Source organism: Stenella coeruleoalba (genome assembly GCF_951394435.1).
Source record: "Stenella coeruleoalba genome assembly, chromosome: 11".
Classification (NCBI taxonomy): Eukaryota; Metazoa; Chordata; class Mammalia; order Artiodactyla; family Delphinidae; genus Stenella; species Stenella coeruleoalba.
This window is the reverse complement of record NC_137157.1, coordinates 90,312,479-90,434,374: the sequence shown is the minus strand read 5'-3', so window position 1 is coordinate 90,434,374 and position 121,896 is coordinate 90,312,479. Positions and strand designations below refer to the sequence as shown.

The following is a 121,896-nucleotide window of genomic DNA, read 5'->3' as shown; positions in this document are numbered from 1 at the left end:
ATCTGCTGTGTATTCCTCTGTCTTCTCATTTTGCTTAACTTACTGCATTTGTGGTCTCTTTTTCGCAGGCTGCACGTTCGTACTTCCTGTTGTTTTTGGTGTCTGCCCCCAGGGGGTAAGGTTGGTTCAGTGTGTTGTGTAGCCTTCCTGGTGGAGGAGACTGGTGCTTGTGTTCTGGTGGATGAGGCTGGATCTTGTCTTTCTGGTGGGCAGGACTGCATTTGGTGCTGTGTTTTGGGTGTCTGTGAACTATTATGATTTTAGGCAGCCTCTCTGCTGATGGCTGGGGTTGTGTTCCTGTCTTGCTAGTTGCTTGGCATGGGATGTCCAGCACTGGAACCTGCTGGTCATTGAGTGGAGCTGGGTCTTAGCATTGAGATGGAGATCTCTTGGAGAGCTTTTGCTGTTTTATATTACAAGGGGCTGGGAGGTCTCTGGTGGACCAGTGTCCTCAACTCGGCTCTCCCACCTACGAGGCTCAGGCCTGACACCCGGCCGGAGCACCAAGACCCTGTCAGCCACACAGCATGTTTTGTCAAACTGTATGTGATTTGCACTTCCTTCGGGCTCTCTCAGCCATGTATTCTTATGAAGAAGAGTTGAACTAACCCGATGGGTCCTTTTTTCTTTGGCTGCAATGGGTCTTCATTTCTGCACGCAGGCTTTCTTTAGTTGCGTTGAGGAGGGACTACTCTTCCTTGTGGTGCGTGGGCTTCTCATTGCGGTGTCTTCTCTTGTTGTGGAGCATGGGCTCTAGGCACATGGGCTTCAGTAGTTGTGGCATGCAGGGCCAGTAGTTGTGGCACGTGGGCTCTAGATCTCAGGCTCAGTAGCTGTTGCATGTGGGCTTAGTTGCTCTATGACATGTTGGATCTTCCGGACCAGGGCTCGTGGTCCCCTGTCCCCTGCATTGGCAGGTGTATTCCTAACCCCTGCATTAGCAGGGAATCTCTCGATGGGTCCTTTGTGTCAAAAAAGGCCAAGATCAACTAATCAGAGAGAAGAGAGAGAGAAAAAATGGTGGTAGATAAAAAGTGGAGGGAGAGAAATGGGAAGAGCTCTGTAGACTTGGTTTGTTGGATGGGGGAGTTTTAGGTAGAGATTTGAGCTGTGGACAGAAAAGCTTTCAGGCAGCTGTAGGATGTGAGACATTGAGAGTAAGACATGGGAAAAGACAAGTCAGAATGGCTTTAGTTATGGATTGTATTGTTTTAGATAGTAAAAGATTGTTTGAGAATAGCCAAAAAATTTTGAAATCGTTTTTGTATTTTTAAAATTTGTATATCTTGTAAAGACTAGATCACATGAAGCTTTAACTTACATTTGGATTTTAGGTAATTATGAGAAACATTTATATAGATATTTCCCCCTTACTACTCAAGAAAAGTATTCTTTTTAAAAAATTAATTAATTAATTAATTAATTAATTTGTGGCTGTGTTGGCTCTTCATTGTTGCGCGCAGGCTTTCTCTAGTTGTGACGAGAGGACGTTGCTCTTCATTGCGGTGCATGGGCTTCTCATTGGGTGGCTTCTCTTGTTGTGGAGCACAGGCTCTAGGCGCTCAGGCTTCAGCAGTTGTGGCACACGGGCTCAGTAGTTGTGGCTCATAGTCTTAGTTGCTCCGTGGCATGTGGGATCTGCCCAGATCAGGGCTCAAACCCATGTCCCCTTGCATTGGCAGGTGGATTCTTAACCACTGTGCCACCAGGGAAGTCCAAGAAAAGTATTCTTTCGTGAAGAGAATATTTGAAGACACTCCCAGAACTGACAACAAAGATATGAGAGAGACAGTGATATGATTACCAGGTTTTTTTTTAGCTTATACAGGAATTTCCTCATGTGAGATGGGCAGTATGGTATAACCCAGGCAACGGAAGCTATAGAGGAATACAAGATCTCCTATTCCACCTGTCTCAGGAGGAAAAGCAAATCATGGCCACACCTTTCAGAGCCAGAAGTAGCCTCATGTTTTTAGTCATCCATCATCCATCCATCCATGAATCCGTCTTACAAATTTATTGAGCATTTACTATGTGCCAACACAAAGCTGGAAATATAGTGGAGAAAAATGCAGATATAGATCCTACTCTCATGAATAAAGAGTGTTCTTAGATCACAAATTTAATCAGTGGCCCTTCCTCTATAGACATTTGTTTAGGCAACCAGCTGGCCCTAGAGAAGACCAAGTGATGTGTTTTCTCATTGGACTGACATTTTTTTTCTTCAGGTAAAAATCACATTTTCCTTTTAATTGACACCGTTTCCTCTCTTGGGTGCTACTTTGGTAATGATTAGGTCCCCACCTCTCAAGAACATTGCATCTGAACAGGCTGAGACAGAGCCAGTGTGAACACAGACCCCAAACCAGGGCTTTTGGAATAACAAGAACAGAAAAAAAAAAACAGCCTTTCTCTTCACTTACAAAGGAGTCACTCAGAGGGTCCAAAGCTCTGTTTTCCAAATGTAGAAAACCTGGAGCTCAATGCAAACTGGAAACCAAAATATATCAGAAATGAAGCATAGCGCTTCGTCAAATCCTCAAGGTCTGATCTGCCTGCCTCTTCTACAAGGAATGGCCCGACTCCAGTATTTTTAAAGGAAGATGTTTTGTTTCCATTTCACTTTCCAACTAGCGATCAAATCTACTAAAAGGGATACAATGAATCAGAATAAGTCCGCTCACTCACAAGACACTCCCAGATAATGATTATTGGTTGCTGAGTTTATTCAGCACATTATTTCAAAGCGGCAAAATTCAGGACAATCTGAGAAGAGAATTCAAAAGCGGCAGCTGCATTTGCTGATAGGTTCATGCGAGACGCACATTCTTACAACCCGTTTTTCAGTGTATATGTCAAGGGGCCAAGACCCCTGATCAGCACAATAAGTTATTTTGTCCATTACAGTGCACAGCACAACAGAGGCAGGGACACTTCCTTGGAGATGTTCACACGCTCTGAAGGAGGCCGGAGCCCAGCGCCCCGGGCCCTCATTAGCTGGACCCCTCCTCTTCTTTGGTTACGGTGGCCTCAGAGGCAGCTGTTTCCTCTAATCGATCCGCTGGCTTCTCCTCTTTCTCCTGGGGATAGAGGTCCGGGTACTTCTGCATGTGCTCCTGCGCGGAGTTGGTCTACACAGTCCGACCCCTTGACATCCTCTGCTGCAGTGGAAGCAGGAAAAGCCCACCTTGAACTGTTCCCCACGCGGGCCTCTGGCCATCCCCCCAAGGCACGGGCAGTTCCAGCTGATGTTGTCTCCGTGGGGCAGCATCCGTCTGTGCTCCTCGTACGGATCATTGGGGTCGTCGGCCGCCAGCTCCGCGTTCCTTGGAGTTTCATGGTCTTCTCTGGTTACAAATATGCTTCGATCCTTCCCTTCCTGCTGGCTGTAGGCCGTGGTGCAGCCCGGCGCCCCGACCTCGCGGCGATTGTGGACGTGGCCTCACGCCGTGACCTCTCCGCTACGGGGCGGGTGGCTTTGGAGCGACATTTTTATGGGCACTCAGCAGTACTTTTGTTTGCAGAACATTGCAAAAAACACTGATGAGAAGCTCAGACTTCAGGGAGAGAATGAAGGAGGAGGAAGGTTGACAGAGCTGCCAGGAATTACTGTGGGGAGAAGCTTCTCAGAATGGTATGTCCTGGAACATACACCAAAAGAGTTATCCCTTTTCTATAGTATTTCTGTGACTAAAATAATGGTATAGTAATAATGAAGCTAATATATATCCCCACCAATTCCACATCTTCTGCTCTCTGTCCTTTCTTATCCTTTCTCTAAGTCTTTTTCAGACTGCTACTAGGCATGTTGTCTTTTTGAGAAATTTTCTTGGCTCCTGTTAGATTTTTTTCTTTCAGTTCCATGAGATTCAGCTTTATTTACAAAATGTTGGTTTTATGAGTTCATATTATTCTTTTACTGGCAGCTCTAAAACCCTTTCTCTTGCCAGTAAAGGGAAAAAGGCAAAGAAGAGTTAGGAAGCAACATCTCTGAAGATAAAAAACAGAAATCACTTTCTAGGACATCAAAAGGCAATGAACTGAGAAACACCTAGCCAATTTCATGAGACAGTGCCGCCTTCTTAGCTCTGTTCTAAGGGAAGCCCCTTGCATGGATTCTACATCTCAGATTTATTAATCCACATAGCTTCCCATCCATCAAATCCCTGTCTTTTTCTTAATTTGTCTTAGCTGAACTAAATGAAAATCAATCTTTGTTGAACTCAAGTTTGGGAGAGCATCTAGGGAAGTCGGGGCACAAACTTCTGGGGAAAGGCGAAGTCTGGAGGTTAGCTGAGCTCTTGGTTCAGAACAGCTGTAATTTTTCTATTCTTCCTGTATAGATGATTTCCTCTACCCTTTTCTTTTCTATTAAAAGCTTCATTTTAAAAAATATGATAACAGATATCAAATAAAATTATACAACTATCCAAGTAATATTGATATATCATACATCGTCTTTGCTACATACTAAGTACTGTGATAATCACTTTTTATTCACTGTGTTCTTTACTTCTCATAATAATCCTACATACTGAGTATAATTATTCACATATTATATATGAGAAACTTAAGGCTCTAAGAGGTTACATATATATATATATATATATTTTTTTTTAATGAAAGCTTCTTTCTTTATTTTTGGCTGTGTTGGGTTTTCGTTTCTGTGCGAGGGTTTTCTCTAGTTGTGGCGAGCAGGGGCCACTCTTCATCGCGGTGCATGGGTCTCTTACTGTCACGGCCTCTCTTGTTGCGGAGCACAAGCTCCAGACGCACAGGCTCAGTAGTTGTGGCTCACAGGCCTAGTTGCTCCACGGCATGTGGGATCTTCCCAGACCAGGGCTCGAACCCGTGTCGCCTGCATTGGCAGGCAGATTCTCAACCACTGCGCCACCAGGGAAGCCTCAGAGGTTACATATTTAATCCAAGGTCACACAGCAATTAAATGGCAAAGATGGGATTCAAACACAGGGCTGTTTGATTTAGAAGAATATGATTTTAACCACTGATACAATCATACAGTATTCCCTAATGTTCTGATACTTACTTAAATAATTCTGTGATTGTGTCTACAGGGATCCTTGAGTTCCCAGTTTCAGAGCTAAAGATAAAATTAAACAAAGATATACATACTTAACATAATGATTTATTCAATGTCCTTTAAAATATGACAATAGAGGGCTTCCCTGGTGGCGCAGTGGTTGAGAGTCCGCCTGCCTATGCAGGGGACACGGGTTTGTGCCCCGGTCCGGGAAGATCCCACATGCCGCAGAGCGGCTGGGCCTGTGAGCCATGGCCGCTGAGCCTGCGCGTCCGGAGCCTGTGCTCCGCAACGGGAGAGGCCACAACAGTGAGATGCCCGCGTACTGCAAAAAAAAAAAAAAAAAGACAATAGAAATTAAGGATTTGCATATTGCCACTTAATCCCAGATAGTTAAATGACTTATAAAATCAGAGAAAGGGATGCATTAGGTATTGGAACCTAAGTCCCTCATTTCTTTATCCAGCACTCTGCACACTAAACTGTCTTGTCCAAACAAGCTCCAACTCAAATATGTTGCTTCCTAAAACCTTTCATCTCACTTCAGGAATCACCAAGTCTCACTTCAGGAATCACCAAGTCTCATCCCAGTCTATGAACACTCATGTTTGCTGACTGTCATCTGGTTTGGTATAAGAATACAGGCTCCATGGTGTCTACAAAGGCAACTTCTACAGTTAGTTAGACCCCAAGCAAAACTGGAAATCTGGGCTTAATTTACAAGATGCTCCTTCAACTCAAAGCAAAATAGAGAACAGGTTCTGCGTCTCCTATCTTTTCGGGCCTTATAAAACTTGACTCACAGGACTGTTGGATGGATTAAATAGGACAACACGTGTAGAGCACCTCCATTAATCACTGGCATGTAATGTCATGGAGTACACACACACACACACACACACACACACACACACACACACACAATGTTATTTCCAGAAAGATAGGTTTAACTCCATTGGTTTAGTGTTATTTTGGTTTTCCCCCAATAGTCAAGGAATAGATTGTTAAGAATGACCAAAGCAGAGGAGAGTAGACAGAAAGTGGGAGTGATTGAATCAGCAAGGTCTCGTCCAATGGGAACTAAATTGGAAGCTGAAAGAGCTCAATTTATTTCTGACGCTGCCATGCAATGCCTATGTGACTTTTGAAAAAATCGTTTACTTCTCTTTCTAAACATGTATTGAAATAGACTGCTATAATTGTGTGCTTCTAGATTATTTCATCCTTGGAATAGATAAACAAGATAGAGAAATAATTATATAATCCAGGGTTTGAAGGAACACTGTGTTCTTAATGCTATTTTGAAAGTGGTTCTTCCAGGGCTGACTGGTGTTTGGGTGTCCACCCTTGAGCTTGAAAACCACTAGCAAGATGCCTTGCAAAAATTTCACTCAAATCACCACCTCCCAGCTGGCCCTCTCTGCTGTCATTTCCCAGTGCTGTCAAATAACTTCATTCATTCAAGATGGACACTGATATGCTTTGAAATCCTTGGGACAAAAGAAAGCAATCTTTTTAGCCGGGGTTTGGTCGGTGGAGAAAAATCTCATGGCAGAGATCTGAAACTCTACAGTTCCTCTCCTTTGTTTCATCATCTAGTCACTGCAAACCCTGGAAATAGGATGAAATTCAGAAAAAGTTGGAAGAGGACAGAAAGGAAAAATTTCCAGGTTAGTAGTAGGGAGAGTATAGTGCAGAACACGTCTGCTGGTCAAGGTAAGAAGTGAACAGGCTGTGAAATAAGAGATTGTTTCCACATCTGACTCCTCCATGATAGAATTGTGATGGAAAATGCTGCAGTGAAATGTGGGTTGGGATGACCTGTGGAAATGTAATTTAGCCTGCCCACTGCTGTTCACTTAAACAGTCCTGTAACCAGTGCTTGTCTGAATCTTGGTGGCATCATCCCTGACTCTGATTTTTCCAATTTATCATTCTCCCTGTTTCCTGTCTTTCTTGTAATCTTACATTATTTTTTTCTGGCCACTATGAAATTTTAAAAGAGATTTTTATTTTGTTGAGGGGATGAAGGGATTTTTCACTGGAGTGCTTTCTCTGGCTTTTGGTAGGAGATAAATGGGTGCAAGTAAGAATGGGATCAAAAGGAAGGGAAGAGAAACTAAAGGGAACAAGATGTAATTTTTGGTTTTGTTTTGTTTTGAGAGAGCAACAGAAGGGCAGGAGAAATGGATATGGGGTGGGGACCGGGATGAGTAAGGAGGAGAGTCTGGCGTGAACACTTGCTCTCTCACCAGACTGTGAGGTTTTTGAGGTTACCCGCTGGATCTTTTTATTTTTTTTAATTTATTTTTTATACAGCAGGTTCTTATTAGTTATATACTTTATACATATTAGTGTATATATGTCAATCCCAATCTCCCAATTCATCCCCCCCACCACCAACTTTCCCTCCTTGGTGTCCATACATTTGTTCTCTACATCTGTGTCTCTATTTCTGCCTTGCAAACCAGTTCATCTATACCATTTTTCTAGATCTCACATATATGTGTTAATCTACGATATTTGTTTTTCTCTTTCTGACTGACTTCACTCTGTATGACAGTCTCTAGGTCCATCCACGTCTCTACAAATGATCCAATTTCATTCCTTTTCATGGCTGAGTAATATTCCATTGTATATATGTACCACATCTTCTTTATCCATTCATCTGTCGATGGGCATTTAGGTTGCTTCCATGACCTTAGCCACTGGATCTTTTTTTTTTTTTTTTTTTTTTTGTGGTACGCGGGCCTCTCACTGTTGTGGCCTCTCCCGTTGTGGAGCACGGGCTCCGGATGCTCAGGCTCAGCGACCATGGCTCACGGGCCCAGCCGCTCCGCGGCATGTGGGATCCTCCCGGACCGGGGCACGAACCCGTGACCCCTGCATCAGCAGGCAGACTCCCAACCACTGTGCCACCAGGGAAGCCCTAGCCACTGGATCTTATTCATCTTTCTAACATCAACAGCTGCCCAGTGCTTGAATTGAGTCAGTAGCCTATCCCTTTTATATCCCCAATTCTCTGGTGACATAGGAGATAGTGGAAAAGAGCATGCGCTTTGTAGTCAGCAGGACTGAATTTGAATTCTGCTCTGTCACTTAGTGATCTCTGCCATTTCTCTGATTCTCATTTTCTTTATCTGAAAAAAAATGGGGGTGCTGATGGAAAATAGTTTATAAAGTTGTAGTGAGGATTAAATAAGATAATGCATGTGAGCATCTAGCAGGCACAGTGTTGGCATATGGTAAATGTTCCATGAAAGTAGTTCTTATTATTCTTGCTAATTAGTGATGTGACCCTGGATAAGTCATTTCCTCACTGTAGCATGTGAAGGATGACAATTGTTACATAAAGTGTTGTAAAGATTTAATGAGATAATCCTTGTAAACTACCCAGTAAGTGTCTGTAATATAGTAGTTGCTCATTAAATGTTAGTTCCCTTCCTTATATTCCCAGCTGTCTGTCCCATTCTTTTCTTTCACTTTTCCTCTGAATGTAACCAGTTCTCTAGCCAAACTGAACAACTTGTTCTAAGATGTCCTTCAGTGTTTGTCATCACATCTTTGCTCATTTAATTGCACAATCTCTTTTTCTGCATTCCTGTCTCTGTCTATTGCAACCTTGGGCATCTTTTAAGGCTTATCTCAAATACCACCTGCTTCGCTATGTATTACATAAGTAAGCTTCCCAACTAGGTTATCTCTCCTTCCCTAAACACTCCCTTAGCATTCTGTTTTATTTCTTTAGTAGTGCACACCTTCTTCCTCTCTGAATTACAGGCATCTCTGTTCTCCGTATGTGCCACACACCCTTTCCTCAGCTATTGATGGTACAATCACAGGTCTCTTCCCCTTCTCACCCCAGGCACATTTATCCACCAGGGTCCAACTGACTATCTAGGAAACTGTCATCTCTGGAAAGACTGGATTCTTTCTTGCTGAAAGAAGGAAAAGATTCTCTTGTTGAATTCACATATTGAGTTAAATGCCTCTGATGTGTCCTCATAGTAACCCTAGGACACCCTTTCATAAATCACACCCGGTTTCACTGCAAAATACTGAAATTGTCTGTTTACATGACAATGAATTTTAAGCTCCTCAAAGGGAAGTCAGGGCTTGTATTCTATTCATCTTTGTAGCCCTAGTCCCATACACATTGTCTTACCTGCAAACCTTGTTCAGTGCTTGAAAACTGTAAGAGCTCAGTGAAGTTACCCTTAACAATCTGCTCCCGCAGTCTATCATAACACACACTAAATATATCTCTGCTGTTTAGTTGAAGGATAAATTTAATTCCTTGCAAAGATAGGAAATTGCTATAATCTGAAACACAAAATAATTATAAGTATGCTCAAAAAAGGGAAAAATACTATTTCACTCGTATTTTTTCTGCCTTTGGCTTATATGGTAATCCAACTATTAAATTAGCTGATTATCCACTTTGTGAAATAGCAATGTTCCTGAAAAATTTTCAGATGATAACATTGTAAAATCAAATTATAGTGTAAGTACAGGAAAAACTGTCCTTTCTCTTCAAAGAAAATCACTTGAGTAGCAAGAATTCCTCTGGAAGAGTAAAACAAGAAATGTTCCCTTACTGTGTGTGGGATGTAAATTTTCCCCTTGCGGGTTTTTCTTTCCGTGTAGGTTTTTACACATGGATCTGCTGGAGTGAACCTGTATATACAAGTTGAGGTCATAGAAAGAAACTGACTCCATGTACAGCACCAAACGTTTGCAGATTACAGATATAAGAATTTCAGTGGGGCTTCCCTGGTGGCTCAGTGGTTGACAATCCGCCTGCCAAAGCAGGGGACATGGGTTTGAGCCTGGTCTGGGAAGATGCCGCATGCTGCAGAGCAACTAAGCCTGTGCGCCACAACTACTGAGCCTGTGCCCTAGAACCCATGAACCACAACTAATGAGCCCGTGGGCCACAACTACTGAAGCTCACATGCTTTGAGCCTGTGCTCTGCAACAAGAGAAGCCACCGCAATGAGAAGCCCGCACACCACAACGAAGAGTAGCCCTCACTCGCAACTAGAGAAAGCCCATGTGCAGCAACGAAGACTCAACACAGCCAAAAAAAAAAAAAAAAAATCAATCAATCAATCAATTTATATATAAAAAAGAATTTCAATGGACAGAAAACAAGAATATAGGAAGATGGCCAAAAGGCCATCATTAATTAAATAATTAAATTAACTACTTTTTTCATTAAGTTAAAAAATGAATAATATTTATTAAACAGTTTCATTTCTTTCTTGTCTTTGTTTTTTTTCTGATTCAACAAAACAAGCCTCTCATCTATGCCAACTATCTTAAAACAAAGCACAACTTTTGTTAGAAAAGGAAAAATGTGAATGTCTTATCTAGAAGTAATATACAAAAAGTTCATTCACAAAAAAGAGAGACTAAGGCTATCTCCTCTCTCTCTACGTGCAATTTTTTTTACGCTCACTGAACATTTGCTGAAGAGCTGAAAGGAAGAAAATTTTGTGCCATTTTCGCCTTTCCCAGAAGTTGTGCTGTATTTCTTGGAATGAATTTCAGTACTTTCTTTCCGTCTTCAGATGACATATGAACTTTCTCACAAGGTCAGCAGCCAGAGGTGGAGGATTTGTGGGGATACACATTTTGAAGCCAAAGATTCTTGGGAACGAGAAATAACTCAAATACAGATATGGGCTGTTCTCTATACCGTGGAATCCTGAGAAGAGCAGGGCTTAAATACTTAATATGTTGGTGCCAGGGATAAATCAAATGGACAATGGTGCAAAAGTAAAAATGTTCCTGCAACAATTGGAGGTCAGTTGGCAACTTTAACTTGGACCTCTTGGCCTTACATTTGGTCTTCATATTGTGCTTTGTACCTAAACTCACCCCTTCGAGGGCCAGGCACAGTTCCTCTGGCTGAGATTTTTCCTGTGTGTGCTCAAGGAGAAGTAAAAAAACAGACTCGCTGCTCCTCGTGCCAGCGTGTCTTTCTGTTGCACAAAAAGAAAGCAACCACATGGACTGCCATGAAGAGATTTGGCAAACCTGGCTTGTAGGGTTGATTTCCATATGGTGTAAGATTAGAATTAATTATTCAAACGAGGGCAGTTAAAGAACCCTCAGGCATTTTGAATGTTCTGGGAAAAAAAAAAAAGCTCAAGAAAGGAAAAGATACTGGAACATTTCAGTGAATATCTAAATAAATTTATACAGGTCCTGGCATATAACTTATTATTTAAACTATCTAATCTAGGACTTAAATGATACTTTAAAGAAAAAATTCCCACTAGTGACATGCACAAAAATTGATTAAAAAAATAGAATATATGCATACAAAAGAAGCAATTCTTAGTACTCTTCAAAGAGGATTAGGATAAAAAGTATGCAAACAACTGAGCAAGTCTATAATAAAAATCCATAATAAATGCATGTAAATACAAAGTATAGTCTAAAATATTATCTTGATAAAGAGAATATAGTTTATCTTTACAAAGTTCTTATGGGGACGCTTGGAACTGTCAACTGACTTGTCCAAAAAGATGTCATGGCTTGAATGCCTTGGGTTTTACCTGACTTCAAACAGTTCTCTGTGTGCATGTTTATATGTGAGTGTAGATATAATTTGTATTGGATTATATATCATTTATATTAGACTATAAGTATCTAAAAAGTGAAGATTATGTATTTTAACATACATAATATCTGTATTCTAATATAACACATGATGCATTGCTTGGCAAGTAGTAAGCACTTAATAATTATTTGCTAGATAGAATTTATAAAAACAAGTCAACATATTACTGACAAGGCAGTTTCTAAGCACAATAATGATAATTCATTCACTTGCTAATTTTTCTACAAGACTTTTTTCTTTCACACACACACACTGTATTTTATTTTTACAAGAGATAAATAAACGGACACCAAGCATTGTAAATGGATGACCACAAGAAAAGCAACAATGATTGCAATCACCAAACATGAAACACACTCATACTACGTCATAATATTGACATTTAGTCCAGTAATCCTCCACTGTAACAGCTCCTTTACTTTGCAGTGAAAATTGATTTCTACAAGACTTTTAAACTACTACTTACTTTATTCCAGATACTGTTTTTTTTTTATTTTCTCTTGTTAACTTTTTTTAAAAAATTTTTATTGGAGTATAGTTGATTTACAATATTGTGTTAGTTTCAGGTGTACAGCAAAGTGAATCAGTTATATGTATATCCACTCTTTTTTTTGTTTGTTTAGATTCTTTTCCCATATAGGCCCTTACAGAGTATTGAGTAGAGTTTCCTGTGCTATACAGCAGGTTCTTATTAGTTACCTATTTTATACATGATAGTAGTGTGTATATGTCAGTCCCAATCTCCCAGTTTATCCCTCACCCACTTATCCCCTCATAACCATAAGCTTTTCTACATCCGTGACTCTGCTTCTGTTTTGTAAATAAGTTCGTTTGTACCCTTTGTTTAGATTCCACATATAAGCGATATCATATGATATTTGCCTTTCTGTGCAGATACTGTATTAATTGGAATTCATATCTGTCCTCAAGAAAATTATAGTCTATAGAGAGGATGATATATAAACAAATAATTATAAATACTGTGAGAAAGTCTTAGTTATGTAAAAAGCTTTGTGCTGTAGAAAATAGTCTTAATAAGGTGGTAATTCTAGTTAATGTAAATGGGCCAAACTAACCAATTAACATACAGACTATTAAAATAGATTTTTAAAAAGAAGTCTAATAATATGTGTTCTCTCAGAGAGAGACACATTTAAAATATATATATATATATATTATGAAGGAAAAGTACAGTGAGTTGAGAAAGTACATGACAGAGGATCCAGACTTAGTTTAGAGGGTTAGGAAAAAATTTCTTGAAGAAGAATATTTGATCTGCAATTTGAGGTATAAAAAGAGTTAAATATGTAAAGGGGGTAGTAAGAACAGGAAGAGAAAGAGTCTTACAGGCTCAAGGAACAATAGCTATATAAGTTGTAAGGTGGAATTAGGCTTTGTGGTTTTTTTATTTTTTATTTTTTGCGGTATGCGGGCCTCTCACTGGTGTGGCCTCTCCCGCTGCGGAGCACAGCCTCCGGATGCGCAGGCTCAGCGGCCATGGCTCACGGGCCTAGCCGCTCCACAGCGTGTGGGATCTTCCCGGACCGGGGCCCGAACCCGTGTCCTCTGAATCGGCAGGCGGACTCTCAACCACTGCGCCACCAGGGAAGCCCAGGCTTTGTGTTTTTAAAGGCACAAGATCTTAAGTGTTCTCATTACACACACACACACACACACACACACACACACGCACACCACACAAAAGGTAGCTATGTGAGGTGATAAGTGAGTTAATTAACTTGACTATCGTAATCACTTCACACATTATATACCTTAAAAAATCATATTGTATAACCTAAATATATACAATTTTTATTTGTCAATCGTACCTCAATAAAACTGAAAAAAAAAAAAAAAAAGACATAAGACCAGGTTAGGGAATTAGGCAGGACCATGTGAAAATGCCAAAGATCTAACTTCTTTGAACCTTAAAGGTAATTGAAAACCATTGAAAAAGTTTAAGAAGGAGAAGAGTGATATAATTATATTGTGTTTAAAAAAAATGAGTTTGGCTGCAGTGAAGAGAACAGATAGGAAAGAGGTAAGAGTTAACACAGGGAGATCAATTTGGGGGACCATTGTCGTAGTCCATGTGCTAGAGTGATGGGAGCTTAAACCAAGACGATGTTGAAAAGGAAGAAAGGAAGAGGGATATGAAAGTCGTTTCGAAGGTGATGTTGAAACAATGAATGCAGAGGTAAAGGTGTGGTGTCAGAGACGGTTCCTTTGCTTCTGCTTTGCACAACCGGTGCTAATTTACAGCAGTTCATAGTTTGTGGGAGAAATCAAAATGGATATGGTGAGTTGAGGTGCTTTCGTGATATCTAGGTAGAAATATAGAGAAAGTGGTTGGTGTTCAGTGTCTGATTTGAACTGGAAATACAAATCTGAGGGTCATCAGCCCATGCAAATAAAATGGTTACATTTATTTTTCAAAATAAATGAAAATACACCTTTTCCTAAACAGGTTCCCACCTGTCTTCCTCCACAGAAGGAACGGCTTGGTACTCAGGGATGGATGAAGGGGATGAGTCCTTAGGGGTAAGCGACTGTGATTTCCTTTTGCTTACTATTTTTCAACTCCTTTACCAGGAACAATAATAAGCCAAATAATGATAGTAATAATAATAAAACCAAACAATATATTGCACAATCTCAACAAAATTGAGTTATATATAGTGAATTTAAACCAAATAAGCTCACTGGGATGATTTGCTCAGAGTAGGCAATCAATATGCATTTGTTGTTTGACCAAGTCACACGGGAAATATTGCTAAATCACTTTTATAATGATGGCTTATAATTGAGTTTGTTGTAAGAACCATGACTATGACCATAACTACTTCTACACTCTCCTTTAAGAAGACAAGAGAAAGCCTTTCCCAATCTGGAGGGGATGACTTTGGCTACCATAGTTCAGTGACAACATAACCTCAGACCCAAAGTTTCAGTCTGTCACTTAGCCTTTGGTAGGCCATGGGACTTCACAGCTAATATAATTTGGCTAACACAAAGTGTTTTATAAGACAGGCAACGTGGAAAGAACTTGGTAATTTTGCCAAAGTTTTCAACCACTCACCTTCCCAAATACTGCCTCAGTCAAATTAATTTACAAAGATCTTGTCTTTTTCCATCCCCTCTCTAGGGACCAAGGACTTGGCAAGAACCTTAGCTCTAATAGCCCCATGGGATCAGGCTGAACAGTCATCTAGAAGGACCAGAAAAAGACACCAAGTTCAAATTATTATCAAGGAAAGGAAGTCAAGGGGTAAAACCAGAGGGACAATATATTATACCTTGGGTCCTAGGGTAGAGTTTAGGGATGTGTAGACAGGAAATGTGGCCAGAAATTAAGAGATCAGTAATAGGTCTCCTAACCTAGTGCAAGGAGACAAGAATATGGAAAAAGGTCCAGAATGTAGTTGTGAATAAGCAAGGGTGTAGGAGTTTCTTTTATTGGGGCTGGGAGGATGGGGGCATTTAAAAGCTCAGGATCATCTCAGACACCTGGGTCCTTTTGCATCACACCCCTCCTTTCTTTTGGATTGCTCGCCTCTCCCTTTGCCTACCTAAATCCTTTCTATTTTCCGTGGACCAGCTCAGGTCCTATATCTTGTGTAACCATTGATACAATATTTAATTGGCCTGAGAACTAGTGGGCAAAAATCTACTTGGGTAAAAATCTATTTCCTAATAAAAATGCCAAGTCATAGTAGTATGTTTGTTTTAGGAGGTAGATGTTGCCATCTTTTATGTGTCTTAAAGAATTTTGCCCACTTTTCCCCAGAACTTTCAGTGAGTTTTTCTCTTCTTTTGCTACTGAAAAATTGCTATTTTCAGGAAATAATTACTGAAGATGTTTTAGTTCATTAAATTTAATGCATCATATACTTATTGTGGGTTAGGTAGCATTTTTTTACTTACATCGCTTCATACACTTTTTAAGAAAAATAATATCTATTATTTATGAAGTCCAAAATATATTCCAGATATTTCACCTTTTTTATTTCTAATTTTCATAAAACCCTTCCAGATACGCATGTTAGCTCCATTTTGGGTTTAGAAAGGCTAATTTGCTCAGAGGTTGAACCAGTAAATGTTGAGGCTGAGATCAGAGCTCAGGTTTGAGTTCTCTCCTCTACTCCAGGCTGTCTTGGAATATTTGTCAACTTGATTAATCTGAATTCTTGATTACATAGTTTATGTCCCTCATCTCCTAGAACTTCTGTGGCCATCTCCAGAGCCAGCCTTCACAGGAGCCAGAGAGAGAGAGACCCACATTTTGTGCCTCCTCATTTCAAATGAGAAAAACTTCCGTTTCTTTCTTTTTTTTTTTTTTTGGTTTTCTTCTTTCTTTTATGCCTTCACTATTCTTTGTCCTTTTACTTGTTCATAAACACAAGTTTATGTTTTTATTTATTTTTAAAAATAAGTTTATTTATTTTAAAAATTTAAAAAATTTTTATTTTTAAAAATAAGTTTTCAATCCTACTTCCCACCTCCCTGATGTATTTTTCTACAAGTAAATGCCTGGTCTAATCTGAAAAATTTCCAAAGGCTCTTTAGGTAACTAGCTAAATTCCAAAAAGTTAATTTGTTCAGCTGGGGCTGCTAATTTGTGTGGCCTTCCTATGGGGGGTGGGGGAACATACATACAGTTTCTTAGAGTAGAAAACCAATAGACTCCAGCAAATTTATTCTTGGAAGAAACCAAGCTAATCTGTATGCCCCAGACAGCTCTGAGTCTTCTGATGGTCATGGTCATATGCTCGTACATTATCAGGTCATCAGAGACATGGTGGTGGAAAGAAACTATTGAAAACAGGTTTGGGGATGTATCCCAGGGATCAAAACTATGTATTGAGTTCTCAGTGTGTGCTACATGCTTTGTAAAGATGTATATATATAATATATCATAGATAAGAAATATATAAAAAATATTATATATATATAATATATAATAAATTATGGCAGTAGGATGTGATCAATGCTGTATTATTCAGGGCCTGTACCGTGTGCTAGGGGAGCCCAGAGAGACCCATTTGACTGGGGCCCTTGATGACTTGATGAGGGGCCACCAACAGGGAAGGTGCGGTGGGCATTTTAGGTAAAATGAACAGCTAGTGCATAGCACAAGCCAGGGAAAGAAAGGAAAAACAAAGAAAGTTTGTGAAGTGCGTGATGTCTGCTTACTCTGGAATATTTCTCAAGTATGATAATCAGTGCTTGCTCTGTGTCAAGTCCTTAACTTGTGCTATTTCATTTAATCTTCAGCTAGGAAGTTAGTTCTGTTATTATTCCCATTTTACATTGTAGAAACTGGGGCACAGAGAAATCAGTAACCTTGAGAAAGTTCATGCTTTCATTACACCGTTAATAAGTAGTAGAATCAGGCTGTCTGCCTCCAGAGGCTGTGCGCTTAACCCCATGTTATACTCCCTCCTACCAGGCCCTTCCAAGTGTTTGTTGAACTAGAATTAATATTAGTGTGGTTCCTGCTATGGGTGTGGTTCCTTCTATATTTTAATAGCACTTCACAAAATCTCCTGAGGAGAAACAAAAAGGAGCAGAGCCCAAAGGAAATGAAAACCCTTAAAGGTGGAAGAGAGAGAGCTGAAAACAGACTCAATCCTGGATTTAGTTATAGGTCTGAATACCGTGGTGGACAGGAAGTGGTAAAGGTTACATCCTTAGTTAACACTAGAAGGGCAGTGAATGCCAAAAACCATGGAAGGCAAGATTCAGACAAAACGTGTCTCCTTCACGGGGATTAATGTGCCAACTTTTATAAAAGGAAGATAAAGGATCCTACTAGGGTTCAGGTAATTTGTTTTTTTTCTGTCATGTGCAGCTTGTATGACTGTCAGCTGCCTTTAGGAACTTCATATATTCTTGGCTTTATTATTCACAGAGGCGACCTACATGGATCTGAGGCAATAAGCACACGTTGGAGCCTTGGATTCCAAGGGCTTTGAGCGAGCAGATTTGCGAGAAAAGAGTGAAAAGGAAACAAGGAGGAGGATGTTTATTTTTCATAAAGAAGCCCTGCCCTCACTTCCTGAACTCAGACCACTCTAGACTTTTTTCCATTTTGCGCAATGTTTGCAACACGGAATAAATTTATTAAAACCAAACAAACTAGGCATTGAATTTTGGCATTGAGACTCAGACAGAAATAGTATCAGCTGCTTTTGAGTCGAGTCTAATGATTGATTTACAAACCAGTGGTAGATTAAGGCTGTGCTGGAATGAACTGAACCAAAGTTATTTTCATTCTGAGGGGACGATAGGGAGGCAATATGTCTGTCCTGGCGCCCAGGACAGGAACTAGTTAGTCAGTCGGTTCTGCCCTCCTTTTCCTTCAATTTTCAAAACTGAAAATGTTAGTTCAAGGAACCCTTACAATCACTTTTCCCACCACCTTATTTTATTTTATTTTATTTTTTGCGGTGATGCGGGCCTCTCACTGTTGTGGCCTCTCCCGTTGTGGAGCACAGGCTCCGGACGCGCAGGCTCAGCGGCCATGGTTCACGGGCCCAGCCGCTCCGCGGCATGTGGGATCTTCCTGGACTGGGGCACGAACCCGTGTCCCCTGCATCGGCAGGCGGACACTCAACCACTGCGCCACCAGGGAAGCCCTCCCACCACCTTATTTTGCGTGGCGGAAACTGGGACTCAGAGAAGTAAGATGTCTTCCCCTTCTGAGCATGGGATCAAACAATACATCACACAGTTACCAGACAGTACCTACAAAGGGGGATTTTCCGTTTTGGCTCTTCTGGGTTGAAAACCCAAAGTGGGAACAATTCAGCTTGCACACAGGTGAGCACACATTCTGAGTCAACTCTTTATTAATTGATAGACTCTGCGTTTAAGGATTCTCCTGTTTTCTCCCCTCTACTTCTCAGCCATTCGAGGCTGCCTTTTATGGTGCCTCTGGACAAGGGTGTGTGCGTGTTTGCGCAGGACTAGTTCACTGGAGTTTCTTAGTCCGGGCCAAAGTCAATGTGTATTTTTATATCTCAGAATGCTTTCCATTCTTCATCTCATTTTATCCTGACTGTATACGTGTGAGGAGATAGAAAGTTACGATGAACTCCATTTTACATGCAGGGAAAAGGAGACCGAGAGATGTTCTCAAGATGACATGCTGAATTTAATGGGCAAGTCCAGATTCAGACCCAAATGTCTCTTCTCTCACCTCAGTTTTCCTAACAGCAGGCCTCTCTCCCACCATTCCCTCCCATTAATATGAATTAGAAAAGTGTCTGATAAAGGAAGACTGGAAGGTACGTATGCTCCTATGCTCATTTTCACAAAAGATGCTTCTGGTTAATTTGTCCAATATGTTAGGTTAATTTTAAAGAGTGTTTGGATTCCTAAGAGTCACTTCTATTTTGGACTTTGTTATCGTAAAATTTAACTTTCCATGTCTACACTAAAAGAGACAGATCCTTTCACATGCTTCTTTGTGGACAATCCATGCCCAACCCTTCTAGTGGAAAATCATTTTACTGTGACAGATGATAAAAGACTAGATGTCTTAAAAACAAAACCCATGACAGTCTTTTAAGAGCTGAGCAGAGGAGTAACTCTGATGGAAGGCACAGCTGCTTGGAGAGGTGACTTTTTCCTTAACGAGATTCCTATTCCCTTGGAGTTTCTTCCCTTTCATACAACTGTGACCACTTCGATCCGATCTTAAAGGCTCGATCTCTCCATAAGAAGAAAAAAAATGAAACCTTTTATCTTGTTGGATTTTTGAGTATGTTTATTTAAGGATAAACTGAAACATGGTCAAGAATTTGTGGAGGTGCATGAGAAATTAATATTGGCTTCACAAATGAAACAGCCTTTGCTGTGGTTTGGGTTCTATTCCATTTTTGGTGACTAAGAGCTGTAACTATTATATGGTCTGTTCTAAATGCATCCCTTTTAAGATCTTGCTTAATGATTATCACAGCTTTCCTCATTCATTCTTTACTTATCTAGCAACCAAATCCTTTTAAGTTTATTCTTAAAATTTTATCTCTTCTTGGAACTTGAGAAAGTTGTGTTTAAAATCGGATGTCTTGAAAACTATGTGAAAATCGTGTTTGTGACTTTTCGGAAATGGCTTTTGCTAAGATACTAAAATGTCACCAGAATCACACAATTAGAAAATGGCGACTTTCTCCCTGAGGAAACGCTGATGAACTTGAATATTTTGTAATTTAGCAAATTGGAAAATGAGACAGTGGAAGGAGAAATAGAGGGTCATAAGTTGATGACAATTCTAAAACTGTCACCCTTAGTAAGTTGCCATTTTAAGACCTGGTCTAGCTTCCATAATTATATCCAGGCTTAACCTCACTGACTGCCATCCTTTTCCAAATACTAGCTGGCCCCAACACAGCAATAGTTCTCTGACCCTTTAGCCCTTGCCTTACAAATCAACATCCCATCATTGGCGAATACCATTCTTGCATTTCACAATCATGTAAATACCTTACCACAAACCACCTGCCTGCCCACAAACACCTAACATTTCCACTTACTGACTGACTTAGCCTCTTCCCCTCTCCAGCCCTGGTATATTACTAGTGGTGTGAAGGGAAAAGAGCAGGTGCAGTGAGCAGAATGAGTCAATCCAAGTAATTATTTCCCATTTTCTTTCTGTGGCATGTTTGTTTGCCTAAGTGCAGTGGAGTGCCCTCTGGGACCAGTAAGATTCTCATGATCATGGTGATAAAAGTGGAGAGTGCAGGACCAGGCCAGAACTTTCAATATACTGTTCAGTATGTATCTGCTTCCTCCTGGATACTTCGTTCCCTGACTATGCCCCTTTGTGCTATCCCCTCCTACGAACTCAACCTGCCTCAACATCTCCCCCATGTCATCACCCAGAGCAACATCCTAGGAAGAGGTAAAGATAGAGGGAGAAGTAGAGACAGAGACCATGAATTGTAGGAAAGTCATAAAGGATGGACATCAGGGTTGGTAATTATTAACAAGAAAGTGAACATACCAGAGGGAATGAGGAGCAGGAAGTGGAGACAGGAAGGTAAGGCACCATTGACTCTGAACATAAGGGAAAAGATATTTAATAAGTGATATGATAGTGTTTATGAAATTGAGTTGGTATAAATAAGCATTATGGTCAGAATTGAGAATTAAATCTAATGTTAGTTTTTGCTCGCTCACAAATTACTATTCAAGTCTTCGCTTTCCCTTTGTTGAGTATACATCATCATCATCTTTAAAATATTTGAATACTTACTGAGTACATTAGAAATTCAGACCATGTTGGAAGGAGTCATTGAGAGGACATTGACCTGTGACCTGGACCTGGGCACCTGGAGGCTCCTCACCCACTCCCCTGTCCTTAGAAGGTAAGTTCTGCCCACTGTTCTCATAGCTGGAGCCATTTCAAGGACACGGCCTTGAGACAGTAACGTGTTGTTGAGGCCATCTGGACAGTATACATGACTGAACCCTGTTAAGAGCTCTGTATAAACTTTTAAGATTCTGGTGGGCAGGTGCAGAGATCTACTAATCTCTCGGCCACCCTAAACAAGCCTTGGATGAAGTCCCCTTGCTGATTAAAACTGCCACCTACTGACCTGGAGTGCTCTCTTTCTTCTGTCTCTCCTTGCTCTTAGTGTGCAGGGGCCAATTTTAGGTTTCACCTGGGGAGCTCTCAAGTTTGAGAACCAACAGACCAAATTCCCAGTTAACTTCATATTTGTCCTCTACTGGGAAACCAGATGGCTGGGGATGGGAAGGGGTGAAGTCAACATATGGGGTCTAGTCTGTTTCCTGAAACATCTTCACTGCATGGGAGACACAATAAATGCTTGATGAAAGGATGAATGGGTGAATGACTGTGAGAACAAGTCACTGGAAGCCTGCTCTAACCCTTCTTCTGAAGATAACATAAGCAAACATTCACCCCCAATCCCAATTCAGTGAAGTAGCTATATATTTTATTTGATAAAACAAATTTATTATTTCCTCATTCTTTTGCATAGCATTGGTACAATGATTATGGTAGCCTGAAAGAAGATACTGTGGTGAGCAGATCACCCCCAACTTCTTTAGATCAGAACCACTCTTCCCGTATGTCTGAGTCCATTCAGGCTGCAATAACAAAATACCACAGACTGAGTGGCTTATAAACAACAGAAATTTATATCTCATGGTTCTTGAGGCTGGAAGTCTGAGACCAGGGTGCCAATATGGTTGAGTGAGGGTCCTCTTCTGGGTGGCAAACTTCTAATTGTATCCTCACATAGTGGAAGGGGAAGGAAACTCTCTGGGATCTCTTATAAAGGCACTAATCCCATTCACAAGGGTTCCACTCTCCTGACCTAATCACCTCCCAAAGAGCCCATCTCCTAATACCTAATCACATTGGGTGTTGGAATTTAATATATGAATCCTGGGGTCACACAAACACTCAGACTATAGCAGCCCAGCTGCTGGGTGTGTTGACAGATGACAGTTCTCAGCAGAATTCCCACTCACTAACTTCAAACCCAGAGATTGTCCTCTGCTAAGGAGAGTCACCTTGCCCACAATCACACCCTTTCCTGTGTGTGGCTTGCATCAGATGATCAACATCAGGGTATAAAGGCCCCACCCCCATTCTCCAATTTGGGATAATTCTGCAAGGACATTTCAGCACCAAAGAGCCCCATGGGATGATCTGGATATTGTGTGACTATATCACAGCCCAGCTTTTCCTTCTGCCCAATCCTACTTTCTTCATTTCCTCACAGGTCCTAAGAACACCCCCCAATAAACTTTCTGCAAGGAAATTCAGTCTCAGAGTCTTCTTTCTGGGAAACATGACCTGTAACACTACACTTTAAATTAATTAATTGATTGATTTGTTTATTTTTGGCTGTGTTGGGTCTTCATTGCTGCGCGCGGGCTTTCTCTAATAGCGGAGAGCAGGGGCTACTCTTTGTTGTGGTGTGCGGGCTTCTCACTGAGGTGGCTTCTCTTGCTGTGGAGCACAGGCTTGATGTGCATGGGCTTCAGTAGTTGCGGCACGCGGGCTCCGTAGTTGTGGCTCACGGGATCTAGAGTGCAGGCTCATAGGTTGTGGTGCACAGGCTTAGTTGCTCCCCAGGATGTGGGATCTTCCTGGACCAGGGCTTGAACCATGTCCCCTGCATTGGCAGGAGGATTCTTAACCACTGTGCCACCAGGTAAGTCCAACACTACATATTTGTTAATTTTTAAATTCTTCACTACAGCTGGAATTAGGTCAAATCTCATCTATTTCTTCTTCCTCAAGCCCAGGCTAAAACCATGTTACTGTATTAAGACTAGTAGGTCTAATGTAGAAATTGAATCCTGCTATTAAGACTTAGTGCAACTGTTTGGACAACGACACATTAAAGTCTGGATTCCACACAATTTTTCAGAACCTATACATGTAGCTTAACCCCCTCATCCTTCACTCTCCCTTACCTTCTGCTCCTAGAGTCGCTCAGATATTTCACTGTGAAGCTCACAGAAACAATGACCTCTGGTTGCAGAATGGAAAGAAAAAGAATGACACCCTGGCCTATCTTGGAAATGATTAGAATGAGGGTGAATCTCATGCTTGTTTACAAAGGTATGACTTTAAATTTCATTTGTTTCTTTGATTTCTTGAGTACCATTTCTTCAAAGGTTCAAAACTCAAAAGAAGTTTTAAACATCCTTCTTTTTCTATTCTTAGGTCTCTGTATGTAAAAGTGCTGTAATTAGGAGCATGCGTCAGATATATCCCACTTCCTGTTCTATTTTCCTTGCTTAGGAAACCAGATCCTTCCAGAAAGGTGAAACAAATAGGACTGGTTCCAAGCTCAATTGTGAAGTAAAGTTTGTCCATGATGAGCCTCTCCCCTTTTGTGGTAGACTCTGTCCCTTTGTTGTTCCTCTTCCCCAACTCCGGGGCTCCTCAGCCCACTGCCAGCCTCCCATCCATCCCTCTCCACAGCACCCTCTTCTCCTTTATCCAGCTTTCTCTGTCCTAAAGTTCTCTGAATCAGTCTGATGGCTTCCATGCTGCCTGTTGTCACTACAACTGAAACTTCCCTGTTCTATAGCTCATCACCCAAGGCCAAATTTTCTCTCTTAGGAGGCAACTTTGCCTGACATCCTTGTAGTTGATTAGTAAGTATTTAAATGAATGAATGAATATATGAATAAATGAACTGTTCTCTAATAATGCACCACTTGGTACCCATCTTATCCCTCCACACCCAAGGTATACGTGTATTAATAAGGGTCTGATGAAGACAGTATGCCTTCCTGTGTAGCATGACCAAACTAGGTGAGTTGGGAGAGAAATCTCACGACAGGTGAGTGTGAGAGGATTGTATTAACCGTATGTTTCTGATGCTTTGACATCTGGGGCCTTGCTGACCCTGGAGAGATTGCTCCTCCCAGAGCTAGCCAATTCTAGAGGTCGTAAACAACTCATCTGCTAGAGTTTCTTTCACATGCAAGTTAACAAGTCCATATTCTGTACCCATACCACCTCCTTTACTGAACTCTCACAAGGCTCTTACACTCTGGGACAAAATCCATTTGCCCTAATAACACCAGGGCCATGTTCAGGGCAACCAGCGACAGCTTCTATGGCCCAGAGTCTGCTGAAATTATTCAAACCAGCCAATCCTGCTTACCCTGCCTTGACTGTTCCTTCCCACAAAAGCCACGATGAAGGCTCTTGCCCATATTTCCTCCTTGTTTCTTCTGTCTCCTGACCAACGCTGGTGTTTCCCCATGTGGCCCTTTGTGACATGGCATGTGCCCTCCTCTTGGGAACTGTGAGTAACAAACTATCTTTTCAATGGCAATCATCTCCTGATCTGTTGGCTTCACCATACATGGATAATAATAAAGCCTACATTCAAAAAAATTATTTCAAAGAAGGAGGGGGTGTAGCTCAGTGGTAGAGCACATGCTTAGCATACATGAGGCCATGGGTTCAACTCCCAGCCCCTCCATGTTTGATTGATTAACAAAAACACAAAACTTTAAAAGTTGTTTCAACTACTACTCCTGAAGGAAGACTTTCCTTTGCCATAAGTTCTGACAATTGGAGAAATGACCATTACCCAGAGAAGACAGGGTAGCATTAAACCAAAAAATAAAAGTAATGAAAAACTTACTTAACATGTATTATCACTCTGGGATTTCAAAAACTCCTATGAATTATTATTGTATTATCTTCAGTGAACTGAAGTTCTAAGATAGAAAGTGTTTTTTCCAAGGTCACAAAGCCACAGGCACAGAAGAGGTGAGACTCAAATACAAACTTTCCTGGCATTGCTCTGACTCATGCCCTCCTCCCACTCCTGCCTTCTGCTGTAGTCTTCCAAACCTTCTAATAGATTTTAAAAGGTTCTATTGTATAACATCACCACTTCCTTCATCCTCTAAGGGAAAAAGTATGGCAGTCTTGCCAGCTAGGACCAATAAATGACTCCACAATGAAAAATAGCTGTGATATATCTAGATATTTCAACAATAATATGGCCTTGGGAAAATGAATCTAGAGTCTTAGGAAGATATTACTCAAAGACAGAGAAGATCTAAAGATGACAGAAGTTTATAATACTAAGTGTGATCTTTAGTGAATGAATGAGAACCTTTATAAATCTCTTCTTTTGAAGAAGTTCTTTTGAAACTTCTTTTGAAAGAAGTTCCATTCTTTGGTCATAACTCCTGTACAAAGAACAAGATTGACTGTGAAGAAGACAGACAGAAATATCTTTCAGTTCTGGAGAAACATAAACTGAGAAGGAATAATTAAATTAAATACCATAAAGAGAAAAAGGCACATACAAAGTACTATGTATAGTAAAATCGCTATTTGAAGGTAATCAAGCAGAAAAATGCACCGTAAAAATGTAAGACCTATGGTCAGTGGTGACCATAGTTATTAGGGGGAAGACTTCAAGTAAAATATTTGAAAAATTAACTCAATATTGAATAAAATATAGCTCATGGGAATTTATGTTTTAGCGTTTATCAAATTCCTACGATAGTCTGGAATCCCATTATTTTAAGCAAAGAAAGAGGGAACTTTGAAAAAGAGGGAAGACAGAAAATAATAAAGTCAATCAAATGACTTGGACATGTTTTAAAAAGATGAAAAGTTTGGATTATGAGTAGGGAGGAAAGAAGATTAGATAAGAGGGCTTAAGACCAACCAGCAAGGAGTTAAAGGTACCATTTAGTGATGGTGATCGGCAGCTGTTAAGAATTTCCACTCAGTACAGGTAAGAAGAAACGAGCTTGTGTGGCCACTGGACCTCAGCTGGATATCAGGAAGCATTTCCTGACTGTAAATGTCAAGAGTTCTGGTTTGCAGTATCCAAGGGAGGCTTCTGGGATGTGCCTATCCCAGGAATATTTTTCAGCCTTAAGCAGGAGACTGTTTGGGTGGTTTTCGGTAGACCTGTGGACGGATGGGATGGGCTTCTCAGAATCTACTGGTCTCGTGTTGCCGAGGGGTGTACCATACACAGTTGCTTTCACAGAGTCCATGCCAGCAGCTGACTCCCAGCTCAGTGGCCATGGAGATTTCCCCCCAGGAAGGAACAACTAAGTCTTTCAGTCTCTGTTCCCCACTTGGACCAGTCCTTAGGTATACACTGTAGTTTTTCAGCTCTTCAGCACTTAGGTACTTTGCTTTGGAGCCAAGGGCCTCCTGGGAACAATGTCTCATCTGTGTGTTCACAGTAACAGCCTGTGGGCCAGAGACACTCAGCCAAACTCTCCCTCCATTCCACAAGGGCTGGATTGCACACTTCACCTGCAATAATCCACGTTTAGCCAGCCCCAGCTCGCCCCTGGGGCCAAGCTCCCCGCTCCTACCCCTTCTCCAACCTTTTACCTAATTTGATTCCCATAGCTCCTCTGCCACATTTATACCAATCCTCATGCAAGATGGTCTCTACCAGCTCCCATCCCACCCACAGTGAACGATAACACATTAGTGGCTCACGACCTGACTCTAACAGTAGATACAAAAGGGGGAGGTCCATTCTGCTGAGTTGGGTGGCGGGATATTTATAAGGGATTTGGTCTGCAAAGAGATGCCAGTCTTTTCCTATAACATGATGGCCTTTTATTTATCATGCAGCTGTTGATTTATAGGGGGAGTTAGGAACTTGAAACAAGAATAGAGTTTTTACACGGTCTGTTTCTGCTGAGTTCAGAGACTTGGAAATATCATTTGACTTCTGGCAAAAAGACAGTTTCAGAAAGGCATTTAAAACCATCTTTTCGTCCTTGACCCTGAGTCAGAGAGGGACATGGGCTTGTGAGGAAAGCAGAGTTTCAACCCTCAGGCAACCCTACAAGATGTTGTGTGTAAGTCGCGTGCTGTATACGAATTCAGTATCAAAAGATACACCGGAACAATCTCCCTCTAGGAATGCTGTCACTTCACAGCAGTAGCGCAGTGTTTCTCATAACGCCTGCATCCAGTGGTACGTATGACAGTGCATGGGCCTACTCAGTATGAATGCAGAAGAGAAAATCGGAAGGGTAAAATTTAAAAGAAAGGGAAAGTAGAGTCAATGAGACTTTAAGGAACAAACTGGAGCTGTGGGTGCACGCGCGCGCACGTGTGTGTGTGTGTGTGTGTGTGTGTGTGTGTGTGTGTTTGTGCATGTATGTGTATGTGTAAAGTCTGGTGATCCTGTTTACTGTCTCTGAGGTTTGGGTCACCCCTTTTTCTTCGGCATCAAGTAGTTACTTTGTCCTACGCAGAAGAAGCAGGGAGAAATCAGAGTTCCATCTTTGACATCTTTTCTTCTGATTCATGATTTTCTCTCTGAAAAACACCATGAGACTGATATTCAGATTTGCAGTCCACTCTTGTTTTTGAACTCTGAGATTAGAAAATTGAGCTATTCAATTCCTCCTGAAAGTCCTAAATCCATCTTCAATTTTTATCTCATGAATCCTCCTATGGAATTTACTTGTTTCCCATTGATGTTGTACACAGAATGGTAAAATCCAAAATTCAGCTCCTTTGAATATGCAAGACCTTTCCAAAACTGTTTTTGGAGTTCTGTTCCCATGACTACATCTCAAAAAGCATCCCAACTCTGACCACCGTATCCTCCTATCCCTTTGCTCTTTTCTTTTTTTACAGTGATACCATTTTTTCGCCTTTAATATTAACAAAGATCAGAAAGCTTGAGAACACATTGTGTGGACAAAGTTTGGGTAAAACAGACTTTTGTTTATATTATTGGGGATAAAAATAATCCAAAAAGCATCCCAACTCTGACCACCGTATCCTCCTATCCCTTTGCTCTTTTCTTTTTTTACAGTGATACCATTTTTTCGCCTTTAATATTAATAAAGATCAGAAAGCTTGAGAACACATTGTGTGGACAAAGTTTGGGTAAAACAGACTTTTGTTTATATTATTGGGGGATGAGAAACAGCTGGAAAAAACCTGGAAACAATCTAATCAATAAGAGAATAGTTAAATAAATCATGGTCCATCGATACATTAAAATTCTGTGTAGTTGGTTAATAAACTATAAGAAAGCTTTTCACATATAAAGTGATACTTCATGTTAAGTAAAAGAGTCAAGCTGTACAATGATATACAATAGTGTATAATACTCTATCAATTATGCAAAAGAAGAGGCTGAGTGCATGTATTTATACGCACATTTCCTATCCCTTTACTCTTAATCAAATCCAGTGGAGGTCAAAGAATTTTTATTCAACAGGAAATTAAAGGGACCAAGAGGGGAGACAAACCTCAACTTGCTTTACCTGTAGTCTCACACTTACCAACCTCTTCCCTTTCAGGAATCCATCACAAAAGTTTTGCACGTGCTCTACTGAGACTTCCGTTATGGGCAGTGTATCCCACACATCGTCCAGAGTCTGGTAAATTGCCAATGCAGGCAGCTGAGGCTCCTTTAGTTTGAAAAATGATATCACCTTCCCATTTTTCTTCACACCACTGTCCACCAGAATAAAAAGAATCTGCAGTTGGAGAAGTTTGGAAAAGAAAGATCTCTCTGAGGCTCTGGGGAGGAAGAGGCACCTTGTGATTGTTGGAGTTTACACTGATGGAATTTAGGGTCTGTGCCACACAGTTTAAATCTTCATTGAGTTAAAATGAATTTCTTCTTATTTTGCATTGTTTTGGTTTTTTATCCCTTTCATTGGGTTTATTTAATTTTAAGACCGTAGAACTGGAAGAGACTTTAGGGGTTAGCTAAGGGAGAAAGTATGGCCTATTGGCTAAATGTGGAGAATTCTTTTTAAATGTTACCTGTAATACTTTCCAGCTGTGTGACTTTGGGTACATTACTTAGCTTCCCTGAGATTAGGTGTTCTCTTTGGAAAAATGGGCTTTTGTTGGGGGAGATTGAATGAGAGAATGGATTTAATATTTCTAGTACAGTTTTAAGCGTATAGTAAGTGCTTGAAAACTGTTAACTATTTTGTATTATTAAATCAAACCTTCTGTCCAAAGTGGAAATCTTCTTGATAATAGTCTAGAGAGTTATTTACGTTTAGTAACACTGAAAACTTCCAGTGCTAGGGAAACCAGAAAACCAGAAAGTCAGCTTGTTTTATTACCAGACAGCCCTTGTCATCGAGGCCTCTAATTCAATGCAGTAGCCTTGAAGTGGTTGAAGTTTTACTATTTCAGTAACATAAGCAGAACTGCACAAAGTAGGGAAGGGAAAGAAATAAATATTTATTGGACATCCAGTGGGCACTAGATACCTGACAGGTGTTTTAGATGAGAAATAAGTCCTGAGGTCTAAAACTTCAGAGTTTATAGCAAGGAGTAAATAAATCGTGACTAAAAGGTGATTTTAATTTTCAGTTTCTTTGGGTCTCTATTTTCTCTGCACCCATCAAGCCATTAAAAAAAAGAAATAGACTTACTGCTAATGGAAGATATGATTAAATACATCTTTAAGAGTATAAAATACATCTTAAATTTTAAATCAGAGTAATGGGATTTATTATGCCCCAGTTCTCACTTTGTTATCTCTTAACCTGATGTATTTTCCTCATTTGTCTCACTTCCCTGGTCCCATCACCCTTTTTCTAGTGTCTTGTTGCTGAGTATTCAAAAAGGTATTTCCCAGTCCAGACTTACCTTCCCCTGGAAGAGCTTAGCTGCTTCCTGGTATCTGTGCAAGCTTTCTTCATACTCTGGGGAGGCCTTGTTCATCATCAGTAGAAGATGAATTGGAATCATACTATTAAATAGGCCAATTACAGTCTGGGAAATTGAAATGTATTGAAGTAGAATGAAAGTGAAAAGGAGGGAAAAAAAAACATTAGTGACAACCGGTGAATAGGTACACTAGAACATAAATGAGAGCTGTCCATCCATGACATCAGGGGCAACTCCTCCAAGATGGTGCTGAGTCAGTCTCACCCTCTGGTTTTCATGCAACTGTGTAGTTTTCTCCTCCCCATACTGAATAGGGCTGAGCTGAGTAACCAAAGGGATGTTGCAGTAATGCTGGAGTGTGACCTCCAGGGTTAGGTCATAGAAGACACAGTGGCTTCTGCCTTGTTCTCACTCATATCACTTACTCTCTTATGCTGGTCACTCAAGCAGTCTTATGAAGAGATTCGCATGGCAAGGAGCTAAGGCCTCCTGCCAACAGCCAGCACTGACTTGTCTGTGATTGAGCCATCTTGGAAGCAAACTCTTCAGCCCCAGTCAACCCTTCCCATGACTGCCTCCCTGACCAAGGGCTGCCACTTCACATGAGCCCCCAGATTCGCAGCACCTAACCCTAGCCACTCCCAAACGGTGGACCCACAGAAACTGTGCGAGACAGTCCATTTTTTTTCTGTTCTAAGTTGTTAAATTTTGGAGTAAGCTGTTACGCATCAATAGGTAACAAATACACCATGGAACATTTTAGTCACCTTTTAAACCCCTTTTCATGTTGCGAGAGGAGCCAGATGCACTTAAAATGTGGACTTTGCATGTCAGTAGTGTATACTTTTGAGTGCTTATGATGTGCTGGGCACTGTTTTCAGGTCTTTACGTGTAATAACTAATTTAATCCTCAAAGTCCCAGTTTTATAAAAGAAGAAATTGAGGCCCAAGATCTCCTAAAGTCCTGAAAGTGTTGAACTGCGATTCGCAGCAAGCAGTGTGGCTTCAGAGTCCGTGGTCTTAATCAGCGGGATGTACCGCCTCATACACAGCTGATGGCAAATCCTCAACAAAACCAATTCAGCCCTCAGCATGGTTGAATCAGAGCACCTCAGGTCAGCCATAAGATAAGCTCTTCAGGAGACCAGAAGCACTGGCCCTTTTTTGCTGATTAGAGATGGTCATTCCCCAGGAAGTTGTCGGTGATGGAGGGGAGGGGACAGCTGTGAACCAGAGGGAGGAGAGAAGACAGAGTGTAAAACTCTGGCACTGGTTCCCTTCATTTCCCTTTCCTGAAATAGTGCTGCAACTGTCGCTATTTTAAACAAAATCCCATTCCTTTTCACCCCTCCCTTCTAAATACAGAAAGCACTGCTGTAAAACAAGCATGTGCACAAGAAGAGAGAGTATGGTGTGTTAAGGAATCTTTGAGCAGAGTCCCAGGGTGGTGGGAGGGGGAGCAACTAGGTAGGATCCTTCCAGAAGCTACACACTCCTCTGTAGAGATTCTTTTTTCAGCTCTACTGGCCAACATGTAGGTAAGGAGAGTCCAGTGAGTTCTTTCCCAAAACTTTCCCCCTGGAGTTTCAAACCAGGTCTTACATTTTAAGTTTGGGAGATTGGATGCTAAATAATTGTCTCTTGTTCTACTAGATCCTGCTACTTAAATTTAGAGCATGCATCTACTCTCCTAGAGTGCAGATGGAGAAGAAAGCTTGAGAAGAGTCAAAAAATCAAAGCTGAGGAGTCAAATGATATAGTTGTCTTAGCAGAAGGGATTGAACACAGCAGAAGTGATTAGTTTAATTCTAATAGATTAAACAGCTGGATTTTCACCTTGAAGCCAAGGATTGAGTGTGTGCCTTAAAAGTGCACAGGAGGCCAACTACATGGCTATGAATTTCTGCCCAGTTGCTACTGATACAAACCTCTGTACCAGCAACAGATGAGAAACAACTATAGTAGTGTGGGCAGGTCACCCGTTGAGAAAAACTACTTTTCGGAAATGTAAAAGTCACAATAAAAATTGAACTTGCTTCTCTAAAGAAATTCTTTCCTAATTTCTTCTTGATGTGATTTGCTGTCACTACTAATATGGAACTTAACAAATGTCATTGTTCTTTAAGATGAGAGATGGACCAGGCATCAGAGCTCAGGAAGGCTAGTCCTTGCGTCTGCCCTCGTTCGCCTGCAGAACTCCAGGACCCTGGACCATAAGCTCAGGGACTGGAAGATCATCTTTCCTGGTCCCACATGCACTCCTGGCAGCTTTATAGACACAATGACCAGAATGATGATGATCTAGGAGAAAAATGCCTTTTCAATTATTGCTGCCAACACCCCTGCGGTGCATGTGTTTGGAATCTTACCAGAAGTGGAAATGGAGTCACCATTCCATGGAGAAAAACATGGTGTGAGAGGTGGACAGGAATTCAGTCAACAGGAAAAGGGGTGTTTTCTGTTGAAGGCTATGTGCGGCAATGGAAAAACCACAGGACCCAGTCAGACAGACCAGTCATAAAAAAATCAGGGACGAGTGGATAGGCTGTCACTGAAGCTCATATGGCCTTGAAGACGTTACTTCACTTTTCTGAACTCCCATTTCCTCTCCAGTAGAATAGAAATAGACAATATGAGCTAATGCATCATCAGTTAAATTTTCTGCCTTAAAAGATGCCTTTTCCACTTACTGTGTAATCTTGAATGTTGTTTGGAACTCGAGAGTTCTCTATAAAATGGACATAATAATTTCCTCTCTTCTACCTCAAAGAATCTCTGTGAGTATTAAATGAGAAAATGGTGTGAAAGGGCTTTGTAAGTTCTAAAAAGCATGACATGCATATAAAGTACTCTTACTAGAGAGCGCATAGCATTTCTGAGCTGATGTAGATCACTGGAAGTCAACACTCCATCAGTCTACGATTTACGTTCAGGAAGGCAAAAGGCAGGACATGCAAGGTAATTCTATAAGCTGTAGAGTGTTAGAAGGCCAGCAGGACAGGTGGACCAGCAGCTTCACCCAGGTTTCAGGCAGCATGCAACACCCAAGGAAGACAAACCCAGAAAGAAACCTGAGACCCCTTGAGGGTCTAGGCCAGACCAGGAAATGTTAGTTACTAGTCCACAAGGAGATAGGCACAGAAAATGGGAATAGGTGTATAAAAACTTTAAAAAAATTTTACATTGTTGCGACATCCAAATACATGATCGGTGGGCTTTGTTTTTCAACATTTCATTGGTCTATTAATTTACTTTTATTGTAATTTACAAAAGTATTGGTCACCAATGCTTTAGGAAAACAAAATGGACCTTCAGCGTTTTTGCAGTTGTGGCGAGCTCACAATCTTGTTGCCTTCACTGAACTCTCTCAGGCAACCAAACTCAGAAGTTTCGAAGTAGTCACCTCAGCACTGCACTCTCTCTTTCTTACTAGTCATGTGACGTCATTTAACTTTTCTGTTTCTTTCTTTGTTGGGTAGGGACAAGTCTATCAATCTTAAGGGTTGTAGAGGGATGGCAACATAAACAACTAGGTGTTCAATTAATGGTGGTTTATATATATATATATATATATTTTTTTTTGTGTGTGGTTAATATTATTATTGGTCAAAAGATCAGGACTCCTGGAGGAAAGGATTTCTGCTATGAAGGCAAGTACCCTCCCTGACATAGGGACTTAAGGGTCTGCGGACAGGGGCTATTTACCGTAGGGTTATACTCTGTCACCAAGTGGAGGTTGTTCCTCTGAATGAAATGGCTTAACTTGGTAGCATCCATGCTTTCAATGTCTTCACTCTTTAAATCCAGTTGTTTGTTATCCACCTGGGTCACACAAAAAGGATAAAATTGTCACTGTCTTCATTTATCAGTAAATGTTTCTAGACTATTTACCACATGTCAGGCACTAACTAAAGCTCTAAAGACAGAAAGGTAAATAGGAAATGTTCCCTGCCCTCTAGGAACACACTGTCCTGTGGGACACAGAGAAGTAAACAGAAACATCACACAGAATGCGGCTAGTGTCATCGCAGACCCGTTTGTCACCTAAGGAAGAGCAGAAAAACTCCCAGGAAGAGGCAGCTCCTGAAGAATGGCTAAGACTTGTTCAGATGAATGAGGATGGGGGTGGGATTTTAAATAAAGAACAGCATTTGCCAAAGGCAAAATGATGCGAGATGCCCATTCTAGAAGCTGCAGTTCGTTTAGCCTGACTCTAGCAGTAGATGTTAAGTGCAGGTAGAAGAGAGACATAGACAGTGGGGTAGGCAGGGTAAATTCCCAAAGAGCCTTGAAGTCAAGGTAAGTAGATTAAACTCTAACCTGAGGGCAAGAGGAGACACTTACAGGATCAGATTTATGTTTTATTTATGTACCCTTCGAATGTGAAATAAAGCACACATATAGAGAAAACCACAAAACAGAAAATGTAAACCTCAGTAAATGATCACAGAGCAAACAACTGTGGAACCACCACTCAGGGAAAGAAATAGAACATTGCCAGAATGCCTGAAGCCCTCTGTGATCCCTTCTAATCAATAATCCATTAGTTTTCTGCCAAAGGGACCATTATCCTGACTTATGATGACCTTCTTCATCCTTTCCTTTATAGCTTTACTTGCTTAAAAATGCATCTCTTAATGTTATAGTTTAGTTTCATCTTTTTAAAAACATTATGTAAGTGGAAACAAACTATTTTTTGTATGTGTATCTCAATTCTTTTGCTTAAAATTTTGTTTATAAGAGCCATCCATGTTATTGCATTTAGCTATAGTTTGTTCATTTTCCTTGCTCTATAATATCTGATTGTATAAATATGCAAAGCATTTATTCATTTTACTACTGATGAAAATTTAGACTGTTTTCAGCTTCTGGTTATTAAAATAAGGCTGCAATGAACACTCTTGTTCATTTCTCTTGGTACTCATGTCTCTATATCTGTTGGGCATGTATCTAGGATTAGGATTTGACTGTAGGATATGTGCATTTTTTTTGTTTTTTGTTTTTATGTTTTTTGTTTTTTTGTTTTTTGTTTTGCGGCATGTGGGCCTCTCACCACTGTGGCCTCTCCCGTTGCAGAGCACAGGCTCTGGACGCGCAGGCCCAGCGGCCATGGCCCACGGGCCTAGCCGCTCCGCGGCATGTGGGATCCCCCCGGACCAGGGCATGAACCCGTGTCCCCTACATCAGCAGGTGGACTCCCAACCACCGCGCCACCAGGGACGCCCGGATATGTGTATTTTTGCCATGTATTTTGATGTGTGTTTGGGAGACAATGTCAAAGTTATTTTCTAAAATGGACAATAATGTACATTTGCATTTGTACTGTTGGAAATGTCCCATTGTTCCACATCCTTGCCAACACTTGGCATTATCCACCTTTCTAATTTTATTCATTTTGGTGAATATCTGGTAGTATCTCACTGTGGTTTCACTTGTATTTCTCTGATTAACTAGTTGTATATCCATTTCTTTGAAGTCTGTGTTCAAGTCACTTGCCTATTTTTCTGTTGAGTTGATCCTTTCTTTGCTGATTTGAAGATGTTTTATATATTCTGGATATGAACCCTTTGTGGTTTTATACTATATATCTTTTCTCACTGGGGACTTCCCTTTTAATGGTGACTGCATATGAACAGAAGGTGATTTCAATGTAGTCAAGTTATCAACCTTTTCCTATAACTCGTGTGTGTTTTTGTTTTGTTTTGTTTAAAGTGCTTTGACTACACCAAAGTTTTGAATATATTCTCTTATTTTATCTCCTAGAAACATTATTATTTTGTCGTTCACAATGGATCTAAAATCTACCTGGGACTCATTTTTTCTTCCTTCTTAAAATGATGCTTAGATTCTGATTTTTAGCATTACTCTTCTCTAAAATACATGTTAAAAGCTCCATATTTCCCGTTATAAGGCTATGGATGCCTTCTACATTCATAAACTTTGTATGTATGTTTTATTATCATTCAATTCAAAATGTTTTCTAATTTCTGTTCTTATTTCTTCTCTAACCTATTGGTTATTTAGAAGTGTATTTTTTAATTTCAAAATGTAAGATTTTGGGGTTATATGCTTGTTTTTGATTTCCAGCTTAATTTCTACATTTTATTTTTATTATTTGTCAACTTCTGTATATGTGATATGTGTCCTTAAAATTATGCATATATTATAGTTTTTGAATACAGTATTCTGCATATGCTCATCAGGACACTTAGTTAATTTATAATTCAAATTATATATATATATATATATATTTTTTTTTTTTTTGACTAGCTTATTCTCTCAATAGGGGAGTGTCAAAATCTCCCAGTATGATTGTGGATTTAACCATTTTTTCTTACAATTCTGTCAGTTTCTTCTTATATATTCTCAAGTCATGTATGCAGATTTAGAATTGGTAAATCTTCTGGGCAAATTAAAATTGTTGTCTTTATGAAGTGTCCTTCTTTATCCCTAGGGATGCTCATTGCATAAAAGACTACTTTGTTCATACTAATATACTTATACCAGCATTCTTTTAGAAGTGTTTACATGGCATATCTCCATCCTTTTACTTTCAACCTATCTTTATACTTTACATATGTCCCTATTTTTTAAAACATTGTATCTCTTGTAGAAAGCACATAGTTTTATTTTTAAATCCAGTCTGATAATCTTTGCCTTTTAATTGGATTATTTTTATATAATGTAGTTACTAATATATTTAATTAAATATGCATTTTTCCATTGGTTCTGCCTGTTCCAAATCTCATTTTCCTTCATTTTTGGCTTACTTTGAATCCATTGAGCACTTTTTATTATGCCTTCTTTCTCTTTTTTGACTCAGAAGTTACACACGCTATAATTATTCTCCTAAGGATCACCAGCATGTGTTACAACATGCATACTTTACTTATCAGAATCTAATATTAGCTGGCAATTCTACCTTCTTCTTGGATAATGCAGACATTAGAACACTCGAATACACTTTACTTCCTTCCAAATCAGTCCATGGCCCACACTCAAGACCCACAGGCCATTATTGTTCTGTGTGTTAATTCTAAATCTCACAAGACATTATTGTTATATAATCAATATACATTTACACTTATGCATACATTTACATTTTAGTTTCTCTTCATTTCTTCCTGCATTTTTGAGCTTCTATCCGGGAATTTTTTCCCTCTGCCCAGAGAACACATTTAATATTCCCTTTAGAATGAGTTAGATCTGTTGGGTGACATATTCTTTCAGTTTGATTGTTTAAAATATGCTTATTTCACCTTTATCTTTGAAGGTTATTTTTGCTGGGGGTAGCATTCTTTGTTGAGAGTTATTTTCTTTCAGTTTTTGAAAGATATAATTATTTGTATTCTGCATTCCATTCTTTCTATTGAGAAGTCATCTGAGAATCTTAGTATTACCCTTTGAGCTTACTTTGAAGGTAATCTTTTTTGTCTGATTTAAGATTTTTCTCTTTTTCTTTGACTTTCTGTTATTATACTATGGCATGGATACGGGTAAATTATATAGATGATACATATATATAATTATATATGTGTGCAGATGTATGTAATGTGTGTGTATATATATATATATATATATATGTGTGTGTATGTCTCTGTGTGTGTATTTATATATTCATATATGATCAGGGGCTGAGGTGACTCGAATCTGTGCTGCAGCTCTTGGGAGGGCTGATCTACTTATGGTTCATCTTTGATTTTAGGGTATTTCTCTTTAGGGTCCAAAGTAGAGCAAAGGATGTCTTACTAGTTTTACCTCCTACTTCCCCTTGTGGTCCCTGAACTCCAACATTTAATTTTCTGGCTCCTTGAATATTGCAAAAATGCTAATAAACCTCTCAGCCTCTCTGCTGCTCCTTCTAGAACTGGCTATGTCCCCCAGATGAAAAGCAGTCCAAATACAGGGTTCACCTTTTTGGGCTTCCATTTTATTTTAGATCTTAGCCTAGACATTCCCCCTTCTCTTGCTGGTTCTCCAAGGTCTTTCTTTAAAATATTTTTTTTTTGCTCAGCTTTTTCAAAAAAATTATCCTTAGTGGAAGGGATTGTCTAGTTACCTGGTCTGCTATCCCAGATTTGCATTTTAGAGCTGTCTTTCCATGATACTCAGGTATGTTGAAAGATAGGATGTCATATTGCCAAACATTGTTCCCAGAAGTTTCCCATTCCCCTCTCCCATCTCCTCATGCCCATAGAGACAGAAGATAAAGCTTCCATCACCCATAGCAACTATGCCTACAGATAGAACTGTCAGGGCCAGATCCTGAACAATTCTGCTTCCTGAAATAGTCTGGGTCACTTTTGAGATCTTTGGGCCACCAACACTTGAACACTCCTTAACTCTTACCCTTTATCTGCTATCTTATATCGGTCCTACCCCATCAGATCTTGCCCTGGATCAGAGCCATCTTCTATTTTTCTCTTCTTTTCTTCCAGGTGGTCTCTCACTAGGTATAGTTAAAAGCAATAAGAACCTCCAAGAAACCCAGTGCACTCTTTATGGTTAATTTGATTAATTCTGAGTCTGTTTAGTCATATCTGGGTTTTTCTCTTATAATCCATTTGTGTTCAATTATTTGTTGAGTGCCTGCTGTGTATTAGGTACTGAGGCCCAGAAGTGCTGACCTCAGTCAGATGGCAATTTAATCACTTTATTTCACGGTTGTTTTTCACAACCCAAACTTATGAAATACATAATGCCGAGGTACAGAAAATGTTTGTCTTTCAAAAAAAGAATTTTGAAAAAAATTCAACGAAACCACAGGATGTTTTAAAAGGTGAACTATTTTGCATATTTAATTGTTTTAAAATTCACACAGTTTGAGTAGAAAGCTTGGGGCAGAAATATAAAAGCAGGAGAAAAAATCTTCCTAGGTGGAGTCCTTGCCCACCCTTCTCCCATCCCTCTCCTCTAGTCGATAGAGAAGGAAGTGAACACAAAGGATCTTAAAAGCTGCTTAAGGCCTGCTTTGCCACCTGGCATGTCTCCTTCCTAAGGCTTTGCTAATTGTTCAACCATCAAAATCATCATTATAATCACAACCAGTGTCCTTTTAATCTTTAATATGTTTAAATACTGCCTGATTATTTTTCTGGAAACTTGCAGGCCTGGTGTCTAAGCTCAGGGGACAGAGCTGTGGTCTGAGCCAGGAGTTCCTCCCTTTCTGCTCCCTTTTCCAGGCAAACCCTCACATTTCCCAGAACAAGACGAACAGGAAACTCCAGCTCCTCCAGGTGTTTCTGGACTTAAGGCATGTTGTATACTGGAAGCACCGTGGTTAAGCGGTGATAACTTTCTCTAAGAAGCAAAGAGCTTTAATAAAAACCACCCTCCTGAAGCCTTTCCAGTTGGTTGGGCTTCTTTGAACGAAACATACCCGATTATTTCTCTATTTCTTAAACCAAAAAACTCTGGAACGTTCATGTGTAGGGTTCCTGGAAACAACATTTGAAAGGAATTCTTTCTTCTGTAAAGGGAATTTATTTGCCTAATGCCCTGGAAAGAAAAACCCAACCCTGGAACCAAGAGTGGGGGAAGAATTTTTATATATTTTTCCAGTTTTTGGAAAGAATTTTCCTTGAAAAATCATATTATTTTTCTCCCCAAGGAAAGAGGCACCAGAATAAAAACAGTAAACAGTAAACCAGAAGGCTTGTCACCTTACAATATAATTTGAGTTTCCCCAAGAGAATCAGATGTGGATTATTTTATGTTTCAGACACTGTGTGCTACCAATGGATTTCATCACCCCTTTTCTGTTTATTAGTATTCCAGCAATATTCCTTTGAATTCCGCTCAATTTCCGTAATTAACAACCCAACAGTTCATAAAACATATTAAAGTTGTCTTAGTTTACACCAGTTACAATATTAAATATCTGGACTATCACGGAGAAATCATTTGTTTAACAAATGCCCTCATGTCTCTGGGTTTTTTTTTTAACATCTTTATTGGAGTATAATTGCTTTACAATGGTGTGTTAGTTTCTGCTCTACAACAAAATGAATCAGTTATACATATACATATATCCCCATACCTCGTCCCTCTTGCGTCTCCCTCCCTCCCACCCTCCCTATCCCACCCCTCTAGGTGGTCACAAAGCACCGAGCTGATCTCCCTGTGCTATGCGGCTGCTTCTCTGGGTTGTTTTTATAAGTTGCTTAGCTTACCATATACTTGGTAAATATATACTTCAGAAAAAATATTTAAAAATTTGATGTATCTTAGTTCTTGTCTTTCTTATCAGTTTATTTTTATGCACTGGTTTCTTCTGATTCTCTGCTTGGAAAGGTACATTTCTTATAATAGGTTTCCAAGGAATAATTGTGAAAGGCATGAAAGGATGCCTCTACTGTGTTTCCATCACTATCCCATTGGGTCAAAGTTAGGCTAATTATATCTCTTTTTTGGCATGTGGGATCTTAGCTCCACAACCAGGGATCGAACCTACACCCTCTGCACTGGAAGCACAGAGTCTTAACCACCGGACCACCAGGAAAGTCCCTATATTTCTTAAAATAGAAGTGATTGAGAATACTCAAAATGAGGTAAACATTCAAATAATATCTGAAATTCCAGTTTAGGACAGGCTCATGGTTTATTCAACATGGGATTACATCTCTGTTGGGGCAACATTAAGAATACTGTTGAGAGTGGTGAGAGTTGCTATCACTCTCACAAAAGACAAGCTCTGTCCTCACACAGACAGGTTGTCATACACAACTTACTATTGCTCCATTTTACATTTTTCCCAATCGCATGTATATAGTTGGCCTGCACTGTTTTTGCAGGTGATGCGTTCCATAAATATAGCATTTGCCAGTCTCTCATCTCTCCAACATAGCTGTCAACTCATACTCCCACTTATTTCAGCTTATTTCAAAACATGTTCCTACAATGGAAATTTACTGTAGGGACAAATTCTGAAATTTCTTTGCCAAAATATGCCATGCCTAGATTAGCTCTTGAGAAATAATCCTGGGGTTTGATTAAATAGTGCCAGGGAGATAGAGAAATGGTTTAGGAGAAAGTGTGTTTCTTTTCTTCTTTTTTTTTTAAAGTCTTTAGAATGAGGAGCATTAGAGTAAATAGAACCTAGGAGTAAAAACATCGGTTTTCTTTCTCCATTCATCTATCGATGGACACTTAGGTTGCTTCCATGTCCTGGCTATTGTAAATAGAGCTGCAATGAACATTGTGGTACATGACTCTTTTTGAACTACGGTTTTCTCAGGGTATATGCCCAGTAGTGGGATTGCTGGGTCAGATGGTAGTTCTATTTTTAGTTTTTTAAGGAACCTCCATACTGTTCTCCATAGTGGCTGTATCAATTTACATTCCCACTAGCAGTGCAAGAGTGTTACTTTTTCTCCACACCCTCTCCAGCATTTATTGTTTGTAGGTTTTTTGATGATGGCCATTCTGACTGGTGTGAGATGATATCTCATTGTAGTTTTGATTTGCATTTCTCTAATGATTAATGATGCTGAGCATTCTTTCATGTGTTTGTTGGCAATCTGTATATCTTCTTTGGAGAAATGTCTATTTATGTCTTCTGCCCATTTTTGGATTGGGTTGTTTGTTTTTTTGTTATTGAGCTGCATGAGCTGCTTGTAAATTTTGGAGATTAATCCTTTGTCAGTTGCTTCATTTGCAAATATTTTCTCCCATTCTGAGGGCTGTCTTTTAGTCTTGTTTATGGTTTCCTTTGCTGTGGCACATATATACAGTGGAATATTACTCAGCCATAAAAAGAAATGAAATTGAGTTATTTGTAGTGAGGTGGATGGACCTAGAGTCTGTCATACAGAGTGAAGTAAGTCAGAAAGAGAAAAACAAATACCGTATGCTAACACATATATATGGAACCTAAGAAAAAAAAAGAAAAGAAAAGGTCATGAAGAACCTAGGGGCAAGATGGGAATAAAGACACAGACCTACTAGAGCATGGGCTTGAGGATATGGGGAGGGGGAAGGGTAAGCTGTGACAAAGTGAGAGAGTGGCATGGACATATATACACTACCAAACGTAAAATAGATAGCTAGTGGGAAGCAGCCGCATAGCACAGGGAGATCAGCTAGGTGGTTTGTGACCACCTAGAGGGGTGGGATAGGGAGGGTGGGAGGGAGGGAGACGCAAGAGGGAAGAGATATGGGAACATATGTATATGTATAACTGATTCACTTTGTTATAAAGCAGAAACTAACATGCCATTGTAAAGCAATTATACTCCAATAAAGATGTTAAAAAAAAAAAAAGATGCCTAGTTACTGGGAGAAGATTTGGATTGGAAGAATAAAAATAATAGCTAACCTATCTTAAAAAAAACAAAAAAAACAACAATACACTTTTATTATCTTCAGTTTTGGAGGTCAGAAATCCAATACGAGTTTCGCTGAACTAAAATCAAGTTGTTGGTAGACCTCCCAGAAGCTCTAGTGAAGAAAGACATTTTCTTGCCTTTTCCAGCTTCTAGAGACCTTAGCCATTCCTTGGCCCCTTCATCCATCTTCAGAGCCAGCACCATAGATAGCATCTTCTCTCCTCTTGGACCTCCTGTATCCCCCTCATAAGCATTGTTGAGATTACATTGGGCCCACCCAGATAATCCAGGATAATCTCCTCATCTCAGGATTCTTTTTTTTTTTTTTTTTTTTTCATCTCAGGATTCTTAATCACATCTGCAAAGTCCCTTTTGCCACATAAAGTAACATATTCACAGGTTCCAGGGATTAGAATGTTGAAATACTCATGTTTTCTCTAAAACATTATATGTTAACCAAAAACTAAATCAGATAATAAAAATACTTTTAAGAAATAGAAAAAGAGGGGCTTCCCTGGTGGCGCAGTGGTTGAGAGTCCACCTGCCGATGCAGAGGACACGGGTTCGTGCCCCGGTCCGGGAAGATCCCACATGTCGCGGAGCGGCTGGGCCCGTGAGCCATGGCCGCTGAGCCTGCGCGTCCGGAGCCTGTGCTCCACAAAGGGAGAGGCCACAACAGTGAGAGGCCCGCGTACCACAAAAAAAAACAAAAAACAAACTACATGTTTAAATATCTTGATTTTGCTCTCTTAAGACATGGGGAATATTGAAGAGTTTTTAGGAAAGACGTGTCATGGTCAAATTTCCATTTTATATCCATCATTGTGATACCAACCTAGAAACTATAAGAAGTAGTAAAGGGAGATCTATTAAGAAGATATTGAAAATGTTTATGCCAAAGATGCTAAGAATCTAAGCAAGGAGTGAAATAGAAAGAGTGGAGGAGAACATAGGCTCAGTAGGGTAGGAGGTATGATTGGCAAAGATTAGATACTGAATGAACACAGCCATTCAGTAAGACAGTGTTTTAGAGGAAAGAACATGATTCAGCAGGCGCAAATGACAAATTCAGTTTTGACACAGTTAAGACTGCTGTGCTTATGAGGATATTCAAACAGTTATATCCAGCAAGCATTTGAATCACAGGAGAGGTCCAGGCTAGAGGTAAAACATTCCAAATCCTCAACAAACACACAATCGTCAAACATGAGAAAGAATTATATCACTGAAGGATTACACATTCATTCAGTAATTGATTCCTTCACAGGCATAGTACAGAGGAATTTAAGGCAGTGAAAATACTGGGATACAGTAATGATAGATTCATGCCATTATATATTTGTCCAAAACCATAGACCATAGGACACCAAGAGTGAACCGTGAAGTAAACTATGGAGTTTGGGTGATTATGATGTTTCAGTGTAGTTTCATCAATTGTGACAAATGTACCACTCTGGAGGGGGATGTTGATAATGGGGGAGATCATGTATGTATGCGGCAAGAGATAAGAAGAATCTCTATATCTTTCTCTTAATTTTGCTCTGAACTTAAAACTGCTCCAAGTAAATATTTTTTCAAAAAGTGAAAAAAAAAAAATCATTCACATATTCATCTATTCACCAAACATTTATGAGTACCTGCTACATGACAGGCACTTTTAAATGCTCGGTGGTTGAAGTAATGAACAAGACAGTCTTTGGCCCCATGGAGCATGGATTATATAACCTACATTGGGAAGAGCATTGAGTCAGGCAGTAGTATGGGTGGAGGAAGAGAATATCCCAGGGAGATGAAAAGAAGAAGTGGACCAGGAGAAGGAGGCTCCTAGGTCAAGGAAAGAGAAAATATTAAAGAGAAAAGAGTCAACAATGACATTTGACATCCAACAATGTCAAATATGGCAGAAATGTTCAGTAAAATAAGACTTAAGCAGTATTCTATTCATTGGATTTGGAAATACGGAAGCCACCCTGGACTGGATGAAAGCAGTTTTAATGGAGTGGTACATAAACTAGGTAGTTTAAGGGCTTAAAGAAAGTTGGAGACACTGAGTAGAAAATACATTTAAAAGACGGTTGGATGAGGAATATGAGATAGATAGGATGGAAGTGAGAGTGGGAAGGACCTTCAGTCCAGAAATCTTGAAACTTTAACTTTTGCTCAGTTTCTCATTTCCAGTGGACTCTGGTCATTTTCACCTTGGTATTCCACCAACAATGTAAACTCAACAACAAAATAAAGCATCAGAAATCCCTATTTCTGTTATGCCCTCACTATTCCTAGGTACCCTGGTTTTCAACCTTGCCTCCTTTCCATAATTTTGATATCTTATCTTTGCAGGACCTGCCTTTTCTTCACTTTCTACTGCTACCTCTTTGCTACAGATCCTTAGTACATGATCTATTTTGTCAGCCTAATAAAAGTTCTCTCTACTCTTGTCTCTTTGCCTAACAGTCCGTCTCACTCATTGCTGCCAAAATAATTTTGCGAACACATTTCTGTTCATATTATTCCCCTGATCTAAAGGCTTGAGGGGCTGCCTAGTGCCAAGCAACTTAAGTGCAAACCCATTAAGCTGGTATTCAAATTTCCTCACAATATGGTTCCAATCAAGCTTCTCTGTCTTTTATTCATTTGCCCAAAACATGTTCCCTGAGATCCAGTCAAGTTGGCCTGATCACTGTTTCCCAAGTTTATTTTTTTTCCCCCATGTTGGCCATGAATTCTCCTCTATTTTGTCCAAATTTTATCTGTTCTTTAATCCCAGTTCAGTTGTCTCCTTCATAATTTATTTTGGTCAGAATTCCTACCCTGCCTTTATCATTTGAACCCTTGTAATATTTTATCCATGGTGATGCTCTTTGTATTATGGATATGTGCATATTATGTTTACAATCTCTACTATATTTGTAAGATCTATGAAAGGGGAGAATATACTCAATGTGTTTTTATTATCATTATCTTGCATAGCGCACAGAGTAGTTGTTACCACATGTTTGATGAATGTAAGTGAACTCTCAAAGGTATGAAAATATAAAATTTTAGAGCTCACAATGACCTTACTGATGATATAGTCAAACCCTTTTATTTTATAGATGAAAGAACTGAAGCCAAAAAATGTTCAGTGACATGCCCAAGTCACATGGCTGGTTGGTGACAAAGCAGTGCTCCAAATCTTATGTCCTGACCCTCAGTCCAGGCTTCTTCCCATTTCATGACAGCATCTGTTTAGGAAGCTTGAGTTGAGCCATCGTCCTTGTCATCACGGTCCCTGACTCAGGCAGCACCATCAGTGTTCAAGACCTAGACTCTTTTCTGGTCTCAGAAGTCTGTACGTCCACAACCCAAGGAAAAACTGGGAGAAGGCTGGAGCTGCCCACCTGACTTACCAGACGAAAGAGGGAAATGGTGTTCCCAGTAACACTGTAGTGGGCCAGAACCTCGGAGGCAGTGCTGATTCCAAATGACACATCTTGGAAATCTTTCACCACACTGTGGAGTACGGACACTGCTGGTACTTCTAAATCCTAAAAACCAGAAGAAAAAACCCCACAGGTTGTTTTTGGAGGAGAGACACAGAGAAACAGACTAGGGAGTAGAAATGTGTTCATTCATATCAGAAATCATAGTGTCCAGTGAGACAACACTGACCTCTCAAAATGCAGGCTGGATTTGCAGTGACATCGTTGAATTTTCCAGGCTGGGTGGGTTAATAGGTAACTACAACATTGTGGCTAAGCCTGGGACTCCTGTCTGGCTTTACCATAGAACTTGCAGTTTACTAGTAGCTGAGAGGGGTCTCAAAATCATAGAGACCTGCAGAGTTGGGCTGCTCTGTCATTGATATACCAGAGGGGGCAAATGTTTGGGGAATAATTTGTGGAAGAAAAAAGAAATGCAAAAATCAGAAATAGGTGCTGTCAAAAGGGTCAAAAAAGAAAATAATAAAAATAAGAGAAATTAAAGTGGAAGCTTAGAAGGTTTATTAACAAAGGCTTGTGTAGGAGGTAGAGGAACAGTCCTCTTTCCACTGTGTGCAAGCCATCAAGATACTGTTCATGGGTTGGTCCAATTCTAGAACCCAGGCCTGCAGGACAGAGCAGGGAAGCCTATTCTGAGTGATGATTCCAGTCCTTCTATAGCAAGCTGGCATTATCTCCCTGCTGTCATGGGACCTTTGTCCTCAGCAGCTCCAGGCAATACTCTAGAGTGAACGTATTTGTCCCTGACACCTTTCTAGCTAGAGAAGGAGATGTGCTAAGAGAAAAGATCATGGTTAGCCTTGCATCTGGGGTCAAGCAGAGGGAGTTGGCACCTTGCTCATCCAAAAAGGTGTGTGGAGTTCATTCGAGGTTATGAACAATTGTTCATCAAGGCTTCCTCTTTTTTTATTCTGCTCCTTAGAATGGAATAGCTCGTGAATCAAACAACGACACCCGGTGGTCATTTAAGTTATTGCACCCAACTCCACTTCCTTGGCACTCCTTCCTGTCTGAGGGTGGCTGTTTTTGTCTACAGTTCAGATCTCTCATCACTGAAAAATTTGCTCCCCGGTCTTCCTACTCGACTTACATCTCATCAAGGCTATTTCCAGCTGTGTACACAGAATAGACAGGGTGATGATGAGTTGGAATTAATGAATGGAAGCAAGACAAGAAGGTCTGCCGGGAGAGAGCAGGGGCTTGATCAGCTGTGAGAATCTCCAGATGTTACCTCCAGACAAATAGAAAAATGCTGGAATGATGCCTTCTCCTTTATGGCTGCTTTTCTTAGCCAGGAGGCCAATCTGGAAGATGGAGGCTAACACCTTCCATATACAAAATGCCATCCTTATTCAACATTTCAGAGCAAAAAAAGAGGAAGAAGCATAGGGGACTACTTATTTGGTAAGAGGTTCTACACTGGAGGCAACTATTGACAAATGCATTGTCTGGATGATAGAAGTTGGGTTACCCTGGCCCCTGCCTCAGAAATTCAGATACTGTCCGAAGCTTCAAAGCATCCACAGATGGGGAGGCCCAGTCGGCAGTCTCAGAACTCTTGAAGCAAGTGCGAGGAAGACATAATTCAGAGACTGGGAATGGCTAGAAATCGAGAGATCTTGATGGACAAGCTAAAAGCAGACTCTGTACCCCTTGGCTGCTAAGGCAGTGTCATTTGGCCAGCAGGTGACTAACGTGGCTCCCTTGAGGTAGAATATTTCTGGTTCTTTGGAGGAACGACAGCGGGGGGGTATCTGGACGAACCTGGAAGAAGCCTATGACAGTCACCTCAGCAGCAGCGACGAATTCCATGGCAGCCTGGACATCTGTGAGCCAGACAGGTTCCCGGGCACCGGGACCATCTAGGCAGAGACAGAGGAGGGTGGGGGGAGAGTGAGAGAGAGACAGAAGGTTTGGGCATACTGAATAGAGAAGAAGCAGCTCTAAATCATAAGGGCAGCTCTACTTTTTCTCTTCATACTAAGGCCAATGAGATTTAGCAGTTATCATTCCAAGGCTTTATTTATTTATTTTTTACTAACATGGGGAGGGGTGTCCCCACAAGATTGCCTATTTCTGAAGGAGAATGCCAGACTAGGGGAGGCAGATCTTTGTCTAGCATCTCCTGGGAAGTTTCCTAGGTTTGGAGGACATATACCCAGAGCCCTATCATGTTCCCGTCCCTTCTTCCAACAACACTTTCACCCCATGGTGTTCTTTTCTTTTACCTGAGGATTCCTGAACGTCTGCAGCAACTTCCAGGGATAGTTTGTACATGAAGAGACATAACAGATACAGGCGTCTGAACGGCATGGCCCCCATTCTCCTGCTGCTTCTCCAAAAGCCCCGGCCGTGGTGTCTGAGGCTGCCCACTCTTCAGCTGACTGTGGTGTTATTCAAGCTCTGGGAACTTAGCAGCTGGCTCTGGGATGGGGGACCTTCAACTTCTGAGATAAGAGATGGAGTTCAGTGACAGGGCCTCAGAACAAAACCAGCTAGAAGAAAGTCAGGTCAGTTCATTTAAATAAAATATTCTATGCCGGGTATTGACCTATGCACTAGAGATACAATGATAACTGTGACCTGATCACCTCTCCCAGGCTAGATTGTTTATGTGAAAAATGGGCAAATGAACAGATCATTTAAATATAAAATAGAAAATGATTATAAAATTGGGAAACTCACAGGGTGCTAGGACAGGATGAACTAAAGACATTTTAAACACTGGTGGGGTCCAGTGAAGGCTTTCTTCCTGCTGGGGATGCCTAAACAGAGTCCTGGGTAAATAAAATTTTACGAAGCAACGAAGGTGGAAAGGGAGTTTCATGTAAAGAGCCAAAGCACAGAGATGTAAACGTGGTGTGAGAGAGAGTTATTAGTAATTTAGTATTACCAGAAAAGGGAATGATAAATCCAGGCAGAAAGGCACGCTGGGACCAGATCGCAGGGGGCTTTATATTCTAAGTGTAGGAGCTTGTCTTATTTCGTAGGTGATGGGAAGCCACTGAAAGACCTTAAGCAGGAGAGAAACAGTGCCTGATGTGGCCCAGGTGCCTGTGGAAATTCGAGAGATTCTCACAGGCAGAGGGATATATAAGTCTCCAGCTTAGTAGAAACTTCTATATGATAATACTATAAAATAAAATAAATTGAGATTTCCTACCATTCCTATCCTGAAAGCTCATTGCCCATCGCACTGGAACAGGGGAACGAGACTGTTCCCAATGATGTAACACCACGTGTACTGTGCTCTGCCCCAGTTCCTCTGAGGAAACTCATGAATGGGAACCATCCGGTTACCATATTTGTTACCATATTTGTTTGAAGGAAGAAAGCAAAGAAATGAGGGTCTCAATCTGATCATACAACTGTTTTATTCTTGTGCTCTTGTGCTGTTTACAGTGTCTCCCAGTGAAGAAGAACCCCAGGGAATGTGATTAGGGACCTTCAGTGAGTCAGCAGCAGCCACAGGTGAATCCAGGGGTAGGAAGGAGATACAGAGACCCAAGGCAAAAGGACTGTTAGTGCTAGTTTGCCCATTTCCTGGCCTCTAGTTGCTTGAATGGGAATAAAAGAGGGAATATTAAATGATTGTCTACTGGGATGGAGAACTGGGGAGATCTGGCTATGAGAGGGGATCAGAAGCGTGGGGGCAGGATTAAAGCCTGGGTTTTAAGCATCTTGTTTGGGGGACCACTGTGAGAGACAGTGTGGGAGAGGATGCAACGATAAGAGAAGATGGAGGTTGCTGGAGGTGGGGCTCAGCTGTGATCAGGGAGGAGGGACGGGGTTCTTCCGGGTGGCAAAGGTAGGGAAAGGGATGGGCGGAGGCGCTCATTCTGTCCAGTCCTTCTTGATGGACAGGCTCCACTCCCAGGTAAGGTGGTCGTGCTTGTCATCATCCGTGAAGAAGGATTTGTTGTGGTAAGTGCCTCGAGCCAGCATGCCCTTGGGGGCCTCCTCAGTTGGAGTCAGAAACTCGTACTCCTCTGGCCGAGGCCCGTAGCTGCCAACCATGAATGTTGCTTTATCCACTGGGAAGAAAGAAAATTCATTAGGGTGAAAGCTTGGTAGAGGGAAAACAAACACTGCACACTGAAGAATTTGGAGCACAGCTCCCTGTGATCAAAGCCAAGAGCAATGGTTTCCAATCATGGCTAAATACCATATTTACCTGGGGCAACTTTTTTTTTTCTCCTAAAAACATTTTTTTTTTTAATTGGAGTTCTTTTGAATAATACACTATTCTTTGACCCACTCCCAAAGGTTAGTGACCTGCTGTGGGTCCCAAGCATCGGTGTCTTTAAAACACATTACAGCTGATTTTGAGATTCAGGAAGGTGGGGAATCAGTGCCCTAAATCCATGGGGATCTAGACTCTTTTCATGGAGATGTAGCAGATTATACCATAAAAAAAAATCCCAGGTGTCAAAAGGTACAAACTTCCAGTTATAAGATAAGTAAGTCCTGGGGATGGAATGCACAGCATGGTGACCATCGTTAACAGTACTCTAGTGTAGATTTGGAAGTTGCTGAGAGAGTTGGTATTAAAAGTTCTCAACACAAGAAAAAAGCATTGTAACTATGTGTGGTGATGGCTATTAACTAAACTTTTGGTAATCATTCTGCAATATATACATATATCGGATCATTATGCTATAAGGCTCAAAATGATACAATGTTATATGTCAATTCTATCTCCATAAAAAAATATCTCAAACTAGTTGAGACCTGAGTTCTGGCTTCAGCTCTGCAACTACCTAACACTTTGGAGCCTCTCTTTCTTTTCTGTATAATGAACTTCAAGGGTCTTCTATATACAAACTATCATTCTATGAACAGTTGGAGGAGATAAGGTAACAGCTGGGGATCAGAATGAACAGAATTCATGGATGGAATAATTAAATGGAAAGGAAAACCCAATCATTTGGTAAAAGCAAAAAATAGTGATGAACTGGGACAGATGGTAAAAATAGCAAACCAAAGTTATTAATAGGTAACTGGATTATATGTTAAGAATAGTAGGGATTAGAAAGTATAAGTAAAGGTAGGTAGGCAGGCAGGTGACATTTAGTTAGCTGTTGTTTTGAATAAGCTTGGAGGAACGGCTACAGACACCTCATCGACCTCTTGCCCGAGTGAAGTACCACAGTCTTTACGCCCAAAGGAAAATAATAAACTGAACTATTTTTTCATGAGACTAGGTATTGGAACGATCAACCGAGATCTTTCAGGTTAACAACCTTCTGTGGCATTTGAGTCACTGAGTGGTTCTCTATGTCATGCAAATTGATCAGTGCCTTCCCTAGCCCTCATTGATCCATTCGGAGGAACTGACCTACACATTATTGTTTCACACTTCCGGGGGATGCCGTTTGACACCTTCAGGTAAAAGGGAACTTTACAAGTGCTTCCATCAGCCTTCCACCGTTCACTTCTCCCTGCCCATATTAATGGAAGACAACTGAAGACAGGTTCCCACGGCATGTACCGCTTAGGTACAACTTGTCGAGAAAACTGCACGTTAAGTCATGTGGTATTATTTGTTTCAGTTACAAAGCTTTTCTCGATTCTAGAAAGAGTACTTTTTTCTATTTCTTTGTTTATGAAATTGAGCACTGTCCCTACCCCTCTGCCCCGCCACCTGCCCCCCGCATGCTGCTACCACCTCCCATCGGAGAGGTCTTTCCTATCTTCGATTTCTGTGACACCCAGGTTTTATACTTGTGAACTGATTTTTTTTTAAATTTTAAGACTACATTTATGTACTTTGATTCAAACTCATCTTGGTTACTCTTCCCCTTTATAAGTAATAAAGTTGAATTCCAGAAGCTGAATGCTGAAGGTTAGTGGCTGACCCAGTCTTAACTAAATTTCCTGAATACAGACCTTGCCATTAATATGTAGGTCAGAAGTATATGTGTGCCTCTCGTAGGGTGAGTGTCCACAGCTGTCATCGGATTCTTAAATGAGTTTAGGGCTAAAAGTTGCTAATAACCTGAAGTTTAAGTGTCGGTGAGAAGCAGAGTTTGGGACAGTGGAAAGTGTTGATACTTTACCTTTCACCCCAGTCCGGTAGGTGTGTTGAACATATTTCAGTCCTGACACAATATCCCTGTTCACCTGTAGGTGGGAAGGAGTCAAGCGATTCGGATTAGAGAGGATCTTTCATTTTCCCTCATCTTTCATGCTGATCCTACCTAGCTGAGGCTTCTCTGAGGACAAAAGGACTGAAGATCTGGTTCAGAATAAGTTACTACTGTCTTTTAGCGCGGTGATGAGGCAGACATTGGAGAGAGGAGGTCACAAGACTCAACGTTACCAATCTGGTTGTAACTGTCTAATACTGTGATTTTTGGTGTCGGGGATGGGATGGTTAATTACAACATTGTCTCAATATTCTTCATTGCATTTCTCCTTCCTCAATGGTTCAGAGAATGGTCTTGATCTCCCCTCCCTGATATTACTGGCCAGAAGACCATCCTCATTTTAGGTTACAAAGGTACCCATGGAAACTATTGTGTAAATATCTGAAAACTCCTAACTTCAGAAATGATCCACCTAACATATGAAAAACAAACAAAGAGAAAAGTCGTAATGGAAAATCAGGTCTAGAAGGTGACTTTGCCTGGAATGTAACTGTGATTGGAGTCTAGAGATGAGGAGATGGGTCACAGGAAAACATCCCCCTCATATGTAAATAATGGGTGAAATCCATTTGCATCTGTATTTTGGATGGCTGTCATTCTCAGACGTTGTCTGAGACCTTGCCACTTTCCCAAGCCTTTCAAAGAAAATTTACTAAAGCAGAATGAAAATATAGACAGCCCAAGCACTTTGTTTTTCCATGATTCATTCTACCTAGGACTGAACTGGTCTCTCTGTTAATCTTATACAGTCGTCATGTTTATACAAACAAATTAAAGTGGCCGTGGCAGCATTAGCCGGACGGCTTGTTTAATTGTTCACCGATGTAAGAATTAAAGCATCTTAAAAATAGGTTCTCCTCGACAATAGGTAGGACTCCCTTTTTGTTTTGGACAGAATAGTTAAGGCAATCTGTCAGCGCTACATTTTGTTTCGTTGGCAATGAGGTAGCATAGGTTTGAAACCTGCCAGCTGAGGTTTGAAACTGTCACTCAGTAAAATCTGTAGCATGAACCTACCAAAAGCAGACAGAAAGAAAACAGCTTCATTGAAGAAACTGTGGTGAAATGAAACCCGAACTTTCTAATTCCTCTGACTTCCACATGTGACTCATAGAAATAGGAAAAATGAATGCATCTTTCTAGAAGTCTCTAAGCTGGTCTTCTGGGCCTAGTAGAAGATGTGGCCTGGTGGTTAAAAGACCAAAAAACAGGAATGGTGGCAGAGTAGTAAATAAGGGCTTCAAAATAAAGAGACTCCTGTTTTTCTACTGCTCAATAGAGTGTTCACTTAACATAAATATGGTTGAGACAGACGAAAGAAAAGTATAAATATTCCTAGTTATTCTCTTCCTCTGCCTGCACATCCCTCCCAATTGTCTTTTCCACCCCAGGAAAAGACAGTTTACTGGGAGCATGAATAAAAGTGAGAGCCTGGCTTCCCTGGTGGCGCAGTGGTTGAGAGTCCACCTGCTGATGCAGGGGACACGGGTTCGTGCCCTGGTCCAGGAAGATCCCACATGCCGTGGAGCGGCTGGGCCCGTGAGCCATGGCCGCTGAGCCTGCGCATCTGGAGCCTGTGCTCCGCAACGGGAGAGGCCACAGCAGTGAGAGGCCCGCGTATCGCAAAAAAAAAAACCCCAACAAACAAACAAACAAACAAAAAAAAGCGAGAGCCATGGAAATCACATATACCACATCTCCTTGGGAGGCAGAAGGAAAAGGGGAAGAAACTAAAAGAACCATCCCAGTTTTTGGAGAGTGTTGTTAAGTTTTGAGGAAGAAAGAGAAGAACTTTGAGAGCAACTAAGAGAGTTAATGAAATTCTAGGGTGTGTTACTGGTGTTATGAATGCAAACTTTCTTGGACATTTTTCAAGAGACATCAGTAAAGATTTAAATCACTTTCCAATGACATATTTTCAGTTTGGAACTGGTGTTTCTTCCTCGATCCACGCTGGGACAGGCCACAGGGAGGTTCGACTTTATGTGGGTTACACATAGAGAGTGATCTTTCCCTGTTAGAGACAAGGCCAAATCTCTGAAGTGGATGGGACTTGAAATCTGCTTTCTGTGCCCACCTTCTCCATCGCCTTCATGTGTAATCCTGACTGCCGTGGACCCAACCCCGGCCTTGCCGCCCATGGCAGAAGCCCACGCACCAGACCTTTCCTTCTCATCTTATTCACATCAACATTTTCTTTTTGAATTTTATTTATTTATTTTTATACAGCAGGTTCCTATTAGTTATCTATCTTATACATACTAATGTATATGTGTCAATCCCAACTGCTTATTAAATTGAAAAATTAAGGCAGTAGCATTAATGATTCGAAATTGGACTGATGTGAAACCCATTTGAAGAATATTTGGATACAATGCCTTACTAAACTCTCAGGTGCTTTAGGAATAAATACAGGAAACAAGTAAGTGACTATTATAGAGTGTCTATTACAGAGTAGGCATCAACAAATATTTTCAGAAGGAAATTATTCTGAGGCATATTTGTATGTGGCGCGGAATGATTGTCCATGGACCCTGAATCATATCCTGAACCTCAGAGAAAGAAGGGCTGGTGTGCAAATAGAGAGGGCGGATGGGGTCTTTGTTGGTGGAGCCCAAGCCCTGGAGGAAGTGACCAAGTGGGAGTGAGGGGCAACCAAAGCCCATATAAGCCATTAAATGCAAACAGTGAATTTCTAACTCATTTGTTTTCAAAGTCAAGGTTACTTTTCTCCTTGATGTTGGTTGCTCACTGGGATACGGGCCTATTCATTCTATGTCAGTTTATCTCCTACTTAGTTTTGCTCTTACTTGTTTACCTGCTCTACAACTAAGTTGTAATTTCCAGTTATTTACCAAGCACCACACCCCCTGAATTTATATATCCTTGAGCAATTAGAGCTGAGGCTCTAGCTGTTCTATTTTCTTTTCCTGTTAATTGATTCATTCGTTTATCTATTTCTCAATAAATAGTCATGAAATATCTACCATTTAAAAAGTTTTGCTTGAAATATTGCAAAGAAGGGATAGATAGTCTCTCCCTGTCTCAAGGTGTTTAGGCTGAATAGGGGAGAAATGATACACATGGTATATAATACAAAGTAATGTGTGTCTTGTGGATGGGAGTATTAGAAGGTCCCAGGAGAGGGATCCCATTGGCTTCAGTGATCAAGGGAGAGTCCAAGGGAAAGGTCCTGGCTGGAAAAAGGCATGAAGCAAAGGTGCACCTGTAACAGGTAGAGCCCAGGATTGGGGAGAGGACAGTCCAGGGAAAAAAGAGAAATAAATAAAAAGTATGCCAACGTGATAATGCAAGAAATTTGATTTTTTCTTCCTCTGATTATAAGAAGGATTTAAACTTTATTAAAACATACAAAACCAGATACTTACTTTGAAGTTAATTTTGACTCTATATTCAACACCTTCTTTTAGCACAAAGATTTCTTTTTTGAGGGCTTCCAGATCCCCTGTAGAAGTGGATTTTGACAGAGTTAATTCTCCTCAGAAGGACATTCACAAGGAGATGAATGAAGCTGAAGCTCCAGAGCCATTTGCTGGGCTCCTCAGAGCAACATGGTCCACATGGTCCTCAAGTCAAAGAATGTCTGAGATTAGTTGCTGCATAAACACACATTTGAAATGCCTGAAATCTTGCAGCCAGATGTGAAAGAAATGTGATAGAGCTTTTCCCCAAGTTTGACTGCAACCTTAAGGGTATGTAAGATGTTATGGTTAAAGACTCTGCCCCCACCCCTCAAATAAAGAAATAGGAGAAAAATATTATATGAGTGCCAGCTATTTTTTTTTGTAGATCTGTGGTGTTTTCTAGCTTTAAAAAATGTACTCATTTGGTTCCTTTTTATCATTCTAAAAAAATTTCACTTTTGTACTTAATTTTGCTTTTGCATTTGCAATTTCATATTATTTTTCTTAAGGAAAAGGAAACATCACTTAAGTTATAAAAGCTTCAGGCTCCATAAAACTGAGATCTGCCCCTAATTAGAGAGGTGATCTTTCTCTGCTCCTCTCCCAACGTGATCCTGTATAATTTGACATTCGGGGTGACTGTGTGTGTGTGTGTGTGTGTATGTTTTGCCCAATTCTGTGCACCTGCTTCATGTACAGAGTTGGTACCAGCATCCTATGTATACATCTGGGATTCACCTCCATAGCTTTTTTGTGACAGAAAACTGAATTTGGTTTTCTTGCTGCTGGGAAAAGAGGACAGAGACCAAGTTTTCCCTGCAATATCATCAAGCCCTTCTGAACAGAGCAGGTTTCCTTAGCGCTAATTCAGACCTTATCTTGCAAAATGATGGTTGTACCTGGTAACTTTACGCAATTTCGCACAGGAAGAGGTCTGAGGTCCGATGAGAGAGAGAGAGAGAGTTTCTCTCTTGGAGAAATGCTAGAACGTGGAGGTAGCTGAATGTATGCTCTAATGATTTCGGTTGAATAGGAAGTGTGTCTTAACCTCCAGTTTCCTCTCTCTGACAAAAAGCCCATATAAGGTAAAGAGTGGATGTGTCCTGTGTGAGGGGAACCACCTTGCTGTTAAGCCTACTGTTCTAGAGTCATGCTTTATTCTGTCTCACGAGTCCAGTTTTTGAATCTAGTAATAATTTTTGGTTTTTTACTAAAGACCTGCCTTTCATGCCCCCAACCCCTAGCTCAGTGGCCCTTTCCTCATTCCTCCCATTTGCCAATTTTCCCCAAATCAGCCACCTTCCCCGACTCTCCTCATTTCCTCCCCGGCTCTCCTCATTTCCTCCAGACCTAAGTCTCAGGAAAGGACTTGACCCTTGTCACAATAAAGTGAAAGAAAATAACATGTTAATTTGTACATCTTTAGTGGGGGAAGTTGCTTCTTTAAAAGAATCAGAGCTTTAAGTTAAACAATGTGTATTTAACAGTGGAATTCCTAGCATTATTCAGGAGGTCTTAGATTTCTTCCTGTCTTCGGGTAAGTTCTGTAGCTGAGGCAAGGTCAATATTTTCTCTGATGTTTAGATTGTATAAATATTACCATTTCAGAAGCATACAGCTTGCTTCTTAACATTTCCATCAGCAGTCTTTTTACACAAATAGTAATTCTCCTGCTACCATGTGGAGATAAAAATCTGAAGTAAATATGATACAGGTAGATATATCCAGTACTTACACCTGACCCCTTTTCAATTAGAGACAGAGAATGGGCTTTTCATTAAGCACAGTAGATACTGTGAAAACTATGATTTGTGAACTGGACTCAGCATACCTTACTAGAATTCACTTTACTAGGATTTTTCTCTTTTTTTGCTGGGACAGAGGACAAAAACCCGTTTGCCCAGTGATGCCATTAGGCCCCACTAAACAGAACAGATGTGTCCACTTACCAGTGAGGTCCATGGTGATGGGTCCTGGGGCACTTTCACAAACCAGGGTAAGACGGGTGACAGTGACATTGGGGGCTGTTGGGTCTGCAGGATTCAAAAGGGAATGTAAGCACAGAGAGGAGGTATTTGCATACTCTGTGTGTGTGTTTGTGTGTGTGTGTGTGTGTGTGTGTGTGTGCATTTAAAGTAGGAGAGAGACAAGATAACAAAGAAAAGGGATATCTCCATCTGGAGGAGAAAAGAAATGGAAGTGGCTGATTCACATGCTTGGTCTTAGTGGCCTTATACATTCCAGTGATGCTATTTCTGCTTCAGGTTCTTGTAGGTCCATCTCAGTCCTCAATAGCAGACATTTCCTGAGTGGCTATGGGTACTCTGCTGGTTAGTCACGGCCCATCCATATCTTTGGGCCATGTCTTAGTTCGCCATTGCCTATGTGTATGTGGAAGAGATGGTTATTTAGGTAAGGAGTGAGAAGGAGAAAGAGAAGAAAAAGAGAGAAGGTGAGCAATCGTGGAGAGAAGACAATTCTGAGTGGTAGTCTGAAATTCCTTCTAAACCCTCCCTATGTGTTATTTTTATCTATGTCAATGTCAACTTGCACCTTATCTCCGAAGAAAACTTAATTATCTGGTCCATAACTTGATTCGGCACATAGAGATTGCACCTCACTCACTTAACCCTGGAAGCACTTGGTACACTTTCCTTTCCAACTGCTCCTGAGTAGCTGAAATGTCTGCCTTGTCAGTGCCCCTTCACCTGCCCTGCATCTCGGCACACACGCACCTGCTACCACAGGCCCGTCCCCCAGGAGCGTTTTCTTGTACTTTGCTAGACTTTCATCATCTTTGTCCATCTCCTGCAGCTCCTTCAGGGACTTCTGTGGTGGAGGCTTGTAATTGAGCTTGCCATCCAGCTCTTCATCCTCCTCCAGGTGTGGTTCTGGGGCCTTTTCAGTCATTTTGATCTAGAGAGAGAAGGAGGGAGAGAAAGAAAGAGAGAGAGAGAGGACGGTCTATTAGCCAAAAGTCAGTGGATATGAACGATGTTTGTGGGGCTGTTCTTAGCATTATTTTTGCCCTAATGAACTTGTGTAATTGTCAGTGATTTTCCAGATTTTCCCCTAATTCAGCCTCATTGTATTTCACAAAATAAGAATATAATGCATTCCAGGCTTTCCTTTCACATGCCTGAATGTTACCATACTGGGATGTGTCCCTCCTGTTCACTGAATGAAACTGACAGAAAATAAGTAACTCTTTGGGAATCCTGTAAAACAAGTGAAACAACATAGTACAGCTGTCCCGGACCATAATGAGTGGCCCTAGCTCATATACTTATAGAAATTATCACAGTCCTCCAAATCCAGCCAGCCTTGCCAGTGTCAAAGTGCTCAGTGTGTACAATCCCAGTTATGATGGTTTCAAGTATGTGCTAAAAACAGTTAGCTCTTTCCCATTCATTGAATCTTTCCCTGAACTCCTGCAAGAGCTCAAAGGTAACTCATGAGAAGTTGTAGGTCCCTGTGATACCTACCTGAGTGTCTGATTGGTTTTCACCCAACACTGCTAATAATTCCTTGAGCGCAGGTACTAAGTGTTGTGTTTCTCTTGAATCTCCCAAGACACTGAAATAGTTCATCCATTTTATAAGCGTTCATTCATTGACTTAATAGGTTCTATATATAAAGATCTTCTGTTCTTTTGAAATGACACAAAATAGCAAAGGACTCTAAATTCCTCCAGACAAATTGTAACTGTGTCTTTAGTACTTTCTATCAATTTCCACTTCCCTTTTAGTACCTCTCTACCCTCTCGAGATCTCCCCTGACTGACCTTATGCTCTAAGACCTCACCTGGGCATACTCTGGGGTCTGTCTTCTTTCATCATCATTTATATTTACTTGTTTTGTGTTAAAACATTGAGGGAAGATCTAATAAAATTATTCACACATAAGTGTTGATGAATGAATAATAAATTTTAAAATTATTCCTCTTAGGGCATGTATAGTCAGAGCTTTTCAGAGCTGAAATGAACCTTAGAGGTAATATATTCCAAACCCTAATTTAATCATTGAGAACCTTGAAACCCAGAGGTTAAAAGAATTGCCCAAGTTCACATAGCAGGGTGAGATGCCGTGTCTTAATAAAGAGGAAGAAATCTCTACTGGAAGAATTTCAGGCCCCATGGCTGGAAGCAATGGAGCTATTTGGGGGAAACAAGGGAGATATTTGGAGAAGGAGATAATGTCCTGATTTCCTTTTGCTCTGCTCTGAGGGTAACTCTCTTCCCTGTTTTGGGTAAAGGCTTTAGTGCTCGGAAGTGGCAGAACACTAAGTAAATACCTATCACATCTCATCCTGAGTGACTCTTCAAATCTCTAAAAAGTCTCCTGAGAGTGAAGCTGTGTCTGGCCAAAGTCAGTTATGATTTTGAGTCTCAATGTCACTATTATTGGCAAGAGGAAGAAAAATAATTTGGAAGTGAAGCCAAACAAAAACAGTTTTAACAGAATAAAAAAAGGGAAGGAAGAGAAATCATATCTCCTGGCTCATCCATCCTCTTCCAGCAAAATAACAAGCCAAACACTGTGACTCTTGGATCAACTCTGAAAACAGTATTGCAATGCCCAGGTCCACTTCCTGTGTAGGAAGGAAGCATGTAGGCCTGTTCCTGTGGCAACTCTTGCTTCAGCTACAGAATCAGCTCCACTCAGAGTTGAGCCTCTAGAGAAGATCACAATAAACAGAGTGACTAACTCACCTCATGTTACAAAAAACACTCAGGGAAAGTGAATGAACTGGTTGGAGAAACAATGAAGGATACAGTGGGTGGAGGTTGTAGGTTGTGGGTAGTTTAAGGACAACCATTAAGTCACACATAAAGAGCAACCCAGAGGAGACTAATCAGATGAGACAGGTTCTCCTCTGGAGCCTGACCAGATATCCAGGGTAGAGGTCACATAAGAAACCTGCAGACAGAGCATCAGGAAAGCTATCTACAGATGAAAGCATCTCAGGCCCCATAGGCAGGACTTTCTGGAATATATTGCTTGGTTCTAACAAGTCATGTGCTTGAAGTTTGACCATGAGATGATGACATCACAGAAGATCACGGTGACTTTAATAACCTAGGGAATTGTAATTCTGCACCCTCAAATCTCAATTTTGAAAGGAGAGAGAGAGAGAGAGACAGAGAGAGAGAAAGATCTGGTCTAGGACAGCATTTCCTAACTTCTCACAGTGTAATCATTGACAAGTCAATTTATCTGTCATCTAGAGCTTGATCTTTTCATTAGTGAATTTGAGACTTGTGTCACTTTTAAATTTCCTTGATTCATTACAGATACAATAATTGCTCTATAGAAATGAGCCAAAAATTTATTTAAAGGCATCGAAGATCAGAGGATAATGTGGGATTACTATATGAAATTGTAGAAGTCAAGAGGAGGAAATTCGGGACAACATGAAAATAATTTGGTCTAATTATATAGCATAAAAAAAAGAGATATGTAGTCAGATGACCCCAAACCAGTTCACTCTGGAGAGGTGATTGGAAAAAAAGATGAAAATGTCATAATATGGCAAATAAAGGACTGGAAACCACTTCTTAGGGAAAGGCCTTTTGAAAGCAAAATGAAGGTCACAAATATATGATGAGCATCTAGTATTTACAAGACACTGTACTTTAGCACATACTGATACTTGTTATTCTCCAAAGTGGAGAAGACATTGGAGGAAGAGCAATCTAGCCATACCAAAAAGCCCAGCTTGTTTGACTGACGGTTCTTAATCTTTTTGGAGATTACAAAGCTCTTTAAAAATCGGGTAAGGGTCATGGTCCTTATAAAAGGAAAAAAGGAAAAAGCCCATGAAGTTGTGCACGCAGTACAGGGGTTCATGGACTCCTGAAGTCCTTTGTAGATCCTACTGAAGTCCATGATTAAGAACATGACCTTGAAACTGTAACTTTTGGAAACAATGAAGCAGAGCGTTGAGTGTTAAAGGGGAAGCTTGCTTGTCTCTGAAGCCTGGCCAGACCAATGCCACAACTCAGCCTCAAGCCACGGATCCTGTCTGTGAACCTGAAACGTTGCCCCTCAGAAGCAGGAGAAGAGACCATGTAACATCTGGATCTGACCACAAGCCCAGCAGAAGAGCGATAGTGCACAGGGGGCGGTTTTAGGGAAGAGTTCTGGGTCAATCTATTTGATTTTGGATAATTATTCCCTCGCTGAACTAGGCCTCATCATGCATGAGTTTTCATTCTGGCTTTGCCACTAACTAGCTGTAACCCTGTGAGCAAATGTTCCAACTGCTGTGATCTTCCTTTCCTCATCTTGGGAAGTGAGGGGTTAGGGCAGACCATCTCTAGGTGCTTTCCTTTTCTAAGGCCTTTACCTGTAGTCAAGTGTCAGCTAAATTAATATTCCACTACCTTATTTCACCGGTGTATATAAGAGACTACCTACCTCTGTTTTACTATTTCAAATTTATGTGAATTCCCCAAAGATCCTACATTTTCAATTTCACAGTTCATTTCCGGGGAACTTCAGATTCTCCCAAAGCCCCAACTGGTTTATATATCTTGACAATGGTTTCCCAGACCACCTGTGTGTGTATATTGAATTACAAATACAATTTTCCTTTTTTTTTTTTAATATTTTTTACTGGTTTTTTTTTTTTGGCCGCACCATGCAGCTTGAACGATCTCAGTTCCCTGACCGGGGGTTGAACCCGGACCATGGCAGTGAAAGCCTGGAATCCTAACCACTAGGCCACCAGGGAACTCCCTCATTTTTCTCTTTTCCATTTTATGGGTGCTGCTGAAGTGAAAATAGTAATTTTATGGAAATTCCAGACTTTTTTCTAATCTCATCATCTAAAGAACAGCTGGTTTTATAATTGATGATAATAATTCTAACAGTTATCACACGTAAGTGCTAAATGCTGTCATGAGGATTATCTCATTTAGTCCTCACCACAACCTTAAGGACTGCCGTTATCACCATTCCCTTCTACAGACCGGGAAACTAAAGGTGAGGTCAGTAACTTGCCCAAGAAGACTTGCTGTGTAAGTGGCAGAATGAATATCTGAGCCCGGGTGGTCTGACCTGAGGTTCTACGCTCTGTCGCTCCAGCTCTCTTTATTAAGAAGTAATCATGAAACTGGAGAGCTCGTTTGATCATTGTGGGAATCTCCCTGGGGGGTGCACAGGCAGAGGTAAGTGCTGCTTTGCAAAACTCTGCAGGGCGGCTTTAGCAAGTCAGGGAAGTGTCACATAAAGAGGGTTTTCAGTGCAACTAGGCTCCACGTCCCCTTGCGCAAGTCACTGAACCTCTGCTCCAGTTTTGGCCTCTGCAAAATGAAATCATTGTGTTAAAAGATCTCTGAGACCCCTTCACAATTCAGTGACCCTAATGCTCCTTAAGTTAAAGAAGCTGTAAAACAAGAAAGGGAAAGAGGAAGTGGAGGTGAGGTTGGGGAGTACCCAGCCCATCAGCACAGAACGTTCTTGTTGGGGTCTGCTCACCTCCCTCTGCAGCTCACCCCCTGTTCCACAAAGAGCAGGGTTGTTTTGTTTGTTTGTTTCTTTGTAGGTTGTTTTTGACTTTGGTTCTTTACACAGTAGAAGTGAAATGGAGAATTATCAATGTTATATTTCATAAGGCCCCAAAGCACATATGCTTTTTTTTTTTAATGTGCTCACCACTCTACTTATCTATTTCCTGCTTCACAGATGCCTACACATGTGAATTTTCACAGCAAACCCACACACACCCATGTTTAGTATTCAGTGAAACAGTGCCAAGATTTAGATGGGCTGAGGCAGCAACTTAATCTTCTCAGGCTCAATTAAAACGCCAGATTAAATTAGGGTGGGTACTCATGGCGTGAGTGTAACATAGCACAAATCGGTGTTTTTGCTTACAAATTCAGTGAAATTTCCAAGACACTGAAAGTGAAAGGCACTTAAGAATTTACCAGTCTCCAGGATGGAGCACACTCTACTGGTTCATTAATGCAGTTCTAAATCATTGGAGGGCAAGAAAAGGTAAAACTCTTGAGTTTAGATGAAAACAAATCACCTGGTTAATTCATAGAAAGATGACCCTGTATGTCTCCTGGAACTTGAGCTTTGAGACCGATGGGCCAGAAATTCAAAATATGTATCCACGATTGACTTTTTATGGGACTTAAGCCAGTTATTAACCTCATTGAGCCCAAGTTTTTCCACCAGTAAAGTGGGAATAATAATCTTTCTTTACAGGGTTGAAGAGTAGGAGAAAACATGAAAAGTTCTTGGACTGTCCTGGTCAATAGTAGATGTTCAATAACACTCTATTCCCTTCCTCTCCTCCCTTCCTGGTGCCGCTGTCTGTTTTGCTACAGTTTCAGCTTCAGCAAGGTAACTGACTGTCAGACACCAATGCTTTCTTTTGGATCTGCAGTGTTGACAAGCTCATCTCCTTCCTTCTTAAAAATAGATCTTGTCTCTTTGAGGAGTACGAAAGAGACAAGAAGTTCTGGGAACTGCAAGGATTGTTTATGAACTGAGTCAGCCATAAAATGGGACTGTCACTATTATATTTCTTTAAAAAGCCATTTAATTTTAGATTCTATTTATTGCTCCCTTTCATAAGTGAAGCCAAGGGTCACTCCGTGAATGATGGGAAATGACAGGAGACACAGGCACAGCTAATGGAGAGAATTCCCTCTGGCTCTGGAGCAAAGTACGGTGGAGACTAACTCATGCCCCGAAGTTGCCAGTTGCTTCTTAGATGCACAGGCCGGGAGTATTAGATAGAAGAGGAAAGTGGAGGGAGAGAGAGAGGCAAATGTGGAAGCCGCAGAAGTAGGGGGTTTCCGTCAGAGAAGTACCTACGTGAGCATCAGCTTTCCCTGTCATCTTCGTTTCCCAATGTCCAGGATATGCCCACTTTCCCCACATCTGGGGCTGTAGCTTTCCAGCAGGTCATGGAGAGCTGGACCCTCTCAGGGCTAGCGGAGGAGGATTTGGGTCTGCTTTGCTGTCTACGTGGTAATTTGGCTCATTTGGGGAATCCAAGTTTATCCTTTGGGACTCCAGAAGCTGTCTTGTTTCTGGCTTCCTTTCTGGTGTGTCACTATTCCCTAGTGACCGAGAGGAATTGGTGCTTCCAGGGCTTCTCAGAGCTGCTCTTTACCACCCCCCACCAAGAACATCTGAAAGTGCAGTGCTGGATAAGAGGAACCAACCCCATGCCTGAGAGGGCAGTGTCTTGTTACACTGTCTTGTTACAATAAACATTAAGATCAATCAGAGGAGGGTACAGGTTCCTAGAAGCAGAATTATTTAGCATTTCCCTTGAAAGAATTATTTCCTGAGAAATAATACATCATTCCTTCCCGGACATTCATAGTACAGTTGGTCTTCTGCTGATACTGAGGGCACGGGACTCAGAGCATCCGTGGATTTTAGTATCAAGGAAGAAGGGGGTGGTCCTAGGACCAGTGCCCCGTGGACAGCCAGATTCATACGCAAAAGGAGAGAGAACTCAGCGGACGCATTCATCTTTCCTGAGCCTCTACTGTGTGAAGTCACTCTACTTCCATAAACATTCATTTTAAATAATCCTCAAAGAAAACTGCATTAAGTCAGCCATTATTGGGCAAAAGACTACACTGCAATTATTCGATCCATTCACAGAGGTTTTAAATTAAGCATGAAAAGTTAGACAGAAGTAGAGACAATTTTTATAAGCACAAATGGTGAATATCAGTCCCTCTAAGAAAACCCAAGTGAATTTTTACAAGCTCTGGCTGTGGAAACCAGAGTGTGTGCAAACCAGCAGGGAGGGACTCAGTGATTCTTCATTGAATGGATAAATGTTGACGTTTCAGGAGTAACATGAGACCCATCTCTGGGGGTGCCAGTATGGACTCTAACCCAAGATCCTGGGTGACAGTAACACTGACCCAGGAACAAGGATGCTCAGAATGTGGGATTAAAGAATCTTTCTTCCACGGGCATTTCCTAAAATGTCCCTCTGAGGCATTGTAGCTACTGGTTCTTTTTTGCACCAGTGTGTGACCTTAGCCAAGTCATTGAACACTTCTGAGCCTTCCTGTCCTCACTGTGTCCTCTCAGAATTCAGATTTATAAATTTCTCATACCAGATCTGACCCAAAGAAGGCCCTCCACGTAAGTTGTTTCTCTTTCTCTATCTGCTTAGTTTTTCCTCCCCCCAAGGCATCTCTCTTCCTGCCAGCTGAAGTTTGGAATTTATTGTGCTCCCATGAATTGGTCGGGGCGCTCATCTTTCCATCTGATCGACTCTGCTGTTCTGAGCTTCCACTGAAAACAGAACCTTGACATTGCTCCGAGGATACTTCCTGAGGGACAAACTCACGGTCTCCCAAATAAGGACCGAATTCCAATGCCTGGAAGATGCCAGCCTTTGTTTGGCTAAAACCTGGTTATTCCGCGTGTGCTGGATCTGTGCGGTATGGATGGGGAATGAACTATTCTCTCAGAAGTCCACACATCTCAGGAAATAATAAGATGATCTTACTATGCCTGTGTCATATCTGGATTTGAGAGGGATCTTTCCTTATAAAGGTAACGAAACAAAGCAATGGCGAAGGTGAATGATGGTTGCCTATGACTGGACTCTCTGGGGCCAGCACAGACCGCTTGATTCTTCTCTTTGCTTAATCATTCCTGCACTGAGGCTCCAACATGCTAACCCTGAATTCAGTGGTTCTTGGTGTCTACATGAAGGGGTGACTATGGGACCTCCATGTAGGAGAAATCTGCATTCCCCGACCCTGAGCAGAAGAACAGCTCAGAGTTTATCAGACCCATGCCACAAGTTACCCTAGGTCCAGAGTTTAATTACAGACCACTTTCTAAAACATGCTGCCTAGGATATCCTCTAAAAAGGAAGAAAGTATTTCCGGTCACACCTAAAGCACTTCTCATGGCTGCCAGATTCAGACCCTGACATTTTGAAGGCCCGCTGACTGGGGGTCCTATCTGGATTTTTCTAGAATGTATCTCTTAATAAATTGTTTGGTGTCTTCTGTGTTTGCTTTGAGTTCTCTCAGAGGTAAAGTTCTCTCAGAGGTAAACAACAGCACTTATCTTTTTGCCCATCTCACTGGCTCTTGCTAATGGTAGAAATGCTATCCCTGTAGAGTGATGAGTAAATACCCATGCTCCCCCTTGGATAATTAAATCCCACTGTACCCTAGGGGAGGCTTTCATTATGCATTTCTCTTACATCCCCAGAAAATTCTTCAGTGGAAAAGAGCTTAATATTTGACAACTTTGAACCATTTTTTTCTTTTCAACCAGTCCCTTTAAAGTCTGCCTATAAACAGGAAACCACACATCTCCACCCCAGCAGAAACCCACCATCCACCAACGCGTTTCGTATCAGTTTGGACCTACAGTCTTTTTGCTTCTGAGCTTGGCCAGATGCCGGCTCCAGCCTTGTAGGAACCTGGCCAGGCGCGCCCAGTGGGTACATTCAGAGCCTTTTTCCAGGACATCCAGAATTTATCTCCTGGGCTGCAGCACTCACCCTCCCTCACCGAGGTGCCTCCCCTGAGTCACTGCTGCCACTCCCGCTCTGCCGCTCTGACTTCCCCTTCTCTGCAGCCTCCTTAGGTACTTTCTTTTCATAAAGTTTGTTTTAAAGAGGCACAGCCCCTCTCAAAAAAATAAACCGTAGAGGACTGTAGTCTGGTGTAGAGATTCCTCCATTTGTCTGTGCTCACCTGTAGCCTCCCCTACCCTGAAGGTATTTCAACTTACATTCAAGGGTTCACGTCTCCGTCCTGGGTGCCTCTGTCTCTCAAGGCTGACTTCTGAGCACTGGCAGTTAGAACAGGAAGGAAGTTGTGAGAAAAAAAAAAAAAAGTTTTAAACCTACTTGAAGAGGAAACCCTGGGCTGTCTCAAATCCTGTTCCTTTGCGCTGTGTATCTCTTGATCAGCCAACTCTGAACAGCATTCCTGACGATTCATGGCACATGTGAGAGCATGGCCACCCACGTGAGCACGGATATACCTCAGTGTTCAGACAAGGGTCTGGAGCTTATAACTGTGCGCCCTATGGATAATTGTGTGGATATGTCTAAAACTCAATTTCTGTGCATACGCTTCTGAGGCAAGTAATCTAAAACCAGTAGCAGAAAATTCACATAGACCTTACTTTGTATCACTAACTTCTGTTCCTTTGGGGTCTCTGCCAGCTTCCTTATCAGCCAGATATTTTGAAAGTTAGCTGGTAGTGAATGCTGGGTGCTAAGACATTATGAATTTTAACTACATGTATTTAGCCCTAAGTCTTAACATTTGTCCTCAAGCTGAGCTTTAGAGTTTTGTCGGTCATAACTTCAAGATGTAGCGTGTATTCCAGCACAAACCGTCAAATGTTATTTATTGTAGTTTTCACTAATTTTTCTTTTAAATTAAAAGAAGCCAAAGCACTGTTTTGATTAAACCTCGGAATGCATTACAAAATAAAACTTCATTAATTCATAGTCTTCTAACTGAGAACTTGTTATAATTTAACAAGTGCTAAAACTGTCTTTGTACCTTATTTGAGGAAATGGCTTGTGAAGTAATTTAAATGGAAACAAGTTGCAGAGGCCATATTTAAATCATTTGCGGGAACAAACAGTTTTTAAAGCACCCAAGCCACATTTTCACTAGACGTTTCCATTGTTGCTGCCAATAATAAATGCTAATTTATATTAATATTTCAGTATTTACATGGTTCTAATATGTTTAGAGCTGACTAATTATGCAAACTGACATTTATTATGAGAAACTGACATTTATTTTGTAGTCATTTAAATGTAGTGCATTCTGTTCACGTCATTTAGTAAGTTGAGGTCACCAGCTGGATCTTATCCTTAGTCAATGGAACTGAAATAAGTAAGGAGGTGGTGGTCATTTGATGGGAGAAAAGAGATTAATCTAGAAAAATATGAAAAGGAAAACAGTATAGAATTAAAATTAATAAAAGTGAGGAAAACCAAATACAGATTTAGTCTATAAATTTCAAAATGCTGTAGATAGGACATAGCCTTTGAAACAAAGTATCTGACCATATTATAAATAAAAGCGAATATTAATTTACACAGAAGGTAGTAAAGTTTGTAGCTCAGAGCTCTCAAGAAGGGACATATTTCTTCTTTCAATAATATTTTTTGAGCACATAAATATATGTGCTAGGTATTGTTCTAGACACTGCATCTAGATACACTGTTTATAAATACAAGGTATCTAGATACAGCAGTAGGCAACAGACAATCTCAAAATCTGTGCTCTCTTGTGGAATTTATGTTCTAGGGGAGACAGACAATTGAAAAATAACATAGAATAACATAGGTAGAGTTACCATATGATCCAGCAATCCCACTCCTGGGCACATATCCAAAAAAAGCGAAACCTATAATTCTAAAAGATACATGCACCCCAATGTTCACAGCAGCACTATTTACAGTAGCCAAGACATGGAAGCAACCTAAATGTCCATTGACAGATGAATGGATAAAGAAGACATGGTATATATATATAGAAGGTATATATAGACATGGTATATATATATATGATGGAATATTACTGAGCCATTAAAAAGAATGAAATAATGCCATTTGCAGCAACATGAATGGACCTAGAGATTGTCATACAAAGTGAAGTAAGTCAGACAGAGAAAGACAAGTATCATATGATATCACTTACATGTGGAATCTAAAAAAAAAGATACAAATGAACTTATTTACAAAACAGAAAAAGGCTCATAGATGTAGAAAACAAACTTATAGTTACCAAAGGGGAAAGGAGGAGGGAGGGATAAATTAGGAGCTCGGGATTAACAGATACACACTACTGTACATAAAACAGATACACAACAAGGACCGACTATATAGCGCAGGGAACTATATTCAGTATCTTGTAATAACCTATACTGGAAAAGAATCAGGTGTACAGAAGGATCTGTACACCTGAAACTAACACAACATTGTAACTCAACTATACATCAATAAAAACCAACAACATAGGTAGAATAAATTATTTGGAACAAGAAGGATTTGAAAAATTGGGAGTGGTAGATTCAATGGATACCACTACCCATTTCTCATGCTCTTAGGGAAGCCATCACTATTCAAAAAGGGCATTTTTTTTTTTTCCTTCTAAACCCAATATGTCCTCACAATTTTTCTGAATGCACTGCTTTAGGCACAGACATTGGAAGGTACGGAAACCTCTAAAAGTGTCTGTAAAAGAAATATGTATGTATGCAGTGTGTGTACATTTATTGGAGGAGGAGAGAGAATTCATAGCTTTCATCAAATTTTCAAGGAGGTCCGTGACCTCAAATGAATTAAGAGTTGCTAATGTAGAATAGAGCCTCTTCTTGATGATATAATGATGGACTTTCAGTAAGTAGGGGGACAATTGCCATATTCTTCTAAAATATCTTCCAGCATCACAGTCAGGGTTGGGATCTACCTGAAATTACCATTTCTCATTTTCTTCTGTTGCAGTTCATTTTTCACATGTATTTTTTATCTGATGAGAAAACTGAGATTAAGAGATTCCGTCAAGAAGATTAACATGGCAGACATCCCCCTTCTAGCCCATGCTGACAAAGATGTGTTGTGTACCAAGGCTCCCATCTCCATATCTGAGCTTCTGCAAGTGTACGAAAATGCCTGTCATGGTAGTAAGATGCTCTTACTCTAAGGACCTTAGGTCTGTAATGCCAAATGAAATCAATGGAACTGGGAAATTTGCACAGGAATTTCCGGAAAACAATCAAAACTTTTAAGTATTTTCCAGCTTTCCTTTGCTGCTATAAGGATACTGAAATGTAAATTCTAGGCAAATTTTCCATGGTACCTTCGCCATGAGGCTGAAAAAGTGACGGATGACTGCAGACTGTTGAAACTTCCCCCTTCTGCAGAGACATATTTCGTTTTTTTTTTTTAAATTTAAAAAGCATATATTAAGCATTCTGTTAACCGGCATTTTTAAAGTGCCTTCTAGGGACATCATACGATGCTAAATAAGGCCTTCCACAGACTTAAACTAGATGCATTTGAAATAAAATAGATGTAAAGTTCTATATCTAAATAACTAGAAAAAAGAAAAGGAAGTTCTAAAAGTTGAGAATAAAGAGAGTTGAGATTGTCTTGGAAGTTACTCCCAAGGCTGTAGCAGGCAACAGATATAGCAAACAATCAATAGTGTGATGTGTCAGATGGTGGGAGGGTGGACAATTCAACTTTGGACCCTCTCAGTAATACTGTCCTGATCACATGTATATATTGTACTATTAGAATGTGGGCTAGCCATGCTAGATGACACATGGAGTATTATGTTAATGCAGACACAGTATTTCAAGAAAAATGTTGGCTAACTACATACGTTCTAGATGAGACCAACAAGCTTGGTGGGGATGTGGAGGAGGGGTGACCAGAGGGAAAATTCTAGAAACTATCAGAATAATTACTGAAGAAACTAAGGATGTTTAAGCCAGGAGAAGAGAAGTTCACAGTGTTGGTGAAAATGCTATTGACATTGCAGAAATCACCAAAATCAACTCTAAATACATCCATCGTGACCAAAAATTGTCTGAGCTCAAAACTAGCATTATTCTCTCATCATTCGATGGAGTAAAAACTTGAATGTTTTAGTTCCCTCCCTTCTCCCCAAATTAGACCATGCACTGCTAGGTCATAGCACAAGGCCTGGGGTCTAACGGTTTCTTGCCTTCAGAGTTGCCATCAGGATCTGAGTTTGAGGACTGAACTTGTTCTTAGGGAGTCTTCTCTTTTGGCCTGGTGCTTTTATATTAAACAGAGACGAAGAACGACAATTCAGAGGGCTAATCTCGTTTTTGTTTTGTTTTTTTAAATTTAAAAAGCAAATATTAAGCATTCTGTTAACCAGCATTTTTAAAGCACCTTCTAGGGACATCATATGATGTTAAATAAGGCCTTCCACAGACTTAAAACTAGATGCATTTGAGATAAAATTTCTGCAGGGAAGAAATTTCTCTCTGCCAGTGACAAGTTCTGAGAGAGTCACAGAGTGGTAGGAGCTGTCGTTTTGGACCAGAGCTTCTACCTCTTCGGAGCAGTTCCTCAGAGCTATGTGAGAGGCTGACTCCCAGGCTACAGTCCTCAGTAAGATACCCGGATAAAACTTAACTCACAGATTTTAGGCTGCGCAAATTTTCTTCAGTCGACAGACATCTCAAAGGAACTCTTCAACTTCAGTCCTCAAAGAGATGTGGGATTTGCATCCCACCATTGCCTCCACCCACCCACACAGACATATTTCTTGGAGGCTACAAGTAGGGAAAATAAACTCTCTGGGAAGACTTTCTGCCGCAAGAGGTATTCATTCTGCAATGTGTCCTTGAGGCCCAAACAGCACCTGGGGTGGAGCGGAGAGCTGCAGTTCAGGCAGATATCCTGGCTCTGTGTCTTCCTGTCCTTGTATCCTTAGGACAATGGTTTCACTCCTCTGAGCCTTAGTTTTTTCTCTTCTGTAAAAGAAGGCTGATATCCAACTTCGGCGTTGCTGGAAGGGTTGGAAATAATGTGTGAGAAATCATATAACAGCATCCCTACTTCAGAGTAAGTGCTCAATAAATGGTCCAGCCTAAGAAAATCATCACCACCATCACATTCTGATCCTTATTACTGCAGAGCAAATGTTAGAATAACTAGAAAAGAGTCATTTTCATCTCAGTGCTTATAATCAGCCTGCATGCATATCCAATATTACCTCTTTCGCTGAACCTTTCCACTGCTGATGCAAAACAAGTGTGTAATTTTTCTCTGAACCCCTAGAGTGTGCACTGTTTATACAAATATAATTTAGTACCTTAGTAAACACTGCCGTGTATTATTTAGTGATTATTTTATGAATATTAGTCTCATTTCTCCACCCAAATACAAATTGCAGGAGGAAAGGTCTGTGTTTTACATAACTTGTAGTCTTTGGAATGCCCAGTGTAAGACTTGACCAAATCATGCCAGAATTGAAGTTTTTTAGTAGAAGTGTATCTATCTAAACTAGACAGAATTACCTACATTCTACCCCTGATTCCATCTCCTTCCTGTGGTGAGAATATTGCCTTGGGGAAGGATGAGTATGAGTATGGTCAATGAGACCAAGGGTCAATGAGACCAACCTTTCTTTTTCTTCCTTTCTTTCATATATATGACATTTTAACTACATTATTCAGGGTTCCATAGCCTTGGCATAAAGACTCATTTCTTAATTCCACAAACTCTTAATCTTTCCCAGTCCACAGCATGCTACGACCTGTGCACAGGTACAGAGAGAAACAAGACACAGAACTAGACCTGTGCAGCTAGTCCTTGTTGCAAGGGATGTAATGGGGGAAAACAGAAATAAACAAATGGAAAACTTTTTGTGAGCCTAGGAAAAGTAATATACATGGGGTATTATAAGAGCACTAAGTAAGGATATCAGAGAAGGCTTCTTGGAGGAAGTGACTACAATGCTCAGTCTCAAAGGATAGTAGGTGTTGGGTTGTTGACATGAGGAGGGTTGGAAGGGGAGGAGAAGGCATTTGAGGAAAGCGGAAATGAGCAAAGGAGTGGCATCCTAAAATAATGTGCAGGGGATTACAAGGAAGCAGCTCAGGGTGGCTGGACCTCAAAGTGCACATTACATAAGGCAGAGAAGCATGCCTGGAGCGGGGTAGGTGCAGGTCCAGGTCACAGTGGACCCCTTACACTATGTAAACAAGGAGCTTGGCCTTGATCCTGTCCATGATCAGAGCCATTGAAAGTGAAGGAGGGACAGGATCGATTTTGTGTTTTCCTCTGCAGTTTACTCTGGTAGCTGTGTAGATGGATTCGATGAGAACAAAACCAGTTTGGAGACTGTTTAGGCCTGAACTAGAGACAGAGGTGATCAGATTCGAGAAAGATTTAGGTGCAATTGGCATGGCTTGGTGATTAATGAGATGTGAAGGATGAGAGTGAGAAGGGGTGAGGAATCACAGATGACTTATGGGTTTCTTGCTAGGATGAGTGGGTCCTTGGTAGGAATACCAGCTGAGATAGAGAACGCAAAGGAATGAACAGAGGTATTGGGGGAGTAATGACTTGAGTTTGGACATGTTGAGTATTGAGTTTGAAAGACACTGGGTCATTTCTAGGAAGTGATTTCAGACAGTAAGTGTGATGTATAAAACTGGATTTCAACCTTAAGTTAATGATTTGCGCTTCATCAGGCTATGGGCAGTAGTTTAAACCAGGTTACCGTAAGTGCGGTCTGAGGATCGGCAGATCAGCATCGCGCAGGAATTTGCTAGAAATGCAAATTCTTAGGCCTGATTTCAGAACTATTGTATCAGAATCTCAGGGGTTGGGGCCAGGAAGCTGTTTTAAAAAAACTCTGCAGGTAAATTTAAAGTTTGGGAAACACTGGTTTAATTATGTAAATGGATGAGATCTCCCATTGCTGAACCCACTTTTTTTTTTTTTTTTTTTTCTGGTATGCGGGCCTCTCACTGTTATGGCCTCTCCCATTGCAGAGCACAGGCTCCGGACGCGCAGGCTCAGCGGCCACGGCTCACGGGCCCAGCCGCTCCGCGGCATGTGGAATCTTCCCGGACCGGGGCACGAACCCGTATCCCCTGCATCGGCAGGCGGACTCTCAACCACTGCGCGACTAGGGAAGCCCGAGAATATTGTATTTTTAATGAAGTTATTTTTTCAAGCTTGATAACGTCGTTCTGGAGAATCCCTTAGCGTGGTAGGTGTTAAGGGAAGGAGGGACTGGCCCTGTGCATTCCTCATCCACATTTAGAGTGTTCCTCTCTAGGGTCCCTTGTGCCTTAGTAGAGTGGGAAGCTCAGTCTAGGAGATTCAAAATGTGGAGGAGATGCGTTTTTGACGTGTGTCTTCTGACTCACTGGTATTTTAAGAAACACTAAAGAAAGATTAGAGATTAGCACTTGTGTAAGCAGCTTATAGGACAGCTAAAATCTTACTTTCTAATTACTTAGTACCTGCCCTTTAACTCTTTTCCTGTATATAATTAACAAGACTTTCCCATCCATCAGAAAGGATTAAGAGCTAAGGATTATAGAGCTATGGAACAAAGATTATTTTTTAAAAAAAGTATTTTATGATATTTAGATTTAAATTTGACATATAGGAAGACTCACTCTCTGTGGTGTACAATTCTATAGGTTTGGCCACATGCATAGAGTTGTATATCCACCACTATGATCTAGATACCAAATCATTCCATAGCCCTTCAAAAATTCCTTTCATTTCCCTTTATAGTCAACTCCTCCTCTCACCCCCTGGCAGCCACCAATCTGTTCTCCAGCCCTATAGTTTTGCCTTTTTGAGAATATCATAAATAAAATCAGACAGTATAGAGTCTTTTGACTTTGGATCCTTTCACTTAGCAAAATGTGTTTAATATTCATCTATTAAATAATGTTATTACATTTATGTCACTCCATCCATCTATAAATCTTCTATTTTTCTTTCCCCCCAGCAAGGTTCCTGCTGGCTTTGTTTCTTTTGTCTGTGAAATCCAGGCACACCCAAGCTTCTTCCAGGAAATTACTTGGTTATTGATCACCTTGTTTATAGCTGCCTGACCCTATTACCCGATTGATAAGATCTGAGATAGATAACTGACCAAAAGTTCACCACACTGGGCAAGGCAATGACCAGTGAAGTGACCGGGTAGAAGAACTCTGTCCAACAGAGGCAGGGGGTGTTGATTGGCTAGTCTACTCCAATCCTCTAAGACTCAGTAGAAGTAGTGGAGGCAGAGCAGAAAGAGAAGCCACTTGGAACAGGGAAACACAGTGCACCTCCTGAAGGTACCAGCTGACCAGGTCTTTAGAACTGCAGGGTCTTGAACAATGTTTCATTCTCCACATAGCCTTGCCGAAGCTCACCGTGTTCCTTGTCTTTCATACGCCTCCTTGTATCCCATACTTTTACTCTTTTCATCGTTGTTTCTTTCTAGATGTTCAACATTTTCTTCTTCTGTCATTTCCTTTCTGTTTCAAGAACTTCCTTTATTATTCTTTCAAGGTATTTTGATGACAGATTCTTTTCATCTTCCTTTGTCTGAGGATGTCTTTATTTCCCCTTCATTCCTGAAGGATCAATTCACTTGATCACAGAATTCAGAATTGACAGTTCTTTTCTTTCAGGATGTGAAAAGTGTGCCACTTCCTTCTGGCTTCCACTGTTTCTGATGAGAAGTCCTCTGTTCTTCACCGAAGAAATGGAGAATGTGGGAGGGTTTGACAGATAAGCATCAAGACATCCATGGGTCTGGTGTGTAGGAGTAGAGAAAGATGTGAAAAGTAATGGAGACAAAGGAGGGAGTGGAAAGACCCATCCAGAGACAAAACACCCTGCTGCCTCTGCAAGGTGTTTGCTGTCTTCAGAATCCTCTAATTTTGGTAAATACCAAGGGAAAGTTTACTGAAAAAACCCCTTAAGCTGGTTAGCTGCCTATGCAACCTGCTTGGGGCTGCAGGTTAAGAATCATTCCCTGCCTAGAAAGGATACATTGACATTCTTTCCCTATAATCTCATGGAGTACAATTCTCTTATAAGTAACAATTTAGAGAAGCGCACTGTAGTTCACCAGCAATGTATCAGAGTAACCAGCAACACAGGCATCTCGGTCCAGGTCTGCTTTGCTGTAGTGGAGTAGAAAGACAGCTGAATAAACAAGATATTTGCAGGGCTGGGCCTTGCTCCTGGCTCCCCTACTCACTTTATATGCAATCTTGAATAAATCATTTAATTTCTTTATGACAAATTTGTCAAAAGAGCTTAATGATGCTGGCATATGAGTCAAGATCTATTCAAAACTGTATAAAGTGATGTACAAATTCATATCAGTGGCTCAATGCAATTGGAAGATGGGTGTCAAGGGTCCCCCTGAAGGGGACTGTAGTCTGGACCTCACACCCTGAGCATTTGGTGCGAAAGATCCAGCAATCAATTCTCAAATAAATATCATCAGTTAAGAGTTCCCAGCTATCACTTGTGCTCTTTCTCTGTCACGTATCACTGAATTTTAGGTTATTCCTGATTTGTGGTTTCATATGTCTGAGAAAATGCCTATAACACCGATTAGGGAGAGATACTGGTCTTTCTCAATGGCACTGCTCCCATGATCAATGTCTCCAACGAAGCAGGGGACACTGTGAGAATTACGTGATCATCTGTGTGTGTATATGTGTGTGTGTGTGACAGAGAGAGAGAGGAGAGAGAGGGACAGTATGCAAGGGCTTGTGTGTGTCGGGAAAAGGGAAGAATGGGAGGTAAGGACTAAAGGTAACAATGGAGAAGGAAAAAAGATTTTGAACTACAAGCTGCAAGTCTCCCCTTGGAAATCAACACTGTGTGTGTGAATTCAATACTTATTTATAGACAGGAGAGAGCCCAAGTCCGTTTGTAAGAACATCCAATTAACAGAAAAGCCTGTCCCAGTCTCACCCCACACTCTTGCAGCTTCTTTGCACCTGGGCTGATGCTCCTAAGCCTATGATGATGCGCTTAGGTAGCGTGAGGATATTACAGAGATAAATCAGGATGCAAAGGTCCCTTATTCATCTACTGTGAGGAAGGCAACTGGACAGCTCATTGGAGAAACACTCAGCTCTGTGAGTATTTCTCAACTTCTGGAGAGTTTAAGCAGGATATAATCAAAGGGCTTTTGTTTGCGCGGGGTGGGGGGGTTCAATTTGGCTCTAAAACAAAGAAATGGAAGAAAAGAACACACGGAACCTGTGGGCCTGGACCAGGGATGGGGATGGAAATGGGAGAAAACATGGAGGAAATACACCCAAACTTCCTTATAATGCCATGTGACAAGCTAATGAGTGAAATTTGATTATTACAAGGTCATTGCAAACCTTGATTACTAAATTCACTTAGAAGCAACCCCAAACTGACCCTCCCTTTTGGCGGCTCCATAGCAAACAGTTTTCTGGGAAAGGAGGGATCTGGGGCACTAAGTGACCACAGAGCAAACAGTTCTTTACTCCCAGGGTGTGCTTGAAAACTAAGTCCAGGCACCAAGAGGCTGATATGGGAGCGTGAGGGTGAGGGGAATGATACCAGAACCAGTGGGGGAATGACCGCAGTGCAGGACAGGTGTGCTAAACCTTCTCCCTCCGAGGTTAAGATGTTTGTTTGCTCCTAGCTGAAGCAAGGTACTTGCTGGATTTTTGTTTTTGTTTTTTTCACGGCTTTGGTTTGGGTCTTCCTTGGCTCTCCACATTATTAGATTCTCTCTGCCTCAGCGGGACCCTGGGTGACGTTTATAGGTCCAACCACATCCGTGGAGGAAATTGCTCCTTCGCCTATATTCGCCCCATCCTCGCCCATATCTTTGCTGAGAAAGAGGGAACTCGAAGCCTAGGGCGATAATAGTAGCATTAGAGAACCTGACTCAAGAATCTTCGGAAACTGCCCTTCCTTAGCTGGAATTTATGGAGTATCATCTGTAGCTTCCTACAGCTGAGCTCTGCTGCCTTGGGTCTAAGGCAACAGTAACCTCAGTTCCCTCAAACCTATGCCTGGAAATCTTACATTGCTGCATCCACTTTCTGCAGAGGAAGAGCTTGTAATTTTCAAAAGGGGAAGGGCTAACCGTGTTTTTTTGTTTTTTTTTTTTGCGGTACGTGGGACTCTCACTGTTGTGGCCTCTGCCGTTGCGGAGCACAGGCTCCAGACGCGCAGGCTCAGCGGCCATGGCTCACGGGCCCAGCCGCTCCGCGGCATGTGGGATCCTCCGGACGGGGGCACGAACCTGCGTCCCCTGCATCGGCAGGCGGACTCTCAACCACTGCGCCACCAGGGAAGCCCCCTAACCGTGTTTTAAAAACAGGGAAACCATTCTGTCTCGCGAAGGAATGAATTACTTGGCACTTTGCGAGGCAAAAATGTGAAACCTCTGCTTGCAGCTAAAATCAAGTCTGATACTAGATTCAGGATTATTCAGCTTCCAGGGATGCCCTTGGAGTTCTCAGGAAAGCACAGTCAGGATAAGTTCAGCTGTAGGTGATACCTGTGGCCGACAGGACTGATTTCCAAGGCAGGACAAGGTCATATTTGTTCTGCTCATCCCAAAGACGTTACAGGGAAAACTGGAGCGTAAATCTATGACAGAAACACCCTAGGGATTGGTTGACTGTCCTAGGTACTCAAAAATGAAATATTGTACTCAAAATGCACAATAAATGTAAAAACAGTTATTATTCATAGCGCAAATCCTGAGGGCCATGAGGATTCAGGGATTAGCCAGGCAACTGTTACATAACTCTTTCCAAGGGCAATTCTTTTATGTAACGCATCACACTTGGAATTAGACAGGAACTCCGTCCAAGCCTAGAGAAACTTGCAACTGCAATTTCAGAATTATATAAACATGCAAAAGAAACTCACCAGAGAAAAGGGGAAGTGTAATCAGGGGTACATAGAAGTCAAGTGTGAATTTTAAGTTCTTTGGGGTTGCTGTTAGGGTTGTCAAAGGAATCCAAAGAAGTCCTCTTAAGACAGAATTGTGAGAGCAAAAATAACTTAATAGTTGGGGCATTTGAAGGATGCAGAGGATTTCCCAGCAAGTGCAGGTAGCAATTACCTCTCTGGTGCTTGACAAGGACCCTTCAGCAGATGGCCTGGAGGAAGGGGTGTGGGAGTCCGGGTGAACCTATGTCGAAACCATCAATTTGTTTGCAGGGCTTCCTTGACTGTCAGAAGGTCTACTATAAAAAGGTTACTCCTTTTTGAGTATTTTTCACCGAACACTCTACGTTATTCCCTCTTATTTTCCCCATTACCCTAAAAAGAAGATATTATTTGATTCATTTTATAGATGGAGTGAGACCTAGAGAGGTTATGCAACTTATCCAAGGTCACATAAACAGTTCTGTGGAGCAGGAATTTGAGATTATTTCTATTTGATTCTAAAGCATCTACTCTTTACACTGTTTTGCCCCCTAAAGGGTGATTTGACTGACTAAGGTTACCTTAGCTTAGACCCTCACATTATAGACTTTGGATCTAACATAGTACGATCCCAGTTAGAGTTGCCAGATAACATAGAAGATGCCCAGATCAATTTGAATTTCAGATAAACAACAACAAGACAATTTCTAAGTATAAGTAAGTACCGTGAAATATTTGGGATATACTTATACGAGAAAAAAAGTCATTTGTTGTATAGCTGAAATTCAAATTTAACTGGTCTTCCTGTATTTTTATTTGCTAAATGTGGCAATCCTAAACCTAGTAGGCTCTCTAGATTAAAGAAAGGAAAGTTTGTAGTTTCTTATTGCTTTGAAAGAATTGGCAAGTCCAAAAGCTTGATCTGAGGGAAATTCTCTAATTTTCCTCTGTGGCTTTGGCGGAGCTGGGACGTGTCTGTTACTGGTGGCACGGTCAGAGAGTAATGCTTCTCTCGGCTGCCCGCCAAGCCACTCCCATGGTCCCAACCACACTTGGGAGAGGCACGAACTTTGCCTGTTTACCAGAGCAGGAGAGGGCCCGCAGCACAAGAATTGGATTCGGGGAGTAGAGGAGCTGGCAGCATATTTTCTAAAGCCACTGAGGGCTTTATGAGGTGAAGATCAGCTGACGCTTTACATATGGTTTGACGGAGAAGGTCACAGGAATGTCACAGGATCTCAGGACCCAAGTTTCAAAGTATTAGTTCTCTTTATTTATTTATTCACTCATCTGACAAATATGTATGTGGCATACCTACTATGGGCCGGGTACTGTTGTAGGTTCTGAGGCTACAGAAATGAACAAAGACTGAAAAAGCAGCCTCATGGAGCATATTCCAGTGGGGGATTAAGACAAGATCCATTGCATGTGTAGGTGATCCAGGACCCTGGCCAGCTTCACCATCCCTGGTTCCAGCTCACAGAGTAGTCAATGTGTTTTTATTGAGCAAGTTGAGGACTGGGCAGGATCGAAATAAAATAGTAATTGGGGAAGAGAAAATAGGGAAAAATATCTCGGAGGCAAGGAGTTATTAATAATTTTACATGATTTTGAGAGTAATAAGAAAAAGTTAATAAAAGTTACACAATATAAGTTTTGAAGGGTGTGCAGTGTGGCAGAGAGAGAGAAAAGATGGTTAGCATGAGCTAAACATTGTTGGGAACAATTGAAGTTAAGAATATTAGCATAAATCTATAATGAATGAAATATGGAATTCTATGAAAACAAGCTCCCAGGCGGTAGATTATGGACAGGTTGGCTCCAGGTGGGAGATTAAGGCTGTTTGGAAGTTCTGTGGAGGTTTTTCAGAATCTTCCTTCCCAGATTAAGTGCTATCGACTTTTGTTATAGAGTAGGAGAAAGAAAAGTATTCTTTAGCTTAGCATAAATCATGCTAATTCGTTATTACATGTTATTATAACATGTAATAAAAATTTGTTATGTTCTTTTATTTGTACTTGAAGAATGACTATGTACATTTTTGTAGCTAAAATGAAAGTCTGGGAAAATTATATTGGATAGCTCCTTGATTTAGATAGGAGAAAACGTTGAAGATTTCTGAGGAATATGTGGCTAGAAAACTTTATATCTGGATGTGGAGTTAAAGCACACAATTACTACTTAATCACCGCACACTGCCTTCTGTGTGCTTGTGTGTGTGTGTGTGTGTGTGTGTGTGTGTGTGTGTATTGGGATGTATTGAACACTTCCGTGGTGTTGGTACACCAGGTTCAGAGTTTCCCCTATCCAGACTACTACACTGTCATCCCCAGAACTAGGAAAGAAGTCTCTGCATCACATGAGAAGTAAATAAAATAAGGACCATAAAGAACAGAGGCCATAAAAAATGGGTCAATAAACATTCAGAGTCAGGTTATTTTACAGCTAGATGGAAATATATGTAAAGCTTAAAGAATTTTTCAGTGCTGCAAAGACTATAGACATTCTTTAGTTCATTTCTCTCCCTCTATAGATGGTAGAACTGGTGATCAAACAGAAGGACATCATTTATAATAAATTCACATAGAAAGTTAGTGGCAGATTTATTGGAGCAACAAATCCATCCAGATTTTTGAACTCTATCAGTTGCCAGTTTATATCCCACTCTACTGAGCGCCTCCCTTGATGTATACCACATTCTCTTAAAAATCCCTTTAAAAGATAACTTCTCCCTTTTGGTGTCAACACAAGATACTGAGCTTCTTTATCAGGGTGTTTTTCTCCCCACCTCCAGTTTATCGTCAGGGTCTAATACGTAATGGTTCTCATACCTTGAAGGGTCTTCTTTTTTTCTCTTACTGTCTAAGGAGCCTGAAAGAAAACCATCAGCCCCCCAAGGACCAGCAGAATGAGTGACAATTCTACTGTGGCCCCTCCAACTTCAAACCAAGGTCCCACCACCCCACGCAAAGGACCCCCCAAGTTCAAGCAGAGGCAGACTCGTCAGTTCAAGAGCAAGCCTCCTAAGAAAGGTGTGAAAGGGTAAGACTAAGATTAAAAATTAGACTTTCTATTGTTTTTTTCCCTCCATATGGCTGATTCACTTTGTTGTACAACAGAAACTAACACAGTATTGTAAAGCAATTACACTCCAATAAAGATCTATAAAAAAAAAAGAGTGCTTTGGCTTTAAGAAATTAATGCTCACAATATTAAATAGACTTATAAAAATTTCCAACCCCACCCTCTGTTTTCCTATCTAAGAGAATCTTTGCTGAATCATGTTTTCAGTCCTGGAATCCTTTCTACAGGAAAGGATTCCTGATCTACAGCCAGAATTAACATGGAAAATGGAACCTTCACAGTGACCTTCAACTTGACCTTTCAGACTTTTCTTGACCACTCTCCTTCGCTGATGTAACCTGTGCTATAATCTGGAACACAGAAACACTGGCCACTTCTAGAACACACCGTTTATTTTTATGGCTTCAAATCTTCTCTCTTCAGTTTTTTGTTTTTCTCTTTCTCTTCTTGGCAAAATCTTGTTTATTTTCGACACACACTCATGTTAATTTCTTCTGCAAGCCATTGCTGACTCCCTTAGACAAACATTATCGTTACTTCCATGTTTGCATTTTGTACATTCAGCGATGGTAACTTGTGTTATTTTATATTACATTTATTTCTTGTCATCTGTTCCCTGAGACTGAGATCCCTCAGAGAAAATTTGTGTGTTTGTTTTTTTCCTTAACTCCCAGGGCCTAACACAATGCCAGGGACATAGTAGATGCTTAATATGTACTTTTGGATAAACTAAACAAATGGATAAATTAATCATTTTAATGACTTTCATATTGCTTTCTCATTCTAATTTCTATTTTAAAAAGTGGAGCTTGACTAAATTGGCCCACTGATCTCTCTTTTTTTTTTTTTTTCTGGCTCTTAATTGTCTTGAGCTAAATTTTTACAGAGGGGAAACTATCCGTCCTCTGGGACACATTGTCTAAAACCTGCCTGAGTGCCATTTCCTTTGTGCCAACTCAATGCAGACAGAAGGGATTTCTCAAATACAAAAACTTAAACTTCTTCTTTTTCTCTTTGAATCAGGAAACTCTTCACATGACTTATTCCAGGATCCTTCGGCTCCGATATCAGCTAATTTCTCTTGTATTTTTTTCCATAGGTTTGGAGATGACATTCCGGGCATGGAGGGACTAGGAACAGGTGAGCCACCGGAAGATTTCAGTGACTTTCACCCTTGGAATTTCACCTTTTTTTCTCCTTCAGGCCACATGGGGCATTTGAAAGTTACCAGAAGTACCTAAGGCAGCAGATTCTTTAAAGACCTAGAAAAGTGGGGTTTTAACTTAACTTCCAAAATAAGTATGTGTATGCCCCGAGGCTAAAACTCTAAAAGAAATCAGACTTGCCCCAAAGTTTAATGAATCTTCGTGTTTTGTTAAATACTCTTGAGGGAGGACAACGCTGAATTGTAGTCTTTCATGGTAGAAGGATTCTTAGAGCGAGTCTAGACCAACTTTATTTTTCAGAAGAGAAATCTGAGACATAGAGGAATTAAGTGACAATCTGAGACCACAGAGTGAGGTACTGGAAACAAGGGTGGGGCCAGGAGAGCCTTTTCACTCTGTAGGGCCAACCACTCCCTCACCTACTTCCTTTTTTCACACATCCTCTGGCACCCAGAACAGGGCCCTACATACTGAAAGTATCCGGTACAATATTTTTTAATTGGCTAGAATTTTTATTTGTTGGATAATGCATGCAAATTACTGCACATCCTTTTTTAAAAAATTATTTATTTTATTTATTTATTTTTGGCTGCACTGGGTCTCTGCGGCTTCACACGGGATCTCTCTAGCTGCGGAGAACTGGGACCACTCCTCGCCGCGGTGCACGGGCTTCTCATCGCGGTGGCCTCTCCCGTTGCGGAGCTTGGCCTCTAGGGGCACGGGCTCGGCAGTCGTGGCTCACGGGCTCCAGAGCTCAGGCCCAGCAGTTGTGGCACAGGGGCCCAGTTGCTCCATGGCATGTGGTGTCCTCCCAGACCAAGGCTCGAACCCATGTCCCCTGCACCTGCAGTTGGACTCCCAACCACTGCTCCAGCAGGGAAGTCCCCTGCATGTCCTTTTAAAAATTAATAGACGTTATTTTTTAGAGCAGTTTTAGGTTTATAGGAAAATTAAACAGAAAGTACAGAGTTCCTATAGACCCCCTCTGCCACCTTCCTCTCCCTGTACATCGTTTCCCCTATTATTAACATGTTGCATTATCGTGGGGCATTTGTTATACTTCATGACCCAATATTAATACATTGTTATTAACTGAAATAGCTTGTTCATTCTCTGTGTTGTCCAGTTCCTTGGGTTTTGACAAATGCACAATATCCTGTATCCACCATTACAGGTTCATACAGAATACCTTCACTAGCCCCCCAAATCTCTTGTGCTCTACCTGTTCATCCCTTTCTCCCCGTAAACTTCTGACAACCACTAATCTTTTTACTGTCTCTATAGTTTTGCCTTTTCCAGATGGTCCTACAGTTGGAATCATATAGTATGATTTCTTTCACTTAGTAATATTTATCTAAGCTCCCTCCGTGTCTTTACATGGTTTGATAATGCATTTCTTTTTATCACTGAATATTTCATTATATGGTTGTGTCACAGTTTATTTGTGCTATTGAGAGGCATCTTGATTGCTTCCAAGTTTTGGCAATTATGAATAAAGCTGCTATAAACTTCCTTGTGCAGGTTTCTGTGTAGCCACATGTTTCCAGCTCATCCAATACACTTTTGATAAATGGTGGCACTCATAGCAATCAGTGTCCTTTCCGGGCAACTCTCAGTTTATCTACTTTTTATTGTCTAGTGCCACTTCTCGGATCTCAAATAGAATTTCTAGCCACTTTGATAAAGCTCAGATGCTACTCTTTTAAATCAAATGCTTCTCTATTTTGGCCAGGTGTGTATAAGACCAGCAAATTCACTTTTGACTCTGGAATACATCCTTAACTCTGCCAACATATTTGGAACAGTGGCAAAAGGTTTATACTGATGGAAATTCTGAAGTCTTTGATCTGGTTCTAGTCTAGTCTCTACAACTGTGAGATGTTTTGCTGGGTGTTTAATCACTCTGGGTATCAGCCAGCTTCCCTGTAATTCGGGAACAATAATATCTTATTGCTGATGCAAGAGACTGGATGAGATGATGCCTTGAGATCACTTCTCAGTATGCGGTAAGATATAGGCATTTCAGAATGTAAAGGAGCTTAAGAGCAGTCAGAGAAGCCCAAGAAACACGTCTGGATTGGTAAGGAGTAAGGAGACTGGATTTCCAGACCATGGGAATTTAAAGCACCCCTATTTCTCACTTTAACCCTTGGCCTAACTAGAATTCCACCTTTGTTCCCTCTTTAGTGGTTTTGTGAGACTCTGTGTGATCAGAGAGTTACACTCCCACAGGATAGCCCCAGTCAAAAGCCTTGGATCATCTCCCCAAAAAGGACGCAGAATAAAACCAACACAAGTACCTTGGGAGCCTGTTCTGGGGGAATCAGAGCCCTGCAGAGGATTAAACAACTGGTCTGATCCTTCCTGGGATGAAGGGCCATTCTAGACAACTTGCCGGTCATCTAGACAGCGTATGGAAGGGAGGGGTGAGGGGTCTCTGCCTGAAGGATGCCCTTTTGAGCAGAAGAGGCTCTCCTAGGGGTGAGATTGGCTTATAAGTTCTTCTTTTTTCCCTTGCAGATATCACGGTGATTTGTCCTTGGGAGGCATTCAGCCACTTGGAGTTGAACGAGCTTGCTCAGTTTGGGATCATCTGAGGCACCAGAGGTTCTGCCACTCTCAACAGCATCTGCTGTAACTTTGGTTACTTCTGCCCTATTGATCTGCCAGAGTCTTGACATAACAGCTGTCGGAAGTGGTTTCTTTGGCTTACACAGTCGTTTCCCTTAAGTTACTATTAAGAGTTCTCTTAGTGTCAGACTCTCTCATGCAGTATAGTTTAGCTCAGACAAGTGGGTGAAATCAACTTTTTATAGGGCCTTTCAAACATTACCACTTTTTCCTATCAGCTGGTTAGAAGTCATCAGTATTTCTCTAAAGTTTAAGTCTTTCAAATCTGTTTTTGCTAGGCATTAATTATGATTGGTATTAGGCTTTGAAGATACCATTTATGTCACTCCTCTACCATTTTCTTTAATAAAGGAGATACCTCGAATCTCATGATGAAGTTGTATTAAATGCTATATGCAAATATCTGATGTCCTGTTCTGAGACCCAATTAAACAAAGAAGGCACAGTCCCACGGGAAATAAGCACAGTGCATGCAAAGGAGCATAGGATTAAGAGTCAAGTTCCGATTCCGCTTTATAACTTTGTAGATCACGGCCTCTCTGGGTCTAAATTTTACTGGACTAGGTTATCCCTGAGATCTGATGCAGCTTTAAACTGTACAGTTCTGAGTTGGTGGCAAACTGGAGATTTAAACTCAAGACTCTGAGCCTTCTGAGTGCCTTGATTCAGTGGATTGAAAAGATTTGTATCCTTTAAAGTTTAGATTCAGATGCAAAAGATAGGTGGCAGAATCGGAAAAATAAAATAATGGTTTGCTTCACCAGTGAAGTAGTGTCAGATGTAATGTGCACATAGCTATATTTCCCCAATACTTTCAAGGCAGTTGTGCAATTCAAGGGCTGCCTCTGTCTGGCTTGGATGTTTTGGGTACTAGCAGTATTAACTTCTTCATTTCAGTTTTGTAATTTGTGGCAAAAGAATGGAGTAAATTAACTGAAAAGAGAGGCAGGATGATAGAGGGGAAAGAGATTTGGGTTCTAATCCTGCCGCCATCATTTTGGGCAAAGATCTCACTCTTGGGATCCTCCAGTTTGCCTGAATTAAGTAATCTGAGGTTCACGGTAGCGATAAATTCTGTGACTTTGTCTGAGCACGGGAACGAGAGATGCTCAGCGCTGGAGAACATTTCTTCGGAACATTTCTTCGGCTGCAGGCTCTGCACTCACTGTTTCGCACAAATGACATTGTTACCTTCTGGCCAGAAATCTAAAAGCCCAAGGGACACATCTGGATTGGAATGGGGTAAGGACACTGGGTTTCCAGATCATGGACATTTAAAGCATGCCTATTTTTCATTTTAACCCTTGGCCCAACTAGAATTCCACTTTGTTCCCTCCTCATGTTACCGAGTCCAAGCTCGTACTGCTCACTGCATGACAGGCCGAAAAAGGGGCAAGGAAGAGCGACTTTATTCAGAAAGCCAGCAGACCTAGAAGATGGTGGACCAGTGTCCCAAAGAACCATCTTGTCCAGGTTTGGATGCTAGTTTATTTTTCTTTTAAACTGGGGTAGTTGTTTTACAATATTGTGTTAGTTTCTACTGTACAGAGAACTGAAGTGGAGTTCCCTGTGCTATCCAGCAGGTTCTTATTAGTTACCTGTTTTATACATATTAGTGTATATATGTCAATCCCAGTCTCCCAATTCATCCTACCTCCTGCTTTTCCCCCTTGGTGTCCATACATTTTTTCTCTACATCTGTGTCTCTATTTCTGCCTTGCAAACAGGTTCATCTGTACCATTTTTCTAGATTCCACTTATATGGATGCTAGTTTCTTTTCTATAACAAAGTGGCGGAGGTGTGAAGAGGTAAAATAAAAAGGTGATAAATTGTTGCAAGTATTTTCTGGTCCTGGCCAGACTCTGGAGGGGGTTGTTAATTTCTTCTTTCCTGTAGCCATTCACAGGTGGCTTAGTCAGGATGTTTCCTCTGAGCTTAAACAAAGGCATTTTAGCTTAACATTCAGGCATGGGAGCCAGGGTTCCAGGCGGGCCATTATGCATACTTTAAGTTATAGGCACCATCCCTTTAGTGATTAACTTGTAGCAAAAGCAATAAAATACAAAGGTTAAAGTAAAAGAAACAGATTCAGTATGGAGTCAGATTTGTTCTTCCCTATTATACTTAGTGAAAAACAAAAAGTATAAAAGAAAAAGTAGGGAGCTTCCCTGGTGGTGCAGTGGTTGAGAGTCCGCCTGCCGATGCAGGGGACGCGGGTTCGTGCCCCGGTCCGGGAAGGTCCCACATGCTGCGGAGCGGCTGGGCCCATGAGCCATGGCTGCTGAGCCTGCGCGTCCGGAGCCTGTGCTCCGCGACGGGAGAGGCCACAGCAGTGAGAGGCCCGCGTACCGCAAAAAAAAAAAAAAAAAAGAAAAAGAAAAAGTAGGGTATAAATTCAAAAGTGAAGCCATGATATGCAAGGAGTGTAGTGGTAAGGATGTTTTCCCCCCCCGCAGGAGCTCATGCCTCCACCCATGTGCCTGTTTTTGAGCAGCTGCTCCGTTTGGCAGCCAGAACTTTCAGTCTGCACTTGCTCATCCCAGTGGAAGGGTGTGCCTTTCACTTAGGGATGCCTGTGCTCTTCTCCAGCTGGGGAGATCTGTCCACATTTGGCTTACTTTGCAAATGTTTCCTAAACATGAAGCAATAATGCTGACACAACAGAATTCACCCAAAGGAACATAGCCAATGGCCAGGATAGAGAAGGATCTAGAAACCATGCTATGTGAAGAACTGTTGAAGAATGCATAATATTTAGTCTGAAAGAGAAAATGTTCATTGCCAATAAATTTTTTAAAAGTTGCAATGAACAGGATGGAGCAGACCTAGTTCATGTAGGATTCTAGTATTTAGTGGTAAGCTAGAATAGATATAATTTATTTATTTGTTTCCAGTTTATTGAGGTATAACTGACATACAATACTGTATAAATTTCAGCTATACAGCATAACGATTTGACTTACATACATCATGAAATGATTATCACAATAAGTTTAGTGAACAGCTGTCATCTCATATAGATAGAAAATTAAAGAAATAGAAAAATGTTTTTCTTGTGATGAGAGAACTCTTAGAATTTACTCTTAACAATTTTCATGTATAACATACAGCAGCATTAATTATATTTATTATATTGTACCTTACATCCCCAGTACTAATTTATCTTATAACTGCAAGTTTGTATCTTTTGACCGCCTTCATCCAATTTCCCTCTCCTCCCATCCCCCACCCCCCCTTGGTTACCACAAATCTGATCTCTTTTTCTATGAGTTTGTTTGCTTGTTTGTTTGATTTTGAAGTACATTTGACCTACTACACTATGTTAGTTCCTGTTATGAAGCATAGTGTAGAATAGACATAATTTAAAGCTTATTCAAGCACTAGAATTTCGTTCTTTCTATTCCTAAATTCTAATTCTATTTTTTCTATTATTTTAAATAAGATACAAGAAAACCTTTATTACACAAATAGCACATGTGAAAGAGATAAAGGTAAATTATTATCCCCAGCAAAATCCCGGGAGCAGAGATGCCATACTCAAACAGAGTAATTGGGGAAATTTTAACAAAGGGACTATTTACAAAGGCTTGGGAAGGATTAAGGAGAATCTACAAAAGGTAATAGAGTAACTTGGGGCTAGCAACAATCTTGGGGCTATGTGACCAACATAGATCTGGAGGAACCCTAAGAGGTCAGCTCTAATCATAAGGAAGTGCACCCCCCAACCCCGAGAGGGAGGTGGTCTTCAGTAGTAAGATACAGCCAGCCCACCGTGATCCCATGGGTAACCAGGAGGGGTGGGAGTGAGGCTAATTAATACCCCAATGTTGTTCTCCCATCCTCTACTTTTCTGTTGATGCCTCCCATTGGATAAACCTAACTTGAAGTCAGGAGGCAAAGGAGCCCATTGATGTGGTGAGTAGGGTTTACCTTCAACACCAAAGATCAGGTGGAAAAGGGTGGAGAATGGATGTAAAGGGGCAAACTGAACATAGCCAGCAGAGCACTAGTATCAAAGAACAGACACTCTTTGTCAACCAGTGATCTTTACTTAGAGTTGGGAAATAGCATGGATACATTTAAAACCTCCAAAGTTGATTCTAATATAAACCCCAGAAGCGGAGGAAGCACAATGTCAAATAGGAAGAACACAATAGATGAAAAAGAGCAATTGCAGAAGGGAATTCTCTAGAAGTTTAGGGTTTGGAGGATTTTTTGAAATCTTCTGACACTTTCTTGATAATAAGAGCCACTGAGAATCTCTTGTTACAAACACATGCAATTTGCACCTCACACCAGGTTTTCGGAATAAGAATCTCCAAGGAAAAGATCTTAGAATCTGTATTTTTGATATGGGTCCCCAATGCTTCTTAATTTGTGTCCGTTTGAAAACACTGATGTGGTCCAAGCCTGTATTTTAAACATTGGGAATTAGCGAATTCTTAGCGTATTGCGAATTCTTAGCGTATTGCCGTCCAGTGACTGATTTCACTGGCTCTGAGATAGTTCGTGGATGTGCCCCTGGGCTGAACAGCTGGCGTTTGTCAGGTGGAGTAAAATTGAAGCTTTGTTCGCACCCAGACACTCCAAGGACAAAGCTAGTGGCAGAAGCTGAGCTCTGCTGAAGTAAAGAGATAAGGCATCCACACCTGAGGTCAAGGAAGACCTGCCCGTCTGCCCACACACAGGAAGCCTCCTTGGGGGTCAAAAAGGGAGGGAGTGCCACCCCATAATAAGTGTGGACATGCACCCACAGGCCTCTGCGGTGGGATCCATCCTAGCAAAAAGTTGCGCACGCATGTTGGGGAGCATCCTAGGGCAGGTCAGGTGTGAAAAAAGAAACAGGATAATTGGCCAAAGGTAAACAAAGACCTAGAAGAACCATCCTATATAAGGGATTTAAATCACCTCTTTACTGACCTTCTCCTCATTAGGAAGGACGCCCATACCCTTTCTCTCTGGGTGTGTATTTCTGCCTAGCTTCTGACTTTAAATAAATAAACTGCTTCTCTGTGGGCTCTTGTGTATTTCTGCCTAGCTTCTGACTTTATAAATAAATAAACTGCTTCTCTGGGGGCTCTCCCATACGTCGTGCTGTGTCTCTATAAATATACTTTGTACCTGTTTTTACAGTTTTTGCCTTCTTGAAATATTCTTACTTTCACTGGGTGTAAGAGCCAGGGGAAGTTTGCTTCAAGCCTCCTGCCCCTGGTGGTCTAGTGGCTAGAATTCCTGGTTTTCATCCAGGCTACCCAGGTCCAATTCCCGGGCAGGGAACTAAGATCTCTCTTCAGGAATGCTCACTGCTTTCTCTCCGAGATCACTTCCACTTGCCCCGAAAACATATGTAATATGTGTGAGAACAGGGGCTAATAGTCGTGTGTTCTGACTCTCAGACCACTGTGTGGACTAATAAGATAGACGATGCCTCCCTCCTCCACACCTAACCCAGTCAGGCACTTCTTCAGTTGCAGAGAATGTCAGAGAGTTCAGAACCTAAGTGTTGGACAAATTCCGAGAAGCTAGAGCCAGACAGCCACCATTATTCCCAGGGGTGACCTTTTGCCGTTGCCTGGTGTGGCCACCCTCCCTCTGCAGCCTCTGTCTCTCACTGTCCTCATCTGCTTCCTCTGGCGGGACTAGGTGGACCAGGGAGAACGAGAGCTTTCTCTGGGCAGGTGAGGCAGTGACCTTCGCTTACCCTCCACCCCTTTCCTATTCGTTTGCATCCTTGGGTAGAAGTTGGGGTTGATGGTGCTGGTGATGTAGACACCTACCCCTATTCCAGAGTTCCTAGCATTACAGTTAGAGCAGAAAACTGTATATAAGGAGAAGGTGCTCCTCTGGTGTACACACCCTAGGCAAAGAGACACAGTTGCTGTTCAACAATTGTCACTGGGCTGTTGTGAAAAGATCAAGAATCACCATAAACGGAGGAAAGGAGAGCATTTTCTCGACAACTAGAGAAGCGAAAGGAAAAGATACACAGACAAGAATAATCAATAAGTCCAATATTTAGCACAAGAGGAAAACTAATCACACAAGACCGAGCAACATAAAAACTAATATTATGAGAACTGAGCAGATATGACACTGAATTATTTCAAGGAGAGAAACAGAAGAGAACTTCTGTTTTATAAAAGGCCAGAGGGGAAGGCTTATACAGGCCATAAAAATTGTGTGTTTGTGTAAACTAGCATGTGCTTTTTTTATTTTTAAAATCTTTATTGGAGTATAACTGCTTTACAATGGTGTGTTAGTTTCTGCTGTATAACAAAGTGAATCAAATATATGTATACATATATCCCCATATCTCCTCCCTCTTGCATCTCCCTCCCACCCTCCCTATCCCACCCCTCTAGGTGGTCACAAAGCACTGAGCTGATCTCCCTGTGCTATGTGGCTGCTTCCCACTAGCTAGCTATTTTACGTTTGGTAGTGTATATACATCCATGCCAATCTCTTACTTCGTCCCAGCTTACCCTTCCCCCTCCCTGTGTCCTCAAGTCTATTCTCTAACTCTGTGTCTTTATTCCTGTCCTGCCCCTAGGTTCTTCAGAAGCAATTTTTTTTTTTTTTTAGATTCCATACATATATGTTAGCATATGGTATTTATTTTTCTCTTTTTGTAACTTGAAGTGAGCTGCTTGACTTCTCGCTTCACTAGGGCGGAGTCAGGCTGCTGAAAACTGAAATTTAAAAGCGAGAATCGTGTGGACGATTGTCCACACCAGTGGACACCATCTCCTTGCGGCAAAGCAGTCGGGAGCGCTCTGTTCTGCCTGGCCCTGCCGCAGAGCACCTGCTAGGTAATCAGCTAATTCACTCGTCTTCTTGGGGCTCAATGTTTGAGGATTAAAGAAAAGATACTGGATAAAATAATTGCTAAGGACCCTTCCGGTATAAAACTCTAAAACTCAGGTAATAAATCTAAACATATTTCAAACATGAGCCAGGGGTCCAAGGCACTGAGACTCTTTCCAGCTTTTCTCAGAATGAGTGGTTAACTACTTTCCTTTCACATTTCTCCAGGGTCCCCTAAACCAAATCATGCATAGTGCTGCCACCTGCTGTCATGAGTGAACACTTCATGAACCCTGGGAAGACCATTTCTATTAGACTTTGGAATCCATTGAGCTACTTCTGAATTTGTTCCCCCTTATTAACCAGTTTAAACTGTTGTGCTACTTGGCTGTCCACGTTTATCATGTACATGTTTGCCTACACACAAGATAAACATTAAAAGAGTATACAAGTGAACATAGTACAACGTTAAGTCTCTTTTCTACCCAATGCCCTATGTCCATAATCCAATATGACTGTTGTCCTTAAGAAAAGGGGAATTTGTGGCTGAGTAGTATTCCATTAAATATATACACTACATCTTCTTTAACCATTCATCGGTCGGTGGACATTTAGGTGGCTTCCATGTCTTGGCTATTGTGCTGCTATGAACGTTGTGGTGCTTGTATCTTTCTGAACTATAGTTTTCTCTGGCTATATGCCCAGGAGTGGGATTGCAGGATTATCTGGTAACTCTATTTTTACTTTTTAAAGGAACCTCCATAGTGGTTGTACCAATTTACATTTCTGCCAACAGTGTAAGAGAGTTCCTTTTTCTCCACACCCTCTCCAGCATTTATTGTTTGTAGACTTTTTGATGATGGCCATTCTGACCAACGTAAGGTGATACCTCACTGTAGTTTTGATTTACATTTCTCTAATAATTAGCGATATTGAGCATCTTTTCATGTGTTTGTTGGCCATCTGTATGTCTTCTTTGGAGAAATGTCTATTTAGATCTTCTGCCCATTTTTTGGATATTACTCAGCCATAAAAAAAGAATGAAATAATGCCATTTGTAGCAACATGGATGGGCCTAGAGATTATCATACTAAGTGAAGTAAGCCAGACAAAGACAAATATCATATGATATCGCTTATATGTGGAATCTAAAAAAAAGCTACAAAGGAGCTTATTTACAAAACAGAAAGAGACTCACAGACATAGAAAACAAACTTATGGTTACCAAAGGGGGAAGGGGAGGGGGAGGGATAAATTAGGAGTTTGGGATTAACAGGTACACACTACTATGTATAAAATAGTTGATCCACAAGGACCTACTGTATAGCACAGGGAACTCTACTCAATATTTTGTAGTAACTTATAAGGGGAAAAAAAATCTGAAAAAAGAATATATATATATATATATTTATATATATATCTGAATCACTGTGCTGTACACCTGAAACTAACATGATATTGTAAATCAACTCTACTTTGATTAATAAATGAAGAAAACTCTACTTTGATTAATAAATGAAAAAAACAATAGAAAAGATTAAGAAAAAAGGGAATTGGGACACAGACACAGAGAAACACAGGGAAGACGGCCATGTGGCAATAAAGGTAGAGACAGAAGTTATACTGTCATAACTAAGAAACATCTGGTACTACTATGAAGCAAGGAAAGATGCTTCCCTAGAGGCTTTGAGGGAATATGGCCTGACCAACACCTTCACATCAGACTCTAGCCTTCAAAATTGTGAGAGAATTAATTTTCGTTGTTTTAAGTCACCCAGTGGGTGACACTTCGTTACGGAAGCCTGATTTGCCTCTGTTACGGCAGCGTCGTAGGAAATGAATATACTGATTAAGTCTTGAAAGGAATACAAAAGATAATTATTTCTTCAGTCACCAAATTTTTCGAGCACCAATTTATGTCAGGTGCTCTTGCTAAGTGCTGCAGACATGATAAAGAACAAAACCAGACATAGTCCCTAGCTTTGTGGTACTTACCCTCTAGTTGGGAAGAAATACTTGAAACAAAATTGACATATAAAAAATATTTCAACTGTGGTAAGGTCTATAAGTATTTGTGGCACAGAAATCTATAGGCGTATATAGTGGGGAAATAACTGGGTAACGTTGTCGGGACAGACTTTCTCAAAGAAATGACAACTGAAGTGAAATCTGGAGGGAAAATACCATTATCTAGATACTGGGGTGATGAAGGTGTGGCTGATGGGAGAACACCAGGCAGAGAGAAGAGTACATAAAAGGGCCCAAGGCAGGAGAGAGGCTGGCAACGACAAGGAATTGAACAAAGCAATTAACCAGTGTAGGGGGGCCGTGGGAACACAGTGCAAGAACAGACAGAAACAGAAAATGTCCGACACTTTGTGTCTCGTAGGCCACGGCAAGAGTTAGACCTTTATTTATCCATTCTAAGAGAATGGAGGAGAAAGTCAAGATATACAAGTTTAGTCTAAAGAAAACAGCTGGTGGCTGAGGGTGGGTTTGTACATGAATGTGTCCTGGGTTCTTCCCACTTAGATTATCCTGTGTCCTGAGTGCCAGGGAAGAGAGGCCGTAACCAAAGACCATGTTGCTGAAATCTGGGTAAAGAAATTAAGAGGACAAGGGAGGACGAGGATATTCAAACCCCTGGGCGCTGCTGCTTCAATAGTTCAGAAGGAGTACTCCAGACACCCCCAACGTAAGCAGCACCGGCAACGTGTGCATCTTTGGGAGCCGACATTGCCCCAAAGAACCCATCCCCCCCAAGAGGGAGGAAAGGAAAACGGTACAAAAACGGTGATGGTCAGTTTTATGTACTAACTTGGCAAGGCTACAGTGTTGAGTTATTCAGTCAAACACTAGGTATGGCTGTCAAAGTATTTTGTAGGTGTGATTAACATCTACAGTCAGCTGACTTAAATAAAAGAGATCGGGCTTCCCTGGTGGCGCAGTGGTTGACAGTCCGCCTGCCAATGCAGGGGACGCAGGTTCGTGCCCCGGTCCGGGAAGATCCCACATACCACGGAGCGGCTGGGCCTGTGAACCATGGCCGCTGAGCCCGCGCGTCTGGGGCCTGTGCTCCACAACGGGAGAGGCCACAACAGTGAGAGGCCCACGTACCAGAAAAAAAAAAAAAAGGTCATCCTTGCTAATCTAGGTGGGCCTGACCTAATCAGTTGCAACACTTTCAGAGTAGTACTGAAGTTTCCCTGGAGAAGAAATCTGGTTGTGGACCTGCTTTAGAGTTTCTAGCCTGCCCTAAAGATTTCAGTCTTGCTAGTCAACTCCCACAATCATGTACATTAATTTTTGCCATAAAATTATTTATTTATTTATTTGAAATATAGTTGATTTACAATGTTGTGTTAGTTCCAGGTGTACAGTGAAGTGATTCATATATATATATATATAAAATATATATAGATTCTTTTTTAGATTCTTTTCCCTTACAGGTTATTACAAAATATTGAGTAGGGTTCCCTGGGCTTTACAGTAGGTCCTTGTTGGTTATCTATTTTATATGTAGTAGTGTGTGTATGTTAACTGCAAACTCCTAATTTATCCCTATGTGTTTATATCCTAGTCGTTCTGTTTCTGTGGCAGAACATTGGCTGATACAGAAATGAAGTTGTAACAGGTTTGGCTGATAAAGTACCTGCCAGGAATCTCAGAAATAGCTGGAAGGCATAGGGGAATGAGCAGCAGACTGCGTTTCCTACTGTGATAATGCAGGTCCAAAGCAGAGAATTTGGTTTTGTGATCGTTATTTTGAACTTGTTTACACTCAGGCTGTTAGGACTTGTGACAGTGCAATTCACACGCTGTTGGAGAGGTTTGGTAAATGCTTGAAGGTTGGGGGAGGTAAGCCTGGTCTCTGGGTGTGGTTGATGGCCATACCGAACTTTTCCTCAAAATATTTCTCTTGGTTCTTTATGCTGTGTAGTTTCTACCAGCAAGTCTAAGACAATTATAAAGCAAAATAAGAGCAGATTCTTTATAGAACTGGACTTCTACTGCCATCTTGTGGATGTTTAGATTTGCAATCTAGTGCTGACAAGAACAAATATGTAGACGAATAAATATGCACATACCTTCTTAAGATATGTGAAAACTGGAAGAGACTTTAGATTATTCACGGATGCCCTCATTTTACAGAAGAAAAAGCTTGAGGTCCAGAAGGTGAAATGACTAGTCGCTCATGATATTTTCCTTTGGCCAATCTGATGGGCAATTTCGATACATCAGCCATGTTCTCCTTTCAAGCTCAGTAATGAAGACTATGTAAGTCCCAGGCTGGACGGATATGAGACTTGGAGTGAGAATAAAGATAGGATGAGGTTCAGGAATAGGGATGAGGCTGAGGGATGGTTCTTAATACATTATTTTCTTGTGACTTACATGAAGCATTTAAATAGCCACGTATTATAGTTTTTGTTTGTTTGTTTGTGTTTTGGCTACTTGCAGGATCTTAGTTCCCTGATCAGGAATCAAATCCCCGCCCCCTGCAGTGGAAACGTGGAGTCCTAACCACTGAACCACCAGGGAATTCCCTTAATACATTATTTTGTTACAAAATTAGTGTTATAAAACCAGTGTAAAAATGCGTTTCATAAAACTAAAGAGCTTATTCCAAACAGCAAAGTACCCATTATTCTCTTTCTGTTCTCCACTTCCTAGAGTTGACTCTTTATCTGCTTCTGTTTTTCATCTTGTAGTTACCACAACTTTAAGGAATAGATTTATACCTTTATTTAATTAAACAACATTTAGAGACTCCCTGCTATAAAAGATGAGATATTAACTTATACCATTGGCTACTTGCCCCATCCATTCTTATTCCCTAAATTCAATCCTTATTATTTTTAGGTCTTATGGGTTATCACTATAATTTTGAAAATATAGTTCAAATGGAATATCTTCTTACATCAGCTTCAGTCATTGTCTCGAATCTTTGCTTATTTAGGATGAGACTGTCAGTGTCTTTATGCCTCCCTCTGACTTTCCTTCCTCTTTTCCTCATTCTGTCGCCACAACTTTTCTTTTACATTCTCATGGCTTTTAGCATTAGTTTTCTGTTCACTAGCCCTACATGAACCTTATATATTTTTTCCTATAAATTGATTGTAAAAGCAGAACTAATCAACAGCAGTTCCATTATTAGGACCATATAATTTTATTTGTTTCAAAGCAAGGCCAAGGGGCTTCCCTGGTGGCGCAGTGGTTGAGAGTCCGCCTGCCGATGCAGGGTACATGGGTTCGTGCCCTGGTCCGGGAGGATCCCACGTGCCGCAGAGCGGCTGGGCCCGTGAGCCATGGCTGCCGAGCCTGCGCATCCGGAGCCTGTGCTCCGCAACGGGAGAGGTCACAACAGAAAACAAACAAACAAAAAACCAAGGCCAAGTAGCATGCTTTAGAAAACATTCCCTCCTCCATCCATTCAATGTCTACATTTCCAGGCTGCTCAGCGGAACACCTTCCAGGACTCTCAGGTCCTGGACTCTCTTTCTTACATGTCATCAATTACTTAAAGTCCTGTAAAGTTTTTTGTTTTGTTTACTTGTTTATTTCTCATGTTTTTCTATTTTTTTTGGCAAAAGAATGGTATGCCTTTGTCACACCCTCAAGTTCATCTGGTTTCACGATTATTTTGTTTATTGTACCAAGTCTTCCGACTGTTTTGGGGAAGTCACCCCTACCAGAGCCTCTGTCCTACTGGACCACTCTGGACTCATTGTTTTCCAATCTTGTTGCATTGCTGTGTCATCCCAGACACACTCTTTTTTTTAGATCACACTTGTGTTTTCCTTTCTGGAAATGTTTACAATTATCTTTTATCATTGGTGCTCTAAAATTTACAAAGATTTTTCACAGCTCCCACTCAGCTATCAGGGAACCCTTCTCTGTTGAAAAGTTCTGTCGTTCTAAGTTTGGGAATCTTTTTTTTTTTTTAACTGTTTCTTTGATAATATCCTCTCCACCATTTTCTCTGTTCTCTTTTCTCTGGGATTCTAAGTCAAAAGACAGGTTCTCTATTTCTCTTATATTTTTTCTCATATTATAGTTTTCTTTATCTCTTTGCTTGCATTTTTTGGATATTTCTCTCTTTTATTTTTCTGCTATTTTATTGATCTTTATGTTTTGCAATCCTGTTTTTAACCTCTTTAGTTTTCTCTGCTTGCTCCTTTTTCTTCACATCCTATTCATAGATGTAAAACCTTTTTGAATACCCAAATTCTCTTTTTTTCCCCCTTTGGTTATATTTTTCTTTTTGTCTATCTTCTTTTTTTTTCTTTATAATGCCGGTTGTTCTCTCATGTCTGGTTATCTTTGGTTTGTCCCTTCATATTTAAGAATGAAGGATGAGATCTGGTATAGATCTCATAAAAAGGAGAGTGAAAGTATGTAGAGTCTAGTGACAGTTCAATTGCTTAAAGATGTCAGGGCTGCTCAAAGATGTCCTGGCCTGGATTTTCAAGTCGTTTCTTTCATGACTTCAAGATGGCTGCTTCAGCACCAGCCATCACATCCATGTTTAAGATAGGAAAGGAAAGTTCCAAATAGCCAGAGAGTAATACACTTACGCCTATCCTCATTCCAGTAGACTTCTGCTCATGGATCAGAACTGTATTACGTGGTTACTTCTAAGCAAAGGGCGCCATAAAGATTTCCAGCTGCTATACAAGGAGACCCCTAGGATGAAGGGGTTGGGAATGACTTTTGGGTCCAGTCACTAGGGTCTGCCTCATTTTCCCATAAATTAGCAGCATAATTTAAACAAATAAATGCCTAAGCTTACAGATTTTCCCCACAAGTATTTGCCAAGATAGTGTATTGATTGATATTCATTGATATTCATTGATATTCATCCCCTAATCTATTCAACAAATACAATAAGCCTTACTCTGAGCCAAGTGCTATCACAATGATAAGTAAATAAGACATAGTCTGTTCCCTCAGGGACCTTCCCGTTGAGACAGATAAACGGGAACAAAGGGGGAACACCTAAATCACCTTGAAGCTGGAAGGGCATGGGAGGAAACACACCGTGTGCCAGGCAGTGTTTGAAGTACAGGAAATACAAAGACAAGAGAGACTCTTAATCCAGTGGAAGAAGAAAGATAAGTGGGATAAGAGATCTAATAGAGGTCTTGTTGCCCGAGGTTTTTCCATTATAAGGCCTGCAGGCCCAGGGAATCATTGCTTTTCTTATCCATTTTAAGACAGGAGTCTCTTAGATGTTTCATAGGTCAAGCATCTTATGCAGTTCAAAGCTCAGAGCCTCAGAAATAGTATTCTTTCTAATCTCTACAGATGTGCTTAGTTAGGTGTTCTGGCAGAAACACACACACACACACACACACACACACACACACACACTCTTCCTTTATCCTCTAGTTTTATGTCTTCTTTCTTCATTCCACCTTTTCTTTCTCTTCTACATCTTCCCTTCCCTCAATAGTTACCTTAAACTCATGGAGTTTCATGACTCCTTCAACCTAAAGTGTTCACCTAGGTCTGATATATAATTGATATGGCCATATGAGTTGTTCAGATATTGATATTTCCACAACATAGGCAAGTAACGACCTCCTGAGCCCCCTAAGTGTTCCTTGAACCCACACGCCCTAGCCTCTTCTCCACACAATCATAAACCAGGGGGTGAATGCCTAACATTGCCTGAGACCTTTAGGAACTCACTCTATTGTCCGTGCCTTACTGGGTATTAACTATTTTTAATACTTCTTCTAAGCTCTTCAGTGGAATGCAGAGTCTGCAAAGCTCAAACGCCTCCAGGGGCCAGTACGTGCAGAAACTGGGTGAAGCTGCCTGAGCAGAACCAGAGACTGTGCTACATTTTGCATGACGTCGACAAGCAGTAGCCACTGGGAATTTGGGCCCAGTATACCTAGATTCTCAGAAGAGGAGTCAGAATATGAGTTTTAGTGTTAGGTATGAGAAGGACTATGGTGAGAAGAGTTTTTTCTTAATTTATTTAATTGACGTATAATTGATTTACATTGTTGTGTTAATTTCTACCGTACAGCAAAGTGATTAGTCACACACATATATATTCTTTTTAATATTCTTTTTCATCATGGTGTATCGCAGGATATTGATATAATTCGTGTGCTATACAGTAGGACCTTGTTGTTTATCCATTCTATACATAATATTTTGCACCTGCTAATCCCAAACTCCCAATCCATCCCTCCTCCAACCCTCCTCCCCCTTGGCAACCACAAATCTGTTCTCTATGTCTGCGAGTCTGTTTCTATTCTGCAGATAAGTTCATCTGTGTTGTATTTTAGATTCCATATATAAGTGATATCATATGGTATTTGTCTTTCTCTTTCTGACTTACTTCACTTAGTATGATCGTCTCTAGGTCCATCCATGTCGCTACAAATGGCATTATTTCATTCTTTCTTATGGCCGAGTAGTATTCTATTTTGTGTATATACCACATCTTCTTTATCCATTCACCTATCGATAGACATTTAGGTTGTTTCCATGTCTTGCCTATTGTAAATAGTGCTGCTATGAACATAGTGGCGCATGTATTTTTTCGAATTCAAGTTTTTTTCAGATATATGCCCAGGAGTAGGACTGCTGGATTACATGGCAGAGAAGAGTTATTTTTTTAAGTGCTCTAAAAATAATTAAGATTTATATCCATGGCATTTTAAAAAGTTAGTATACATAATCTGTGGATATTGCATAGAGTTTAAATTAGTTAAGGATTAGTAAATGTACGTTATAACCTCAGTTATTTTTTCTAACAGAGGTTACCACAACACACACACACACACATTTGATTAATTTTCTCCATATTTTAATAGTCATAGTGCCTAGAAGAAGCAAAACAAGTTGGAGTTAAGGCATCTGTCATACATCTTTTTCCCACAGTAAAAATAAAGTTAAAAGAATCATCTTATGATATTATTTTATCCAGGCAACTAACTGTACACTAAGCTACAAGTAGGTGATTCGCCACCGAAGCTTTGAAAGAAGGATCAGCCCCTGAAACATCTCCTCTAGGTTTTAATTTCTCCTACAAAATCTGTGCCTGCAGCTCGTCGCTAAATCTCTTTGAGAGGGATCATTTCAGACACACACAAGATATATCTGGGACACCAGAACACCTTCAGAGAGTTTCCTGCAGCCCACCCACCTCAACGAGCTGCATTTGAGCTGATGTGTCAGTATTTTGGCTCTTCCCAGAAAGCAATAAATCTTAGATGTCGTTTTATCAGGTACACGATGTCAATCAGGCTGCTTGATATGAACCACTTGACAGTTGAAACGGTGGCTTATGACAGAGAGAATGTTAACGTAAAATGTCAATCCAGGTAAACTGGAGCAATCATGCATTTTTATAAAATTTTCTGTGTGTTCATCACATTAGGAAAAGAAAGTGGATTGAATACCCTCTTTTCCCCATGGACCTAGCGCTACTGGCCATCGATTATGTATTTGTTTGTTGTCCGTCTACCCCATTGGAATGTTAGCTCCATGAGGACAAGGAATTTATCTGTCTTATTCACTGTTATAACTATCTCAGCACCTTGAAAAATGCCCGGAAAGAGAAGGACGTCAATAAATACTTCTTGGGTGAATAAATAGAAGGATAAATGAATGAGATGATTTTGTGCATGTGAAACCATGCACCTCAGATTGGGACTTGAACCCATGCAGCCAGGACTCGAATCCGGCCAAAACCCAGATTGGGACTTGAAACCACATGGCTGGGACTCGAACCCGGCCCAAACCCACAGTCTTCCAACTGAGATCACACACGTGGTTTCAGGACTTAATGAAGCTCAGGTTCTTGATGTCTCATCACAGAAAGAACTGAGAGACAAAGTGATAGGTAAGAAGTGGATTTATTTAGAGAGAATCACACTCCACAGACAGAGTGTGGGCCATCTCAGAAGGTGAGAGTGGCACCAGGGTATGGGGTTGTTGGTTTTTATAGGGGTGGGTAATTTCATAGGCTAATGAGTGGGAGGAGTATTCCAGCTATATGAGGAAGGGGCGGGGATTTCCAGGAACTGGGCCACCACCCACATTTTGATCCTATGGTCCATCTTGGAACTGTCATGGTGCCTGTGGGTGTGTCATTTAGCTTGCTGATATGATCGTATACTGAGGCTCAAGGTCTAGTGGAAGGTGACTTGTCCGCCATCTTGGACCCATTTGGTTCTAATCAGTTTAAGTCATGTCCTCGGGCTATGTCATTGTTTCAAAGGTTGTGCCCTGCCTCCTTCCCTCCTGTTTCACATGGATGGTTGTGAAGCCGAATCTGGCCTCTGTACCCCGACACCGAATTAAATCTCAGAGACAGTTTTGGGTGAAGTAGAAAATAATAGTTTTATTGCTTTGTCAGGGAAAGGGGGTCACAGTAGGCTAATGCCCTCAAAACTGTGTGTCCTGACCTAGAGGGGCTAGTGAAGAGTTTTATAGTAGTGGTTCAAAGAGGGTGTGATCAGCTCGTGGACATTCTTCTGATTGGTTGGTGGTGAGGTAAGTGGGAGTCAGCGTCATCAACCTTCTGGTTCCAACTGGTCTGGGGTTTAGGGGTCTACGTGCTTGTGGGCAGCATACAGTTAATTTCTCCCACCGGGTGTGGTTTTCAGTAACTGCAAAACAGCTCAAAGATATTGTTATGTATATCCCTTGATGGGGAACCAGGACTCTGCCCCCAGGCTGCACTATTGTTTCTCCTGACTGTTTGTTTCTCCCTTGTCTCTGCATCCTCTCCCTTCTCTAATTAACGGAACTCAGGGAAGGTCATGGAGGCCGAATGAAGCCTATTTCCTGTCGTCAAGAAATGGGGGACACAGAAAGGCTTTTGTGCCCAGGAGCCCCACAGGGTCCTGCTCGGTTTCAGTTGCAAAGATCAATATGGCATAAACAGTGGCATTCCTTCTCTGGATAGATCAATGCAAACTGCAGATGCCAGTTGAATTGGAACACATTTCAGTGGGATCAATGTTCTCTTACTTTTACACCTGCTGTGATTTGTGATTCTGCGTGAGTTTACTTGAAGGGGTTGCTAAGAAGATACTGTGCTGATTTATGAAGTTACTGTCTCTCTACTCCAAACCCACCATTCTGTCCTCAGCTTTGTGACTCTGGGTGGGGAGGCTAGTTTCGGTGCCAGGATGAAGGAGCCGCCAGGGGCACCTGTGGGGCAGAGGGAGGGAGGGAGAAGTTCCTGCTCTTGACAGAAACAGCTCCTGGCAACAGCTCCCCTATCTTGGCAGCAGCCGTGGTGCTGGTTCTAGCCTCCAGTTCTTGCTATGCGCCCCCTACTGTCTGCAGAGGTGTCAGCAGCAGCCAGGCTGCGTCTTCTCAGAAGTCAGCTCGGCTCCCAAGCACCCCTTCTCTACCAACTCCTTCCTTTAATTCCACCTTCCCTATGGTGGTTCCTCCTTCTGGAACTTACCTCTATTACCTCAATGTCCCCTTCTGTATTTTCAGCCTTTTAACACCTATTTAGGCAATTCCTTATAATCGATTATCATTTATTTATAATAAATTCCATCCATTAATGTAATTAGTATGCTTTCAAGTTTTGTTAACTGGACTCCAATGGATAAAGATTCTTTACTGATTTATTCACCATGTTCTTTCTTCCACAACTGTGGATGTTTCTACAAATTCTGTATTTCGAAGCTCTAACAATTCATCACTGACTTGCAGGGAGTTTTAAGATTTAATTTTAACTGCAGGGAAGACCTAAATAGACATTTCTCCATCGAAGATATACAGATTGCCAACAAACACATGAAAGGATGTTCAACATCACTAACCATTAGAGAAATTCAAGTCAAAACTACAATGAGATATCACCTCACATAGGTCAGAATGGCCATCATCTAAAAATCTACAAACAGTAAATGCTGGAGAGGGTGTGGAGAAAAGGGAACCCTCCTGCCCTGTTGGTGGGAATGTAAATTGATACAGCCACTATGGAGAACAGTATGGAGGTTGCCCAAAAAACTAAAAATAGAACTACCATACGACCCAGCAATCCCACTACTGGGCACATACCTTGAGAAAACCATAATTCGAAAAGAGTCATGTACCACAATGTTCATTGCAGCTCTATTTACAGTAGCCAGGACATGGAAGTAACCTAAGTGTCCATTGACAGATGAATGGTTAAAGAAGATGTGGCACATATATACAATGGAATATTACTCAGTCATGAAAAGAAACAAAATTGAGTTATTTGTAGTGAGGTGGATGGACCTGGAGTCTGCCATACAGAGTGAAGTAAGTCAGAAAGAGAAAAACAAATACCGTATGCTAACACATATATATGGAATCTAAAAAAAAAAAAAGAAGGTTCTGAAGAACCTAGGGGCAGGACAGGAATAAAGACGCAGACATAGAGAATGGACTTGAGGACATGGGGAGGGGGAAGGGTAAGCTGGGACGAAGTGAGAGAGTGGCATGGACATATATACACTACCATTGTAAAATAGATAACTGGTGGGAAGCAGCCGCATAGCACAGGGAGATCAGCTCGGTGCTTTGTAACCACCTAGAGGGGTGGGATAGGGAGGGTGGGAGGCAGATGCAAGAGGGAAGAGATATGGGAACATATGTATACGTATATTTGACTCACTTTGTTATACAGCAGAAAGTAACACACCATTGTAAAGCAATTATACTCCAATAAAGATGTTAAAAAATTTTAACTGCCGCGTTTCTCTTAATTTAAACATATTTTTCTGATAGTGGATATTTAAATACATAAAACAAGTGGAGGAAAAAAAAAAAAAAAAAAAAAACAAGTGGAGGTATGTACAGAATATAAGTGCCATACTTATGTATCAATTTTAACACATTTCAGTGAGATCAATGTTCTCTTACTTTTAAAAGCACCTATTTTTTAAAATGCTATGTAAAAAACTCAATGGTCCACGGATTCTGAGATCATCCCTTTCTCTATCATATTGGAGGGGAGAAAAACTGTCTATAAGTTTATAATCCTATCCTCAGACAGGTAAAAAATTTTTTCATATGGAACAATTTCAGTAGTTTTCAGGAGCACCTAATCTTGACACACCACTTGCTCGTTCATGCCAGCATCTGCTCAGAGTAAGAGGGAGGCAGGTCCCTGTACTTTGAGAACCATGTTTTAAGAAACTGTCCTCTCCTGGTGGGTCAGAGTCAGGGCAGCTTTCAAAGTTAATTCTTCATTAGAAACACCTGGGCTGGGGCAGAAAATGCCATCTAAACTGCCTGAAATTCTTTGTATTCAATAATTTCACAATTAAGCCCACAGTAGGCTTTCTGTCTCAGAATTGTTGATTGAAGTTCCAGCAACCAACTTGACTTTGGCTATAACAGCATTTTTTTGTGTTCTGCAAAAGATGAAAGAGTCATGCAGTGGGAAGGTTCAAGCCATCAGAATGGAGTGTCGCTTGCCCAGTGGAGCGGGAATCAATTCACTTCTCTCCGTCTCACCAGTTACTGTAGCTCCCATCCTTCGAGTGCCTCTTAGGTGCAAAGCAGTATCCTAGGCGCTTCACACTCCTGTCCCTCTTGATTCTCCACAAACCTGTCTTGTAGGTGTTTTGATGACGTCATTTATCATGAGACTTGAACCCAGAATTTAATGCCCCACAACTGGAAAGTAGTGGAGCTAGTTCTTGGTGAAATCTAAGTCTAAAGCCTGATGGTTTGCCTTTTTTCTTTCTTCTACTATGTGCACACGAATAATCTTGCAGTGGCAATTTTCCTCTTTTCCATGAATGAGGGCCGCAGAGCACTTATGTCTTCACTGCTTCTAATCTGCATGTCTCTCATGGCTTCCTTTTTATTTCCATCATCTTTCCATTTTCAAAAACAGATACCATGCCATTTCTTATATTTTCCAAAAAATTTTATAGCCTCAGTCTTGATTCTTACAGATGTTCCTTGGAGTTTCAGGTCTGAAGCTACTGATCACTCAAAATTCCTCTTCTATTTAATTTTAGTGTCACATTGGTCTTTGGAATTTCAGGTTTCATGTTTCCTCTGTAAGTAGATTTCCAGTGGAAGACGGTGGCTTCCTTTACTGTTTTTCTAAAATTATGTAATTTGGGGGTATTTTGTTTTGCAAGCATTGATAGGACATTTATTGTACGTTTGATACTGGTGTGCAGTTCTTACTGCAGTATGAACCTAAAATAGGTAAAAACAGCTGTTTATAAATAAGAGAAACTGAGGCTTTCGAGATAATTAATCAATGTAACTAACTAGATGAGAAGACAGTGGTACCTCTAATCCAAGTCTATTCGAAGACAAAAGCCTGTCCGTCAAAACATTAAAATCTACTGCGTTCTCACCATCACCCAAAATTTGTCTCAGAGCAATAGTTGACAGAGCACATTCCTGGTTCCCTGGTGCCTCTGTTCACTCCAGAGCCAATGGTACCATGTTGATGCCTGCAGAGCACTGATCTGACTCTACTGTAAATGACTGTTCACTTCTGTCACCCCAACTTGACAGGAAGGATCTTTTTCACTGTTTCCTTCCAGCACTTGGCATAGTGAGGGGCACGTAGCTGGGGTTTAACAAATATTTATTGAATCAACGGTTGAATGATTCTGGGCTCACCAATCATATGCTCAACTTTGCGTCCTGTGCCTGCATCTACCTGGGGGAATTTCCATCTGCTTCAACCCCATCAGATCTCCATCATTAAACATGTGGTGGTTGTCACGTCGTTAATAGATATTTGTTGTTGACGAAGCTGGTAAACTGATGTGGAGAAATAACCTCTCTGATTACCTACAGAAGCAGTGAGCAATGCCCTCCAATGGACATTGTTATACCTGTACATTTTACTGAGATTATACTGGCTGTGTTGTCTCTTGTTGCAAGTGGCATCAACCCAATTCACACTAGCTTAGCCAAAAGTATATTTATAACTTTTAATATATAACTGGAAAATGGAGTGTTGAAGCTGGCTTCAGACCCTGATGGGTCCCAGAGCTGAACGATCTTGTTTCTGTTTCTGTTGGCGTGGCCCATCCTTTCCTTTGATTTTGTGTGTCTCACTCTGGTTTCATTCTGCAGAAAGGCTCTCCCCGTTTGAGAAGAAAGGAGGGACCGGGGTAGGAAAACCATAAGTCAGTGGTTCTCAAAGTGCTCCCAGCAGAATCAGCACCACCTGGATTCTGGTTGGAAATGCAAATTCTCAGGCTTTAACCCAGACCTATTGGATAAGAAACTCTGATAGTGGGAACCAGGAATCAGTGCCTTTTCAAGTCCTCCAGGTAATTGTGATACACACTAAAATTTGAGAAACACTGGTTTAAGGATGGGAACTGGGTCCTGAAATAAACGGACTTCACCCAGTGACCTTTAATATACAGAAATGGAGGAACACAGAGGTGGCCCCAAATGAGAGCTGTACATCTGGAATTCATCTGAGGTACACGGCACTCATTTGCGAAGAGCCTAATTCATTCACCCTAATTATGTCCTTATCCCTATTTTGAAGAGTCTTTAAAAAGAAAAGGATTTGGAGAAGATTTAGTGATGGATGCTATTTTGGTTAAAGGTTCTACCTTTAAGATGGGCAGAAGAACTGGAAGATAGCGGGGTCTGTGTTCCATACAAGAAAGACATTCAGGGTCAAAATCCCAGCGTTTCGTAAGAACTTTGAGAGCTCTGCAGCTTCCCAATTTTACTTTTTGTTTGAGAAATGTTTTTTAAATGTTTTAAAAATTTAAGCACCGTTTTTTTGTTTTTGTTTTTTTTTACTCTATAGTAATAGTAATCAAATTCTTGGATGAAAAAGTGTTGTTTGTTAATTAGGGGAGATAGCACAAAAACGGAAAGTTCGGGGAGAATTGTGATCCACTCTGGAACCAGTCTTGAGGAAATAGAAATCCCAGTAAATGAAAACAGAAGCCACAGATCAGAGGAGGAGAAAACTGGCTAAATTCCTTGTATTTCCAGAAATAGAGCCTCCTCCAACCCTGCGGACGCCAAAGGTTCCCCGGGGACCTCAGTTCCCTTAGGACTAGTAACAAGTCACTCTGGAAGGCTGTGTTCTAAATATCCTTCTTTTCAGATTTAACTGTTTTTATTCTTGTTTGGTCTTTTAATTTAAAAAAAAAGAGATTTTCAGGACAGTAAAGATGATGGCAGCATCTTGACAGTAGATGAGCTGAAATAAAGGTTGCAAGAGCTAAGAGAGCGAAATAATAATTATAAATAATAGAACAATTCAGAATGAAATAACTCTAATAATTATTCTGAAGAAAAATAACTCTAAATGATAATAATAATCGTAACATAATAATTGCAAACACTCATTGATCTCTTGTGATGTGCAAGGTCCTTCTGTTGTATTAACTCATTTAGTCTTCGCAACTACTGCCTGTTTTGCAAATGAAAAAAACCGACACAGCTTGTCCAGCTCAAAGAGTATTTGAATATAAACCTGTGGAGTTCTGTCCTCAGAGCTTATGCAGTTTATCATTCCATAACGCTATCTCCTGAGAGAAAGTGAATCTCATCTTAGTATACAGAAGTTTCCCAACATTTCATGCTCGTTAGTGTTGGGAAAGCCACCACACGTAGTTTACCTTAGAGCTCATCCTGACCCTGTTATCACAGCTAAGACATCAGAGTGGAAATGAACTTCTTACTGAGAAGCATTTCCATCTGCTGACCTTCTACGGGGGTCAGTAGAGCTATCTGTGATTTATATTCTTTTTACAATGCCTTGAACTCTTCGCTGTGAAGGTTAAAGTCTCTTTCTAATGAAATAATTTTTTTTTTAATGGGAAAAGCTAACTTGAACCTAATTTGGGAAAAAAAAAATACGTGAACTTTTGGAGGCTGCATAACCTGCAACCTGACTGCTTCACAAAACAATTGACATTCACATGTTGAGTTTCACTGGTAATCTCTCCTGGTTCTCCAAGACGGCTCAGAATGTTCATTGTATTTTTGATTTCACTGCTGGCTTAGCTGAAGAGCTGGGTTCTTCTTATCTGAGTGGCATTAAAGTCTAGCAAGATCTTACATCACTTTACAGGAATCAATTTATGAGCTCTGTTTACTTCGAGATTCTAGTTGACACATAACGTTAGCAGCTACAGAATTACAGATAGCATTACCAAAAAGCTATTAGCTATTCTCTTAGAGATAATATTTATAAATGAAATATAATTACCGCCTAAAAGCGCACTGTTTCCAGAGCTAAAAGCAATAAAGCTAAAGTAATAAAGAATTTACAGTTAGTTCTCCTGGGAGAAGGAGGTCTTCAGCAGAATGGGAAAGAGGCTGGGGTGAGGCCTGGGGTCAGGAAGGGGAAAGTAGAAAGAAGAGAAGGGGATCACGAGAGGAACTAGGCTTTTCCAGACAGTGGGTATATTCCAAGCTGCGCTAACAGAGCACACACTGGCGCCCAGAGAAACTGAAAGTCTTCTGCCCTCACTGGGGGGAAGATTTTTTAAAGTACTTTTCCAACCTGTTAGAAACTTTCTCGTGGGAATGCTTTGTTCACAGATGTTTTCCCCAATGATTTCTCTTATTTTCCTGGATAACAGGATTTTAGAAACATTTAAATGAATGCAACTCCAGCAACCTAGATAGTATATAGCCGTTGTCCTTGATGTTTACGTTCAGGTCAGTTAATTATTGAGCAACTACTATATGCAAGATTCTTTTCTAGGTATTTTGAGAGATACCAAGATGAGCAAGATGTGATTCTTGTCCTCAAGAAGCTTAAAATTTCAAAGGGGAGAGAAGACATGTAAGACCGCAATCATTGATATTAGTTACTCTGTGCCAGGCATCGTTCTCAATGCTTTAGACATGTTAACTCATTTAATCCTCACAGCAGCCCTACAAGAAGATGGCGTTATTTAATTTAATTGCTGAGGAAACTGAGGTAGAACGTTATTGTATAACTGGTCGAATGTTACACAGCCGAAAGTAAGTTGAAAGGTGAGACAGCGGGAGATGAAATATTTGCCTTGAGTCATACAGCAAATCGCTGTCAGAGCCTGGGCTGTAATTCAGGTGGAGTCTTCTGAGCCTCTGCACAAGACTCCTTTTATTAAACTATGACGTCCTTTTGTGTTTTCCTTAATAATGAATGGGACTAGAAAAGATTTCCACACTCCATCCAAGACTCCTGCTTGCTTGTTCTGAGAAAGCAATTAACTTTAACTCAAACTTTGTTTTTCTGAAGAGCCCCGAAAAGTATCCGCTGAGGGTTTTATGAAACCGTAAGCAGAGAACTGTGTGTACTAACAGCATTTTGAAAGTGTTTTCTGGCTAGAACTAATATAAACGTACATTTACTGTTGACTTTAGGAAGGCCTTCATATGAATATCGGGTTTTGAAGTTTATTTATTTAAAAAAAATCACTCATTTATCTAAAAATGTATGTTTTGGTTTAGCGTATTGGAATTAAAATTTGTTAGATAATGTTTTTATTGGGAAAACTGGTTTTATTTACATAAAATATCTAAAGCATAACTTCAAAGAAATACACTAATTTAAAAAACATCCTCTAAGCGATTATTATGTTTAGTGAAATAAGTCAAAGACAAATACTTTATGTTATCACGTATATGTGTAATCTAAAAATTAAAACAAACGAATGAATATAACAACACAGAAGGGGACTCACAGATATAGAGAACAAAGTAGTGTTTACAAGGGAAGCAGGGAGGGGTGGGATAGGCGTATGGGATTAAAAGGCACAAACTACTATGTATAGAATAAATAAGCAACAGGATATATTGTACAGATCAGGGAAGTAGAGTTATTATTTGGTAATAACTTTTTTAAAAAATAATTAATTATTTATTTTTGGCTGCACTAGGTCTTCGTTGCTGAACGTGGGCTTTCTCTAGCTGTGGAGAGCAGGGGTTACTCTGCGCTGCAGTGTGTGGTCTTCTCACTGCAGTGGCCTCTCTTGTTGCGGAGCATGGGCTCTCGGAGTGTGGGCTTCAGTAGTTGTGGCACGCAGGCTCAGTAGTTGTGGCGAACAGGCTTAGGTGCTCTGCGGCATGTGGGATCTTCCCAGAGCAGGGTTTGAATCCATGCCCCTGCATTGGCAGGTGGATTCCCAACCACTGCGTCACCAGGAATTTCCCTTGTAATAACTTTAAATGAAGTATTATCTATAAAAATATTGAATCACTATGTTGTACACCTGAAACTAATATATTGTAAATCAACTATACCCCAATACAAAAACAAAATCCTCTCAGCGTGTTAATTTTCCTAATTTATTTTTAGGAAATTGGCAGGACTGATTACCATCAACTGGGACCCTTAGACAAAAGTGAACAGCAAGTGGTTTCACGTCAATATCATATTTTTACTTGTCCTTTTCACCTTATCTGCTTTCTCAGTTCCTGGATTGCTGTATTTCCCCTCCAACCACTTGGCATGTCTTGCTTCTGTGCTTTCAGCAGCCACTGAACCTTGACTATTTTCTATTTCAGTCTTTCACATTCTATGCTTTTTCAGTGTTCAAGGGGATAACTGCATGGATAAATCAATTAGTGATGAAGGTTCTGTTAGTTCTCTAGGTCTGTCATAACAAAGTACCACAAAATAGGTGGGCAGAGGTTTATTCTGTCACTGCTCAGGAGGCTGAAAGTCCAAAGTCAAGTGTTGGCAGGTTTGCGGTCCTTCTGAAGGCTCTAGGAGAAGAAATTTCCTTGTTTCTCCCTAGCTTCTGGTGGCTCTCAGCAATCCTCAGTGTTCCTTGGCTCAGAGAGATCACTCCCATCTCTGTTCCATGTTCCTTATGCCTCCTCTGTGTTTTCGTGTCTGAGTCTCCTTCTCTCTTCTCTTATAAAGACACCAGTCACTGGGTTTAGGGCCCACTATAATCCGGTATGACATCATCTTAGCTAATTACTTCTGCAAAGACCCTATTTCCAAATAAGGACACATTCTAAGGTTCCAGATGGACATGAATTGAGGGGACACTATACAGCCCAGTACAATGGATTAGTAAGACAAAGCAGGAGGGAAAGTCTGCTCATCCAAAGAAATATTGTTTAATTTGAGAGGAATTGCAAGGTTTCATCTGCCCAGAGTTACTTCTACTATTCTGTCATAGTTTCCCTTTATGTCTGATTAGAAATGTCCAATGATCTCCTTGAATCTGACACCATCTCCAAAAAACCATGGTGACAAATGCCCACATGACTCAGGAGAAGAGGGAGGGTTACTTTGCTCAGATTAGATCAACTTCGCTAATTATCTTCCTGAAGAGCAGACAGACTTTTGTATGTCTTGAAAGGAAACGATTGTTAAGGAGGGGAGAAGGCAACTTGAGCATAGTGAAAAGACTCTAGTCTTTAGTATCAGACAAAGCAGTTCAAGTCTCAGTGCTGCAATGTACTAGTTTCCTAATCATGGGCAACTCTCCTGGCAGCAATATCTGGGGAATTAGATTTACATCTAGGGTTGGTTATTTTTAGGATTAAAGAAAGAAACAGTAGGTATTCAAAATCAATGTTTCCTACATTAGTAGTAGTAATACTAGTAGTAGTAGCAGAGCAAGGCTGCCAAAAAGGATAGGCTGCTAGTTAAAGAGATGTCATCTAAACTGTATTTTACCTTTATACAATTTTGAAGAAGTTAAGCCTATATTCCATACCCAAGAAGGGGACAGTAGGCTACCTTAGAATGCTGAAACAAAAGATTCAGTATTTACTGGCGTGGTCAGACCTCCAAAGTCCTCATTCTTTGTATGCTGGATTCAGCTTACCCACATCTCACCTCTGGCAGACTGCCGACGTTGGACCTGCGAACCCCCAGGGCCCAGACTCAACACTTCCCAACGTGGCACAAATTCAACTCCTTTTCTCACAATAATTTTGTTTTGCAGAGAAGGTAATGTGTCAAAGTTGGAGTATTTCTCAATAGCCAGACGGCTCTTTCAGAATTGTGATCATATGTAAATTTCAGGTTTGTTTTTTTTACCACCAGCTGGTAGGCCAACTTCTTTCCCTCTGCCTCTCGATCCCTCCCATTAGCCCCTGGTTTCCAAAATAGAGTGCTGGGGTGATGATTGGAACTTGCCATGGATTAAGCCTGGCTGGGTTAGTCCACAAAATCTATGAATGCATCAGAGAAACTTCTGAGAAGTAGCCATTCCACACCAGTTTTGGTCTCTGTATTTCTGTCTCAGTCTCCTCGGTGGATTTCTTGCCCCTCCTCATCTCCCCCCAACATCAGCACCATCATCACCACCGACTTAGCCCCATGGGCTGTGGCCCCGCCTCCGGCGTGTGGTAGAAAACGCTCAGGCAGAGATGTCTTTTTAGCAAATGATCACTAGGGGGCAGCACATTGAAAGGTTTAAAGCCTTTGTATATACTTTCACTGGGTGGATCCTTTAACCTTCTAAACAGTATTTTATTATAAAGGTGAAACGTATACTTTCGCATGAAGTTCTTACCTATTTTTTTCTTAGACTTTCAGGACAAAAGCAGTCTGGTGATGATACTGACCTGACACTGAGTGGTTATAGAGATTTAACTAGGCTCTGTGGGACGGTGAAGTACATACAGTGTTTACTTTGTAGAGGTCAAAATACACCTTATTTTTCTCATCCTCAGTGACCCATATCCTTCCATTTTGAGAAAAAAAATCACGAAAAATGTTCTGTCACACAGTTCTCTCCACTTCCTTCAGAGAACTGAAATATCTGCACTGCCAACAGCAAAGGATTTTCTGAACAAAACAAAAACGTGTCCTTGCCAAAGGATAAAAAATAGTTGACCATTGGAAGAGACTCCAGTAGTGAATGGAAACTAACACAGCCCTAAATCCCTCTTCTCTTAGCATGATCCTTATAAGCTTGGGACCTTGAAGTGGAAGTAAGTAGAAATAAGTAGAAACTTATTTAAGAAAAAGGAACTTCTATCACCTTTATTTATTTATTTTATTGATTCATTAATTCTGCCATACACTTTTTTTTTTAATGTTGAGCCTTCTTTTAATTAATTTATTTATTTTTGCAGTGTTGGGTCTTCATTTCTGAGCGAGGGCTTTCTCTAGTTGTGGCAAGCGGGGGCCACTCTTCATCGCGGTGCGCGGGCCTCTCACTGTCGTGGCCTCTCTTGCTGCAGAGCACAGGCTCCAGACGCGCAGGCTCAGTGGTTGTGGCTCACAGGCCTAGTTGCTCCGTGGCATGTGGGATCCTCCCAGACCAGGGCTCAAACCCGTGTCGCCTGCATTAGCAGGCAGATTCTCAACCACTGCGCCACCAGGGAAGCCCTCTATCACCTTTAAATACCTGAAAATAATCTTCTTTCTCTCTTTTTCTGATGGTCACACACACACACACACACACACACACACACACACACACACAGAGTCACTCACACACAACACACAAGTAGTTTTGCTTTAAATTGATTATGGAAAGGAGAAATGTAGAAGAGCTCCAGCCTATTTATCTCAGTAGAAGAATCAGTGAATCAGACTGTGATGCGTGGGTTGTAGTTAATTGGGATGAAAGCTCAAAATAAATGCAGTTTTCCATGAGTAGTGGTGAGTAGAACTTGTATACCCGTATAGTTTCAATCCTATAGTACAAAAAGAAAAGAAGTGACGTGTGTACATGTAATGTTCTGGTAACATAAAGAAACAATAAGAGAGGAAAAATAAAAACTAAATGCCTCTTCAGTTGAAACTGGAAAGCAGTTAGGTAGAGAGCATGGAAAGGCATCAGATGTGAAACAGGCGTCAAGAAGATAGGCAACAAAGATTGGTCCCAGGATTTAGCTAAGTGAGAGGGAAGTAATTACCTTGGATTGGGAGAATTGGAGTCAGAAAGTAAGAAGTTTAAGGAAAATGTTCTTTCAAAAAACGTTAGAATTAAGTAATCATAGCGCATTCAAAATACTGTGACTACATGTCATGAGCACAAAAGTGGAGGGACAATGGGGTGAAAGGATATCTTTATCCTTTGAGCTGGTTCCACATGAGGGTAGACAGGAGGAACCAAGAACAGAATTGATGTCAGAGAAGGAAGAAAGGATGCTTGTGGCTGAGAGTAAATTGTTCTTTGTTCTTGAGATGAAATGGAATTTTGCGGTGCTAGTTAGAAATTTACATGGCACAGGTCTCAGAATGAATTTTTAAAAGTATTTTATTCTGTAGATGGAGTGGAATTAGATGACCCCCGGCTCTGATAGATCCAGCAATAGCAGACCATAGATTTCACATTCAAGTTCTCACATCTGATATGTGTTCCTCACCGTGGGATACTACATCAAAAATAATTTTTGTCTTTTTAATTCTCAAGGCTTTGCCCATCAAGTAATCATTTCCTGTAGTTGCTTGGGACTCATTTGCCCAGAACTCACCTCTGGAAGCAGGAGATCCATTGTGGGACTCACACAAAAACCTTGAGTGTCTCTGAGATGGAGAACTCCATGGTCATCTTCCCTTTTTTGCTTTCCTCTCATGGCAAGGCTCTGCTGTGTTGCCAGAAAGCAGCCCTGCAAGTTTAACGTGGCTTTATGGTGTCAAGAACGATCAGTTCATACAATCCAACTAGGCTATTACTTCTGTGACCTCACTGAAAATACCACGCCCTCTTGCCCCTCCCACTCCCCACTCCGTTGAATCCTATTATCTTCTCCGACTACCATGGTGACAGAAAGTCCTGATGTTGGTCATTCTTTGGGGAAAATGGTTGTAATAAATATTGTGGCGTGGGTTACTGCTCTAAGCCAAGGTTTTGACATTTGGGGCACTATTGACATTTGGGGCTAGGTAATTCTTTGTCTTGGGGGGCTGTCCTGTGCATTGTAGGACGTTTAGCAGCATCTCTGGCCTCTAGCCATTAGATGTCAATAGCACAAAATGTCTCCAGACACTGCAAAGGGCACCTAGGGGATAAAATCACCCTGATTGAGAAGCACTGCACTAAACCACTACCTCCCATTAATTTCTCATGAATTGGTCCCAACCGTCTAGCAGGGCATTGAGAAAAATGAGAGGTTTTTAGAGCTCAGGAAAGCCATCAGCTCAGGAAGTCTCAGGGAGTGGCTACAACAGGTCAATATGCACTGGCTCTTACGAGGCAGAGGTAATTTCCAGAGAAGCATAGAAGACTGATGAAGCGAAGACAGAGATGAGGGGTATAGAGAAAGACAGCCGAATGGAAGAAGAAATATGAAGAACAATGTTGCTTTCACTCTGGGTCTTACACAGATAACCAGATAGTCAGGAAACCAGGGATCTGGTCTCCACTCTGCTCACCTCTTTGTCTTTAGACCATGGGCTTATCCTTAGTTTCCTGATCTATACAATGTGGCTATGCTTCCAGACCTGGGTATCTCAGATTGTTGTGTTAAGGTAACATATAAGAACATACTTTGTAATTGTGTTCTCTTTAAAAGTGTCAAGAATCACTATTTTTGTAGAGCTGTGCCTCACGTGTAAGTCAGAAGGCTGAGAGGATGTTCCGCAAATCTGTAGAGGGCTTGGGGCTAAAGAGAGCCAGCTTCATCCTGGAGCAGAATCATGTAGTTTGGCAAAAACCCAAGTCATACTTCATAACCTAACTCTGGAGTCTTGGGCATAGGGAACAGTTATGAAGGGCATTCAAGAGCGTATATATCTGAGTAGATAGGATAGTAAAACTTAACTGTTAACATCTTCCATATAAAGGAATTTCTATTAATTTCAACGTACACTTATGGGTCTTCTCAAAGGGAAAACCTTAGTCAATACTAGTACTAAGGCCACAACACTGTTTGTGTTCTATGGTAGAAAGGAGAATACTTGCCTGGCAAAAACTTTTTAAAAAGATAGTTTAAGTAACTGTAGACAGAGTAATCATGGAATTTTTTCTCATATTTTATATGGAGAGCTGATAAAATCTTTCTCAAAACAATATTTTTTTTAAAGATGAGGATTGGCTGTAGACAACAGGGGAACAAGTGAAAACACCAGGTTGAAAACTTAAAGCAAGAAAACCTTTTGGAACTTCCTAAAAGGTTATGTTGAGGATCAGCTCAAGTTTTAAAGAAAGATTTAGTGCTTATTTGTTCAACCCTAGTAAAAATAACTAAACATGTTTGCCTCCGGGAGACTAGACTATTGTACATGGCCAAAAGGAAGAATGACATTAGCTAGGATTAACCCAGTCCTTTCTGGAATATATGTGTGGCAGAACTGAGAAGCGTAGGTAGAAGCACATGACTGGATTACCCTCATCTTCTATTTACATAGGAATTTAGACATCTTCCTTTCTCATTTTCAGCTTTTCTGTTGACCAAACTACAAATGAAAATGTGTGGGATATGCTTTCGGCTTTCTGTATCTGAAATACCTTTGGAAATTGCAGTCATGCTAAACTGGATACTGAGAGCTTAATTATAGTAAGATCTGGTAGGGTAGGAGGTAGCCTTCAGCAGCTGAGATAGCAGACAGCTTTCTGTTTCTGTTTGGTCTTTGGGGATAAATTCAAACCTTCCTCTCTTATACCTCTCTCTCTTTTCATTCCCTCAAGCCAGAAAGCTTAAACTTTTTGCAAAACATTGTTACTTCAGTCATCTCATGGGGAATGATTAATCAGTAACCCCAGTTTAATGATACAAGGAACAGAATGGCTGGTTGCCAGAAAGACAAAGGTGACTTGAAGGATGTTATGAGCTTTTGAGGAAAATCAGTGCTCTAAACTGGCATTAGATCACTGCTTTATTTCTGTCAGATTCTAGGATTTCAATAAATGCCTCTCCAGAACGGTATAGAGAGTAGAGTAGTGGTAACTTTCAATGGTGAGGTATATTAAAAAATGGGGTAGGCACCCCCAAAGTTTGTGGGTTCCCTATCACTGAATGATTTCTGATAGGAAGAAGAATTTCTTGCCTTGTTAAAGAAACACGCAAAACAGAGGGACAAACCCTCATGATTCCCACTTAACTTGAAATTGTAGGATTTATATGTGGTGTTGGATTCTTGGAACTTTTGGACGAAAAGTACTGAAGCCATGTTTAAAGAAACAGGTCCATTTTATGTGATACAGCATGGCTGACACTTGAAAACAATAAGCCCATCACAAAAAGACAAATACTGCATGATTCCACTTACATGAAATACCTAAGTAGCCAAACTCTAGAAACAGAGAGTATAAGTGTGGTTGCCAGGGGCTGGGAGAGGGGGAAATAGGGAGTTGTTCAATTGATAATAGAATTTCAGTTTTGCAAGGTGAAAAAACTCTATAGCTCTGTTGCACAACAATGTGAATGCACTTAACATTAGGGAACTAAGACAGAAAAGTGAAGATGGTAAATTTAATGTGTTTTTTTAACCACAATTAAAAATTTTGTAAAGCATTAAGAATTTATTTTAAACTGTTTGGCAAGGAAAAGGACTTTGTTTTAAAATTCTGTCATGAATAATTGAGTAAGAGCACAGAATGCAAAGTGTATAGCTGAGCGCATGTGATTACGTTAGTCTATCAGATAAGCTTGCAGATCAGAGAAGGAGAACCACTAAATTTTGAGTACAACAAAAGAACAACAATTCTGCTGCTTCCTGTTGGTTAAGTGACTACATCATGCAGTCATTCAATAAATATTTACTGAACAAAGAGAAGGGCAAATCATTGTGCTCGGTGACGGGCATTCAGCGATGAATAAGACATTTCAATTTCACACCTCAGTCTACTGCAAATTCCCCTCGCTGAGGTTGTCAATGACCTTCTAGTGACGAGCTACATTAGAAGCATTGTTTTTACAGAGCCTCATTGATTATTTCCTTCTTCTTTAAACTTTCTTCTCTATTGGCTTCCTTGACTTCACCTTCACCTGGTTCTTTTTCTGCTAAAGCTGTTTCCTCTGGCTACTCCATAAATATTGGTGTTCTTCAGGGTTTTATCCTAGACCCTCCCCTTTATTCCAAGTACATACACCCTAGGAAAACTCTTCAACTAGCTAATGACCTCCAAATCTTACCTCCACCTTAAACATCTTTCTCTGGGCTCCAGAATGTTACATCTTATATACTATTAGATAGCTTTACCTGAATGTCCCAAACTCAACATATTTAAAACTCCACTTACTCTCTTTTCTGATGTCCTTCTCTCCTTACATGCTCTTTATCGGGAAATGACATCATCATTAATTTAATTGCCCAAGTCAGAACCTGGGAGTCACTCTATATTTCTTCCTCTACGCTGTCCTCACCGAGAATGACCCAACATGGTCTGTTAATTTCATTTCAAATAATTTATAAATATGAGACATCCTCTCCTTCATTTTACTGTCATTGCTTGAGTTCTCATTTGAATTATTATATTTGAATTATTTCAATAGACATGTTAGTTTCCACTCACCTAGGCTTGACTTTCCTTAATCCACCTGACACATTACTATCAGAATGACCTTACCACACGAAGCTGATTATGTCATTTTCTCTGTGCAAAATTCTTTAATAGTTCCCATTACCTCTAGGACAAAATCTTTACACCTTTTCAGTGTCTTTTGAGTTCTCTCTCTCCTTTTCTTAAGCATCATCTCTTACTCATGTTACCTTTGCGTCCTACTCTCAAGCAAAATTGAACTCTTCAGTTTGAGACCATCTCTTTGACAAGAGAGATGCACTTTTCTTAGCCAGTTGGAGTCATATTTGTAAGTGGCTCGTGACTATTATTTTATTGATTTTAAAAGTACACAATTATATAATAACTCTCTTCTTTCTGTTCAATGTTTCCATAAACCTAGAACTACTCAAAAAATAAAGTCTATTAATTACATGTTTTAAAAGTACACACAATTCCTGAAAACAGGCAAGTAATTAGCTTGCTTACCACTTATGCCTGCTTTATTGAGCCCGTTCCCTGATGATGGGGAACACAAGAACATTAAGAAACTAAGGTAAAGGTGATATTAGGGAAACACAGGCAGACACTTTTTTCTTGGCATCGTTAGTGCCAAGCATTACAGGTGAAGAACTGATGATTCTTGGGACACTCATGAAAATTTTTCTGTGGAGTGGAATAGATTCTCAAATGAGCCAGCATTGCCACACCGCTGGAAGCAAATGAATAATCTGCTATTTAAGGAAAAGAAAAAGTAGTTAACAGATGTACCTCTTCTAAGAAGAGAATCTCAATGACCATAATGTTACTTTTGAAAAAATAATATTAATGCTACTGATGATCATGGTAATGATAGCAGCAGCGAACATTTGTTGAAAACTTACTCTGTGCCAGGAACTGAGCATTTTTACCCCTGAGGTAGGTGTCATCATTATTATACCCATTTTCTGGATGAAGGTTCACAAAGGTTAAGTCTCTTGCTGAAGGTCACACAGATCTTAAATAAAAGTATAATGAGAAAGCCTCTTTGGCATTATAGTTACTACTGCCTCTAAGAGAATGTAGAAAAAGAGAATTTTTTCTACCTGTTCTACCAAACATTTCTCATTTCTTTACTCCGAAAGCTTTCCCTCATTTTAAGAGATCTGCACCATTTTAGCCAAGATGGGTGAGAGAGACCTTTGTCGCAGTTATTTAAAACCCAGATTATATGAGAGCTGTAGCTTCATCATCTCTACATTAAGCCACAGCAGGGGGAAAGCTACATGAAAAATGAATATCTGGTAATAAGTAGTCTCTGCCTTGGGCAACATCTTCCCTTTGAATTTAAAAGAGAGAGAAAATAATATATCTCTGTTATGAATGTGGGGAAGGGAAAATTCATAAAACTCAGATCCCTTTGTTAGAGATTCACACAAAACAACAAAGGGAACGTGTAAATGCTTTTTACAGAACGGAAGCTCCTTTTCTGGCTTAGGCTGAACACAAAACGATGTTGTGGCAGGGTTGGTGAAGAGGAAATTAGATAGTTTGAAGTTCCCAACAAGATAGAACACAACCAGACTTATACTGCCTACAAAAACCATTTGGCGCTAGTGGAATGCAGAGAAAGCCTTGAAGGGGAAGGTTCAATGGGTGATTCAGAGCCTCTCCCCTCTCTGCATCCGGTCACACCAGGGCAGTGGGATTACAGAGAGAATTTTCCCTGGGAAAACAAAGGTACGGATGTTCTGACTTCACGTGTTATTGTGTTTTATTCTTTCCCAATCATGTTCACGTTTTATCCTAGAGACAGATTTCTGGGGGCAGCAAGGCGGGTACTGTTATCCCTATTTATTCAAGAAAAGAAATTCAGAGCCAATGAGGTTGTTTGTCCGGGCTATGTTCAGGGAGCTAATAAGGGATGGGAAATGTACTAGAACCAGGGATGCTTAGGCTGGTTCTGTACTCATTGCTCATGAGGTCAAAGCAAATAGAGGAAAAGAATGAACCTCAGATCTCCTCTTTCCAAGGTCTAGGTAAGGGCATGTGAAGTACAGAAACACACAGTGGAAGAAAAGACCATCCCAAGCTCACCAGAACTAACTCCTAGATTTGTGGAGTGATTGTCTCGTTTCGGGTTCTTCAGGAAAAGATCCTAATACAAAGATTTTAACACAAGACATTTGATTTGGAGGTGGTGACTCAGGAAAAGCCAGCTGGAGAGTGGGAAATTGAG

General features: G+C 40.8%; 3 protein-coding genes and 1 pseudogene across 4 annotated transcripts; 1 reads left to right on the top strand and 3 right to left on the bottom strand.

Annotated features, from left to right (window-relative positions):
* Positions 1-2,993: 2,993 nt before the first annotated feature.
* Positions 2,994-24,439, bottom strand: LOC307194428 (mitochondrial intermembrane space import and assembly protein 40-like; annotated as a pseudogene). The gene is made up of 4 exons: positions 24,338-24,439; positions 21,341-21,422; positions 9,207-9,364; positions 2,994-3,418 (listed from the first exon to the last, which is right to left on the bottom strand). The product of its transcript is annotated as a mitochondrial intermembrane space import and assembly protein 40-like (transcript).
* Positions 24,440-26,579: 2,140 nt separating this feature from the next.
* Positions 26,580-48,807, bottom strand: ERP27 (endoplasmic reticulum protein 27). Its single transcript, XM_079936106.1, has 7 exons — positions 47,872-48,807; positions 47,408-47,505; positions 45,551-45,688; positions 33,541-33,657; positions 29,815-29,940; positions 28,482-28,679; positions 26,580-27,501 (listed from the first exon to the last, which is right to left on the bottom strand). Exons 1-7 carry the CDS (start codon positions 47,963-47,965, stop codon positions 27,454-27,456), a joined length of 819 nt encoding a protein of 272 aa, XP_079792232.1. The 5' UTR covers positions 47,966-48,807; the 3' UTR covers positions 26,580-27,453.
* Positions 48,808-49,019: 212 nt separating this feature from the next.
* Positions 49,020-67,092, bottom strand: ARHGDIB (Rho GDP dissociation inhibitor beta). Its single transcript, XM_079936107.1, has 6 exons — positions 66,969-67,092; positions 57,953-58,133; positions 57,167-57,250; positions 55,182-55,258; positions 51,703-51,766; positions 49,020-49,677 (listed from the first exon to the last, which is right to left on the bottom strand). Exons 2-6 carry the CDS (start codon positions 58,125-58,127, stop codon positions 49,478-49,480), a joined length of 600 nt encoding a protein of 199 aa, XP_079792233.1. The 5' UTR covers positions 58,128-58,133; positions 66,969-67,092; the 3' UTR covers positions 49,020-49,477.
* Positions 67,093-81,565: 14,473 nt separating this feature from the next.
* Positions 81,566-85,504, top strand: PDE6H (phosphodiesterase 6H; the record flags this gene model as incomplete). Its single annotated transcript, XM_079938173.1, has 3 exons — positions 81,566-81,699; positions 82,841-82,881; positions 85,428-85,504. 3 exons carry the CDS (start codon positions 81,566-81,568, stop codon positions 85,502-85,504), a joined length of 252 nt encoding a protein of 83 aa, XP_079794299.1.
* Between the last annotated feature and the right edge of the window lie 36,392 nt (positions 85,505-121,896).

Coding starts and splice junctions, on each gene's coding strand:
- ERP27 (XM_079936106.1), bottom strand. CDS start 47,965: ATGGGGGCCATGCCGTTCAGACGCCTGTATCTGTTATGTCTCTTCATG. Junction 45,689..47,407: donor CTGTCATAGGCTTCTTCCAG/GTTCGTCCAGAT, acceptor TCTGGTTTTTAG/GATTTAGAAGTACCAGCAGT. Junction 33,658..45,550: donor CCATTTCCCTCTTTCGTCTG/GTAAGTCAGGTG, acceptor TGTGTGACCCAG/GTGGATAACAAACAACTGGA.
- ARHGDIB (XM_079936107.1), bottom strand. CDS start 58,127: ATGACTGAAAAGGCCCCAGAACCACACCTGGAGGAGGATGAAGAGCTG. Junction 57,251..57,952: donor GGACGGGCCTGTGGTAGCAG/GTGCGTGTGTGC, acceptor TGAATCCTGCAG/ACCCAACAGCCCCCAATGTC. Junction 55,259..57,166: donor CATCACCATGGACCTCACTG/GTAAGTGGACAC, acceptor CCACTTCTACAG/GGGATCTGGAAGCCCTCAAA.